The sequence below is a fragment of the Fringilla coelebs genome (assembly GCF_963513975.1).
Source record: "Fringilla coelebs genome assembly, chromosome: 8".
NCBI classification, from domain to species: Eukaryota; Metazoa; Chordata; class Aves; order Passeriformes; family Fringillidae; genus Fringilla; species Fringilla coelebs.
Window position 1 is genome coordinate 30,291,313 of NC_140066.1, and position 120,608 is coordinate 30,411,920.

Sequence of the window (120,608 nt, forward strand, 5' to 3'; positions counted from 1 at the left end):
GCATAGCCAAGCTGATGAAACTCTCTAAGTGGAGCCAGCTCAGGTCTCATTTCTTCTGGAGTTCACTTAGGGCCTTCTCCTAGAGACAAACAGGTCCAAGGGGTTGCCAGACCTAATCCTGTGCATTTCGCACAGGCTGCTTTTCACCTTTTAGTTGATGTTTCTACTAGAACAATCTACAGAGCTTTGTAACATTCCAGCCATTTCCCAGTGTCTGGGGGAATTCTGAATGTCATCTGTATATATTTCCAGTGTGCTTGCTCTCAGTGAATCGCTCAGAACTTTTCTCAAAGCTTGGGCTTCATGGGTAGTACAGAAAGGATCCCAGTGCTTTCACAACTGTCCTACATCTACTTAATTCAGCCAGGAAATGCCTGGAGAAGGCGAGACTCTTTCACTATGAAAAGAATATACCAAACCCACTAAGAGTATTCCAAAAGCGATAAGCCTTCATCAAAAGACCCAGAAAACACAGGAGCATTTCACATCTGAGGTCACTGGATACAGGGCTAGGACTGGAGCTTAAAAATGATGTGGTTCCCTACTAACTCCCCCAGCAGACCTCCTACACCCCAAAAATAAAAGCCTTCCCAGCCAAGACAAGACACACAGATCCATACAGTTCTGTTCCATGAGCCATTCCTGATGAGTTGTTGCCTGGGAATTACCAGCCTCTGGAGCTCCAATCATATTGTGGGATCCAGCTCACTGATTCAAGAAATCTATGACCATGGATATTGGAGCTATCAGAGAAACCAGCCATTAAAGTTGTTTGCCATCTTATCTAGAAACTATTATCTGAAACAAATATTCCTATCTTTCTAGGATCCTTTCCAAGGATAAAGCAGACTATAAAAGTACATGCAATGTTCACACACCAATGCTTCAAGGAGCTTCAAGACTCCATGGTAAGTAGTTTGGGTCGGGGGGTTTTTCCTTGTACCTCGTCAGATTTGTGGCTTCTCGCAGCACAGGAGTGGGAAGGGGAATGGCAGCTCATGTTCTCTAATCCTCATGCTAATTCTAAAGTAGCTCCTGTACATCTGATTAGAAGGAAAAAATCAGCCTGGATTTAAGTTATGATTGTTGTTATGATTTTTTGTATATTGATGGCCCCCAATCTCTCATGGGGCAAGCAAACACAAAGCTGACTCACACAGAGTGTGTCTGGCACACAGCAGTCAGGGATACATCCTGCAGAAAGAGCAGGCACTCTGTTCACCTTGAGAAAATTCAGCACCACAGGGCTGAGTGTGCTTGCTAAACGAGTGGGTTAGCAAATCCTAGCTGCTGCTTTTTCTGCTGTTCCAGATGCTTGGAATTTGGATTCTTGGCCTGTTTCTGCTCAGCGCAGCAGAAGGTAAGCATATGGGGTTAGTGTTTGTATTGCCTTTCTATGCTGCTGTATTTTCCACCTATTTCTATCTGTTATTCTACACCCTGCTGCCTTAAGACCTATTTACTGGGGTTAACGTGGTTCACTTTTCCATACAGGAATGATGAGATGAGAGTGAGTGTTGTCTTTCCTCTCCACTCTGGGAATTCTGCCCTAAGAGTGAGCAAGAAAAGCTGATGTTTCCTATCGCAGAACAAAGCTACTTCTCTACTACACATAGGGAACTGTTTCTTGTACTCTTACTAATAATGATGGACATGGAAAATAAAAAAAGCCAGGGCAAGGGGAGCAGGCAGTCTAATGAGGGCATAGCTTTGTATTCAGCAGAAGACACTGGCTTGTGTAACTATAAGACTTTCCATGGGCAGTCAGCTGTTCAGCACAGTCTCAAGTTATTGCTGATTATCTGCAATATTTTGGCTTGGCATTAGGAGAAACTCATCAGCTGTCTCTGCCTTGGGCAAAGCAACAGCTGGGGGAGGGTACCCAAGGACACCACAAAGGAATCCTCTGAAGAATTTTTTGATGAGCAATAGGATAAACTGCAGCCTCTCAAGATCTAGGAGAGGGCAACTGCTGGTCTTGGCTTTCTGTAAACTGTGGGATTTTCTAGAATAAAAAAAGACACCCCACCCACCCCCCTCAGAGAAGCCATGCTATGAGTTCTGACTGCTCCATTTCTCTGCTCATTCACTTTTTTTCTTTTTTTGTCTTCATGCTACAGGCAAAGAAGTTTGCTATGACAGGCTTGGGTGCTTCACAGATGATGCACCATGGTCTGGGACTGTAGAAAGACCCATCTACAAATTACCCTGGAAACCAGAGAGCATAGGCACTCAGTTCCTCCTGTACACTAGACAGAACACGGGTTACTCTCAAGTAAGAACTGTTGTGGTTTAAACATTGCTGTATCACATGCTGTGTTCCTGAAAAGTGTTAAAAATGGCCAAACTTCCACTTTATTCAAAAGACCACCCCTTCTAGTTCCTTGGCAGGGTCCTGCTGAGAACTACTGGGAAATTGAGCATTTTGGGGTATTTTTTTCCACAAAAAAAAAAAAAAAACGAAAGCACGCTGAAGTCTTGTTTGCTCTAAAATGGGTATCAGACTTTGGTTTGAATTCACGTGAACCTTCATGTGAATTCTTGCCAATGACTTCAACATCGCAAAAGTTTCAATGACCTGCATAGATAAGCACAGTTCAGGTCTTTGCAGTTTTGAAAACTTATTTACAGGAAGCAGATTCAAAGGTTTATTAAGTTCTTCTCTATGCTAATCACATTTTTAAATCTACATTAATGTAGGAGGTGTCTGCTGTTGATAAGTCAAGACTCAAGGCCTCAAATTTTAATGCAAACAGGAAGACCAGATTTATTGTACATGGATTTATTGACCACGGAGAAGAAAACTGGTTGTCAGACATGTGCAAGGTAGGTACCACAGGGACACCCTTAGTTTGCATTTATAAACACATTCATATCAATTGCCTGTTTTCTCTAGTTCTAACCCACTTTTCTCATGGTATTTGTAGTGATAAGAAAGCAAAAATCAGTTCACATTTTCGCATTGCTACCAAATTTAATATGTAGCTTTGCACCTTGAGGCAATAATGAGGTAAAATGCATTCAGCTTTTCTCTTTAGTGAAGTGAGTGACAAAAAGATTTGACTCAGTAAGTGCCCTTTTTCTTGGTAAAAAGAACACAAACCTTGGGGCAAGATGTTGGCTAGGATCGGGGGGATTCCAGAAATACCTGAAGACTCAAAGCTCCTGCATCCTATTTCTCCAGCCAAGAGAAGCTTTCTAGACGTGGAAGGGCGGTCAGGAAGGTTTGGGCTGCCACATGGGTGCAGGAGGCTGAGCAGCTGGGCTGGCCATTGCCAAAAGCAACAAAGACATAAAAATGTACATTCAATGGGGACCTCAAGGGGAGTATTTGGAACAAAGCTTTCCATCTAGGACTTGCTATGAGCACTGAATGTAGTAAAGCACTATGCTTTATTGATTTTTGTGCTACTTCCACAAATTATTTCCTAACTGTCTCTATAAAAAGTGCAATTCCAGCTTGTGCTTTTCTCAAGTCCTCCGAACATCCTTTTAATTGATGCTGGAGCTAATGAAAGCCCCCAGTCATGCAGCAAAGAGCAAAATAACAGTTGATGGCACTTTGAGGATAAGGGTTTTCAATCATTAACAGAAATACCATTTTTTAAAATAATGTATTCCTATTTTACTTATGAGAACCCTATGAGGAACAATCTGAAGTTAAAATCAAGCTATTTCACATTTACTGCATCCTCATTGCCTTCTTCTTTATGATGCTAGATCAAAAGAAAAGAAAGAACGAGGCATGATTCTTGGATTTGTCAGTCAATAATTTGTTTCAAGTACCTGCAAACTGATTTTTACCACTTGTAGTATGATCACAGACACTTTTATTGCCTTTTTTGTCCTTTCTCAGTTGTTGCCATATACCTAAGTTGCTAAAACAAAATACTTTTAGCCAAACAATCCAGCTCAATGGAGAGCAGTAAAGCTTCTGATTCTGTGGCAGAGTCTCTACCTGCATATTCCCAAATACAGCCATAAATGCAAAATAAACACCAACAGCTTCTACACCATCTTATAAAAACATTCTCTTTCTTACAAACCTGCATCAGAAAACCACTATTCCCTTTTACTATCAAAAATATTCTAATTGAATTTGAGTTACAGTATACTTTTAAATCACTGAAGTGAATAGGTGCGTAAGTAGAGCTCTTACTTAGTGCTACGTACCAAGTTTGATTGAAAATACAAATTGAACGTTTCATTATTGATATTGTTCTCCTTCCTGTAAGAAATACTGCTCTGGGGATTTGAAATGATTACTGCAATACGTATCACCCTCTTTCAGCATTGTGTGATCACACAAACCCCTCTGAGCACATATCCATGCTACAGCTTTGGTTTTCAAATCATTCTCATACAAGTTCACACAAGATTTAGTAGCTGAGCCACAATGACCAACATGAATTAATCCCATACTCTATTTACCAATGTTTTTACTTTTGTTTTACAAAACAGAGGATGCTTTCTGTGGAAGATGTGAACTGCATCTGCGTGAGCTGGAAGAAAGGTTCCAGGTGTCAGTACACCCAGGCAGCCAACAACGTCCGCGTCGTGGGCGCTGAAATCGCTTATTTTATTAATGTCCTCAAGGTAAGAGTCTGCTGTTTCTAAAGCTCTACTAGAATACTGACTTTTCGAAATACAGCTCTGGAACTTTCACAAATGTGGATGTAACCAGCAGAAAATATTGCTCTCTACTCCATTATCAGTAGCACTTGTAACAAACAACACAATTTTTTAAAAGGAGAAAATTATGTGATAGCAGCGAGGCCTGCTGACTTAAGGAGAGGAAATTCTAAAGGACATTCATAGTACAGCCAAAGGGTTACCCTGTAGATGTTAAGAAATGCAGTGCAAAACTAAATATGCAGAAATAATGGATATGACAAACTTCCTTCCATGGAGACAGAAGCAATGAGCTCACGTGAACACCAGAAAACCAGCTGGCAGCACTGGCTGGGGACAAGCAGGACCCACCAGCTGCCCCAGGGAAAGCTGAGGTGGACACTGCCCAAACCCACAGGAGGTGGCTCCTTTTGCAGCCAGCCTCACATGGCAAGGGAAGCTTTGTCTGAAGCCTTGTCTTAATCTACACAAATTTCCGATTAAAGAACTATAAATAACTAAAACCAGAGAGTGTGTTGGGTCTAGCAGTGCTCTGACCCACCTCCCATTCTCCACATCTGTATTGCAGCTACTGAATTCCTGTCCAAAAAGGCTGAAGGCATTTCTCATCTCATGGCCTCCTCCAGCTTTGAGTGGTGCTTAACCTGCCAGGTGTAACTAAGAGTTCCTGCCTGCCTTATTCTTGCAAGCCAGACAAGCATTCTCTGAACCTTAATGGGCCCTCTGGAAGAATACAGAGCCCCTCAGGATTCTTCACAGAGCTGTCTGGAGTTATACCAACCTCCAAACCAGGGCAGCAGCTGAATAAGGAGGTTTGGAAAATCTAGGTACTGGACAGAACTAACTGACAAAGAGATGCTGAAAACCTAGAGGAGTTCCTGTGCCAGCAGATAAATTAAAAGTAGTTTCCCAGCTCCTTTCAAGTCCTCCCTGGTGCTGTTTGCTGATGCAAAGGGGCATAGCAATGTTTGTTTTTTGCTGTTTTGCCAGGATGAATATGGATACTCCCCAGCTAATGTTCACATCATTGGCCACAGCCTGGGAGCACATGTTGCTGGTGAGGCCGGCCGGAGGCTCCCTGGCATCGGCAGAATTACAGGTCAGTGCCTGCAGCCACCTCCCACCAGAGCCACCTCCCAAACCCCTGCTACCCACCCTGAATCATCCCACTGTGATTGCTTCTCTGGGCTGCACCATAGTCAGGGCAGTTGGGACATTATGCTCCTTTCACACTGTACCCCAAGGAGCAGGGCTGTGCTGAGTCGGGGGAAGGAACGTGATAATTGTTTTGTTGCACGTGTGTTACACAGCAAAGGGATTTTTTTTAAAATGTTCAGCACTTCCAGAGGTTAAAGCTCTGGGTTTGAGCTGCTTATTCATCATGTAGGCAATGCCAAGGGCATTGTGCATTAAGCAGAGTGGCCTTTCAGGGATAAAAGACAATTTTGGACATTATTAACAAAACCCTTTTGAACTGCTGTTTTTCCTCAGGGATTTCAGGCTTGGTGAAACTTGGACTAGTAGTCTACAAAATTCAGTTTAAAAGCAAACCCAAAATAAGCTGCCTAGGGACACAAGAAGAGATGCAAGTATAAGGCAGCTAAAACTGTACAATTTGCAAGACTTCACAAGCACCTGAAATTGTTGCAGCAATTTGGCAAGCAAATTGATTCCATTTTCTGCTAGGTCCAAAAGCAAAGCTCATTGCTTCAAAACTAGATGTTTTTCCCAAAATCTGACTGGAGCCCGATGTAGGCAGGCAGGTTTCAACACTTGCAAGCAGGGGGTGCTATCAGCACAATTTCCTCTGAGTACTCTCAAGCAAGGGACTCTAGAAACCCTGCTGGTGCATCAGTTCCTTGGGATGCAGACACAGTATCCTGTTTCAGCAGTGTTATTAAAGAGAAGTTCAATTAAAAAACAAATTCATTCCAAGTGTTGGCATTCAGTATTGCTGTAAGTATGTAAAGCAGTAAAATTTAATAGGCTTCCCACAGGTGACTTCCTGAGAGAAAAGCCACTTGGTAAGTTGAGAGCACACATCCTCATTTTATTAATGCCTATATTATTTAGATATAAGAACCATGGGCAACTGTATTTGTGACATTCATTCTATACCATCGATCTATGATATGTAAAATGATTCTACACCTATACATTTCTTTATTCATACATAACACTACTCTTTTTCTCTCAGGACTGGACCCTGCACAACCTTATTTTCAAGGCACTCCAATTGAAGTCAGACTGGACAAATCTGATGCACAATTTGTTGATGTAATCCACACAGACTCAGCTCCCACCATCCCCAACTTAGGTGAGTATGCAGCTCTACTCTACTCATTATTTATTATTTACTGTACTGAATTATTTATGCCCTCTGGCACTTCAGTGCTGCGACTGATTCACCACTTCAGTCACTAACGGCTCCTGTCCTAAAACACGGTGCCCAGGCAAACTTGGAGCCAGCAGCTACAGGTATGAGGAAACATTCATTTAACACATGCTTACCCCTGCTTCAAATGCTCCAGGTTTTGGCATTCGCCCAGCTATCGGACATCTTGACTTTTATCCAAATGGAGGAGAGGAGATGCCAGGCTGTGACAAGAACCCTATTTCACAGATCGTAGATCTCGATGGCATCTGGGAAGGTAAGTGTGTTGTTTGCATTATAAATTCAGGGGAAGCCCTCAAAGTGGAGCCACTTATCTTGCCTTAATTCAGGTGTTTAACATTAGCTTTTGCTGTATCCACCAGCTGCAGACTGCAGTGAAGCTGTAAAAATGCTCAAAACACACCACTTTTCCAGAGCTTATTAATAAATAAACAAGACAAAGGCCTTGCCTCTGGAAACTGTATTTCCTCTAAAGGAGCTAATATCAGAAACAAAAGTTGCTGGACCTGTCCAAACATTTTGAAGGGTCTTTTAACAATACATTGCATTTTGTGTCTAACTGTCCAGCAGCAGCATTGGTGCAACTGGGCAAAGATGTTCACAGCTATTCCTGGGAGAGTGTCTTCGGCTGAAATTCTTCATAGATAGAGCAATTAATTCGATTCCTTGTTAAGTTACAGATTACAGTCAGAGTTGCATTGAAGTGATCTCATTGTGCCTGTTTTTAGGCAAAGACTGGCACGTAGTTGCTCAAATACACTTTGTTGTTTTACTTGGTTGTAGTAAAATTTCTAAGTATCAGAGTATTCATATTTATCTTTCTAAAAATAAATTGCACATAAGATTAAAAAAGTAAATTAAAAACTCTGAAGATTTCTGCTGTGGAGATTTTTCAGTACATTATCTGAGTTCTTTCTTACACTACTGCAAACAACTTTGTGATCTCTAACCTTTTACTCCAGGTTTATTCAATGCACCTGGAGGCATTACTTTTTCATTCTTGCCCCTTTTTTTTTCTTGATAGAGTAAACTTGTTATCAATAATGGGGAATTAAAGCACAAAGAAATAACTGCATAGTATATGGTCTTCTTTTTAACCTGAAATCAGGAAACACAAAGGAAAAGAATATATTCATTATTTTAATTTTAAGAGTCTCCCTTTCTTAAGTACCCCCAAATAATAATAATTTTGTTTTGAAGCCCTCAGCTGGAGCAAATCAGCACTGCCCTAGGAAGTTCACTGTTAAATACTTTTCATTTGGTTTTCTTTTGTTATGGTAATGAAACTGCTGCCTACAAAAGACCTACTTCAGGCAGTTTCCATTGGTTAAACTCTGTCAGATTGCTTGAATGAGAGTTTTCTGAGGGACAGGGCTGAGCTGCACAGTCTGTCTCCACAAAGCATTTCAAGTTTGCATTTTCTACCTGTTGAGCCAGTGACATTCCTTAGGGAATCATTCCTTCGGTGAGTACATCAGAAGCAAGTAAGGTTCCAATCTCATGTTTGATTCTGCAAGAACTGAGATGAGGTTTTGAGGAGGAATGATGCATCCCGGTGACATGGCTTGCTTTCCTTGAGTGGGAAGAGAAAAGGAGAACCAACCTCGGGCATCTTTTCACAGGAACGCGGGACTTTGTGGCTTGCAATCACTTGCGGAGTTACAAGTATTACTCGGACAGTATCCTGTACCCTGACGGATTTTTAGGCTATCAGTGTGATTCATATAATCTTTTTCAAGAAGTAAGTATTTCTCAGAGCTTTGGGATGGACCCTATTGAAAACATTATTAAAAATAAATCCTTTGACTAATTTCTCTTTCCCTTGTCTGGCTGGATAATGTCATTAATAGATATATTTGTTTTCACTAGGGAAAATGCTTCCCATGCCCACCAGAGGGATGCCCAAATATGGGACACTACGCAGACAGATTCAAGGACCAGGCTACTAAGAAAGAGTTCAAGAAACTTTACTTGCATACTAGGGAGGCCAAGGATTTTCCTCGTGAGTTTTGAGTGTATCCATTGCTACCTACTCCTTGTAAAACTTTTATTTGCCTGTTCGGCAGGTAACTTTAGCAGAGGAACAGATCTCATCACAGTGCAAAGTCTCTTCTGTTCTTCATGCTTTATCTTCTTTTGCCCCATCACTAATGACAGTTTGGGGCACTACAGGACAAGAAAGTGACTGACAAACTCTAGAGTCTAGTGGAGGTTACTGAGTTGTTCAGAGAACTGCTGTGTTCAAGGAGAATGGAGGAGAGACAATGCACAGAAGTTGCAGAAAGGGAATTTCTTATTAAATAGTGAAAATTACATCACAATGGCAGTGGTTAATGCAGAAAGAGGGGCCAGGGAAACTGGGAAATCTCCACCATTGGAGATGCCAAAATCTCCATTTGACAAAGGCCAAGAACAAGCTGATCACAGCTGCTGCATGGACAAGATGAGCTCCTTTACAACCTCACTTATCCTAAAAGCCAGCTCTCACAACACACTGCTTAGTTTGCCCTTGTAAGCACAAATCAGAATCTCCTTGAGTTCCTTTTGCTAATTGCTCTCTAGAAGGAAGTTCCCACCAACAAAAATTATTTTCCTGGAGTTTCAGAATTCTTTCATGCTGCTTAGATTCTGTATCTGTATTTATCCACTAACACCCCTTTATATTCAGATTCACTCTGTATGAAAGCCTTAATGGTCAAAATGCTGAGATCTGTACTGTATTTACTACAATATAGACTAGTTATCTCTATTTTCTTTCCCAGAAAGTAACACAAATGTCTTCAATTTCTCATGCTGATCTCATTAGGACATAATAGAATTCACTCACAGGTGTTTTGTATTTTCTGCTTTCAACGATACTGTACAGACACACAAGCAAAAACAAAACAAAAAAAACCAAAAAAACCTGGAATTGGATGTTGTGGGGATTGTTTCTCCCAGGGTACAGTCTAAGTAATTCTATTTCTTCTGTGCAGTTTGGAGGTACAAAGTATCTGTGACCCTCTCTGGAAACAGCGAAGTTAAAGGATATGCGAATGTTGCCCTGTATGGCAGTGGAGGCAACACAAAGCAGCACCAGATCACTCAGTAAGTTAAAAGTTCAATAGAAAAGGAACCTTTCTTCTAGAACCATTAATTTGTATTTGTAATTAATAATTTTGTTTAATTGATCTTATGAAGACTGAAACAAAAAGGCAGCATATCAGGCCCACCTGCCTTTGCTGAATCTGAAAAGTGATTTGGGATGAATTACATCAGAAATCTGGCAATAATCTTGCTGCCATATAATAGGATGAATGTTCTCTCTCTGCTCAATTACTACCCTCTTGCCACCACAGCAGAGCCTTTGACAAGACTGCTAATTCACTCTAAATGTTGCCATGCCTCACATCCATAAAATGCTGTTTTTCACAGGGGTACCCTCAGACCAGGCCACACTTACACAGCCTACATTGATGCCGAAGTTAATGTAGGACAATTGACCAAGGTTAAATTCCTTTGGAACAACAACAGGGTCAACCCATCTCTTCCTCACCTGGGAGCTGCAACTATCACAGTAGAAGCTGGGGAAACTAGAGCACAGTAAGTATTGTGAAAATTGTGAAAATCTTGGAAGTTACTGGTGAAGACAGGGGACAAAATTATAAGGTGGACTGGAAGCCTTTCCACAAGAAAAGTTATTTAAGGCATTAAAAGGAAAAGATTCTCAAGGAAACCTTTTCATTCCTTCCTTTCAAGACACTGTTCATCCATAGTTCTATTCACTGCTACTTCAACCCTTTGCCTTAAATAACCTCAAAGAAAAATTGAAAATCTCTCCAGGACTTAGAAAAGAAAATTTTCTGTGAAACTCTTTGGGCAAGAAGAATTAAGGCTGACTTGGATCGTCAGCATCATTCTTGCTAAACTCCTTCTGTCCATAAAAACAGATTATTTCAATCAGCCAAGTATTCCATTGGTATTGATGACCCTTAAGGTCATAACTGACTAAAGAGGATGGTGATAATAAATCCACCCATCCAAAGAGGAACACTAACACTTGGAGCCTGCACTGAAAAGCTACCTATAAAGCTGAGTTAAAGAGGCTAACATTGATTTCTCTAGACTTCATAAAGCAGAGCTTGGATGTTCAGATTATAGAAGCATGTTTTACTGACCCACTTTCACTAATTTTCCTGGACTCTAAATTCCTTCATTTTCTTGATCAGTTATTTTATTTTATCCACATCATGGTATCTAGAACAGTTTGAATTTTATTTATTCTATTTTCAAATGCACAGTTAAAATTCCATCATTTGAAAGACAACATGGGAGGTGGAAACAGTTTCAAGCAAAGTGAAATGATTACAGCCAAGTAGCACTTGAACTTACCTTAAAGCAGAGGTCCTAAGTCTGGCTGTAGCTCCCAATTACCAAAGCCCATCGCTGACAAAGTATATTTCTGTAGATAGGAACTCGCCCTTCTACTGACTTGTGACCTTTGCACAAATAACTGTGGTCATCTCTAAAGAGATGGTAGCACAAAATCTGGGAAAAAACCCTACAACTGTAACATTAAAGCAATGTGGGGAATGAAGCAGAATTAATACAGTCTATCAGTGCTTTCTCCGGCAGTTATATTTCAAATTTAGAAGCTCAAAGTTTGTTCTGTTCACTTGCCTAAAATGACAGATCAGGTTGTGTTCCCTTCAAAGTAAATCCACTGGTACAATTTCAACAGCTGCTGACAGCTCACGGTGCTCTCATTTCCTTTACCCTCAGGTACCGTTTCTGTGGGTCTGAGACCGTGAGGGAGGATGTCCTGCAGACTCTGACTGCTTGCTAACAGCACTTTTGGATCCCCAAATCCTTGCTACCAATAAAAGCATACAGAAAACACTGGAGTACTGATGGTGTGTGTTTTTTGGGGTGGGGTTTTGCTGGTTTGGGAGGCAGAGGTTAAGTCTGTGGATACCTCTCTAGAGACAGAATTTTTAGAGTAGCTTTAGGAGTGAATGGGCCAAAACCTGTTGAAGAATTCCCCTGCTTTCAGCCTGTTTCAAAATAATCTCAAGCAAGAGGAAAGGGGGCAGCTAACAGAAACAAACTCATTTCTGTCCCCATGTAATCCTTCCTCATGTCCCTCAGCATTTGGCTGGACAAGGGGGCTGTGTCTCCTCTGCTGCCAGAGGAAGCTCATCCTCACTGGTAAAACCTCACTCAACTGCTGGGGATCTGCAGCTCCACACATCTCCTGCTCCTGGGGACCTTCTCTCAGTTTCTCCTGATGTTGCCCAGACTGGGTCTCTCTGGGTGGCCTTTCCTCCACCACAACACCCTGTCCTGGAGGACATCAACCCCCCAGCAAGGCTTTAGATTCTGTGTAGTGATGGAGCACTACTTTCCTAGTCTAGAAAAAAAGCAGTTGGTTTTGTTTGGTGTTTGTTTGTTTTTTTAATTGAGTGCATTCTGCCAGCTCTCACAGGGTGATGGGAAGGAGAGAGAGGATGTAAATAACAGACAAAAAACATCACTGCTAAAGATTAGCAACCTCTGGGCATGCTCTGGGCTGAAGTAAGTTGTTTATATAAAAGCCAAAGTGCTCCTTGCTTTAACACAACTGAAGAGAATATCCTCCAGCAATTTCAGTTCTAGTCAGACACATGCAGGCTTGCTTTTATGCTTAAAAACCTTCTAAATTGCACTTCTGCTTCTTGCCCAGGTTACAAGGTACTATTTGACTGATTAGATGTAAGGAAGAAGTTCTGTATTACAGGAGTGTTAAAACTGGCCAAGGTTGCCCTGAGGTGTTAGGTGCCCCATCTCTGGAAATGTTCAACACCAGGCTGGTTAATTTCCTGAATTCCTGGGGTATTCCCCCTGTCACATTCCTTCTCTCCCCATGCAGCTCCTCAGGCAGGAGCAAGTGCAGCAAGCACACAGCAGAGTTCTCCTTTCTCCCAGCCTATGCTGTCCAGAAGGACACTTAAAAGCTAACATTTATTTTGTCTCCAGTTCTTCCCAAATGTGGTCAGTCTTATAGTGGTAGAAGAATAGAGTCAGGCCTAATAAATACAAGGATTTGGGTTCATTGTCCTTTATCATTATCTGCTGCTGTGGCATGCAACAGGTGCATCTTTGATTGGTCTCCTGTGGTTGTTTGTAATTCTAATTAGAATGGCCTTAGAATTCTAATTCTAATGGCCAGTCACAGTCCAGCTTTCTCAAACTGTCTGAGAGTCACAAACTTTTGTTATCATTCCATTCTTTTCTATTCCTTTCAAGCCTTCTGATTAATTCCTTTCTTCTATTCTTTTAGTATAGTTTTAATATAATATTTTTCATAAAACAATAAATCAAGCCTTCTGAAACATGGAGTCAGATCCTCATCTCTTTTCTCTTCCCGGGACCCCTGTGAACACCACCACAATTGGAGACTTCAAGTGAAGAAAATTCCTCATTTGTTGTGCTCCCAGAGGAGCATTGTCACATTTGGGTGAATCCCCGAGTGTGTGGCATTGATGGTCACCACACAAGTGACCACAGAAGTGAGTTCTAGCCTGGAGCTGAAGAACCGGAGACCCTGAGTTTGGACAGAGTTCACAGCCAAGGCTGACCACAGAGAGAACCTTTTGAAACGCCTCCCAGACAGAATGTCCGGAAACCTTTGCAGTACAGAGCAGCCTGCTGAAGCCCAGAGGACACTGCTACAAGGTACTGTTGACTCTTCCCTTCCTGAAAATGCTGCCTTTTACAAAATGTGGGTGGACATTTGAGTGAGGGTGCCTATGGAGACTGAGGTTCCGTTCTCTCCCTCACAGGAGAAAATTATTGCCCTCTGGCAAATGCAGGGTCGTGAAGACAGAGTTCCTATGGCAACGAGACGTTTCTGTGGGTTCTTCTGATGGACAAAATCCCATGGATTTTTTTGCAGGTGTGGTATATTCCCTCGATTTACATGTATGGGAATGCATGGAATTCATTTTTGGGCAGGCTCTTTACCAGGGTTTTGGATTTCCTCGAATTTATCCGGCATTCAAAACCCTCTTCAAAGTTTTGAAACGGAGAGAATTTTCAATCAAGTGGATTGCCGAATGCAGGGGTCGTGCTCCCTTCCCAACAGGCCCAGGAGGAGAGGAACCTGTCCAGGGATACGAACTGCTGCATTCCAGCCCCCCTGGATCGCGGAGGAGCGAGGCTTTGAACGGAGCCGAGGAAAAGTCTTTTTCTGAGCCTTTGGAGCATGCTCAGACAGAGCCGCCTTTTCCCCCCCCCGCTGCTCTCAGGGGGAAGGTGAGTTGGCTCCGCCGCCCGGCCGGCCGGAGCCGCGGGTCCCACCCCGGACGGCCCCTCAGGAGGCGCCGATCCCCGCGGCCCCGCCCGTGGCCGGCCCGGCCCGGCCACCTCCAGCAGAGTTTGTCGGCGTTCCGATCGCGGAAGCACCGCCTTTTGCAGCTTTGCCCGTGCTGCTGGGCGACGCAATCGACGGCAGCGGCGATCAACTACAGCCCGTCCCGGAGCGGGAGCGTGTCTCCGCAGCTGCATGCCCGCCTGAGGATGGCCCGGGGGCCGACCCCGCGGCCCCGCCGCCCGCCCCCGGCTGCCCCACCGCCCCTCGCAGGGCTGAGGGCGCCGACCCCCGCTCCAGTGGCGGTGCCGGTCTCGGCAGCCCCTCCCGCGGTCACCCGTCCAGCAGAGCCCGTGAGGGCTCCGACCACGGCGGCCCCGCCTTCGCCCACCGCACTGGTGGAGGAGCTTGAAGCTGAGAACAGCGGCCAGCAAGCGGCACCGGACCCCCCGGCTTTTTTCTGTCTTCTTCCGCCGGCCCGGTTCCAGTTCAAAAAGATGCTGAGAGCGGCACCGAGCCCGCAGAACCGTCTTCGGAGCCACCCGCGGTCCCGCCGCCCCCCGCGGTGGCTGCCCTGGCACCTGCGACCAGCCTGGCTTGTCCCCCGAGGTTTTCGGGCTGTCCCGAGGCTGCCCCTGCGAGGGGAGCTGGGACAGGGGAAGGAGACGCCAGCCTGTCCCCCAGAGAGGGCTCGACAGCTGATTGCGGGCGCGGCCCGGCTCGCTGCGTTCAAACTCTGGGTTTTTCGCAGACCGATTCGCGTTTGGTCAGGGGGTTCCAGTTGCGGTTGGAATGCCTGCCGTCCCTCACGAGCCCCAGCGGCGTGAGGGAGGTGGCTCCCGGGAGTTCTGCCTCTGGTCCCCAGCCCAGAGGGGCTTGGGGTGGTACCGAGGGGCAGAAAGGAGGAACACTTTTTGCGTCTGCATTGCAGAGGCGAGAGAAACAGTGGAAGGCGAGCATCGCTCGCTTACTGTGGGGACAAATCACCCCCAGATCCGGGGTGCTGATCCCTGGGAAAGCTCTTCCCCAACTGCCGGTCTGCCCTGGTGGTTCAGGGGGGACCAAGCGTTCGGTCACTCGTGCTGCCAGCAGGGTGCCGGGTTGTGAGAACACAGAGCCCGCGCCGTGGGCCGGCTCTGGGCCCTTTGGCTCGGCTCTCTGGGCCAGGGCCTCCGCGCGGCCGGCTGTTGGGTTTGGGGGCTTTGCTTCCCCCATCAGGACCAGGGCCACCGTTCTGTGGGCCGGGTCTGGGATCTCTTATTCTGCCAGGAAGGCCAGGGCCCCCGCAGGGCGCTAGGGGCTCTCTGATGCTGCTCTTTCAGAAAAACAAAACCAAAAAAACAAACAGAAACAAACAAACAAACAAAAAAAAACAACGCCCCTTGAAATTAAATAAGAAGAGTTGAAAGAGCTAGCAGCTCAAAAGCAGTGAAAAGCCAAATATTAGCCACAGCCCAAGTTCAGGTTCAGTTAAGGGCTGTGGCAAGAGATTCCAGAAATTTTCTGAAAATTGTTTGATAACTGTTGATGGCTTTTTGATAATTGTTTTTATTTATGCAGCTTGGGGACAAAAAGTATCAAATTGTCTGGTGTAAAGAAAACAAGGGGAGGCATAAACCTGGTTTACTATGACACACAGAGGAACCCAAAAGAATATGAAGTTGCCAGGTGAGTTAAATTAATATTTTTCTGCAGTATTTAATGCTGCTAGCACTAATCTACATACTTTCTGTTCCACACATCTAAGCAGTGTTAACACTCACCCTGCATTGCAAATATTCTGCTTCACATCAGATAGGAAAGAAGTTATTACTTAAGTAAGAACCATGAGGGCAGATGGATGGTTGTAAACAGGAAGTGGAAGGCATCTCCATTTCCATGAGTTCTGTGTTTCTGAACTCCAGGTGAGTGATCCCTGCAAACTCAGCACACAAGGCCTCTGGGGACAGCCCCAGTCTCAGGCTTGTCACCTCCCTATGGCCTCCTGCCACGGGCACATTTAAAGTGTTCTGTACTGCTTTTCATGCTCTCCTCATGTAGAGCCCTGGTGCAGTGCCCTGTGCTCTTGCAAAAAACACCAAAATGCAAATTTCTGTTGTAAAGAAAGGGAAAACCTGAAAAATATGTGGAGCACGAGATTAATTCCAGTGATCGCTGAACTGTTAAACTTAGTGGTGCCATTTTTCCTTCTATTTGCAGTGGAGACCTCTCTCAAGATGATGTTTACACACAGTATCTTGATGTTGAAATCAACCCCAAAAATACTACTAAAATTGAATTTCGCTGGAATAAAGCCATATTCTCTCTGCTCTGGGCAAGACTGGGAGCAGAAACAGTCAATATAATACATGGAGCAGATGGACATAGGTAAGTGTATCCCATTTAGAGGTCAGAAGGCAAGAGAAAAAACCCTGTGAGAAAAGATGGAGAAATGGTCTGGAATTTGACACATGGTTTGTAATCAACAATGTGAATTTCAATAAGGAAAAATACAAGGCACTGCACCTTGGACAGAAAAAAACCCAGAAAAATCAGATGTTTGACCACGCACCAGGGAATAACTGTCTGGGAAAGAATACAGCAATGAAGAATTTGAAATGTTTAGCTTTTCCACAGCAAATCAATTACAAACCAAGATAAAGGATATTAAACCTCCAATTTTACAGCTGGTCCCCAAAAGAAGGACATTCACCTTGTTACTATTCATAGCAGATGTTAATAATCTTTGCAGCAGGCTATTAGGAAGTGGGATTATGGGTTGGACTAACAACCCTCAAGGTGACAGCTGGCACCCTTTCATTGTCATTGGGCAAAAAGAGATAAATCTTGATTTAAGCTTTTTTTTTTCTTCCCAGGTCAACTTTTTGTGGCCATGGAACTGTGGCATATGGAGAGCCTCAGTTACTTACACCTTGCTAGAGGTCCCCAAGGTCTGTACATGGCAGCTGAGTAAACCCTCAGTCTTGTGCATGGAGAACTTGGCAAAATACACAAATGAAGCAAATGAAAAAAAATAAAAATTGTTCTCCTTGGGTTTTTTTAGTTCTTTGCAAATACACATGTCAATGTTTCTCATGTTTGAGCCGTGTTTATTCTGCTTGTAACTATGGAGCAACCAGAAATCACAGATACTAAAATCCATTTCAAACACTGCACAGTCTCACTCTATCTGCTCCTCAAGGCAAGAGCTGAGTTCCACCACACAGAGAGATAAATCTGGGATATTATCAAACACTCTCAAGGCAACAGATGTCCTCAGAACACCCCTGCAGGTCTGAAACACCTCCCTTCTGCAGCCTGTGCTGCTGGTCAGGGTTTTGCAGCCCCACAGGGGAGCACAGCCCCCAGAAGACACTCTGGGATGGGGCAGGAGCAGCACAAGGCCAGGTGATTCCTGCAGCAGGTGAGCCAGCCTTTGTACTGCACCTGCCTGGAAAAGGCAGACAAGGCAAACCTCAAGTGCCCCCACTTTGCAAGGAACTAACTACAGAATCCCAGCTCCTGGATGCTGTTTAATTTCAAATACAAACATTCACAGGGGCCACTGCGAATCCTGAAGAGAAACTCTGAGGAACCAGGTTTGCAAAACCTGGGACTGACCATTTCACATTTAAAATGACCATTACTGCTCTGCAAAGCACAGCATGAGTGAGCCTCCTGCAGCTGCAAGAGACCAAGGCAGTGGATATTTTTCTAAGACCTAAACTCTGAGCTAATGAAGAGGAAGAAAGAGTTAATAATTTATTTACTCCCATTCTCCCATGTTTGATAAACGATATACAAGCACTTGGGCAGGTAGAGTTCTAAGAAATATGAGAAAACATTTATGAGTATAGAATTCTGAATGATTTTTTTTAAAGAAAAACCCCAGCCCTGTTGTATCCTTGATTAAACACAAGTGTAAAAGAAATTAATTAGTCTGAGATTCAGCCAGAGAGACCTGCAGTTCTGAGTCCTGCAACTTTCCTGGGCAACTGACACATGGCAAGGAAAAGTGAACAATGCTGGGAAGCTTCACAGTGTCCCAAGAGAGACCCACAGCATCCTGAACACCAGAAATCCAGTCCTGTCTTCTGCCTGCTTCCTATTCCAGACTACACTTTCTTCAGGACTGGAGAAACATAGTTGTGCCTTCATTTATTTCTTTTTTTCTTTTTTTTAAAATCAAAACCCATCCTTTTTCCAAAGCCCCCAAGTGTGCGACCACAAGGACCAGAGCATCTCCTTCAGGCACAGAGCAGCCTGCATTGCATCCCAGCCCTGCCCAGCCTTCCCAAAGGAGAAGCAAGCAGCTGTCCATTTATTCTGTCTGACCTGTATTATTACAGTATTGAATAAGAGCAGCAGACTAATGGAAAAAATCCTAACTTAAATCTTTTCCATCAGCTCTTAAATTAACTGGGAAAAACTTCCCCCATGTTCCCCCCTCATTCTGAACAAGTGTAAAATATGTCACTGCACTGGGGCATGTACTGATTCCACTGACACAGACCTATTTACAAACCAAAATCCCACTTCAACTAAAGACAGGAGCACAAAGCTCTACTTCAGTACCAAAGGTGGTATCTTAATGAAAAACCAAATGTAGCTATTCAAATAAATAAACTCCATGTGGAACACCTGGTATCCATTTGGTCGTTCCCAGAGTTGGAGGTCAGGGAACATCAACTTTGCAAACATATACGGTCATAAAGCATAGCCAAGCTGATGAAATTCTGTGTGAAGTCAGCTTAGGTCTCATTTCTTCTGGAGTTCACTTAGGGCCTTCTTCTAGAGACAAACAGGTCCAAGGGGTTGCCAGACCTAATCTTGTACATTTCGCACAGGCTGCTTTTCACCTTTTAGTTGATGTTTCTACTAGAACAATCTACAGAGCTTTGTAGCATTCCAGCCATTTCCCAGTGTCTGGGGGAATTCTGAATGTCATCTGTATATATTTCCAGTGTGCTTGCTCTCAGTGAATCTCTCAGAACTTTTCTCAAAGCTTGGGTTTCATGGGTAGTACAGAAAGGATCCCAGTGCATTCACAACTGTCCTGCATCTACTTAATTCAGCCAGGAAATTAAAGGGATGCCTGGAGAAGGCCAGACTCTTTCACTATGAAAAGAATATACCAAACCCACTAAGAGTATTCCAAAAGCGATAAGCCTTCATCAAAAGACCCAGAAAACACAGGAGCATTTCACATCTGAAGTCACTGGATACAGGGCAAGGACTGGAGCTTAAAAATGATGTGGTTCCCTACTAACTCCCCCAGCAGACCTCCTACACCCCAAAAATAAAAGCCTTCCCAGCCAAGACAAGACGCACAGATCCATACAGTTCTGTTCCATGAGCCATTCCTGATGAGTTGTTGCCTGGGAATTACCAGCCTCTGGAGCTCCAATCATATTGTGGGATCCAGCTCACTGATTCAAGAAATCTATGACCATGGATATTGGAGCTATCAGAGAAACCAGCCATTAAAGTTGTTTGCCATCTTATCTAGAAACTATTATCTGAAACAAATATTCCTATCTTTCTAGGATCCTTTCCAAGGATAAAGCAGACTATAAAAGTACATGCAATGTTCACACACCAATGCTTCAAGGAGCTTCAAGACTCCATGGTAAGTAGTTTGGGTCGGGGGGTTTTTCCTTGTACCTTGTCAGATTTGTGACTTCTCACAGCACAGGAGTGGGAATGGCAGTTCATGTTCTCTAATCCTCATGCTAATTCTAAAGTAGCTTCTGTACATCTGATTAGAAGGAAAAAAATCAGCCTGGATTTAAGTTATGATTGTTGTTATGATTTTTTGTATATTGATGGCCCCCAATCTCTCATGGGGCAAGCAAACACAAAGCTGACTCACACAGAGTGTGTCTGGCACACAGCAGTCAGGGATACATCCTGCAGAAAGAGCAGGCACTCTGTTCACCTTGAGAAAATTCAGCACCACAGGGCTGAGTGTGCTTGCTAAACGAGTGGGTTAGCAAATCCTAGCTGCTGCTTTTTCTGCTGTTCCAGATGCTTGGAATTTGGATTCTTGGCCTGTTTCTGCTCAGCGCAGCAGAAGGTAAGCATATGGGGTTAGTGTTTGTATTGCCTTTCTATGCTGCTGTATTTTCCACCTATTTCTATGTGTTATCCTACACCCTGCTGCCTTAAGACCTATTTACTGGGGTTAACATGGTTCACTTTTCCATACAGGAATGATGAGATGAGAGTGAGTGTTGTCTTTCCTCTCCACTCTGGGAATTCTGCCCTAAGAGTGAGCAAGAAAAGCTGATGTTTCCTATCGCAGAACAAAGCTACGTCTCTACTATACATAGGGAACTGTTTCTTGTACTCTTATTAATGATGGACATGGAAAATAAAAAAAGCCAGGGCAAGGGGGGCAGGCAGTCTAATGAGGGCATAGCTTTGTATTCAGCAGAAGACACTGGCTTGTGTAACTATAAGACTTTCCATGGGCAGTCAGCTGTTCAGCACAGTCTCAAGTTATTGCTGATTATCTGCAATATTTTGGCTTGGCATTAGGAAAAACTCATCAGCTGTCTCTGCCTTGGGCAAAGCAACAGCTGGGGGAGGGTACCCAAGGATACCACAAAGGAATCCTCTGAAGAATTTTTTGATGAGCAATAGGATAAACTGCAGCCTCTCAAGATCTAGGAGAGGGCAACTGCTGGTCTTGGCTTTCTGTAAACTGTGGGATTTTCTAGAATAAAAAAAGACACCCCACCCACACCCCCATCAGAGAAGCCATGCTATGAGTTCTGACTGCTCCATTTCTCTGCTCATTCACTTTTTTTCTTTTTTTTGTCTTCATGCTACAGGCAAAGAAGTTTGCTATGACAGGCTTGGGTGCTTCACAGATGATGCACCATGGTCTGGGACTGTAGAAAGACCCATCTACAAATTACCCTGGAAACCAGAGAGCATAGGCACTCAGTTCCTCCTGTACACTAGAGAGAATATGGATGACTCTCAAGTAAGAACTGTTGTGGTTTAAACATTGCTGTATCACATGCAAAACTCGTAAATAAACACAGACTCCAGCTGTGTTCCTGAAAAGTGTTAAAAATGGCCAAACTTCCACTTTTTTCAAAAGACCACCTCTGCCAGTTCCTTAGCAGCGTCCCTGCTGAGAACTACTGGGAAATTGAGCATTTTGGGGTAATTTTTTCCACAAATAAAACGAAAGCACGCTGAAGTCTTGTTTGCTCTAAGATGGGTGTCAGACTTTGGTTTGAATTCACATGAACCTTCATGTGAATTCTTGCAGATGACTTCAACATTGCAAAACTTTTAAACACCTGCATAGATAAGCACAGTTCAGGTCTTTGCAATTTTGAAAACTTATTTACAGGAAGCAGATTTAGAAGTTTATTAAGCTCTTCTTTATGGTAATTTATTTTTTTTTAAATCTGCATTAACGTAGGAGGTGTCTGCTGTTGATAAGTCAACAATTGAGGCTTCATATTTTGATGCCAACAGAACGACCAGATTTATTGTACATGGATTTATTGACAATGGAGAAGAAAACTGGTTGTCAGACATGTGCAAGGTAGGTACCACAGGGACACCCTTAGTTTGCATTTATAAACACATTCATGCAGCACAAAGCAAAATACCAGTTCATGGCACTTTGAGGATAAGGCTTTCCAACCATCAACAGAAATACAATTATTTTAAATAATGTATTCCTATTTTACTTACAAGAACCCTATGAGGTACAATGTGAAGCTAAAATAAAGGTATTTCACATTTATTGCATCCCCATTGCCTGCTTCTTTTTGCTGCTAGATCTAAGGAAAAGAAAAACGAGGCATGATTGTTGGATTTGTCAGTCAATAATTTGTTTCAAGCATCAGAAGCAGATTGATGCTTTTATAGTTTTCTTAGTTTTTGCATTTTAAAATAGAGCTTTGTTTCCTGGAACTTCACAATCAATGAGATAGCTCACAATATTTTTTTCAGCTTGTCCCTTAAATCCATTTGATCAATTTTCCAGAATGCAGAGGCATGAGATAAATCCTTAAATTCTTCATCTATTACAGCAGCCTGTGTTTTATCACAATACTCGAATTTATATTTAGAAACAAATTGGTCTCAGTGAACCTTTTCAATAAAGAGAGGAGCACAGGGGATTGTGAATACATCAATCCTCCTATGCGTATCTGTTACTTGCTTTCCTTCCCATTAAACAACAATTCTATCTGAAAACTGATTTTTACCACTTCTAGTATGGTCACAGATACTTTTATTGCCTTTTTTGTCCTTTCCAAGTTGTTGCCATATACTTAAGTTGCTAAAACAAAATACTTTTAGCCAAACAATCCAGCTCAATGGAGAGCAGTAAAGCTTCTGATTCTGTGGCAGTCTCTACCTGCATATTCCCAAATACAGCCATAAATGCAAAATGAACACCAACAGCTTCTACACCATCTTATAAAAACATTCTCTTTCTTACAAACCTGCATCAGAAAACCACTATTCCCTTTTACTATCAAAAATATTCTAATTGAATTTGAGTTAGAGTAGTATTTTAAATCAGTTTTTAATCAGAAGTGAATAGGTGCATAAATAGAGCTCTTATTTAGTGTTACGTACCAAGTTTGATTGAAAATACAAATTGAATGTTTCATTATTGATATTGTTCTCCTTCCTGTAAGAAATACTGCTCTGGGTATTTGAAAAGATTACTGCAATACATATCACCCTCTTTCAGCATTGTGTGATCACACAAACCCCTCTGAGCACATATCCAAGCTACAGCTTTGGTTTTCAAATCATTCTCATACAAGTTCACACAAGATTTAGTAGCTGAGCCACAATGACCAACATGAACTAATCCCATACTCTATTTACCAATGTTTTTACTTTTGTTTTACAAAACAGAGGATGCTTTCTGTGGAAGATGTGAACTGCATCTGCGTGAGCTGGAAGAAAGGTGCAAGGTGTCAGTACACCCAGGCAGCCAACAACGTCCGCGTTGTGGGCGCTGAAATCGCTTATTTTGTGAATGTCCTCAAGGTAAGAGGACATTCTAAAGCTGTTTCTAAAGCTCTACTAGAATACTGACTTTTCGAAATACAGCTCTGGAACTTTCACAAATGTGGATGTAACCAGCAGAAAATATTGCTCTCTACTCCATTATCAGTAGCACTTGTAACAAACAACACAATTTTTTTAAAAGGAGAAAATTATGTGATAGCAGCGAGGCCTGCTGACTTAAGGAGAGGAAATTCTAAAGGACATTCATAGTACAGCCAAAGGGTTACCCTGTAGTTGTTAACAAATGCAGTGCAAAACTAAATATGCAGAAATAATGGATATGACAAACTTCCTTCCATGGAGACAGAAGCAATGAGCTCACATGAACACCAGAAAACCAGCTGGCAGCACTGGCTGGGGACAAGCAGGACCCACCAGCTGCCCCAGGGAAAGCTGAGGTGGACACTGCCCAAACCCACAGGAGGTGGCTCCTTTTGCAGCCAGCCTCACATGGCAAGGAAAGCTTTGTCTGAAGCATTCTCTTAATCTAATTGCTTTCAACACAAATTTCCCATTAAAGAACTATAAATAACTAAAACCAGAGAGTGTGTTGGGTCTAGCAGTGCTCTGACCCACCTCCCATTCTCCACATCTGTATTGCAGCTACTGAATTCCTGTCCAAAAAGGCTGAAGGCATTTCTCATCTCATGGCCTCCTCCAGCTTTGAGTGGTGCTTAACCTGCCAGGTGTAACTAAGAGTTCCTGCCTGCCTTATTCTTGCAAGCCAGACAAGCATTCTGTGAACCTTAATGGGCCCTCTGGAAGAATACAGAGCCCCTCAGGACTCCACAGAGCTGTCTGGAGTTATACCAACCTCCAAACCAGGGCAGCAACTGAATAAGGAGGTTTGGAAAATCTAGGTACTGGACAGAACTAACTGACAAAGAGATGCTGAAAACCTAGAGGAGTTCCTGTGCCAGCAGATAAATTAAAAGTAGTTTCCCAGCTCCTTTCAAGTCCTCCCTGGTGCTGTTTGCTGATGCAAAGGGGCATAGCAATGTTTGTTTTTTGCTGTTTTGCCAGGATGAATATGGATACTCCCCAGCTAATGTTCACATCATTGGCCACAGTCTGGGAGCACATGTTGCTGGTGAGGCCGGCCGGAGGCTCCCTGGCATCGGCAGAATTACAGGTCAGTGCCTGCAGCTACCTCCCACCAGAGCCACCTCCCAAACCCCTGCTACCCACCCTGAATCATCCCACTGTGATTGCATCTCTGGGCTGCACCATAGTCAGGGCAGTTGGGACATTATGCTCCTTTCACACTGTACCCCAAGGAGCAGGGCTGTGCTGAGTCGGGGGAAGGAGCATGATAATTGTTTTGTTGCATGTGTGTTACACAGCAAAGGGATTTCTTTTAAAAATGTTCAGCACTTCCAGAGGTTAAAGCTCTGGGTTTGAGCTGCTTATTCATCATGTAGGCAATGCCAAGGGCATTGTGCATTAAGCAGAGTGGCCTTTCAGGGATAAAAGACAATTTTGGACATTATTAACAAAACCCTTTTGAACTGCTGTTTTTCCTCGGGGATTTCAGGCTTGGTGAAACTTGGACTAGTAGTCTACAAAATTCAGTTTAAAAGCAAACCCAAAATAAGCTGCCTAGGGACACAAGAAGAGATGCAAGTATAAGGCAGCTAAAACTGTACAATTTGCAAGACTTCACAAGCACCTGAAATTGCTGCAGCAATTTGGCAAGCAAATTGATTCCATTTTCTGCTAGGTCCAAAAGCAAAGCTCATTGCTTCAAAACTAGATGTTTTTCCCAAAATCTGACTGGAGCCCGATGTAGGCAGGCAGGTTTCAACACCTGCAAGCAGGGGGTGCTATCAGCACAATTTCCTCTGAGTACTCTCAAGCAAGGGACTCTAGAAACCCTGCTGGTGCATCAGTTCCTTGGGATGCCGACACAGTATCCTGTTTCAGCAGTGTTATTAAAGAGAAGTTCAATTAAAAAACAAATTCATTCCAAGTGTTGGCATTCAGTATTGCTGTAAGTATGTAAAGCAGTATAATTTAATAGGCTTCCCACAGGTGACTTCCTGAGAGAAAAGCCACTTGGTAAGTTGAGAGCACACATCCTCATTTTATTAATGCCTATATTATTTAGATATAAGAACCATGGGCAACTGTATTTGTGACATTCATTCTATACCATCGATCTATGATATGTAAAATGATTCTACACCTATACATTTCTTTATTCATACATAACACTACTCTTTTTCTCTCAGGACTGGACCCTGCACAACCTTATTTTCAAGGCACTCCAATTGAAGTCAGACTGGACAAATCTGATGCACAATTTGTTGATGTAATCCACACAGACTCAGCTCCCACCATCCCCAACTTAGGTGAGTATGCAGCTCTACTCTACTCATTATTTATTATTTACTGTACTGAATTATTTATGCCCTCTGGCATTCTTCAGTGCTCTGACTGTTCCCCGAGGCTGTTCTGGGGCAGAACAGAACAAATTCACCACTTCAGTCACTAACGGCTCCTGTCCTAAAACACGGTGCCCAGGCAAACTTGGAGCCAGCAGCTACAGGTATGAGGAAACATTCATTTAACACATGCTTACCCCTGCTTCAAATGCTCCAGGTTTTGGCATGCGCCCAGCTATCGGACATCTTGACTTTTATCCAAACGGAGGAGAGGAGATGCCCGGCTGTGACAAGAACGCTATTTCACAGATCGTAGATCTCGACGGCATCTGGGAAGGTAAGTGTTGGCATTATAAATTCAGGGGAAGCCCTCAAAGTGGAGCCACTTATCTTGCCTTAATTCAGGTGTTTAACATTAGCTTTTGCTGTATCCACCAGCTGCAGACTGCAGTGAAGCTGTAAAAATGCTCAAAACACACCACTTTTCCAGAGCTTATTAATAAATAAACAAGACAAAGGGCTTGCCTCTGGAAACTGCCTTTCCTCTAAAGGAGCTAATATCAGAAACAAAAGTTGCTGGAGCTGTGCCAAACATTTTGAAGGGTCTTTTAACAACACATTACATTTTGTGTCTGTCCAGCAGCAGCACTTGTGGAACTGGGCAAAGATGTTCACAGCTATTCCTGGGGAGTGTCTTCAGCTGAAATTCTTCATAGATAGAGCAATTAATTCGATTCCTTGTTAAGTTACAGATTACAGTCAGAGTTGCATTGAAGTGATCTCATTGTGCCTGTTTTTAGGGCTCGTAGTTGCTCAAATACACTGTTCTTTGTTCTTTTACTTGGTTGTAGTAAAATTTCTAAGTATCAGAGGATTCGTATTTATCTTTCCAAAATTAAATTGCAAATAAAATTAAAAAAATAAATTAAAAGCCCTGAAAATTTTTGCTGTGGAGATTTTTCAGTACATTATCTGAGTTCTTTCCTACACTACTGCAAACAACTTAAACTCTGCGGATCCATTATCTGTTTTGTGATCGCTAGCCTTTTCCTCCAGATTTTATTCAATGCAGCTGGAGGCATTACTTTTTCATTCTTGCCCCTTTTTTTTTTTTTTTTTTTTTTTTTTGGTAAACTTGTTATCAATAATGGGGAATTAAAGCACAAAGAAATAACTGCATAGTATATGGTCTTCTTTTTAACCAAAAGTCAGGAAAATACAGGAAACACAAAAGAAAATAATATATTCATTATTTTAATTTTAAGAGTCTCCCTTTCTTAAGTACCCCCAAATAATAATAATTTTGTTTTGAAGCCCTCAGCTGGAGCAAATCAGCACTGCCCTAGGAAGTTCACTGTTAAATACTTTTCATTTGGTTTTCTTTTGTTATGCTAATGAAACTGCTGCCTACAAAAGACCTTCTGCAGGCAGCTCTGGTTTCTATTGTTAAACTCGGTCAGATTGCTTGAGTAAGTGTTTTCTGAAGGGCAGGGCTGAGCTGCACAGTCTGTCTCCACAAAAATTTTCAAGTTTGCATTTTCTACCTGTTGAGCCAGTGATATTCCTTAGGGAATTATTCCTTAGGTGAGTACATCAGAAGCAAGTAAGGTTCCAATCTCATGTTTGATTCTGCAAGAACTGAGATGAGGTTTTGAGGAGGAATGATGCATCCCGGTGACATGGCTTGCTTTCCTTGAGTGGGAAGAGAAAAGGAGAACCAACCTCGGGCATCTTTTCACAGGAACGCGGGACTTTGTGGCTTGCAATCACTTGCGGAGTTACAAGTATTACTCGGACAGTATCATCTACCCTGACGGATTTTTAGGCTATCCTTGTGCTTCATATAATCTTTTTCAAGAAGTAAGTATTTCTCAGAGCTTTGGGATGGACCCTATTGAAAACATTATTAAAAATAAATCCTTTGACTAATTTTTTTTTCTTTTCATTGTCTGGCTGGATAATCTCATTAATAGATATATTTGTTTTCACTAGGGAAAATGCTTCCCATGCCCAGAAGAGGGATGCCCAAATATGGGACACTACGCAGACAGATTCAAGGACAAGCTTAAAAATTTTGAGAACACAAAATTTTACCTGAATACTAGAGAGGCCAAGAATTTTCCTCGTGAGTTTTGAATTTTAGTTTCCTGTTCTACAGTTAACTTTAGCAGTTGACCAGATCTCATCACAGTGCAAAGTCTCTTCTGTCCTTCATGCTTTATCTTCTTTTGCCCCATCACTAATGACAGTTTGGGGCACTACAGGACAAGAAAATGACTGACAAACTCTAGAGTCTAGTGGAGGTTACTGAGTTGTTCAGAGAACTGCTGTGTTCAAGGAGAATGGAGGAGAGACAATGCACAGAAGTTGCAGAAAGGAATTTCTTATTAAATAGTATGAAAATTACATCACAATGGCAGTGGTTAATGCAGGAAGAGGGGTCCAGGGAAACTGGGAAATCTCCATTATTGGAGATGCCAAAATCTCCATTTGACAAAGGCCAAGAACAAGCTGATCACAGCTGCTGCATGGACAAGATGAGCTCCTTTACAACCTCACTTATCCTAAAAGCCAGCTCTCACAACACACTGCTTAGTTTGCCCTTGTAAGCACAAATCAGAATCTCCTTGAGTTCCTTTTGCTAATTGCACTCTAGAAGGAAGTCCCCACCAACAAAAATTATTTTCCTGGAGCTTCAGAATTCTTTCATGCTGCTTAGATTCTGTATCTGTATTTATCCCCCAACACCCCTTTATATTCAGATTCACTCTGTATGAAAGCCTTAATGGTCAAAATGCTGAGATCTGTATTGTATTTACTACAATATGGACTAGTTCTCCCTTTTTTTTTCTCCCAGAAAGTAACACAAATGTCTTCCATTTCTCATGCTGATCTCATTAGGACATAACAGATTTCACTCACAGGTGTTTTGTATTTTCTGCTCTCAACGATACTGTACAGACACAAGCAAAAAAAAAACAAACCCTGGAATATAATATTTTGGGGCCTGTTTCTCCCAGGGTACAGTCTAAGTAATTCTATTTCTTCTGTGCAGTTTGGAGGTACAAAATATCAGTGACCCTCTCTGGAAAGAGCAAAGTAAAAGGATATGTGAATGTTGCCCTGTATGGCACTGATGGGAACACAAAGCAGCACCAGATTACCAAGTAAGTTAAAAGTTCAATAGAAAAGGAACCTTTCTTCTAGAACCATTAATTTGTATTTGTAATTAATAATTCTGTTTTAATTGATCTTATGAAGACTGAAACAATAGGCAGCATATCAGGCCCACCTGCCTTTGCTGCCTCTGAAAAGTGATTTGGGATGAATTACATCAGAAATCTGGCAATAATGGTGCTGCCATACAGTAGGGTAAATGTTGTCTCTTGTTGTACCCTCTTGCCACCACAGCAGAGCCTTTGACAAGACTTCTAATTCACTGTAAATGTTGCCATGCCTCACATCCATAAAATGCTGTTTTTCACAGGGGTACCCTCAGACCAGATAACACTTACACAGCCTACATTGATGCAGAAGAAAATGTAGGACAATTGACCAAGGTTAAATTCCTTTGGAACAACAACCGGATAAACCCAACTTTTCCTAGACTGGGAGCTGCAACTATCACAGTAGAAGTTGGGGAAACTAGAGCACAGTAAGTATTGTGAAAATTGTGAAGTTTAAATTTTACAGTTTAAATTTTATTTATTCTATTTTCAAATGCACAGTTAAAATTCCATCATTTGAAAGACAACATGGGAGGTGGAAACAGTTTCAAGCAAAGTGAAATGATTACAGCCAAGTAGCACTTGAACTTACCTTAAAGCAGAGGTCCTAAGTCTGGCTGTAGCTCCCAATTACCAAAGCCCATCGCTGACAAAGTATATTTCTGTAGATAGGAACTCACCCTTCTACTGACTTGTGACCTTTGCACAAATAGCTGTGGTCATCTCTAAAGAGATGGTAGCACAAAATCTGGGGAAAAACCCCAAAACTGTAACATTAAAGCAATGTGGGGAATGAAGCAGAATTAATACAGTCTATCAGTGCTTTCCCCAGCAGTTATATTTCAAATTTAGAAGCTCCAAGTTTGTTCTGTTCACTTGCCTGAAATGACAGATCAGGTTGTGTTCCCTTCAAAGTAAATCCACTTGTACAATTTCAACAGCTGCTGACAGCTCACGGTGCTCTCATTTCCTATACCCTCAGGTACCGTTTCTGTGGGTTTGAGACCGTGAGGGAGGATGTCCTGCAGACTCTGACTGCTTGCTAACAGCACTTTTGGATCCCCAAATCCTTGCTACCAATAAAAGCATACAGAAAACACTGGAGTACTGATGGTGTGTGTTTTTTGGGGTGGGGTTTTGTGTTGTGTGTTTTTGTGGGGTTTGGGAGGCAGAGGTTAAGTCTGTGGATACCTCTCTAGAGACAGAATTTTTAGAGTAGCTTTAGGAATGAATGGGCCAAAACCTGTTGAAGAATTCCCCTGCTTTCAGCCTGTTTCCAAATAATCTCAAGCAAGAGGAAAGGGGGCAGCTAACAGAAACAAACTCATTTCTGTCCCCATGTAATCCTTCCTCACGTCCCTCAGCATTTGGCTGGACAAGGGGGCTGTGTCTCCTCTGCTGCCAGAGGAAGCTCATCCTCACTGATAAAACCTCACTCAACTGCTGGGGAGCTATAGCTCCACACATCTCCTGCTCCTGGGGACCTTCTCTCAGTTTCTCCTGATGTTGCCCAGACTGGGTCTCTCTGGGTGGCCTTTGCTCCACCAGAACACCCTGTCCTGGAGGACATCAACCCCCCCAGGAAGGCTTTGGATTCTGTGTAGTGATGGAATTGGAAACCAATTTATTTTGTGTTGAAGTACTACTTTCCTAGTCTAGAAAAAAAAACAGTTGGGTTTTTTTTTGTTATTGTTTGTTTGTTTTTTTAATTGAGTGCATTCTGCCAGCTCTCACAGGGTGATGGGAAGGAGAGAGGGGATGTAAATAACAGACAAAAAACATCACTGTTAAAGATTAGCAACCTCTGGGCATGCTCTGGGCTGAAGTAAGTTCTTTATATAAAAGCCAAAGTGCTCCTTGCTTTAATACAATGAAGAGAATATCCTCCAGCAATTTCAGTTTTAGTCAGACACATGCAGGCTTGCTTTTATGCTTAAAAACCTTCTAAATTGCACTTCTGCTTCTTGCCCAGGTTACAAGGTACTATTTGACTCTGATTAGATGTATGGAAGAAGTTCTGTATTACAGAGTGTTAAAACTGGCCCAGGTTGCCCTGAGAGGTGTTAGGTGCCCCATCTCTGGAAATTTTCAACACCAGGCTGGTTGAATTTCCTGAATTCCTGGGGTATTCTCCCTGTCACATTCCTTCTCTCCCCATGCAGCTCCTCAGGCAGGAGCAAGTGCAGGAACCAAACAGCAGAGTTCTCTTTTCTCCCAGCCTATGCTGTGTGTCCAGAAGGTCACTTTAAAGCTGGCATTTATTTTGTCTCCAGTTCTCCCCAAATGTGGTCAGTCTTATAGTGGTAGAAGAATAGAGTCAGGCCTAATAAATCCAAGGATTTGAGTTCTTTGTCCTGCATCAGGCTCTGCTGAGTCCCCCTCTGGGTTGCTCCTGCAATGCCTTTTTTGGCTTTCTATGGCTGCATGGCTGCAGTTGGGCAGGAGGAAGAGGAACCAGCCTCAGTGACAGAGGCATTCACACTTTATCTTGTCCTTGGAGGAGCACACAAACCCTCTCCAGGAAGATAAATAATTGTGGGTTTATGAATAGCCACAGACTGGGGAGCTGGTATCTGATGTTGGGTTTTCATGTAGCCCCCCTTTGGCATCCCCTGCTTCCTTCTGCCTTCCCTGTTTGTGTCTCCTTGGATTTGGTGGTCTGATCTCAGTGCCTCCTGCTAAGGAAACCTCAACAGGGTTATTAACTTCCTAACACTGCAGAAGAGTTTCTCCTTTGTCTTTTGTTCCATTATCTTGGAATAAGCAGGTTCTTGCCTACACAATTGTTTTGACAGTTATGATATTCTCAGCATTATCCTTTGCCATAGCCACTTCAGCAGCCCATGTAATTTTAACAAACACCTAACAGAATCAAGACGTTAAACTTGACAATAGCATAATAAAAAATCTCCTTTTAATAATGAACTGGAGCTGCCGTCATCCTGTTTTAGCAGAGTAAAATCTCTCCCCCCCCCCAACACTTTACAAAGCTATTACATAAAATGCAATGTTAAATGAACAACAAATTACTTTCCCTTTAGCTAGCTTTTAATGCTAATGGTGCTATTTATTCCTGACCTTTTGAAATATTAGATTTTTTAAATGACAACATAAAAAGAATTCTTGTTTGAAAACGCGAGCGACTTTAAACCACATGTTATTACTTGTAAGTATAGCATGCACATGCATCATTCATTTCAGTGTCCCATTTAGGGCTAATTGGTATATATTTCAGTTGACATATATTGTTCTCCTGCAAACGTGTCAAATTCCTTAACGATGGCGGTGACAAAAGCAGAACGCTTGAGATATATAAATTACGCTCTTTACCATATAATCATTCTTATCTATTGGGAATGGTATTTGTGACAAACTATGCTCAAAAATACACAGCAAATTGATTTTTTTTTTTTTTAAACTTTAATATCACACCATTCACGGCAAGTCTTTGATTGTGTCCTTAAATGTAGAAATGTTTTGATTTTTATCTGCATCGTTTTGCGGCTTTTGAAAAGCTCACTTTATTTATTAAAGGAAGAGTAGCACAGCGAGGATCTTAAAATGTATCTTTTGTTATCAGCATAAGGGAAAAAAAATGGGCTGTAATTGTGGATATAGAGTGAGTAATTTGGTGAAAAACGCTTTGTGCTATAGTTAAGGTTTTATAATTCCTGCCAGAAATTACTATTATTTTGTTGGTGGGCAGCATTGCAAGAAGAATTTTAAATATTTTAAATATGGGAACAACTTGGGCCATGTATTTCCATTACATTTTAGAGTACTGCATGCCATGCATTTCCCCCCTTTATTACAAATCATCTTAGAATTAGACAAAAAAAAAATTGAAGATTTCATGTGACTCTAATTATTACTGCAGTGCTCATTGTTGTCTTTAGACAATGCTGTCCACAGTCATTACTTTGCTCCATAAATCAGTAGCATAATGAGGTTCTATCTTTCAAGAAATATTTGAGCGTATCTTAATTTGGCATTGATGAATTCTCCTTCCCGAATCTCTGGAGGGTTTTTTTAATCTAGTTTGTCATGTTAGAGCTTTCATCACCTAGCCCCAGCTGACAGTGTATTTATTTCTATACCTTCCTGGGATGCGTCCTCAGAGGTTGCAAATAGGAATTTTATGATGTTATGCCTTGAAGGCTGTTTTTTCTTGATTGGACTGTAATTCCCAAACTGTTTTGCCCCACCCTCATCCTTCAGAATATATATACCTTCCTATATACATTTTTCAGAAATATATACCACCACCAAGTGTGGGAAAACAAGGTTAAATTTATTAACATCTTGTTGCTGATATAAACTGGGAGCAGTTTCTTTGACAAAAAAGATATTCACTGGAAAAAAATACCACTTTGGCCAAATAAATTACATAAAAAGTTCAGATACCATTTTCCTTCTAAATTTTGAAGACAGGAAAAAGGTAAGTCAAAAAAGGTCAGCAGAGGGCAGAGGAAGAAAGGATGCGATGCTCCTCAGTTCTAAATCAAAAAATACTAATAGTGCCCTATGTGACACTTACTTCTAAACTGTGCTTGCAGACAAACAGAAACAAGAAGTAAAGTACTCTTTAAATTAGTCTAAATGTTGTGCTCAATTATACAGTAACAGCTGGGTGGCTACTGCACTTGCTATCACTGTGATGACCTCTGTTTTGCCAGACCCAAAGACAAAAGTTGCATTCAAGTCCCTCTTTGTGCTCTGGCCCATGGAATTATTGTTGTGTGTTTATCCTAAGAAAGATATTACCTTTAATTGCATTAAGTAGATAACGGCTTCACATCTAACCAATTAGGGAGGTGAAGGGGAAAAAAAGGGATCTAAACCTCCACAGTAATGCATTAGTTCAGCTAATAATTCACACTGCTGTAATTTAGCATACAATTTATGTAACCTAAGTGTCAATTCCACATGAAAAATAACAGCAATGAACATTGCTGGTGCCTGAGCTTGGGGTGTGCAGTTTCAGAGGATGGATTCTCTGGGAGTCCTGATTATCCTCTTTGGAAAGGGAGTGCAGCCCTAAGTGCAGCACCATTTCTCATTCAGAAGAGGTTCTTCATGGAGGAGGAATATATACAGTCATCACCTTAATTGTATGGGATGTAAGACACAGGATGAGCTTGTCCTGCCTGGGGTGATGGGAGCCACCCCTTCCTTCTCCCAGCACGAAGCGCTCTGTCCTCTGGCTGCAGCCCAAGTCACACTACAGAAACCACCACAGGAGCTGCTCAAAAAGAAATTAAACAAACTCTAGGTTCAGACTAACCTTTTCTGTATTGTCCTTAATTCTTTACCCAGACACCAGCCCCCTCTCTTTTGATGAGGGGAAAGAAATCATCAGGAGGGAAGTGCACAAGGGTTCTCTGCCGCCTTCAACTCTCACCAAGGCGGTCTCAGTCCCTTGGGGGATTCTGTGGCCTGACCTCACATCTCTTCCAACCTTCCTCATCTCCCCCTGGCTCACAGTTTGGAAATCAGTGCACCTGACCATTTTATAGCCCTGCAGGGGCACAGCAAACTGAGCAGGGAGTCAGAGGATGTGTTTGCCCCTCTGCACCCTCCCTCTGGCATCACCCACCTCCGAACGCCAGGGAAGGCTTGGCAGAGGAGGCTTCTCCCCTTCATTAAGGCCAGACCATAGATCTTCAAGCCTTTGCTTTAATTCCAAAAGGAGCAAAAATATCTTTGCTGGGTCATGAAAACCAGCCTCTCATTCCCTCCCACAGAACCTGAATTAGGACGCCTCTCCTGGTGGCTGTGACAGAGGGGACATTGCTCATGTGCCCTCCCTTGCTGGCTCTGAAGGGATGGAAACACAGCAGCAGAAAGCAGCATATTTGTATTGCATGGCACCCTCACAAGGGTATACAAACTTCCTTTTAACCAGGGAAAAATGTTAAAAGTGGAGAGCAGAGTGTCTGCACCAAAGAATAATTCTCCTTTTGACCCACAGAGAAAGAGGTGCCTAATAAAAGTATATGAGCACGGACAGTGTGAAGATAACTGTCTGATCAGATAATGGAATTGTTTTCAGTGATAAGAATGAATCCATTACTAATGCAAATAACTATAATAATTATAATTTGCAATACAGTAAAAATCACCTAGTCTACCTCCTCCTCTGACAGGAGACTGTATAATAAATTATAGGCTGAGAAAAAAAAAATCAAAGGGATAAAGGTTAAAAGATTAAAAAAAATTCTGAAACTTAAATGCTTAACAGGGAAGTCAAGACCTGAAAGCAGAAATTGGTGCTATTAAATAAAGCAATTGTGAAGAATGAGATAATATGGAATTGATTAACAAACCAGAAACCAAGCATTTCCTCTTATCACTACCTCTTGTCACAGATTTCAATAATTCTGAAAGGAGAAAAAATTAAAGAGTTGGCGTATAACGAGGAAATTAATTATTTAAATGTAGGTGAATATGCTAATAGTACTCTGGGAAGATGAATATAACTTCACACACAAAAAAGCCCCCAGAAGGTTCAATAAATTTGAGGAGTTTCTCCAGTTGCTTTTGCTTTGCTTTAGTATCCAAAACTGGTCCAGATGTTCCCAGGACTGCCCATCTACCGGGCAGATCTTTTAGGGTTTTCTGGGCACACCGAGTTGCTCATACCAATCCCATAATCTTCTTTGTTCCTGTGAGGTATTTTGGGCATGGAGACTGTAAAAAATTGCTTTATTTCAGCTTTGGAGGAGTGGAATAGAGCAGATGAAACAAATCCTGTGTGCAGAGTTTGCACTACAGTGAGCTGTTTCCTTGCTTACAGCACCTCTGCTTTCTCCACTGGTTAAACAGAGAGGAAAGAGTGATGCACAAGTTTTATCACTCACTGTTGGCATCAAACCATTCATAGCTTTAGGTGACAGAGCACTGGGAATCTCCCAAGAGATCATGACATCAACAGGAGTAAAACAGCTATTAAATAATTGAGTCTAAAGCTCTGTCTTCCAAAATTCTCCATTTAGATCTACATTTTCCAAAGGTCAGGATGTCCCATAACAGCCACAGAGAAAAGCCAGGCATTTTAATAACAGGGGTATGTGAGGGAGATTTAGACCCCCAGAGGTTCTGACATCTAGTCAAAAGTAGGGGGTTTTAATCTGACTACCAGATTAAATTAATCTTTAACTCAGAGCAGAACCTGATTTTCTGTGCTTGGAGTAATTTCCTGCATTTTAAATTCAGAGTAAAAAGCTCAGTGTATCCTGCCAAAATTGCCCCCTCAAGTCATTCATGAAGATTTCTCACCCTCTTTGAAGTTTTTCACTGCAGCCCTTTTCCTGCAGCTGAAAAGCTGGACCCACTTCAGGCCTGCAAAGCACCAGCAGTTTATCAGAACCTCCACAGTGTAGGAGTTCAAGGAAAATGCTTTGATGATGCAAATTCTAAAAGCACTCTGAGTGGAAAGCTCACAGTCTGCTTCACAGCCATGACTGGTGGTTGCCTCCTAAGTGCCATTTATCCAAAACACACCCAGCCAATAGAACATCAACTCCTGCAGCAAGCTCCTAAGGTCTAAACACAGCTTAGACACAGCTTAAACACAGGAAGGCCTTTAATCAATGTCTGCAAAAGACAAAACCACAACGTGCCTCAAACCCCCACATCCCATTTCCTTGGTTGTTGATGCTTCACCAGGGCTGCTTTGGAGAGGGATGCTCCCAACACGAGTCCTGCACGTGTGTTCCCACAGAACAACTTCAGCATCAGTTTCCAAATCTCCTCCCAGCAATAAGATGCTTATCTGCCAGAAAGCAGCATGCACTGCCTAATCCTCAAAGCTCCCAACAGAGCCATAAAAAAGATCACAGGTCTATAAAACATGATTGAAGGAGCTGGGATTTAATTAAATAATTAGATTCAGGGCATGCATGAAACTGGTCTTCAGATATGTCAAAAGCTGTCAGGGCAGGAATGAGATGAATTGTTCCCATGTTCTCTAGGGGTAGGACAACCACAGAGAGTCAAAGCTGGCATTATGTAAGACTTCAGACAGATGAGGACAGTGAAACAAACAAACTGCCAGAGCAGGTAACACCATTTCAGAATGGTCAGAAATTTTAAGCATCAGAAGTTTTAAAACCAGATTAAACAAAAGCTGGGAGTAGTTTAAGCAGATCTAATATTGTTTTGCATCAGAAGGTGATATATGATTGATACCTGAAGTCCTTTCCAGCTACGTGAAACTCCTGTGATGCTCTGACAGAGCTGCAGTTGCAGGCAGCAAAAATACTCAATGGATCTGACCAGAGAAGAGAAAAAACCTGAATTATTATATGCTACTTGACTCTGAAGAGGAGAAATTAAAATTCTTTTGGTGGGATATGATCAGCCTAGTTTGTACATCTCCTCAGACCTGTAACACCCTCAATAAGTGTGTGGTACTTTCTGATCTTCAATCTCATGTGTTTCACTCATAAGACAAAACAAAAGAACTGCAACACTAATTTTAAAGTGTTTTGGAACATCCTCAGTGATGTTACCTGATTCTTCAGCTGCCTTACACAATTATCAGGCTGAAACATTGACCTTGTTGCCTGAGTAGACAAATCTATTCTCCTGCCCACTGTGTAAGGAATTTTTCATGGACAAGGCTGTGTGATCCTGCAGACAGTACTGCTTCCAGACCTCTGCCAACACAAAGAACACAGGGAGAAAATCATCTGAGGAAGGATGCTGGAATGTTGCTTGTGGGAAAAACCCCACATTTAGATACATCAAGCAGAACCAGCACCTTCTCTGATGGATTCTGCTCTATTTAAAGCTAATTTCCTGCAACTCCACTCCTTTTGAAAAGTCAATGTTCATCCAGGCAAAATATTGGTGGGGAGACACAGGCGGAGAAAACAGATCCGTGACTGTCACAAGATGAAGAATAAACCCTCTGAGCAATCCATTCCCTGCAGTGCTTCTGCTGCAGCCCTGAGGGTGTTCCCAGGTGCCTGCAGGGTGTTGGTGTGTGAGCAGCACCTGCAGCACTGAGGCTGCTCTCTGGACTGCAAAGGAAGAGCATGTGTTCAGTCTGGGGTCTGCTCTTATCAGCTGATGGCAGAAGAAGTTCCCACTAGAGGTGCAGAGATTACTCCTCAAAGGGAAGGAAATACTCCTTGTTGCCCTTAGGAAAGGGAGAGGCACCTTTCTGACTCCTTAGCTTGCTGCAGTTGAACAAACCCTGGCAGTCACAGCTCTCTCACCACTCCCTGCTCTGACACCATCCCTGACCTTGTAACTGCTGGAGCACTCCACTGCATCTGTTCCAGCACATCCAGGTCCTGCTCACACATCTCTACAGCCAATTCCCTTGTTTCCTTATGTTGCAGTAAAGTGGAAAAATTATAAGAAAAAGGCCTCATCAGGCCTGCTCTGTTAGCCTGTCATTTCTCCTAAGGGAAGCTAGCACTCTGCAAGTTCCCATGTGAAAGCAATCCTGGAGTGAGCAGTCTGTTAGCATAACAATCTATTCCTGGGTAAAAAAACCAACTAGCACCTGTATAAACTGTTTTTACACTGTTAGAAAAATGAAAACCATCTCTCACAAACAACTTTTCCTGCATGTACACAGAGGGGGTTTGAGTGACCAATCAATACAGGATAAAACTTCTTACTAACCAATAAAAGTAATTGGCAATAAAGCTACTAACCAATTGGAGTCACACATGAGGTCTGTAACACTGCAGAAAAACGAGTTACGTGAATAAAGAATGAGCTTTTTTCCACCAGGAAGAAAATGGAATCCACGTGATTTATTCCCATATCCTTACACTCAGTCTGGCACCATCCTCCTTTGGTGTCTTGGCTCTGCTGCACACACAATACTCCCAGGGGAAGCTGAGATTTATTTTTCATTTCTCCATGTCTCTGTCAGCTCACCTGTGGACACTGACAGAAGGATCATAGTGGCTGCAATCTACCAAGTTCTTGATTTTTTTGCCATCACATGGTAATGGACACCAAGGCCTCATCCAGTAACTTCTGCTTGGGGCACAAGGCCAGAGCTCCTGGGATATGGATGGCATCTAGTAAACCTTGCCCTAGTATTACAATCCCTGAAAAATTAGGAAACAGGTATTACTTTAAAATCATAGCCAGTACCTAATCAACTGTACGTTAACTAAAGACAATACAGAATTTCTTGGTCTGCAGAAAAATGTTTGCAGTTAACTGACTCAAATTATGGCATAAGGGTGGCACAAGATAGGTTTTGCTGTAAGAAATTGGTCTTTGCATCTGTGAACTGCACAGGCTGTGATGGAAACTTCTTCCTTTTTTAAAATACTCATGTTCAAGTCTCTAACTCGAAGGGAAAAAGCACAATACCTTATTGTCACTCTGCATTGATTCCACCACCAAATTGCTTTTGATTGTTAGAACATAGCAAGGCATGAATGAGAACTAATAAAAGAGAATTTATTCCTAAAAAAAAGGAAGTACAAGACTGGCAACAGCCAGGCTTGAATTCCAGTCACACAAAGCATCTGCAGTCTTACTAATTTATCCAGGCTGCATCTCTTGAAAACCAAGCAGTTCTTGCACTGAGTAAAGGAATTCTGAATCCATCGTCCCTGAGCCAGAGAGTTGGACCCTGCTGTCAGGGAGGCCCTTTTAAAAGTTGTTTTATTCCACAGCTATTCGCATGAATACAAAATCTGCAAATTTCAGAAAGGACTTAGGTGATTTCATAGAACCAACAACTTACACAAAATCCCTTCTATCAAGATGGGGCTGTAGCTTTAAATCTAAACACACTCCTATGAGAAAGCCTTAAGATTTAGAAAAGTCCAGTGCAAGGACCAAATTCTGAATGCACCCACATGAAACTCCACTGGAATCTTCAGCAGTGAGGTAGAACACCGAAAGCAAAATTTGGTTCTTAATGTGTCTCTGAAGACTGTAATTATATTTCCCATTGTACTAGTAACATTAATTGAATGTTTAGCTGAAATCAAGTTCATTACAAGTTAAATACAGTACCCAGCCTATTAGGATGGTGTTTATAATTATAGTCATAAAGCACTTGTAAAACACCTTCATTGCAGCAAATAGGTGGAAGTTGGGTGTAGTGGCTGCTAAAGCCTCTCAGTTCACTCTCTGCATCTTTGCAGCATCATGGACCAAGGTCACCTGTGCCACTGAATCACCTCCAGAGCTTGTGCCAGCACTGCTGAATTTCAGAGGGACGTGGCCTAGAGCTGTCAGCAGAAGAATGTAGTACTGCACAAACTGCTGTGCAAGGGTTTCTTCAGTGCAGCTGGACCTTACTGAACATCCTGGAGCTATAAAGAGGCACATTCTCATGCTGATATAGCTGGTTATTGGCCAGCTTATTGGCTTGGTAATTAATTTTTAACAATAAAACAGCTTTTAATTATACAAGACCTAAGAGATTACACCTCTCCTTGATATATCAGATTTTTTATTTCATTTTCTGACTCTCTGAGAGCATCATTACAGAAAATACCTGATCTGCTTTTGGTATGGCCCAAAGTCTTTCTGCCTGAACTCCAACAAACACCTTACTCAGAGAGCTACACCAATTTTGCTGGAAGCTGAGTCATGGGCAGCACTGAAGATCCACCTTGGGCACACAAGTGAACTAAAGCCATGCAGATGGCTGGTGTCACTTCTGCTCAATTACACACACAAAGGGGCACCCAAATTCAAGCATAACCGCTTGGCCTTCCTCACTTTCATAATAAATTAGGTTTCTTTTTATAGCTATTTTCATAAGAACAGTAGCACCCAAAAAGAGAAATTAGTTTTAAGGTATTTTATTTGACATGATTGAAGACACAAGAACACTCAAGATACAATCCAGACAAGTTGTGAACAGCTCCAAGTATCAGTGAAATCTGAATTTATCTTGCACAGAGGTGAACAAGACCACAATGGTTGGTTTTATAATATAGTTTAAGATTATTTCAAGCAGGTGAGTACTGAGACATTATGCCCAACAACTCTTATACTATTCATCCGCTTAAGCCACTTCATATCATAAATATGCAGCTTATCTTGGCTATTAAATCTCTGCAATATATAATTAGCCTTCTCATAATAATGCATTAAAACTCCTGTATATGAATATTGGTATACTCATACCACTGAAAACTGTCCTAACCACCACTGCACATTTATCATATTCTAGCACAATCAATCATTCCATCACAATTAGCTGCTAAACTTCAGCCTAGAGTTCAGTAACTTGGACCCAAACTTGCAAATTGCTGTTTAGAGCAAAACCCCTGCCAAGACCACCTGCTTTCCCTATGGATAGCTGGCCTTGTTGTCTTGCCAAGTGTGCAATCAGTTGCACAGTCAATAAGTTGCACAATGTCATCTGAAACCCCTACCAAAAAAATGCTCTGCAGGGGAATGTCCTGCAAAAGTATCACAACTACAATTCTAAAAATGCCTCATTTCCTAGTAAATTTCATATAAATTTTACAACCTAACATCCTTTATTGAAATGGGCATCCTCTTAAAATGTAAAGTTGTTTAATTGGGTTATTGTCTACAGACCACAGCATAATATTCTACTTAACAATTCTAATTCCTTAGAGAGACGAGCTAATTTTCCATTCTTAAAGAGGGCAACAAGGACAGCTGGGAGTTTGTTCAGTAGTTCAGTGCTCTGCAAAGATAAGCTTGACAGTGCTCTCACCAGACTGAAGGAGGAAGTGCAAAAATATGTAAACCACGTTTCACAGTTACAGGGATTTCAGCAACAATCCCCTGCTTGGATCCAGATAGGATCTTACAGAAGGTGAATCAGGAAGGGCAGAAATCGCTGCTGTGCAGGGAACTGTGCTTCAGAAGAGCTGCAGAAACCAACCACCTGTAGCTTCCCTGCAGAGAGGCTGGAAACAGCACAAAACTCATGGGCCACCTGATGGTGCAGGTCACCTCCTCTTCACAGGGGAGACAGGGGGTGGCAGCCATTTATTAAACCAAATCCTGTGTTAAGGCCACTGAAAACAAATCTGTGCAGAACTGGACAGATTCAGCTTAACATAGCATGCAAAGACAGCAAAGCCTATTTTTCTGTAAGAATTTTGTTTTTTGGCAGGTGGAAGTGGTAGACAGAGACTGTGTCTTACCTGCAGCTACAATACAAGAGTGTTGCCTGGCTTTGGGAGGTAGTTTTTCACTTGTTGTTGTTGTTTTTTAAACTAGAGAAGATCCTTATTAAAAACCCAAAACCTAGTGAAGAAGCTGTATACCCAGATTTTACAATCTGATTTTTGGTTTTACAGGAGGATTCATCCATTATTATGAAGAATTGCTGGAGATGGAATGGTCACCATCTGAAACAAAGAAATGAAAACCCCAGCAACAGACTATTGCATTTGTGTGATGTGCTTAGTTGGTATGACTTGCATTGCAGGAAGAATGTTGTATTCTCTGACACACCAACATTTCTTTCCTATTATTAGAAGATCAGCCTTTTACTTTTCATATCTTACCATCTTTAAAAGCCTATAATTACAGAAGCTGATTGAGAAACTGTGTTATTTAAAATTAACAGCTGAATGAAATCAACAGAGGCAAAGTGCATTTTTATACAAGAAAATAGCACTGTAGAAAGAAAGAGTCTGTACAATATTTAAATATTGTATATACATAAAATTATATTGTTCATAACTCATCTTAAAGTTTCTCTTGTTTGTAAACCATGGAAAGCAGCACAAACAAAAAAAATTCCCAGTATTTAGCTTTTAAAGCATTTAGCAGGCAGCAGGAAATCAACTGCTAGCAAGCACACTTTGTAATTATAGAAAGTATCCAGCAGGATACTGTGACTAGCATTCTCCATAGTCCTTTATTTATTTATTTTAAAGCTGAATGCAGAACATATTTCCCATTAAATCAGGGAATTCTGCAGGAGACACAGAAAACTCAATGACAAAATGCAGTGGATCGTTTGTCCAGCTCTCTACTGTGGCAAAACTCCAGGATAAACACAGAAAGTTTAAGTGCAGGATTGGAACATAAATTAATGAAATAACTGATAAAGCTTTAATCTCCCAAAAGTGTCAGTAATGGATTTAACTCATGCTCAACTTTTTAAAAAGGAAGGTTTAGATTAATAATTGACATTGGAATGTTTTGAAAATGTAATGAATTCCAGCAGGTAATCAGGCAGCTCTGTATTAAATGCACTGGAAAGTGTCAGCATTTTAGGGTGATTCTACAGGTTGGTACCACTCTGCTAATTTGGAGTGGAATTTGGAATTGAATCTGAAGTTGTCAGTTCATGACAGATGCAGAATATAGGTTTCAGAAGTTTTCTTCCTGTAGAATTTTGCAAAATAAAACCTATTCTAGTTGCAAAATAAATTTGCCAGGTGAGCATGCTTAAGGAAACACTTCCACAAAGTTCTAACTTGGAAAACAAGATACTGCCATGGCCATCAGTGCACTTCTCCTGCATCAAGAGCTCTGTGCTCACTGCCAGGTAAGGAATGCTTTATTTTATGCTATTTATAGTTTCATTCTATTGGCTTCTGCCCTCCACTTCACTGGCCATTCAACTCAACCCAGCAATGTATTTTACTGAATTAAAATGTGTGCTACAAAAAAACATATTATGGTTAGATCTGAATGTTTTGTCTCTTGTGAATTGTGTTTCTGGACAGCCATCATCTAGCTGTGCTTCCAAAACAACACAGGAATGAACAAGAAAAAAAATGTAATCACCTGGGGGGAAGTGCTTGATAAAGCAGATGGGTCAGAGGGATGTTGACAGAGAAATGTGCAGATAGGAACCTCGTGAAGTTCAGCCAAGGCAAGTGCAAAGTGCTGAAGGGGGCAGGAAGGAGCCCATGGAGCAGGAGAAGCTGTCTGGGAGCAGCCTGGCAGCACAGCCCCACCCTGGCAGACAGACCCTGAGCGGGAGCCAGCAGTGTGCCCCTGCCATGGAGAGTGCCACCAGCCTCTGGTGGGCTGCAAGGGGAACAGCACTGCCAGCAGGTCCAGGAAAGGGATCATTCCCTGATTCAGCCCTGCTGAGACCATGCCTGAGTGCCAGGTCCAGCTCTGAGCTTCCAGGACAAGGGAGACACAGACAGAGCTCTGAGAGCAGCAGAGGGCTGTGAAGGGGAGAAGGGACTGGAGCATCTTTCATGTGAGGAGAGGCTGCGAGAGCTGGGGCTGCTGGACTCAGGGAGGCTCAGGGGATGCTAAGAATGCCTGAGAGCAGACAGCAAAGAGGATGGAGCCAGACTTCTCAGAGGTATCCAGTGAAGGAGCAAGAAAGAGGCCACACGCACAAATTTAACTCGAGAAATTCCTTTTAAGCATAAGAAAAAAACTTTTGCAGTGAGGGTTGTTAAATAAGTTGCCTGGAGTTTAGGGATCTTCATTTTGGAGACCATAAAAATTGGAAAAAGAAACTTGTTCTGATACTGCTTAAAATGGAGAGGTTTTATCAGTCAATGGATGTCCCCTTCAAGCTCAATTACTCTGTGATTCTGTGGTTTCAGATGAAGACTAATAAAAATAAGTTTAGAAGACCCAAAAGAGAAATAGGTTTGTCCTTAATACTATTTTCTGAAGCAAAATGAGGGTAATGCTAGCTAATTAATCTGATAGCTTGTTCTGAGAGCTCTGACACCAAAGGCCTTGTTTTCAAATGGGAGCAATCAATATTAGGCCCCCAAAACACATAAGTATTTCCTAAATATAATTTTAAAGGATTTCTGGAGATTTTCTTTACTCAGAATTTAAGTAACTTAGATCCTATTTCTTTGAGTCACCGATTTTCAGCACTTGAAATTCTGAAAGCACTGGGCAAAATCAAAAGAATACAATAAAACAACTAATTTGTTCCCATTGCCAGAGGATGGTGCTGTTTAAACAGATATCCCACACAGATACACCCCCCTACAACAGCCACGTGGATTAGTGAGTTTTTCTCAGGAGGAAGAGGAAGAAGAACAAGGCAAAGAGATTACAACTTGGTGTTTTTTTAACTAACCTTCAGGACCCAACAATAATCAGTGTTTATTTTATAAAGGTAGATCTTAAAGCATGCGTGAGTAACTTGGTAACTTTTACTACCTCTGGAACTTTTGCTCCCAAAACTTTTTAAGGGTCTTTTAAAATGCAGTCCTTGGTCACCAAAGGACACAAACACAACACACCCCACCTTACTAGCTGTTCTCATGTAGCCTGCTGAAATTCAAGGCGATGACATGACAGACAGAAGTCAAAAAACAGAACAGTGGAAGATCAGTCTCACAAACAGGCTATGGCGGGGGAAAAGGCCGTCAGTAATTTAAGAAATCAATACCAACTTTGACACTTTTAGAGGTCGCGACATCAACAGCCATGGCTTTGATTTCAGTGTCCCCAAACTGCATCAGCGTTTTGATCTCGCGCCGGTTGGGCGCGGAGGCGTCAGTCCCCGTCAGATCCAAGCGCAGCGTGCCGCACTTCTTCACGCCGGGCTCGGTGATGAAGCTGACGCCGTCCTGCTCCGAGCTGTAGATGTTGATCACTATGACTAACTGGGAAGGCTTGGCAGGTGTGTAACTGCGGGTCACAGTCTCTCCCAGCGCTACAGACTGGTCGGCCGAGATGAATTTGTCGAAGACGTCGGTGCACCAGCGCGTGCCGTCCTTGACCAGCAGCTTCTCCGGGGGATGCTTGCCCTCCACGAAGCGATTGAGCACCCCCACGCCGTAGGTCAGCGGGGAGCGCCGCACCTTGATGACAGCGGGGTCGAGGCCAAAGAGAACAGCTCCTTTGAGGATGGTCAGCCCCACATCCTGGGGAATGATCACCCGGCACCTGGAGCCAAAAGCGCTCTGCACGGCTTGCTGGAGCAAGGGGGATTCAGCGAAGCCGCCCACCAGGAAGAGGAACTTCACATTGGTCACCTCTGGCTTATCAAACACCTCACCTGAACAGAAACAGAGAGCATCCAATAAAATCCACTTTAATAAGGCACTGCAAGTGAAAATGCCAATGCCTGAGTGTACTGAGTGTTCCATGCACATGATCTGAAACTGTCACGTCTGTGCCCACACTGCCACCCCCTCAGCATGCACCAGTCCCACTTCTGTTATCTCTTGAGTATTTCACTACGAATTCACTCACCACAAACCAAACAACATTTTTGAAATTGGCATTTAAAACCGACCCTTTATTGCATTCCAGAGAAATCACTCCATTCCAAATTCACTTATTTCTGACCCCAGCAGAAGCGCAATAAATACCATCTGCAAAACAATCCCTCTTTACACTCTTACAGATTTTCCTTCTTAGAATAGCCTACATCTACTTTCAAGAAAACCATCTACTTTCAAGAAACCAGTTGTAGGCTCACTTTTAGTTCAAACAGGTGAGTTACCTGTCACGACTGTTGCAGTCCTAGGTGTCTCCCTCCCTCTCTGCTCACATATAAGCTGCTCTGTACTTGTTGTCTTATTAAGTTCTGAAATTTAGCTAATAACCCCTCACAAATGATGAGCAAAGCTGGATATTTCTTCCAAATAGTGCTTTAAAACATGTAAAAAGCACACTTTTCTCACCACAAACATTATACTCTACTTGATACTAATTTCATCTTTGTCTAGGGAGACCTTAAATAGCAACTTTCCCAATAACCACATGTCACTTTCCATTACTGGACAAATAAATTCATTGCTGCTTAAGCCATGCCTGGAAGGACTTTTACCACGATGCATCATTTACTATTTGTGCTTTAGAGATGTCAGTGATGGTCATGAACAAATGTGACCTTCCACTAGGGAGGAACAAATTGGAGGTCTTAATAGCTGGAATAGTCCGAAACAAGGTACAACTCTGGCATAATTTGGTTGTTGCCTGAACCAGGAAAAAGCAAGGCAGGATCTGGGATTCTCAGTGGATGTCAGCCCTCTGAATGCTTGCAGCCCTGGAAGCATAGAGTAATTGGAGCTTAGGCAGTAACACAACTGAATCACACTCAGTAACTAGCACTGGAGCTAGGCAGGAGTATGTGCTCAGGACACATCCCTTACTTTTCCTGTTTTCCTAGCTGATTTGTAGAGAGCTGCAAGTTTCAAAACTGAATTCCTTGTCAACAACTGGTGCGTACCAGGAGTTGTTACTGGGTTGAAATGGGTGAGCAAAGCTTCAGTTTGAGCTCAGCCAGGAAGTGGAACCACACCCAGATACGTACCCAGGTGCTGAATGATCTGGTCAATCGTAGGTTTGAAAAGAGCGTTCATTGCATCCGGGCTCATCCTCAGCATTCCCTGGGAGGACCACTTCACAAAGTCCACACTGCAAAGGAACAGTGAGAAAGAACATTAAAGCATTGCAGCTGAGCTGTGAAACAACCAGCATGAAATAAATGAATGAGTTTACAGAATCTGCGTGCATTTTCCTTGGAACAAAGTGCCCCACCTCACCCTAGCCCCATACCAACCGCAGTTATGTAAAACTTGAAAGGAGAATTATTATTTTGGCTTGTCTAATTGTTGTTTTCTTTGCCTGATTGCCTTCTGCAGTATTAGCAATGCTCAACTGCTCTCTGAAACAGCTGGCAGTCAATGCAGTGCTCGCTCATCTGAAACAGCACTGATTCATCCCCAGAAGGGCAGCATTTAGATTATAGCAGTGGCAGGCCAAAGCCACTGGAAACACACAAGGAAAACAAGCAAGTTGGGAAGCCTCAGGAGGCAGAAGAGAGAACTGCATTTTAAATGAGGCATAACATTTATTAAGTGAACATAGGCATTATGCTATTCTATCACTGATATACATCTGTATAGCTCAGTAATCTCCCTTACATTCATGCACATTAAATGTTAACCTTTACACTCTTTCTATCCTGTTATCCAATTGATTTCATTTCATTTAAAGGGAGCATTTATCACCTCCTCTAAGATTCACCATTAAGACTACTAATAAAAAGGAGATGACCTCGTGAGGAGGAGGATTTCCAGAAATTTTTAATGATTTCAGAACCTCAGTCTCATTTAGAAAGAAACTTTTAGCTGGATTCCAAGTCACTTAAGCTTCCAGTACATTTACCAATAACTTCTGAAAGAGATGCAGGAGTTCCAGCCTGCATATTACATTCAACATTGGCTAGTTTAAAAAATTAAGGCACAGGTACTAAATATCAAATCTTCCCGTCTCAGATCCCAAGCATTCTGTCCCAGATTCACAGGTTCTCTTGTTCATTCTCATTAAACTCCAGGTTTTCTGAAATATGTAACTTCAGGAGATGCAAAATGCCCATTTCTACTTTCTGCTCACTTCCTTTTCTACAGCAGCCCATGATCTTGTCATTTAGGGTGACTTCTTGATACTGCAAATCATGAATTAAGATCTCTGGAGGGGATCTCCCAGCCTATCAAGTAAATTATCAAGCTTGTTAAATACTATAAGAAGCCAAAGCCTGCCATCATTTCAAAAGCTGAATGCTTCCCCTTACAGAGCTTTATGCAGTAGTATATGTTTTCTCCAGTGATCTGATACTGTTAATAACTTCCCTCAAGCCATGAATATATTTACACATCTCACAATCTTGGATTTTTTTCCAGGATCCAGGCCACTAAAAATTAAGGTTCTAGGCAACAAATTCTGTGTTTGATCTGACATTCCTAATTAACATGCAAGAGACTCTCATTATACAAACAAAGAAAGTGATGCAGAAGTCACAGAAAGCAATATAAAAAGTGGAAATCTTCTACAGAAAAGCTTTTGCAAGAAATGGATGAGAACTTTTCATTTTGGAAACTGCACCAGACGCAACCCCATTTTCTCATCCTTGCACTACACTTCTACGCTATCCCCTTTCAGTCCCAATGTAATTAGGATATTTTAATTATTTGTCTTTGCTACCAGTAGTTAATTCTGCATCCACGTGCTTGTCTACTCACTTGCTTTTCCTCAAGGCATGTTCTACACTGTGACCTCGGAACTTCTTGTAGTAGTCAATGAAGGAGAAGGGCAGGGTGATGTTCAGGGGGTTGGTCCTGTCGGGAGCTGCCGCCCGCTTGCGGGACTCAAAGGCGATCATCAGATCCACCCAGGCCGCAGGGCGCTTGATTTTAAACTGCTCAATGAAATCTTCCCCAAAGATTTTACACAGCAGCTTCTCGAACTCGTAGTCCACACCTAGAGAACCGTATGGGCCACCTGTAGCACAGAAAAAACACAGCTTTAATATTCTGCATATTCTTCAATATTCCTGTGACATTTCGAGTTGACCAGATGCACATCAGAACAACACTCTCAGGACTGTCATAGGAGAAGGTTTGCAAAAAGAGGATCTTTGCTAAATGTAACAGTTGGTCTAATACACAACATGATCTTACTTTTGCCTCACTGTTACACCTGTATCATCATAGCCACTCAAACACTTTCACTCTAAATGAGTGATTCAGCCAACCAGCAGCTGGGTTATCATAGAAACAGGTAATCCCCAGCCAGGGAATAAATGTGCTTTGACTCCATGATTCAGAATGCTGAACAACTGCTTTATTAAAGCTATACTATATTACACTAATACTGTATTAGAACTATACTGAAAAGATACTGTACTATACTATACAAAAAATACTAAAGAAAAACCTGTGACTGTCTGACACAGCCAGGAAACATCTTTGACCCAATGGTCCAAGGAAACAAAACAATCTTCACGGCGTCCAATAACCAAATCACTTTTGGTAAACAATCTCCATAAGGCATTCCACAGGTGCAAAACAAGAGGAGCAGGGAATAAAGATAAGAATTGTCTTCTCTTCTTCTCTGAGGTGTCTCACTGCCTTTCCCAGGAAAAATCCTGGGAGAGGGAATTATGTCTCTCTCTGTTCAGAGAATGGGAATACCACACTGGGTTATACTGATTTTGTGCGCTGGTCTCGTTTCAGGAAGAACTGTCAGTGAAATGCAATAAAGGCACACATTTCCTTCACTGACAAGCCAAAACATTACATAAATATGTAATACACAATCTAATTACATAAAGCAAGCAGTGGAAGTGACGTTACCTGTTGCTTTGTAGAGCTCCTTCAGATGTCCTTCAGGAAGCCTGATCTGATGGACAGTCATGTCCACCGTGCCTCCTCCGCTGTCAACCACGATGTACCGATCACCTGGAATGCCAAGGGGACAGGCCAGGGCCATTTACACCACTGTGAGCACACCAGCTCACTGCAGGGAGACCTCCTGAGGGCACCAGATAAGGGCCTACAGCCAGCCAGCAATGGCCATGCTGAAGACCTGATCTTTGCTAGTAATTACAACACAATGATTGATAACAAATATCAAAGTCAGATGTCAAAAGTTATTAATGCAGCACAGCTGAAAAGTGGGACTGCTCATGCTGCTGGTGTACATCATAGTGGGCTACCAAATATTATACCATATTTATAAAGCCTATTCTGAGGAAAATATTCCAGTTGCATGGCTTCCCACCATCTGATTAACAAATCTTATTATGCTAGAGCATACAGAATTGCAATTCAGCACTTGTAACTAAGAGCAGCACGTGAACTTGTGGTTTTTTCCTTTTCCCCTTCATAACCACTGTGAGAACAATGCAGTGCACAGCACCTTTGTGGGAAACACAATATTTGCCTGCAACACAACACCAGCGAGAGCAAAGTTTGCTGAAGAAAGGACAGTACCTTCCTCCAGCTCAGACCAGATCTCTCCTATGACATTTTCCACCATGAAGGTCCGGCTCTGCCGGTTCCGGCGCACGTGCTCCTTCCCTAGTGATAACAGAAAAACAAGTTACTGAGTCTAAAAAAGCATGAATAGAATCAAAAACTACAGGAAACGAGTGCAAGCAGGCTGAGAGATCTGTATTTATCCCTTCTTAACAAATGTACAAAAATTATTGCACTGGGACCAGGAACCTTAGAATGCCATTCCTGGAAAGAGGGAAAAATAGTTTACAGCCACCCTGATCTTCCTTGGTATTGTTATATTTACTTGTCTTTTAATCTATATGACTTACCTAACAGAAATAATGCAAACTAATCATATATATTAACAATCTAATGACAAGAAAGCTATAAACAGGTCTGACTTGCAGTTTTTCAATACACTCTGGCTTGCAAAGCGTGTGCTGGCAGCAGGGTGGGGGGCTGGCAGCCAGCTGTGCTCACGGCAGCCAGCTGTGCTCACAGCAGCCTCCACCACCAGCAGGTGGCAGCTCCAGCCCACACCCAGACAGCCGCCCCACCACCCGGGATGGGAAAACATTCCCACATTTCCAAAAGCCACTGCTCATTTTGAGTGCTCAGGCAAATACGCCTCCCCAGCCTCTCAGGATGTCAGTCTACCCCAAAACAAGCAGCCAGAAGCACTGCTGCTCAGATTATTCAGAATTAATCTTAAGGACAAGTAAGAATTAGAATTAATTTTAAGGACACAGTGATCACCAGGGCTGACCCTCAGAGTATTTATAATATACACCAATTAAAAATTAAGTGTAATCTTGCAAGACTATTGTAACAACCCATTAACTGACAAGACTTAACTGCTACTTAGACATTTAAAAGATGCAGAGCAGTCTGTCAAGAGAAAGCAGAGTAGTGAGAACCTCTGCTATTTATGCCTCTAAATCAACCTCCATAACTGAATGATCAAAAAACCCCCTACATTCCTTGTGTTATCATCACTCACCTTCAAAGGCACTTCATAAAACACTACAAGAGAGGCAGCCTGTCATGAGTAGAAATTCTTTCTGAAAATACCAGCATGCAAATCACAGAATGCACTTTGCTTCCTATTTCTGTAGTGCCTGTCATCAGAAAATAGAGCATCAGCTCTGCTTGCTCCTGCACCCTCCCCAAGAAGACTCCACGATGCAGAGAAGCTGCCCCAGCCCCAGTTCAGGGTCTGGGCAGCACAGGGAGAGCTCAGATGAAGAATTCCATGGCAGAACAAGCACCAGGTCCAAGTGAGGGCCTGTCAAACTCACAGAAATCAATGGCAATCCTTTCATTCCCTCCTGTGGGCCAGAAGTGAACACAAGAGCCAGTCTTTAACTACAACTGAAGCAAGCTTATCCTTGCTACTATGAGCACTAAAATTTCTGTTTTGACTTCACAGCAATAATATGGTCCTTGGAGTGCGTCTCTCTGTTTATATTTAAAGGGTTTTTCTCCTTAATCTGTTCTCAGCTTGTCTTGGGTGCTTGCCATGCCTTTATGAAATTTTAATTCCAACCCCAAATTAATTCACTCCAAACTTTGTTTTCATTAATTTTGACATGAAACCTTTCTCATCCCCAACAGCTTTTTACCATACAAAGTCAAGAATGAGAGTGGTACCCCCACCCAAGAAAAAGCCCATTAGCAGAAATCCATGATCTGCCAGATTCTGCCCAGCTTCAAAACCTTTACCAGATGAACTCCTTTATTATTTTCCCAGAAGCAAATCCCTGTGTTGTCTGAAAGTGAGTTCATGTAAAATCACATGGAACTGGAACAGTTCAGGGCACGAATGAGGGGGACAGAAGCCAAGGGGCCCTGAAGGGACAGAATCCTGAAAACAGATTGTGTCCTGTACTCTGCGTGGGCCTCCAAACACTGAACACATCTGACAAGTGCTGGCTGGGAGAGCCATGGATTTGAGAAAATGATGTAGTCAGTCTGCCTAACTAAAAAAAAAATGCTCTGGTAAGTGCAGGAATAGCTCTACTAGCTTAACCTCCCACTTGCCTCTACTGTTTTGACCTAGCAAAATACAGACTCTTCTGAAAAACTCCTTCTAGGATAGACTGACACACTACCATCAGTATCAGGGCAACTGTTGCAATTCACAGAGATATAGAGAAATATGCACATTAAGCAGCTATCAAATCTTACTGCTGCAGACCATTTTCCTTTCTTGTTTCCTTTTTTGCCTCCAGTTTCAGTAGGCTGCCAAGCTCAAAAATCTCTGGTGATGAAGGATCTTCTGTCAAGTGACTTACAGGGCTCCAATCTCTGTCCTTCAAATCCCTTCAAATCCCTTCTAACAGTGACAGTAGCAACAGATCCCAGCTCAATAAATCAGAAGTGCATTATCCAGTTCTCTTCAACATGCAGATAAATTTATTGCTACATTCCAATGCCATGTGTTCCACCGAGTGTTGAAATTCATTAATGATATTTCATAAAGATGACATCAAAAAGCATCTGCCAATACTTGGGAACACCTCAGACTAATTGTTTCATTGCAGATCCAGTTATTTAGCACTGCCTCAATAATGCTGATAATCTAACACATAATTGCTTCCAACAAATTAAATGAAAAAAATGATCCAACGTGAAGCACTAACTTAAATTAAGGCAAAAAAATACTGTTGTGAAAATACTAAAGGACTCCCACAACATCCAAAAAAAGGCAAGACAAAGAAGCTACCGGCATGCCACAAATTCAAGTGTATATTAGGAAGAAATTGTTCCCTTTGAGGGTGGTGAGAGGTGCCCAGAGAAGCTGTGGCTGCCCCATCCCTGAAGTGTCCAAGGCCAGGTTGGACAGGGCTTGGAGCAACCTGGTCTAGTGGAAGGTGTCCCTGCCCATAGCAGAAGGTTGGAACTAGATGATTTTTGAGTTTCTTTCAAACCCAAATCATTCTGTGATGTCTGCTGGGTCAACATATAAACAAGTCTAACTACGGTAAGCAGCAAAAGAGTTTTTAAAACAAACTGATGCCAGCCTGAAACATTTCAAGGGAACAAAGACAACAAGAAAAGGTAAGAAACCAGCCCTGGGGGACAAATCAATGAGAATCTGCAAAGTGAATGAACAGAAGTACCCTGTGTAAATCCAGTTCCAATAGTGTCACTCGGGCTGTAGCCATTGACAGGTGCCCTACTACTCAGGTCTATCATCTGGTGCAGGCGCAGCTTTCGGCAGTAGATAGAGGCAGCCTCGGGCTCCAGGGCAATGATCAACTGCTCGGGGTTTTCAGGAGATGCCATTCCTGCCTGTGAGAGAGAAGGGGTCAGAGAAGAGGGGTGGGGAACCCTGCAGCCCAGCAGCCCCTCTCAGCACAAGGCTGTCCCCAGCCCGTGGGCTCCGCTGGCTCGCCCCGCAGAGCTCGTCCCAGCAAGGAGCTGCTGCCAGGGGGGAAGGCAGGTCTGCATCTGGGAATTGTCCTGCCCACACTGCACAGCACAACTCCACAGGCTGTAACAGGGAGGATTGCATGCACTTACCATGCTAAGTGTCTAACCGAGCACTTGTGTACGTGACAGGTGGAGAAACGAAGGAAATTGGTTTGAAACCAGTAACAATTGGCCTAAAACCTGAACTCAATTCTAATTCACCTGTGAATCTGCCAGCTAACAGGGGCCCCAGCCTCCTTTCAGCCTCCTTTTGCCTCCCCTTGCCACAACAATATTTTAACTATGTCTTTATGTTCCAGATATTCACAGTCCTTGCCAAAATGAGGCTCCTGCACTGTTTAACTGTATAGGAATATACAATACACATTGCCAGTAATGCATCTTCTGTCTTACAACCAACATTTTCTATTTCAAAACCCATTACTTTAAAGTACATTTGCTTTTATAACATCTTCAAAATGCTCAGTATATTCAAGGAGACAAAATACAACAGGGCAGGTTCCCTAAAATGTAATGACAACAAGCCTAAAAATAATACCACATTATAAAATCAGTGTTTGCCATTCTATTTTCTTACTGGATTTTCAGCCTTCAGACACAGGTATTTTCAAAAAGTCAGAAGTTCTTAGTAAGTACATCACTCTCAGAACTGGGCTTGAAGAAAAATATTCAAAGAACAATTCACAAAACTCAGTTTTAATTTCCTTTTCCCAGTACTTCTATCTACAAAATAAGACAACTTTCAACTCTTTCTGCCAACTTTTGGGTTACTTGCTATTACTTTTCAGTTAAGTGCCTGAGCACTAAAGCTTGATAGCAAACAAATGAAACAAAATTAACATTTTTATGCTTCCACAGTCAGTCTTCCAGCCTTCGACTCATACACACACGCACAGTGGTGCCTCTAGAGCATCCCCAAAAGAAGGACTGGAAAGGACATGGGAAGTCTGCAGAGGATTTTGGCCTCTTTCATACAGCTACATTGTGGGCTGAGGGAATTGCTGCCTCATTGACAACTGCAATCAGAAACTCAAAATAAAGTTGTTTACTTTACTTTAAAAAGTAGTACCAGGATAAGACTTGAGACACAAAACTGTCTTTCATATTTACTGACTCACTTTACCCTCTCCATCCTAATAACTAACATAAACAGATTCTGAAAGAAAGCATCTTCCTCACTGTTGGTAACAAAAAAAAAAAAAAAAAGGCAAAACACAACAGTAAGTTCTAAAATGACTTAAGAGTTAAACTCTTAAATCATGGTTGCTCATTATTTTACAAGCCCACCATGACTGGGATTATGGGCACTTTACAGCCCTTATTGCTGTTGGGCAAACTTCTCTGCTTCAGTTACATCCACTGGACTAAACAGCATGATCCAAAATTAGCAGAACTGTGTGGGAAGGAAAATTTTGAACAAATACTACAAAATTTCAAACTTTGTCAGCTCTGTGGCAACACATATCGAAAAAATATTGTATTGAAAAGAACGTTTGCAACCAAACTTCCAAACTTTGGAAAAGAGATTTACATCAGCCAGAGTAACCCTAAAATGTATAAAAAGAGCATCAATTAAGCACAGACTCTCCTGCCATCACCTCTCTTGTATGTGAGCATGCTGGCAGAAGCAGCCCTGGAGCTGCACTGGGGATGAGGATGTGCCTCAGGACAAACCCAGTCCCTCCTGTGACCCATCTGGATGGAGCAGGCACAGGCAGGGCTGCTTTCATGCCAGCTCACTTCAACATCACTTATCTCCAGCTGAGCTTTTCCACACAGGAAGTTTTGGTTTGCTGCACTGGAAAGAGCAACATTCCAGATATGAATCAATATCTGGTCCCTGACAAACAGATTTGTCTGATCTACTTAAGAATTCCACAAATGTATGGATGTCTGCACACAAACTGTCTTTGCCTTTGGAGAGTTTTGCAAAAAGCCTAATCTGGATCTTGCTGCAGTTCTAAGGGCAGCACTTCCTACTCCATCCAATAAGGGCTTGGAGAACAAATAGCTCCTGACTACCCTGCTTCAGTTTTTACTTGTATTAAATCCATTATCATGTTGTGTGAGAGCTCTGAATCTGAGCAGCAAGTGGGGCTTTTTCACTATCTAGCAATGTAGATGAACTCAAGTATCCTCAGTCTACTCCTTGTACGGGGCATGGGTCAGCAGCACAGACAATTCTTAGTCTGAGGCTAACCTACACACTAAAGACAAAATTGTATTTTAGAGAAAATATATTTTTTGCTAAGGCTATTAAAATGCAAATCTAAAGCATTTGCAGAGGTGACAGGAACTGAGTTGCACACACATGGAATGCACTGGTACTTCCTAACTGGAGGTGGTGGTGGGGAGAAGATTGTATTAATTGCCAAATCATCTGTTCTAGGGGGGATTTTAGTACAATCTCCCAAGGCTGGTCCTGCTAAAAGCAAACAGTAAACCATTAACAATAACATTTGCTTCCTCCCCTCCTCCAGCAGCAGCCTGTACCATGAACTTTTCACACTGCAGTCAGGAGAGGCAGGCAGTGACCTGCAGCGGATGGACTCGATCTGTGCTCTCAGACCCTCCGTGCACAGCAGATGCTATTCTTCCTCCTTTTTCTCCCTAGCTATGATTTTAACATACCCAAAATACCTCCTGAGGAAAACATGCAACAGAAATGACAGTTTTTAACAGTTCAAAGCACAGCTGATCCTAACAGAACCTCATGAAGAAAATGCTGAGGTTTTTAGTTTAAAAGCTTTTCTTGAAGAGTTTGAAGGGGCAGTTACAATGAAGAATGTGTTGCTTCACATCATAAAAAGACCATACAGAGAATCTTTTACAGTGAAAGGTACAAGGTATCCAACACATATTTTATATGTAGACACACATATATGTACATATATACACACATTTTACACATAAAAATATATAGATATGTGTATGTAGCAATCAATAGTTCATACCTCGTGTATACAGTATTTCCATTTAAACCATGAAAGAAAACACATTACATATATATCTATACATCTATACACAGCACAGAGAAAATGGGAGAGGGGGAGATGATAAAGAAACATGAGCACATAAATACTGCTGGGGAGGAATGGAGCAATGAGGTTGTTTTAGTACAAGCTCCAAGAGGAAGACTTAGGCAGTGCATCTGTCCCATCATTACGGCCAAGGGACAGATGGGACAAAAATATTGAGCATGCAGAGAAAGAGGAGGGGAAACAGCAGGCAGCCAACATGAAGAAACAGTGATGCATTTGTTAAAATTATTAATTGCAGGCATTTGGGAATTTGCTGTATTTTTCACTTTCTGCTTTCTGTCTGCCTCACTCCATGTTCTCCCCCACCACTGCCCAAGCACTACTGTAATAAACACCAGGGATTCACACATCAACAGGCCTGAGCAGGGCAGATCTAAACAATGTCTCAATATTCAACATTCTAGAGATCATCCAGGCAGTGGGACAGACACACCAACTTGCTTTTGCCCAGGGCAGCTTATGGCAGAGTTTAGAACAGAGCAGTGTCTTGACTCCAGCCTGCTAAGGAGATTTTCCTGCTCCCATGACACTCACTAGCAGTCATCACTTATGGAACATGAAGGCAGCAGACAGCAGCTTCCCCAAGAACACAAAAGCTGAAAACTCATCATGGGATTACAAAAATTATTTGAGCACAAAAAAATTCTTAAATCAATTTTCAGGATATAGCTGCATTTATAGACCTAGTAGAAGTAAAGAATGCTATGAAAAGAACTGCTCTAAAATTCAACTTTGCTCATATGCCTGAGAACTAGGATTTTGGTTTTTGACAAGAGAACTCCCAGACCTCACTCCCTCCAGTAGCACAGGTCTGTGTGCTGGTGCCAGTGCACTGCTGTTCATTGACAGCAAACTTCAAACCACTTCACAGTCTCATGTACTGCAGCATATATAATTTCACCATCCAGATGCAGGTGAATTCTCACCCTGGCCACCAGGTCTGTTTTTATAGCCGGAGAGGTGTCACCAGGAGAGAGCCACAGCCGACCACAACACATTCCTGAGTCCCTGAACAGCATCAGCTGCCAACTGTTAGAGTAATTCACCACTAGCAAATACTGAGGTCTGGACTGCAGCTCACTACAGCAGTCTGAGCATTTCAGAAAACTCACTCCACATGCAGAATCACCATTGATACAGATTAAAAGATGCTGCTCTTAAAACCCAGTCTCACATGCCACAACACACAGAAAAAAAAAATCAATGCTCTTTCGTTTCTTTTTAATATTGTAACATATGACATTAAAAACAGCATTATAATAGAATATTCCATGTAGTCAGTCTTTTTAAGGTAGGCCTAGATGAAAATGTCCCATCCCTGAATGCTGCTGTAATTAGAAGCATCAGCATTTAGCTGCAGTTTTCCACAGCCAGATAGAACACCAGTCTGTTCTTTATTTATTACACCACAGTGACCTCAAAAGAAGTACAGTGTTAGGAAATACACCATGATTGACAAGGTACCTGTTTCCTATTCCTATCCTTGCAAATTACTGAAAGCAACAGGTAAAGTTTCTTCTTTTTTTGGTTTTTCAGAAAGATACACCAGATATATTTTTAATGGGGAAAAAAAATCACCTGAACACTGATTTGTAACACAAGGAACATGCCTTACATGGAGTGCACCTGTCCTTTTGAGTTATAAAACTTATTAAAAGAACTGATTGGATGAATCCTACTTTTTTCCTGCCTTGATATATTTTGTAGTCATTTAAGACCTGATTCACTACTGCATTCACAATAAAGCATTTCCAGATACAAAAATGTAGCATAAATAAAAGAAACAGACAAACATGTAAAAGGAAAAATAAAAAGAGCCAGCCTCATTACACAGTTGGAAATTAGGTGCCTTGTGAAACTTCCACTGTTTAAACTAATCAGTTCATTGTGCTAAGGGCTTCATGATAACACCATCCACTTAGGGAAGTGAGCTCCTCTAATCCTCCTCCTTTTTCACTAGCTAGCACTTTCTCCAGTCCTATGGCATCAGACTGGGATGTCACAAACAAACCACTGAGATCTAATTACGGAGGCAGAGCCTGCCAGGGAAGATGAGCAACATGGGAAAAGACTCCCAGCAGTATCCCAAAGAGGCACTGGAGGGGAAGCAGGGCTGGCAGGGAATGGGACGAGTGGGTACCACAAAGCTGCAGGAAAAGCGTAGTGAATGCACTTTCACTGGATCCTCAGCCTGGAGAAGGTTTAAAAAAAAATGTTTTAAACTCACTACACCATCACATAGCCTGATGCTTTGCCCTTAGACTTCAGAGGGATGAGGAGTGCTGCAGTACAGGAAATATCGTGGGTAAATAGAATAGACTGGGGTCAAGACAGCCCAGTTAGCTCTGCCCACTTATCTCTTCAAAGACAGATTCTTAAAATTGCTCAACAACCACAAAATAAACAGGATTTTCAAAGATTCCTCTTGGTGACCACAGCAAAGAGGCTGGGTTTGCCAAAGGCAGGAGGAAGAGCTGCAGGGTGCTTCCCTCCTTTCAAAATGATATACTCTGGATAGAAGAGCCCAGAGGAAAACTGAGTATTGACTTTTTAAAAAAAAATCCACTCAACACAATGTTTGGGTGGCAGGTGATCCTGCAAAGATCTGACATCTACAATGTCAGAGGCACTTTTTGCTTCACAGAAACAAGAGATTTTGCTTTCTCTTCACATTCACTACACATACGTGCATATACCTAACAGATACACATGCATGCATACATTTCCACACTATTACTCCTGGCTGAACTAAAATCAGGCTTGTGGCACAGGCTGTCCTTCGTCCCAGTTTGATCAGGTGTCACTGATACTTTGCATTTCACAAGTGAGAACATTGTGGATAATTATCACAGCTGCAGAATTCTTTCAGTGTCAGCTTCCCCATCTGTACAGCTCAGGGACAGGACAAAGATACTCATCCCTCTGTGAGAAAACTGCTTGAGAAAGCATAAAGGCCATCTCAGTCTATGGTAAAATAACAGTAACTTCATTTTGCAGGCAAGGGGAATCCAAGCTATGGAGGATGAAAAAGCCACTAATGGAGGGGCACAAACTGGAAGCTAAGAGACCCCTGTAATAGTTTTTATTTACTCAATCCACACAAATATAAGTGATGAAATAACATGAAAGGCATAAAAGGATGAAATCCAAAGCAAAAATCAGCCTTTAAACCTTCCTTGGGATTTTGAGTTTGTCCTGAGAGGGCTCTTTTGGGGCCTCAGACACTTTCCCTTCTGCCATGAGGAAGTAGATACTGTCACCATATATTTATACACTATTTGCCTGCTTCTAAAATCCAGGGTGTAGGCTTGGCAGTGCATTCTGAATTCCCAGGGCTTGCCCACACCAGAAGCCTGTATAAAGGAACTTAACCCACAGAAAATTCACAACCTTCCTACAGCTTCCACCTGGGCCAAACCCAGTGCTGCTCCCACTTCAAGCAGGGAACTCACAAGCTGTGAGCTCCTGTGAAGGGTTTTTGGGTGGGATCCTCCCATCTGCAGCCAAGTAGGATAGATGGTAATAAGGTATCTCACACTGGCACCTGTACAGCTGGTTTGGTGACCATCACTAGACAACAAAGAAATTAATTCCAATTAATAGTTACACTACTCCCCCTTTATAGTTGTGCATGACCATGTATGCTGAAGGACCAAGAGGTTTAGGTTAGCATTTTATTTACAGTTAAAATTAGTTTTAAGGTGAAAGAAACTCTTGTAGGCCAAGGAGCAGTTGAACAGCTGCCTGCAGCTCTCTGAAGGGCAGGTCCAAAGCAGAACACAAATTTTCTCATTCTTGCCAGGAGATATAAAGACTGACAAAAGCCACACACTGCAGCTGCTGGGGTCCAAACTGGGTGCTAAAACCCCTTTTTACTAAGATGGTGATGCAGCACATGAACAGCTGCTCAGAAAGGCATCTCTGTCCTTGGAGAGCTTTAAAACTTGACTCAATAAAGCCACTGCTGACCCAGTGTATCAATAACCCTGCTTCACCTGGAAGGTCAGGCTGGATGATCTCCAACCAACACTCCCACCTTAATGCCTCCAAGACTAAAATGCTGCAGGTATCCTACACTGAGAAAGGCCAGAACTGCAGGAAGGAATCCTTCCCAAAGGCTAAGGACCCACACTCTTTTTCTCTCCTTGTCTTTGTGACTCTTGTGTCAAATCCTTGCGTGTATCAGTGAGAGGGAGCCCATGGTGTCTGACAGGCTGACAGCAGGACCAGACCCACTGCTGCAGTTATTCAGGTCCTCACAGGTTTCTGTATGGATTGTAATTAGAACTTTTGTTTAAGTGTCTTGGAATCAAAACAAAACATTTGTCACAGCATGGTTTTTTGTTTAATTTTTAAAGCTAAAAATATAGCACAAATAGAGCACAACAGCCTCAAGCAATCCTGTAATCCTAAACATCAGCCATGAGCCACACGAAAAAGTGATGCAACATTTGCAATTGGTTCAATGCATCAGGGGTGCACAGGTTGAATTTACAACACTAACACAATCTGCACTCAAAAAAAAATTATCTGCCTTAGTCCAGTGTCTTGTCAGAGAAGGAAATTCAGCTCCTAATTCATTAACTCATTTGTTGTAGAGGTAAAAATGGTCTTTATGCTTAAGAACACGATGATTCAAATAGCAGACATGGACTCAAAACGCAGCTTTTGCATTCAGCTCTGCCACAAGCTCCCTATTTAACATTTTGTAAATCACTGAGAACAAATTTTGTGAAACAAGCCACTAATGAAAAAGCATCAACTTCTGATTACCCAAATCAATACCAAGTTTTTCAGTGGAGCTGTTGCTGAAGTTTGCTGGAATGAGGTGTGCTCAGGCTCTGAATAATCACCCTGGCTGTCTGTGCATGCACATACCTGATCAAGTTACTTTGCAAGTCACTTTGGGCCAAAGCAGAATCCATTTGATTTTTCATCTGTCAGCTAACCTGTCAGTAAAGCTATTCCTGTGGTAAGAAACAACATGGAACATTTCTCCCTCCTAATGGCTGCCTAGAAACTATGGCATTATCTCATTGTGAAAAGCAAGAAAACAAATGGGGCACCTGGAAGCATAATGAAGTGTGACTTTTATTTTCAGGACACTTAAAATAATGAATGTGTGGAGCTGCACTGGCTGCAGCCAGAACTGCTGCATTTGTGTGGCCACTGATTAGATGAACCAGTTTGTTACAGAGAGCTAGGCTGTCTGATTGAGATAAATGCCTTTGCTAAGCACAGCCAGGCTGCCTCAATTTATTTTTCTAGTGTTGCTATTACCCAGCTAAGAGTACAAATTGCTTTACCTGAACATTTCTATACTTCCTATTTTATACATTGCTTTTATTATCTATTCTTTTATTTTCAACCTGAGCTTGGAATTCTTTAGAACAGTAGAGACTGTTTGACTCTATTAATAAAATTTATTCTTATCGGGTCTTTTGCATTTTGTATTACAATTTCCCCTTTTCAATTTATAAAACATTTTTATTTTTCTTTTAAGAAGAAAGATGGAACATAAGGCCAGAAATACCTGAATTATGACCACTGGCTACCAATCATGAAGCAGCACTTTTGTTTACAATTAATGAAGAAGGTTCTGGAGTTTACATGTGCCTATTTGACAAAAATCTTTTATTAACTGCTGATAAGAAAGATAATTTCTTGCTACACACTAGCCAGGCAAAAGATTTCTGCCTCATGAGAGAGAAAAGGATTTCTTATATTTGTGAGACATGAAAGAATACCAGTAATTGCAGCAAACCTTACCCAGGACATTAGATCCAGTGTATCACATTTTGGTCTCAGAAGTAATCCCAGACACCATTTTCCAAGGAGAGGAATCTTGGATAATTTTTTAGGTGAGGAATAACCACAAGAGGCTGAAATCACCAACATTTTTCTTTGCACGTTTCGTTGTGCCCTCAAAAAGTTTCTCAGGTATTGAGACCACAAATCCAAATTAGCATTACTAAAGCTGAGTTACATATTGCTGAATGATACCAGGTAGAAGTTGTGTTTTTTGCCAAGTTGAATGGGACCACAGTGGCATTTGGTCCATATTTCTCCAGGGTGATGTTGCTGCAGTTCCTTCCCAAGGGACTCTTGTCACAGATCACATTTGGGCAGTAACTCAAAGCTTAGCTCCAAGTGGCATTACCAAGAATTTTTTGCTGCATTACATTATATCCCCCAAGGTGCAGGAGAATGTTACTTGCAAGTTTGATGAGTAGTGTGCATTAGAAAAATGAAGCCATTAAATTCTCATAAGCTTTTCAATTTTTAATGTTATAAAACTCTAGAAATGCTTTTTGTACCCAGGGCATGCACCAGTTACCACAACAGCAAAGCCTGACTCTTCCTATTCAAGTCTCTTCCTAATGTCTCAGGCTCTCTCCTTCCCTTTATTTAGAACCATCCTCATTGTGGGTCCTCATGGCTCAGGCTGATTTTGCTAAAAAGACACAAGGACCTGCACTGAGAAAAATACCAGTTTGCTATTTTCTGTAGGATGCATCTTGTTCTGTACCTTGGGCTTTCTCATTTTGCCTTAAATACTTTTCCCTACAGTTCCAATTTCAGCTCATATTTCTTTTCTTTGTAACTGAATATTGCTATCTAAGATGTCTTTTAGACCAATCTACTGACCTTTTCCATGAATTTATTATAATCAAACCCATTAGTTTCAAACCCTGTCCATGCTGAGTTACATTTGTGGGTTTCTATCACTCCCTAATGATTGTAGTTTAGAGCCTTTCAGACCATCATTTTCTTTTTGGGCTGGTAAATGCCACCTAGTACAGCATTTCTACCAGACAGAATGAAGATTCTATTTTTTTGGCTATTTCTGTTGCTTTCAGTCAATTTCTAAGAGCCTGAGAAATGTGTTTAAAAACTTTGTAAGAGACAGGCACAGCCTGACTCTTACAGAGAATGCTATGAAAACCACTTGTTTTACTTGCTTAGCAAAAGAAAAAACTCCAAATGCTCCAACTTGTGCCAAAAAAGTGGACAAATAGAAATTTACAGAACTGGACTAGCAGATGTCTCTGCCTTCATGGGAAGCACCCATTTTGTATACTGCAATCTACATCCCTCAGTTAGTTATCATTTCCTAATTAAGCCTAGCTCTAAGATGCAGAATTTTCCCCAACATCACTTGATAAAAAATTTAACCCTCATGATTAAAAAGATCTTAATATCAAAAAAATGAAATCAGAGACTCAACAGACCCCCACAAGCTACAAATAGTCATGATGGTTGATGTATTAACACACTTCTGTTCATCTGCCTCACTAACAAGTACTGTTTCAGAAAAATAACCATCTTCCCAGTGCTCCTTACACCTTCTTAGGCAGTTTATAGCAGAACCCTGACACACTGTCTCTACACAAATAAATTTTAGTTGCATGTATTTTATGTACAGAACAGACTTATGAGGGAATAAGAGTAGCTTCACAAATTTCAATCTGGTTAAGCCTCCCAAGCCACCTTTTAAAAATCAGATATACTTCATGTCATATTTTTATTAGCAAGGAATTTCTTGTGCTGTCACATTACTCTCTTGCCAAGTCTGTTTATTTTTCTCCGAAGGTTTCTCCAGAGTAAAGCAGTATTGATCAATGTAATGTCACTGACCCCAGAACACAATGTGTTAAATAATTCTCCTTGTGCACATGCCATGACAAAACTGATGTGAAAACAATAATAAATGTTCAGCATGAAAGCTGGTTAAATTAAGCCTCTGGAATTTTAGGCTCACATGTTTTAATCCTATAACCAAGACTGCCTCTTTTTGTTTATATGAGCTTGCCATGCAAATGATTTCATTTGCTATTTGTAATTGAAAAATAAATCTACTTCAGAGCTCTAGAACTCTATTTCAAAACTCAAGAGTTCATATTAAAAAGAAAAGAACCCTCAATATCTCAGACTTGAGCAACTGACTGATGTTTGAAAGCCCAGAGATTATTTTGGGCAAGCTTATGAAAATGCACCAGCCTTCCCTTTCTTCTGCCCTGCCCCCTAAGTGCATTTGTTATGCCATGTTTTACTTTCTTATCTCACAGCTTGTGCATTCACACATTCCTGTCACACTCCAAACTCTTCCTTAAGACTTCATTTCTATTAGCATGTTCAAGGAATTCCAGCCTGCAGATTCTGCCTGCACTTCCTGTGGCCAAAGAATGTGAAGCAGAACAACTGGGACACAGAAACAAGAAAAGTTGATGCTATTTATAGTGTCTTTTATTTTATTAGTGGGCAGAATGGCAAATATGACTATAAACCATGAAAGTCATTACTAAAGATGTAGTGAATTAGTGTGCAATGCACACTAATCCCAGCAGACATGGCTTGGGAAAGGAAACTTAAAGTTAAGTGAGTCCTACAAGAGTTGACACTCTGCTCTTGCCACAGAGCTCTCTCCAGTTCTGACCAAACCTCAACAAGCATCCCAGAGCCTCAGAGCCATTTCTGGACACACAGGAATGAAACATGAGGCACAGGAAAAAGCATCTGTGAACTGTCATTCAGGAATAAAGTAATTTTGATTCAGCAAAATAATTTATAAAGACATGCAACTCTCTACAACCTGCCAGACTGAGTCCCTCAGAAGGCCCCAGAGAGAACAAATACCTGCTTCAAGCTATAGAAATTGTTAAGGATACAAAAAGCACAAAAGATGGATACAGACAGGGCAGGCAGAGTAACAGCAAGAAGCCATGAGGAGCAGTTTTCTCATGTAAGTGGGTTAATCACAGTCAGGTTTTTGTAGGCATGAAAAAACCCAGCATCTTAAAAAGAGTTTCAGAAGAGGAAAATAAGTAAGCAATACAGATGTTCATGCACAGCTCATGTCTGAGATGACACAGATGGAGTCAAATGTGGGCTGATTCCCTGTCAAATGCAAGGCTACAAAACTCTTTTGGGGCAGTATTCTGAAGAGATACAAACCAGGCCAGACTACAGCTGCTGAAGCCAAGGAAATGATGTTGCAATAACCAAGATGCAAAATCACTGACAGCCTGGATGAAAGCTCAGCAGTGTGCAAAGACAGGAAAAGCTGTCATGCAGACAGAGTTAGCAGGATTTGATAGGCTGGATGGAAAGAGAGGAAGAGCTGTGAGCTCAAGGGAACAAGCAGATTACTCATTCAGTGAGGAAGCAGCACAGCAGCTGGAGGGGGCAATGCAGGAGCCCTTGGGCAGATGAGGAGTTCCAGGTTAGCAATGTTTTGTTTAAGGCAAAGCAGAGATGAGGGGACATCAGAGGTGCACTGAGATCCTAGGTTGGTCACAAGCTGATGGGTGTTGAACACAGAAGCAGATTTCCAACACTTTATTAATTCCATTAGCTTTGCCTAGACAACTACTTAACCATTCCAGAAAGGCTGGGCTTTACACTGTGAGCCAGTGACTGAAGCTGTTTTAGTACTTCACTTCTGTTGGGGCTACCTCATTTGACACAGATTGCTCAGCAGATTTCCACAGCTCATTAATATTTTCTGCAAGTTAACTCTCAGCTCAGACTGGTGGTTGTACTTCAGTGTGTCTCCTGTTACAAGGTTTCTACCACTGCCTTTTCACACTCTTCTCTACATGATGCCCCTCATTTTCAAGATGCTTCCACCTTCCAATAGCTAACAAGAGCTGCAACTTCTGATCCATCCATGAGGAACACTTGGATGCAGCAACAGGAATCTGGAAGACTGAATGGCAATTCAGAATTCTGTTTTCTGCATCTGTTTCTTCATCCCCAGTGCTTTGAAAAAATTCAGCCATCTGTCAAGTTAACATGAATTATTTCCCTAAACTCAAGCTTTCCTGCAGTGGATCACACACCCCGAGTTAAAAGCCTTGTCAGTCCTTGCTGTTTGACAAGCTTGCCCATAGAAGTACACAACCACAGACACAACCACAGACACAGACACTAATTAACAACATTCCATTGTGCCACAAATGAGAAATGCCAAGAGATCTACCTGCACCCTGCCCTGCTCCTTACACAGCTCCCACTTCACGAGCACACATGCACACAGACAGCAGGCAGACAACAATATACAGAGATAATGAATGGGTCTCTAGTGTTTCAGATTTACCTACAACCGTGTCCTTCCATCAGAACTTTAAGAGTGTTTTGCTTCTGGCACTAGCATTAGCAATCCCACAATACAGACTGTTAAGAAAAACGTTGCTCAACATTAGAGATAGTTAGAAACAGAGTTAGAAAAATCTGGGTGCTTCCCAGAAGCACTCTGCAAATTACTCATGAACTAGAAGATATTTTAGTAACTGTGCATTGCATAGCTGCTGCCAATGGGTTACACGAGTCTCTGACCAAAAATCAAAAAGAAAAAAAAAAACTAAAAAATGAATATCCTGATGAAAAGAAGAATGTGTACATCTCATATATTAGAGACACAAACTGAATTTGAAATAAAGGACATGCATATGGAAAGTGCAAATATCTGAGGGGCGGTTGGGGGGAAGATAAAACTCTCACTAGCAAAAATAACATTTGAATTTAATTTCATATCCAGACTATCTGGTTCACAGTCCTTTCATTCCTACTGTGGGAAAATGGGAACTGGGAAAAAAGTTCCACCAAGGAGACTCTTTTCTTTCCCTCCTCTTTTCTTTTTTTTTTTAAGCTTTAAAAGTCTGTGATGACCTAAAGAAAGTAACAAAACAAAACTGTGTCCAGTATTTTAAACTCAACTTTCCCTAGGGTCTCAAAACTGCATCTGTTCCACGTGCACTGAATTCAGCAGGAATAAGTTGCCCAAGATGACTAAAATATCAGAGTCTGCAGTGAGGGACATCAATACATAAAAGTAAATAGTAAGAGAAAGGCATTTAAGAGATGTGTACATACAACCTACAGCTTCTGCTTGGTAGAGTTAATTCCTTTTTCAACGTTTCTAGGCTGTATTTATACTAAATTGCCCCAAATACATTTCATCATTTAGCTTATAAACTAGGGCTTTAAAGGGGCATTTCTACATTCAGCCTGTAATATTACCTTGTAGGCAGCTTGTCTCATAAACTGCTTTGCAGGCTGCTTCCAAATAGCAGGCACTGTAATGACCCATCTTACTTCAGTGTTTTCAAAGTCCGAGCCTCCTTGGTCACTGAGCTCCTAAAAAAGGGGGGAAAAAAAAAAAGGAAAATAGAGGTGAATGTAAAATGATGGGTGTCTGGAGGAAAACATTCTTTTCTGCTGGCTCTGATAACAGTAACCCTCTTTTCATTTTTTTTTCTGTTACATCCATGCTACAAATCAGAATTACTTCCAACCTGCCAAGAATGCTTTACTGTGCCAAAAGGTGGGATTGAGGTTGAAGCTTTCTCAAGGACGACTATAGAAAAGTTTACTGCTCAAAGTAGAAAAGTTGGCTTTTGCAAAAGCAGCAATTTACAGAATATTACAGCACATTTATGTACATCTTTAGCTATGGTTTGGGATCTGCTGTTAGTCTGAAGAATTCACACTTACATCTTGATTAATACACAGAAAAATATTTGGGGTATCATTGATGAACATTTATGTTTTACGATCTGGATTTTTCAATGACTTCTTTATACACCACTTACCTTTAAATCAAACTTTTATAATGCAGTTAACAAGGGGAAGTTACATTTAACCCCTCTAAAAATGACTGATTGGTCCTTCAAAATTTTGCTTTAAGCAAACATTCAAGACTAGTTTAGTACTTTTATTGTCCTTTTTTTCTCCCCTTAAAAAAGAGGGAAGTCTGTACTGCATTTGCAAATTAGGTGATATACTGACCTGTTTTGGGCAAGGTTCCAAGTAAAATGTCATTACCATATGTCCTATCTAAATCTCCATCCAAACAGAGAAAGGTTCAGAAAGGTGGACAACAGGCCTTTAGAATGTAAAAAAAAATATGTTTCTGCAGGTGCTGAGCCAAGGTGTTGTGTTTGTTTAGCTATGCTGCAGTTCAAAAATCCATGCTGGAAAAGTAGCACCTTTATACTGCACAGGGCACCACAGACACACACAGTACAGTGCAAAGTAACAGCTCACTTACATGGCATGTCTAATTAGTTCCAGGATTCACTCACAAATGCCAGGGATTTAGTTATTAACATCAGGAAAAGGATGTAGCCCTGAACAGGCAGCACAGCAAATATATGGGATTTTATCCAACATTCATATTTACTAAGAATGTCCCCAGTTTACACCCAGGTCCAAGCCTGTGACTCCAAAACCAGCCCCAAAAAAGCACAGTTAAAAATGTCCCTGACAAGATGAGGCATTTGAGCTGCAGTGGCAGGATCCTTTCTCTGCAGCCATAAGGAATAGACTGGGATCTCAGAAAAAATAAATTAACCCATTCAAAAAAGTAGGTTAGCTCTTAACCACAAGGCTATTTTAAACAACACTTGCTTGGATGAATACCCTGATTTGACCCAGGAATTGCTCTGCTCACACTGACATTATAGTGGCATGTTGGAAGCCAATATTTACTTAACTCACAATTGACTATTTACAGGAGATTTAACATCTCAAAACCTGTTTACTGGGGACATGTATTCCATTGGAGAATAAGAAAAACAATCTTGTGATCCAAGAAGACTGCAAGAAATGAGCACTGCAACGTTTCAAATGGAATCAGAAATGGAAAATAATACGCTTTTAAATTTTCTTGTCAAATGTACTTTTTTTTCCCCCCATTAAAAATACAGTGGAAAATACCTAAGCCAGTAAAAAGCTATTCAGAACTCTGCATCACAGGGTTGCTATTAGTGAATCAAGCTTGACCTGTGCAAGGGGAAATTACTTCAGGCTATTGTGAGCTCTCCAGAGTCCACAGCCTGCCCAGAGTTTCTACACCTGCCTTGCTTTGTTTACATCAAATACAACTTAGGTCAAAGCTTGGCAAGGCTAAAAATATAAGGCTCATAATTATACTAGTTATAAATACAGAAAATCTTGATAAGGAAGCATTACCCCACCTTTAATGCCTGTTCCTTAAAGAACTGCAGAGCATAAGCAAATATCTCAAGTGCTTTGACTTTTTTGCCATTTGCAGCTGTCAGGTCTGTCTCCATGGTAAGATTCTACATGAAAGAAAATAACTGGAAGTTATTAAAAGAAAAAGGAAAACATCAAATTAATTCCCACTGCTTGAGGACAGTGAACTCTTCATTATTCACCTGATTAGGAAAAAGTGACAGAACTATTCTGAAGAGGATTTAACTCATCACTTGAATTTCCTGGATCATGACACTTTGCTGCTTATTTTAGACTTTGTTTTTAAACACTTACAATGCCTGCAGATAACTGCAGGCAGAGAAAGAAATAGGGATTAAATATTAAACAAATGCAATAGACACATCTGTAAATAAATGCAATAAAGTTGCACATGCAAGATTTAATCCAAGTTAAAAGTACAGATGAAACCAGAAAACATCTCAAAACAGAAAGTACTGGGCAATTCCCAAAGCTCTAAAATGGATTAAAGACAAAAACACAATCAGTAGGAAAAATATCAAATTAACAGCCCTACTGGCACTTGCAGTTCTGGCAATGAATTCTGGGCGAATTTGCTTGGCTGCTCTAGAGCTCAGTCTGGCTCTTATATCCCATTCCTGCTTACCAGATTTGTTCAACAAACCAACCTCATGCAGAAGGACATGAAGATCGAAGCAAAGCAGATACTGAAGTTTTAGGATCTCCAAGGAAGGCTGGCAAGACACAGCTGCCAAATGCAGTGAGAAACAAAAGGAATCATAATGCTAACTGAAGAGTTTAATTTACTCTGCAAATGTAGAGATGCTTCACTTCCAGTTGACAAAAATTTAGTAGTGGTCAGAGGAAAACAACCTGAGTAGCAAACACATTTTTAGTATTACTTACACCAGTGGTATGCAGCTTCATCTTAAACTTTTCAAAATACAGCCAGTGCTTTGATTCAGTGGGATCCAAGTCATGGTAGAAGTCCCTTGCTGCATAGCCAAAGCTATGGAACTTTCTCTCTGGTGTGAGGAGGATTGTGGTTGGGGTCTTCTGGTTGGAAACACCTGGATCTCCACCTTCCCATCGTCTGGCCAAAAAGTGAAACAGCTCCAGTAAGTGATGCTCAAGGTTAGAGCAGCAGGAAAAAACAAGTGTATCATGAGAAAAAGCCATGTGGTGGAAAATTGCACAGATTGCTTTTCCCTCCAAAGACAGTAATTTCAAACCTTATAATACCAAAATCAAGTGGGTTTATTTCTACCTGAGAAAAAAGGAGTGCAATTTTCATTTCAGGTAATTCAACACATTTTTGTGGTTATGTATAATTCTCAAGGATCTATCACACTCAGATAAGAACACAGGTTCCCAGAAGTAAGCCATACACAATGAAGGAAACAGTTTTGTACTTAAAATTTCTACCTAAGCCAACACATGTAATAAATATTGTAGAGAAAAAAAAATCAGTAATTATCTAAGAACACTACTAATAAAAACCCAAATATGGCCTTTCCAACTGTGATTCAGACTTCATGAATGGTTACTTGCAAGGGATATTTTTCCCATTTTGAATTAGGGACCTGCTTAAGTCATCTAACATCGCCAGGGGGAGGTTGAATAAATCCCTATTGCTGTCCCAGAACATTCCCTGAAACAAGACAAGCCAGCTCAACCAACATCTGATCATGTGCTTCATTTCCTAGACACCTGAAACTCTGAAGGCATCCATGTCTGCAGATGCTGAGCTCTCTGCACTGCGTTTTCCACTCATGTGAAGTTGATGGATTTTGTGTTTCAAATACCCAAAATGCTGCACAAGTTTCAAACTGTCAAAAATGAAGCAGACTTCCCCAACTCCAAGAATGCTAAAGGCACCAAAATATTTCTGTCCCTACTGGTGAATAAAACTATCCTATCTCATCAAGATTGTGAAGGAATTTTTAGGGGATACCCATGAACGTATTAAGGCAAAGTAAAACCAAAGCTGCCTTCACAGAACGGATCAGGAAATAAATAAGGAAATAAATAAGAACATTGAATATGGGAACACCCAGCAGCAGGAACTGAAGGGGAGCATGGCAGGACAAAAAGGTCAGACAGTAGAAAGTTGTAGAAACAGCTGTGAGCATTTCTTCTCCATCTCAAAAAAAAAAAAAGGCAGAATGGAAGAAACTCACATTACAGTTCCTCCCCCCACCATATACAAGTACTTTCTGTATGAGAAACAAACATTTACCAGAAAACATTTTCTTAAAAAGGCATCAGTGGAAAATCTGTTTATGCTCTCAGACATAATCATAACACAGCTCAAACAGGAGCCAAGTTAAGATCACACAGGCAACTGCATTCATTATTAAACTACACGTCAATTGCTTTTTCTAAAGATAGCAAAACATACTTTCAGAACATACTCCTGCCAAAGCCCTCATTCTGAAGCATAAAAAGTCTGCCTTGCTCTGTGGTAGCTGTTTATGTGACATAGGAAGAGTATGCAGAAAAAGTAATTTCCATTTCACTCTCAGAAACAGTTGAATCCATTGAACATTAATTGACCTCCAGACCAAGGCAGAAAACTGCCATGGCAAACTACAATCTAAGGGGTTGGTACTTGGCAAAGCAACAAGGAATGGGAACTTCTGAAGGGCTGGGACCCCTTCACATCATTCAACTGGATCAAACAGAGCAAAATCTCTCTTTTTAGCTCAAGCAGCAGAGAATTACACATCTGGACTTCCTTCAGTGCAGAGGACAATTCCACTGCCCTGAAAGTAGAAACAGCATTATGAGGAGTGGAATGATTTCCACATTCATCCACTTGAAAAAACTTTCCTAAATCTGCCCAGTTCCACTGATCAGCCCCCGAGCCATGATCAGCTGGCAAGGGCTCTGCTCCAGGTCATTTCTTCTAACCTGCTGCTAGAAATGCACTTGGTCAACTCCAAAATCTTTGAGTAGGTGTTACAGCAAACATATGGTTCCAATGTGAAGAAGCTGGGATCTCACAGCTCATGAACAGAAAACACTGCTATTCCAGCAGATTGTTAAATCCCACACACCCGCTGCAAGCAGAGAAGAGACAGACTGATATCGTTTTTGCTTGGAATCATTAATGATTCATTCTGAGTCATTGGTGGGAAATGCCATAAATAGGCTGTGGCTAATAACAATGCTTCTTTGTTTTTCATTATGGCCAGGCAAACATTTTCTCTTTCCGGAATAAGCACGCTTAAGGTGCAGTTTAAATGAAGACAAATTTATGTTCAACACCACGGGATGAAATTTTCAAAGCCACCTGGAGAATTGGATGTTTGCTTCCTGATGAGTTTCTGATGGAAACTGGACACAGTAATTGCTCAGCACCTTCTAAAGCCCCCAGCTTGTATTGCTGTTCAGTCACAGAAAGGACAGCCAGGAAAGAGAAAGGGAAGCAGGACTCTACCATTTGCAATCAGAGATTTAGAAATACTCCTGTGTGATGTTTTTCTAGAGAGAAGCAGATGCAAAAGCATGGGAATGTTAATTCCTGGCTGCAACACTCTTGCCAGGTGGAGCCCTGGCTTCACTCCAGTGACAGGAGAATTTTAGTCAGTAGGACTAGGACTGCAACGCTTTCATTTGCAGTTTCCTTTCACGGTACCAACAGAGGCAAAATAATGGTAAAAATTAGGAAAAAAGAAAAAGAAAATGCCTATCAAAAGCACAAACAAGCCAGAACTGCTGTAAATACATGTGGGAGATATTTTTGCAGCGCAGAATCGCAACTGAAAAAACTATTCAAAGAGAACCAAGGTAGATTTCTTTCAAATGCAGACGAATGAGTTCCTAGGATGATATAAAGTGGAGTTTCTGAACAGAAATATAAACAACATAGACCTGTTTATAGCCACAGAGCATCTAACTGTATACTAGAAGTGAAAATAGAGAAAAGAGAGTCAGTGAGGAAAGAAGGACGAGGTTATACAAAGGTTAGAGAAATGCCTTCACTTGTACCTCAATCTGGCTAAGACAGACCAAAGAGGGACTTGTGTAGAGTGATGAGAATTTGATCCAGAGCTGTAGCACCACAGCCAAGGAAATGAAACACTGGGGTCATCCAAATGCAGCTGAATGCCATCAGCAGTGTGTATGCAGAAAAAAGGCAGGTGTGTGCCTCCCAACAATTACAGAGGGAAAGGGGAAAAACTTGAAGGCTGAAGTTGCACTGAAAAGAGACCACATTCTCCCTCCTTCCAAAGACAGACTGCCATTTGTTTCATAGCCACATGCATTTCTTCATTCATTCTCCGTCTATGAAATACTCCCATTCAGCCATCTAGCCAGTAGCTAAAACATCTGTAACTTCACCTAAGTGCATATAACTCAAGAGGAGCTTTTCAGAACTGTGTAATATCTCATGTATTCCATCCAAATGAGATGTTATTACTTATTCTACAGCAGCAAATTTTCTGTGTGGCTCTGGCACTGCCCTGCTCACTGAAGTGCTGAGCTCATGGCCAGGCAGCTCAGATGCCTTTCCTCCAGTCTCAAGTTATGCTGCAAACAGCACTCACTGTAACACATTCCCTCTGCAAAAAGAACCTGAACCACAGCTACCTGTAACAGAAGCTGGGGGCGACTATCAAGAGCTGTCAGTACTATCTAAAACTGATAAAACAGTAACCAACGTTTTGCAATCAAAGTGAAGTCATTCACTGAACATTTACAAACCCACACCCAACTCCAAACATGCTGAGATGAGTGAGGCCACTCATACATTTCAAGATAAATATATGCTGAAAGAACTTTGTTCAGTCAATGCTTATAAAATCTTTTTTTTTTTAGCACTGGGCATCACAGCAAATAAACACACCGTCAAAAATGTGACTTTGTTTGCCTCCTAATTACAGAACAAGAATCATGGCACTGCTGGCACTACACTGAAACCTGGAGCTAAAGCCCTGTGTGTTCACCCTTTTCCAAAGCAGGACCTTCTAAATAAACCCACCTTACCCTTTTAGAGAAAAGCTGCTTTGTTAAAAGGCAGTCAGAAATCTAAGTATCTGGAAAGAATCAACACTAAGGAGGGAAGGTGGAAAAAATGTTAGGAAGTAGAGGGGACCATGCATCACTGGTATGCTTTATTTTAATGTAAACATTCTCGAGTGCCGGCGGGAAGCTACATTTACTCTGCTGAAATATTTGTAAGTTATCCTACATGTAAGCCTCATTATATACAGCCCTTAATACCTTCTGAACTACTGCAGACTTACCTTAATAAATATACCATTCTTTTGAATGGTTGAATTCATGATTGAATTTCATTATTTCATGAGTGTCAATATATAAATATATATAAAAATATTACATGTATTACTTTGTAAGTCCATTTCAATTACATCTAGCAAAAATCCTTTCCAGATAGAAATATCTAATTTAAAAAGTTAAAATAATTCTTGGTATTAAAATGCTTGCCATTGTTTGAAACATCTGTTGGAAATATGAATACACCCCCCCCAAAAAAATTTCCTCCCCTTTGGCTGCAAAGTAATTTATTTAATTTCTTTCAACTTCAGTATCTCATATCATAGCTACATAGCTCTGAAATCACTGTCATGCTGCCATTACTGCAGGAGGAGGAAAATGTCATGTTTTGAACCATAAATAGCAAAATGTCAACTGAGATTTGGAATCAGCACCTGGATTTCAATGTCCCAGTGACTGACAGCAGGAAGCCTGGTAAGGAGAAGGGATTTCCTCAGGGAAGGAGATTCTAATCCATACTGTGGATCCAGCAGCAAAACCAGGTCCTAAGGTAAAACTTGAGCCCAAGGCACTTCAAGGACTTCCCCAGAAACAGCAGTGATTCCACAAAGTAAAACCTCCAGCATTTATAGGACCAACACAGAGCTGTTCTAAACACAATTTAGGCTTGTTCAGGTACACTTTCAGTGATGTTCTCCCTCATTCCATCCAACTTATTTACAAACTTTAATTAATTAGTTCCTGCCAAAGAGAACAGGAATTGATAACCATGGGTTCCAGCCTGCCCACCCTGAGAGCTGAGGCAGTAACACAGGGTGTGTCCTTTGACTGCAGCCTTGTGCACCTTCCTGTGCTGCTCAGAGAACAAGAGATGGCTGAAATGCAGAAAGGACCTGGAAAACATTACTTGTCCATCCTGCAAATGGCAGATATCTTTGCAACTGGATGGCAGAATACCATTTCTAAATTTACCTTCCTTTAGACAGTATTTTAAATCCCTCAGCTGCATTAGTTTGCAGCCACACACAAAACAACTATGCAGGCTGACTGCACAATCAATATTGTCTGCTGAGATTTAGGGAGCTGCATTCAGCTACCACCTTTGCTTAGAGAAAATGCAGTATATCACACTGGACTGCAGCAAATTAGGCTTTTTGACCTTGTGTTCTCAGCATTGCAGCACAGTACCTACTTCTGCAACAGTAAGACTGTTTAGAAGAACATCTATGGCTGAGCTTTTCATATATACTTTTTTATGTTTAAAATTATCTACATCTTGCTCTCATTACAATATAGTAATTTTAAATATACTATAATAATTATAATTAAACATGTTTTAAGTTTATTTATAACTTTTTTTTAAAAATACCATAAAATATAGCAATGGTTTGTAGGGCAAACATCTCAGGTAGCTGCCATAACAGTTTTTGCATTTGTGATTGCATAGAGTTATATTGTACTGATTTAATCAAGAAATAAAAAATAAGAAAAACTCTCTACATCACAACATCTAAATCTGTCCTTTACATACATATAACACAGACAGATTTCACATCAAAACTTCATTTTCACATTCATGCCTCTTGGTTGCTTATTACCCAACATCAGTGGATCATTATCATAGATTTGATTCAGATTTAATACCACAAAGCTTTAATACCAGAAAGCCAAACAAACTCCCAGTGCAAGTAACCAAGTGCTGTACACTAACTATACACAGTTTGATTCCAGGGGATGGGCAACTCCTGGATGCCACGACCTTAGGAAATCAGTGTCTGAGATAAGGGCATCCTGACTTAGTTATTAACTCTGCTCCATGAACAATTCTGAATACTCAGATTCCTCCTTCTGCTCTGTCATCTTGTAAACTCAGCAGAGTAAGAATCAGAATACAATAAGATGCAACAAAAAGTCATAACCATGAGAAATCTGCACACTGTGGTAATGCCACACAAATCCAGACACTTCAGGCTCCTGTAGAAAATAATCTATGGCTACTGCAGGCAACCCATGTTCTCAGAGTCACAAACCAAATGCTGCATTGCAGCCCTTACCTCATTACATGAATACATTCTGGCTCCTTGGTGAAGCTGTAGGCGTAGCCACTGGAGGTTGTGCCAAAATCAATAGCCACAACAACAAGAAATAACTGTTCTACAGCATCGTCTGCATCAGAGTCCTTCTGTTAAACAGCAGAAGCAAAACAGACACAGAATCACTGATCAGAATCATTGTAACCTGTCACAAGTTTTGCTCTGCAAGACCTGCATATCTCTTCAGTGAAAATGAGGACTTCCCTAATTTTGCCCTTGTGACCGAAGCTGGTATCAGAAAGCTGCACATTCCAATGGAACTGGAAATTCAATACATGACTCAACATACATGCTAGAACCTTTTATACATCATTTTCTATTCAAAGCTTCCTTCATACTCATTTTTGAAATACTTCTTATCCTGTATTATTAAAACTTAGGGGTTTGGGGCTGGTTTGGTTGGTTTTTTTCTTAAACTGATCAACTGAAGAATTTGTCCATCATTGTGATATATTTGGTACTTACTCGGTGGTTTTAGGAGTTAACTGTATCATAAGTATGAACATAAAATACTATTACTATTCAAAAATAACAGAGACAAACCCACCCAAAACACAGCAATAAGATTTACATCCCATGTTAAAAAGCAGAATTTATGTAACACCTGTTTAGCCAGCACTACATGCTGCACTCCTCCTGCCTGTGCTAGAATGTGGGAAGCTGTTCAGCTGCTCATGATGAATTTGAATCCTTCTCCTGCCTTTTACCTGTAATCCTGCAATCCCTGAAAAGCACAGTCAAGGGCAATATGCTCCAGGCCCTTCACCAGCCTTGTTGCCCTAAATCCACCAGGACTGCTCAGCCTGTACTCCCAGAAACACTTGGAAGCAATTGATGTTACCTTTCACAGACCAGCTGCCACATGGCCTCCCTCTATGGGCAGTGTTCCACCACAGATCTCTGTTATTCCACACCTCCCACTACCTGCACATTCCTGCTGTACCCCTACATTTTCCAAGATCTCTCCATACACCTGCTGCTTGAAATGGAGAAACAAGAGCAACAAGTTTTGGTCTCCAATCATAAAAGACTTGTTTGGATTCTCCTAATAAAAGTTTTTCAACTAAGACAATGTCTTCCTCAAAGAGTTTAAGGAGCAAATCTAACTGAAATATGATGTAATTCATCAGTGTGACAGAAGTAAAAGAGGAATTTCAAGGGTATATAAAGAAAGAAGGGAATAAGAGCCAAAGCTATGGGAGAGAGCACTGGAAATCCTGAAGATGGGTTTTTGCACAATTCTGAACTCGAATCAGAAAGCTAAGGCAGTGTTCTACCACAGACTCACAAGGATAAAAATGTGTTCTGAACACAATCCCTTGCAATAAGATGAAGCACACTGTGCAAGTACTGCGTTACAAATTATACAAATGATCTCAAAAAAGGTTGGGAGTTAGTTTTAATAGGAGTTTATCAACACAATTAGCACGATGTACAAGAGATTAAAACATACTACCTGTGGGACATGCTCTTGGTTCTAAAAGCTTACAGAAATGGCTATTTTCCTTAAGAAATAAAACCAGTTACTCCTATTTTGAGCTCCTACATGTCTCTCTCTTTTGGGGAAAATTCTTTTCTCTGAGAATTTGGTTTTACTGTTGAATTTCCTATAGATCTTTCTTTTTTTTCTGAAAGGAAGAAGACTTTTCAGGGGCTGCCTAAACAAATCAGTGATAAAGACATGGACAGACCTTGGGAACCCTGAGGATCAAGAAACCCCTGTGTTTGATATAAAAATATGTAGGAGCAAGTCTATGAGTTTAGCAAATGAAAAACAGCAAAACCAGGAGCCCAATGAAAGGAATCAGAGCTCTGTCAACAACTCCAGTGTGACCAAAATCTCACTTAAGACCATGGATAGCATAAAGGGGATCACTATGGAGGAAATAACAACTCTAAAGAAATGATGTCCCACTATACAGGCAGCAGAAGGTAATGCAGTATAAGTTAGGAGTACATTTCTTACCACAATGTGTGATGGAGACAGTGGAGTTATTCCAGGGTCTCCCAAGCTTTTGGCTGGTGATGAGTAAGCAGATGTGGAAACTGCATCTAAAAGGAAACAAACACCCATCAGTGTCAGCAAGCAGAATGAGTAAATACAACAGTTACTTTGCATACTGCTAAACTGTTTTCCAGTTGTAAAGGATCTGCTAAAACACAAAGCAAATTCCACAGCTGCCATCTAAAACATGTTTTGCCTTTAAAACATGCTAAGACACAACTGTTGCTTTGGTTTTAAAACGTCTGTCTAATCTTCATGACTATTACCATTCTTTTATGACATTGTCATGTACAATCTTAAAAGTCTTCCCAAACATATTCAAAAATCATAGTTGGTACAAGCAGCTTGAGCACCACACACTGCCTAGGATTTAAATGCATGAATGCAGAAACTAAACACAAGCTGTGAGATCCAGAAACACAGATTCATTTAAAAGAAAAAGGGGAGTTGAGAGCGATTGGCAAAGCAGGAAGAGTAAGCTGCAATTTGTCCATCTTGAGCCTTTATTCTGAAACTTTCCCAATACTGTCTCTGTTTTTATCCTTCACTGCACTCTGCACTGGAACATCCTGCAGCTGTTACTACTACTGCAGGACAGAATCCAGCTGGGAAAAAGGAAAGCATTATTAACAAGTCATCAAAGAAATATTTCTACCCAGCATACATTACTAAAACTTCATTTAAAGTCACAGACCAAATGAGTGACAAACACTGTAATGCACTAATTTTATTTTTCATTCTTTCATTTACATTGCTGATGACAGAAAACTAAATGGCTTAAAATAAATTAAGCACTGATAGCTTGGATGGATTTTTATATAATTTGTACTCTCATGAAGAATGCAATAGTTTATCAAAATAGAATGCAGAAAAGGTCCCACACACCCTGTCCATGCTCCAAAATTTAAGCCCTAAGTGCTTTCTGAATTCTCTTCCACAGAATACCAGCTACAATTACATGTAAAGCAGATGATGTAACAGACCTCTGAACATTAATTGTAATAATTAAATAATAAGTAATACATTTCAATCTATTTTTATCACCTACTTGGATACATCACACATTTGTTGATAGCATTCCCAGACATTTGCAGACTAAAAATTCAGAGCATCACTCCAAGATGACACTGAAGCTGCTCTCCAAGACCTCAGAATTACATAGGGAAAAATGGCAATCAAATATGTCTTGTTTCCCAGGAAAGATTCAAAAACCCTGCAAGTATGAGGGAATTTGCCTGCAGGGAAAAAAATCTTCCTCCAAATCTTAATTTTGCTCTTGAAACTTCACTTATTTCTTGAGGTTTTAACATGCATGTTCAGTCTGATTTCAGAAGCATTTGCAGAAGCACAGTATTTGCATTTTCTACACAAATTTTTCAGGAATATATGAAGCTACTTCTCTTGCAGTGAAGTACAAGAAGTCACAGGCCAAATGCGACAAGCACAGAATCTGCTCGGTTCATTAAGACATCTTTGGAACAGATGCTGTTATCAGCCTCCTTTGTGCCATTTTTACCTCTTAATTTTTGCACCAGCAACATGGTATTTATTTTAGAATTGAAAAACAGTACCTCAACACAGAAAAAAAAATGAAATAACTAACAAAATATATTCCTTGCATCCTGCTGTAATTCCTGGCTGGACCTGAACTATACTTCCTGAGCAGACCAGGACATTGCAACACTGACTCAACATCTTTGGAAACCTGCACTTTACCCACACTTAGGATGCTGATTGGAAGCACAAAATGTAGACATCATGTGTTTTCAGTGTTCCACTTTGCCATTAATTCTTCTGGTTACCTGTTTCGGCACTCATGTTTCACAGATGTGCTGGGGCAGGTCCAGGGGAGGCCACAGAGATGATCAGAGGGCTGGAGCACCTCTGCTGTGGAGACAGCCTGGGAGAGGAGACCTTAGAGCACCCTCCAGTACCTAAAGGGGGCCTGCAAAAGAGCCAGAGAGGGACATTTTACAAGGGCAAGTAATGACAGGACAAAGGGTAAATTAAAATAAAAAAGGGTAGATTTCCATTAGATATCAGGATGAAATTCTTTACTGTGACAGTGGAGATGCACTGGCACGGGTTGTCCAGAGAAGCTGTGGCTGCCCCACTCCTGCTCAAAGCCAGGCTGGACAGGGTTTGGAGCAACCTGGTCCAGTGGAAAGTGTCCCTGTCCATGGCAGGGGGTTGAAACAAGATGATCTTCAAGGTCCTTTCCAACCCCTCAAACTATTCTGTGTTTCTGAGATGCTTTTTCCAACCTGTCTTCAGCTATCAGCCTTGAAAAGTTATTTATAGCTCTGTGTGCAACTCACAAAAATGTGTATCCTGTCACAGAGAATTTTCTATCTTAGAGAGCAGTGAATAAATATCCAGAACAATACTGACATCTATCCAGTGAAACCACTAATTTGGGTGGTGTCCTACCAAGAATTAATTCTAGTTAATTAATAAAAAAGACCCTTCTAAACCCACAACCATCCTGCACTGCATTCATGACTCCTCCTGCAAATACCCAGCTAAATAAAACAATTCTAGATCATCCTGGATCTAATGCCAAAACTTCTCAACAGGCAGTGAAATGACTTTTAAAAGCAAATGAAATTAGGATATTTGTAACATTATACTATCTACCCCATCTGAACTGCAAGGTGTTAAAATATATTTGTCTATGTGGGAGCTTTTGTATTTTGTTGAGTTAGTGTTTCCATGGTGAAAAAAATGTGCATGTGTAACACTTTTTACAGCTGTGTTCTGAAGAACAGTAAATGCATGGATATTCCAGGATATTTAAAAATCCCTTATCTCTAAAGCACCGTGATTGGTTGATCTGACAGAAACAAAAGCATGTTCCAAGCCAGAGAATGGGAAAAGGGTTGCAAGGAACCTGATTTGAATCATGAAACTGAAAATTGATGCCTAGACTGTCCTGGATCGGATCTGGGTATGTGGAACAGTTCTTAGAATCAGAATGACTTATTATGGCTTCTGCAACAAAAAAAAAACATAATCAAGTAATGTTCTACATAGCTCAAGTTCCAGCTTTATCTCTGTGTTTACTAAGGATCTTTATCTCTGTCAAACTACATGCTATGACAAAAACACAGCTGAACAGTACGCATTAAATAAACACTTAAATTCTTGCCAATTTACACACCAAATTAAACTGAGGAATCTGATTTAGAATCCAAATTAAATAAGTCCTCAAACAAACCAGTATTTTAAAATAATATTTTTCGAAATATGATGCAAACTTCTTGAATAAAAATTCTTATATTTACTTCTGATATGAATATTAACCTGGAATATGATTTGGGTAATTTCAACAAATTTGAACACATTAGGATTTCTGACTTAAGTCCTAACCCAAGCAATTGGCAAAGAACACCTTGTGCATTTTTAAGATCAGAAGTTGAAGGGAAAACAGAGAAGGCTCCCATTTTCAGGCAGATTCCCAAACCATTACAGAATTAGTAAAATTATGAGATCAGAAGATATTGTATTAATAATGAAATCAAGTCCATTATCACATTAGCTCCAATTGCTGGTTTAGCAGACTTAATTTAAATTAAACCTTCTTTTCATCTAAACAGAGTTTATTTTCTGTGGTTTCCTGTAATGCCTAATCTGTTTAGCTCTTTCTGTTTTTCAGTAAATGATCAGCAACATTGTAGATTTTGACAAAATGCAAGGAAGGATTAACCTTTAAGTGTCAAAGAATGCAGACTAAAAGCAAAGTCCAGAACATTTATAAAAACTTTGCTGATGCACTGTGGATATTTCACTGATTGCGTGTTCAGCTGAATCTGATTTTTTCATAGATCTGGAGAGCAGGACCAAGCTCATTATTTAATTAGAAAGATCAGTTAATGGCAGCTAGAAGGCCATCAGTCAGTTCTGAATTTTTGAGAGTCCCTGTCACACATTCCTATTCAGGACTGGATAAATGAACTTTAGGGAACTACTGAAAAAACCAGACATGGACCAATACAGCCCCAGATAATCAGTTCCAAGCCAGCAGCTAAGGAAGTGTGACTGCTGGACCTCCCAGTCACAAGCCACTAAGGTGGTACTCAACCAAAAAAAAAAAAATTCAGCAAAATCTTCTCTTTTCTGTTCAACTTTTCATCTGTATATAATTCAGCTACATAAGGCATCAGTAAAATTTCCCAGATCACATATTATGGACCTTGTTCTTTTCCCCAGTGAAACAGATGCTGGAGCAGTGGATTCTGTCTAACCCAGGTGCCATAAACAATGGATAAGCTAAAGAGGGCTTTGTCACCAGGGAGAATTTACCAGGACAAGTAAATCAGGAACCTGGGATACAGGGTGTGGGGCTGTGCAGCATAATGCCCAGAAATGCTGTCACACCAGGGAAAGGGGGACATTTCTGAATGTGCCTCATGTCACCAGTTCTGTGTATGGAAAAGACTTTTTAAAAAAGAAGAAATAAGGATTCAAGCCCCAAGTCTGCCATCCAAAACCATTTCAGGCACATTCTGCACTACTTTGGAGTGATGGCTACAAAAGCAAAGGCTTCACCAGAGAAGTTGCACTTCCCAAACCTTCTCAGACCTCACTCCCACCTGACTGGACCTCTCTCCTACAGCAGTTTCACAAACCAACGAACAAGCAAAGGAGCATCACTACGATATAACCTCTCTAAGAACATGCCTGAACACCAGTGTATGTTATATCCCAATCACAAGTAAATTTGTATTTCTATCCTGACATAGTGGCCACACACCCAACACAAACTCTTCCACAATTTTCTGAATCAACAACAGGATCAATACCATTCCCCATTTCAGATCATAGTTCCAGTATTCTAGTAAGTGCTTTCACAATAAAGATACCAGTGGGTCCTTTTCCAGGCTCTCCCAAACTCCCAGCTGAGAGTGGCAGCAGGACACCACCCTGGCTCAGAAGGAAAGCTGCAATAACTCTTTTTGATTTGTGTAATGCACATCCTCTGCTCCAAATGCCAAACCATCCCAGCACTCAGCTATCTGTAGGCTGCTGAACCAGGTGCACAAGGGAAGTGGAGATGCATTAGACCTATTAATAATGTCACTATTGCAGCTGATCTTTGTGGCTCCAATAAATCCATGTTAACTGAACTCACCATGAACACACTGAACATGTCACAAATCAAACACTGCACGTATCTCATGGCCATTTGTCTGGAATTTCCAGCCATCCAGCATGTGGTAAAGATGACTGCTGCTGTGTGTATACACACTGCTCTGCTCTCAGTCAGGTTGTGGGTAATACCAAAATCTATCCCATTCAGGCACTATATCTGGATTAAAAATTTAGGGAAAAAAAGCAAAAATAAGGAGGTACTGAACCAAACATGGGTACAGATTAGCCATCAGGCAACAAAAGAATGGAATAAACCCATTATTTTTCATTCAAAAGATTATAACCTTTTGAGCATCAAAATAATTTTGACCCAAGCAAACCTTCCTAATGATATCTGCACAAGGAAAGAAGGGTTTACTATATTGCTATTAGCTGGCAATTGCTGCACTGATGAAGAAAACCTTATTCAGCTTTTCCTACTGCTGAGATTTTCCTTTGCATTAAGAACAAAATGTCAGAGCTTCCAAATGCAATGTGACAACCTAGAGCATTTTACTGTAAATACAAAGATGGCCTTTTAAAATAATTACAGAACAATAAAAAAAGACATGGAGAGAAGCAAAAAAAAATCTTAAAATATTCTTATGCATAATAAAAAGATCCCATATGTCATATTAGAAGTAAGAACCTTCTGTTCCTACTGAAACCAATGGCACCACTGTTATGACCATCAATGGAATTAGAGTTCTTTGTTTTAAAATGCCAGTAGGCATCCAGCTGGTTTGCTGAAGACTGCAATACACTTCTCTTCCATGAATACAGCCATAGCTAATCTCTGATACAAATCCAAGTTTCCTGATACCCTTTCATAATATCTGGTCCCCGGAAGAACTGGAATTCATTGCACTGATACCAATTAGAGCACAAGGATTTCCTAAGTAAAAAAAAAAAAAAAATAGAAAAAAATATCTCCCAATACTTTGCACAGAATTCTAAAAATAGGACATGTTTGTCATTACAACTTTGACCTTTTCCATTTATTGCTTCTATATTATGTCCCATCACAATTATGTTCTGACTAGAGGCATTACAGTTTTACTACACTATGAATGCTTTCTAAGGTAATTTTAAGATTTTACCATTAAGTTAAAAGTATCAAAAACCAACCCCAGTTTCATCCTATCACTCACTCTGTGGACAATATTCATTTTCCTGAGCCTCAGCAGCAAAGAGAGACCAGAAGATGCCACCAATTTTCTGTGAACTTAATTTGAGATGAAAGAAACACGCAAGAACTCGCAATAACCTTCTGAAAATGCCACATGGGTTATGTTCACTTCTCTGACAGGAAATAGGCTAAAATACTTTATCCACAATAGATCTGATCTCCCTGATGCTTGGTAAGATGGACTAAAGCTGAGCAATCACACTTACTGGGTGTGTGATGCCCCAGCAGGTCCTCACCAACAGCTAAATCTGCCTTCAACTCAAACCCTTTCACCATCTACACTGCAAGGTCTCAAATCCAGCTCCACCCTGAATGACCTGAGAGTTTTCCAGCTTCTGCAATCAGCCAGCTCCCTCTCCCCTCCCATTTCCTTCCCCACCCCTGATGGGATTCCAGGGTGCTCAAAACCTGCTCATGTCCCAGAGCCTGGGGTGAGGGGGAACTCACCAGCAGCGCCCTGCAGTGATCCCTCTCTTCCCACATCCCACCTCTTCCACAGCCATGATCCTGATTTACCTGCTGCAGAAGGCAGGCTACATGTTGTGATAAGGGTGGGTTGACAACAGATTTGGCAGCTCAGAGTGGTAAAAGACAATTCTCCATGATTTCCCTAAATACTCCCTAACACAGGTCTGTAAGAGACGCCTTCAGTGTACATGAACTAAACTTCTCTCCCTTCAACAAGCTCTTCTTTGAACTTGCTTCCTTCACACTTCCTTGCACTATTTGCCTCTGAGCAAGCACTGTCTTCCTCTATCTCTCACCTCCCCCCTCGCTGCTTCCAGGAACTCATAAGGAACAGAAAACAAACCCCAAGATGTACAGAACTTAGGTGAAAAGACACCTTCCTGGAAAAGGCTTCCTGCTGCTTCTCCTCCATCATCATGTCTGTCCCCATCTACCTCCTCCACTTTGTTCACTGCAAGGTTGTCAGGAATGGCACTACTAAGATTATGCTCCAATTCCCAGGACCATACTGATAAAACAGAACATTTGTGATGTTAATCACTCTCTGAGAAAAACACCATTTCCCAGCTCAACTGGACTGGTTCACTGCTTTTTCTTTTTAAAAAACAAGATCAAAATATTACAGTTACAAACATGTTTCTGTTTAAGAACCACATCAAGATGTAATTGTATCCTGAAAAGAATGCAATCCTACCTTTCTCAATCAAGATATTCAAAGAATCACTGTTCAACTTTTCAGACTGCATCCACCATACATTTTGGGGGGGGGGCATTTGTTCACTTAGAAGGCAAAAAGATTATTTAGTTTTCAAGCATTCCTAGATTCAAACAGCATCTCGCCATGCATCAAGCTGGATGAATGTAGTGACACCTTTTTCTTAAAACATGAATTGGGAAAAAAATTTGAATATGTTTGTCTTCATTTTGACAATCTTCTGGAAGGCTTAACATGATTCACACATTTACAGAGCCTTGACAAGAGAAAACCAACCACTCTCATCAATTCACAGGGGGGAAAAAAGGATAAGCAGGGGGCAGGATAAAAAGAAAAGCCAAACTAGAATAGACATTACTTATAGTAGTCAGCATGAGTGATGCTCTATATAAATCCCTTCATATTCTTCAAGGCTATTAAACCCAATTTTGTTCAAAGATGGAAAAATAAAGGAACAGTAACTATGACAAAATGTCAAATATAGGCATCACATTTGAGAAGTCATTAGCAAAGTCATCTACAAAACCACAGTCTATGGCTATTGATTTCTCTTCTGAGCAATATTTCATTGCTGTATCAAAAACCAGATTTTCTTTCTTTTTATTTGATGATCTCGAAAACACATAGTTACCAGGCCTAAAGAAAAGCTTAAAGAAAAAAATACCTTATGAGAAAAGAAGAAATTACCTGATGAGTATTTGCAGAGTGGATCACAAAATCATGCAATCACCAACCAAAATCCACTTCCAGAGGTTTTTATGCTAACACCCATCAGGGTTACGTTCAAGTGCCATGACAGTGCATGGACAAAGACCACAGTGACCAGCCAGAAAACCAACTGCAAATTTACACTGTCACGGTGACAAGCCCCTGGCACAACCTTCAAAGGAGTTCCTGTGGCTGAAATTGTAACAGGAGCCTAGCTGAGTAAGCAAGAGAGCTCCTACAAAAGGTTGATTTTTAAATGCAGCACTTCCACAGTGCCAGCACTGAAAGCTGCTGTAAGTGGCATGCCCTGCCGTTCTGATTACTGCGAGTGCTCTACTCAGGTATCCATGGAAACTTGAGAAATAGATGTTAAATTTGTTGGATCTGTTTGGCATCAGGGAATGGGACTAGTTGCCAGTCAGCCCAGTCTAATCACAGGTGTTCTGATCTTTAATCACGGAGAAGGCATCAAGAGTCCTCAAATGATGATGAAGCTGACCAAATGGTCACATTTCCCAAACACTGACAAAAGGAGGGGGCAAGGATGCACTGAGGAACTGTTATTTTAATGGTGTTATTATCTCTTAAGAGAGAAAAATATCCCAATCCATGTAATGAGGAAAGAGACACCAAATATTCACTCTTCCAACCTCACAGGGAACAGGAGAAAAAAGAAAGCAGCACACAGAACCTTGTAGGGACAGGTGGCCATAGAGTACTCAGGACTGTAAAACCCTTTGAGAGAAACTGCTTCCACCCAAGAGACTGGTCCTGAATAGCACTGAGAACTAGGGATGTATCCAGAAATGGATAAACTGAAGTTGTGTTCCCAGTTCATTCCCTCTGGGTGAAGGAAGTAGCAAAGGGAGAATAATTATCTCTGCTTCCTTGCCCAAGGAAACTAGTGCAGGTTGGGCAGGCTCCTGCAATAGGAACTGATTTTCTTCAGAGAGAGAATGTGGATTAACTCCCTCAGATGACACGGAATTCCTGTTATTGAACTACATTCACATCCACACTTTTCTGGACTCCAACTGGTAATGATTACTAGAAATCTCTCTCCAGTATTCCTCAGAAGCTGCATCTGCAGAGCACAGCCTGAGAGTGTTGAGTTAAAAGCTAAAAGCCAAATCCTCTCCAGGTCTCTCATTCTTGCAAATTTAGGTGCGCTTGGAACTGATCCATGTGCTCAGAGCCTGCAAATCTGTAACAACAGAGCTCCTGATCTGGGCCAGGGAGCACCCAGTGACTCACAGAGGACTGGAGAGCAGTGAGCCAGGGCAGGGGAGCACCAGCACCGCTCCCAAAGCCCCTCTGGTGCCCTTGACACACCCTCCTGCAGTCCTGCATGAAGAACAAAGGCATTCTAGGCTTTCTGGCCACCATATTCTGAGGAGCTTTGTTTATTTATTTGCTTACTTCTTAAAAATGACTGCATTTTCCTCTTCATTTACATGAAAACGTTTCTCAAATCCCCCTGAGACAGCCTTTGAAGGAATTTCCTGTTTTAATACTGATTACTGACACAGATCACCACTGCCATGCTAATTTTAAAACACTGCAAAGTCGCTGTTTTAATAGCAGTTCTAGCAAAATTTTAAACTTGCATTTGTTTATTTTAAATGCATATCATTATGATTCTTAATAGCACAGCACACAGGCCAGAACTGACACATTTTGAATAAGGAGAGCTAAGGAATGTTCTTCCAATATCAAAAATGTGCCTGGTCACTGAGAAAAGGCAGATTGGATGTAATGACCCAGGAGCCAGGACACTTGTCACAGAGAGGAAGATGAAGCCTGTGGGTCTGTCACAGGCATTTCAGATCACTGAGGTTCAGCCTTGGCAGCAGCATTCCCAGCATCTGTGACCTTACAGCACCAAACAGCTGCACACTCTGCAGTGGAACATCTGTGAAGCAAGTGTACCATTTACTGCCACGGCCCATGGACTTCAGAGCTCATCCCTGAAACAGACTCCAAGTCCTCCACTGCAGAAACACCAACCTGATGCAACCTGGAGCTTCACCCATCCTTGTTTCCAACCAGCCAGGCTGTTTAATAGAAATGTGACAAGTGCCACACAAAAGCTGAGTAATTATCTAACAAGTCATCTAGGGATGGACAAAGATGTCACTAAAGCTGCATAAAGAAAATATCAACAGCTAGTTCACTTAAGGAAAACAAAAAAAGCCCAGATTCAAACTCCCCAAAAAGGTCATGGTGCTTCAAACCAAATTAAGGTCATGACTGTTCTCGTCCTCCTAATTGAAAGTAGCATTGTTTGCGTGCATTGTTTTTATTCCTTTCCCATTTTCCATTATCATTTACTGGGAGCCAGCACAGCTTTTTTTAAAAATCCAAAAAGGCAATTTGCTTCTTCACAATACCTACAGACTAAAACAGCCACAGGGAGAAGTTTCTAAAACCATAACTGGTATGCTCTTTGAAGTCAAATCTTGTGAAATCCCATCTGACACATCGTCAAAAGGCAGAACCAATTCAGGTACAGAAAACTGACACAATGGGATCTTTTAATATTATTGTTTTAAAGTAAAAGTATATTCTTGAGATTTTTTTTTTTAAGAAAGGGATGGTTGCTCTGTGAATTTATAGAGAGAACAGGTGAAATCATAGTAGAGGGGAAGCAAAAAGGAATTAATCCCCTGGAGCAGTTTAGAAGAATAAGTAACTGGAAATTTTAAAACATTTGCCCAGATCTGTAACTTTAAAAGGAAAAAAAAAAAAAAAAAGAAATCCAGACTTCATTGCAACAGCAGATATGATGTCCAGAAGGGGCCTCAAAAATTTCACCAGCATTGCCATGAAAATGGGAAAAGTTGTCCATGGCAGGTCACATCAACTCAACCAACAAAAGAAGCATTTGGCAGACAAAAAGCACAAGATGAGACACCAGTCAAGTCCCATATAACCCAAACCACCAGTGACACAGATAGAAAACAAAACATATCCTAAACTCTGACACGTTCATGAAGGGATCAGGTCTTTTATAGCAGAGGCAGCATTCTGGCCTTGCTGCACAGACCTGGCCTCCCAGAGGCTGCTCTAACTTGAGCTGACATCCAAGGCTGCAGCATCCTCTTCCAGCTCCTGGTGACAGTTGCATTTGTCAGAAACCCTGGTGGACCAGGATAAAGCCCCTTTACCCAGAAATGCATCAGCTGAAAATGCCTCTGGACACAACAGACCTCTTGGGGCCTCTCTACAGCTGACTGAAGCTTTGGGGAGACTTTGCAGGGACAGAGCAGGGCAGATCTGTTGAACACCAACTGCTGTCCCCATGGGAGTGAACCAAACATTCAGACTGAAAGCTTACAGGGTGCCTGTCATGAAGGAAAACTTGTCAGCTCAACCAGCATTACCCAATTACAAGCCAAAGGCTTGAAAAATGCCAAAAATCAGTATAATTAGAAGCTTTACATGCAGTAGCTCCTGGGTATGAACAATTTCACTAAGCAAGCTGCAGATACCGCAGTGCTGTGCTAAGTGGAGCTATAAAGATGATGGGCAGGCACTGCATACAGCACTCAGCTATTTTACATACAGACATCTCCTTTACGCATTGTACCGTGCTGCAAAAAGTGGCTGCAGCTTCAATACTGTCAATATAACACACACTAAATCACACTTTATCCCTCCAGCCTTTTTTTCCCCTGACAGCCTCTGCATTCCAGCGCATGGAAAGAACATAAAGATTTCTGGCATCACAAATCATTGCTTTACTACCTGGTCTTCTGTCTTCTAACCAAATCCCTCCTGCACAGATTCTCCCTATGTCACAAGTTACTTCATTTCAGTATTGCATTGCACCAACCTTGCAACATGGCAGAAAACAAAACGTGATTCCCTGTCACTGAAAGACAAATGAATCTGTCAGTCTATTCTTCCCTTTTGTCAGCTGCATGCTAGAAAATTGGTACAGGTTACTTCAAACCAAACAGATATCAGAGACTTCATTTAGGAAGCACTGAGAGAACATTTAGATGTAGGGAAGCCAAAGAACCCAGTGGAGCATCTTGAAGATTCTCCTAGTTTCTAAGTAGTGTTTTCTGGTTTAGTTTGGGGTTTTTTAATGGACACTTTACGACTCGTTTATTCCACTTACACTGAAATTAAGCTATGTCATTCAAAATGTCCCCCTACTACAAAAATCCTACTATGATCAAACTTAAACTTGTAAGTTTCCCCACACATTTCTGCCAGCACCGCTGGCTCAGCACTGCAGCTTCCTCAAGTCTTTGCAGCTTACAGTGAGGAAGAAGGCATGGAGAGATCGAATGAAATCAGGCTGAGTCTGCATTTCCCTTAGGGTTATTCACCCATATCATTTGTATCCTAGGAACCCTCCTCCCTCCCCCAGCTCCGTTCCCAGACAGGGAGAGCCCACCCCGTCCTGCAAAGGCTGTGTTGTTCCTATCGGGCAGGGTAAGCCCAAACGGATCAAACCCACAGCATCCTTGTTTCAGGCAAAACAAGATTCAGCTCAGCTCGGGTCAAGTCTGCAGAATCAGAGACATGTGGCCCTCTTAACGTGGTAAAACGGCACCGGTAGGGGTTTCCTCACCCCTACACCTCGCTGGGAGCTGCCTGGTCCCCGGGGCTGCGCCAGGATGCTCAGGCGCTCAGCGCCGTCTCTCCCACCCGGCTGCCAGGTCTTTCTTTTCCAGCGCATCAGGCTTCTCGCTATACAGGGGGCTGCCTCTATGGCAGCAGCAGCCTCCGAGCTCCAGTCTGAGCCCTCCTCCCTCTGGCCGCTGCCGGGAAAGGGAGAGACCCCGACCCGCGAGGAGGACGGAGCCACAAAGGCCCGTCCGGCGGGGATGCCGCGCCCGCCGCAGCGCCCGGCGCCGGGCAGGGCGCCCGCCCCGCCTCGCCCCCGCCCGGCCGTGCCGCCGCATTGTTTTGTCACCTGGGTCCCCCCGCGGTGCGGCACCGGCTCCCCGGGGACCGCACGCGGAGGAGCGGCGGCGCTGCCCGGCGGGCCGGGGTTCCGCACCGAGCCGCCGCCTCCCGCCGCCGCGGCCGGCCCTGCCCGCGGGGCATCCCCCGGGCCGGGCACCGCGGGGCCGCCGGCCCGGCCCTGCCCTGCTCCACCCGCGCGGCCACGGCCGGGACATTGTCCGCCGCCTCCCGCCTCCCCCTGCTCCGGACGGGGCTCCCTCCGGCTCCAGACCGCGTTCCCTCATGAGCCGCCGCCGGCAGCGCTCCTGCATTGCGGCGGGGCCCCCTCACCTGCGGCACCGCTCCCCGCCTCCGACATGGCCCGCTCCCGCCGCGCTCGCCGGGGCACGGGCCGGCGGCGGAGCTGCGCTGCCCACCCCGGGGGAGGCTCCGCCGCTCGTGTAGTCCCCGCCCCGCTGCGCCTTCCTGCGGCCGGTGCGGAGCCGAGGGGAAGAGGCTGCGCGCCCGGCCCGGCGCTGACGGGCTTCCCGCGCCGGCTGCGGGGCTGCGCCGCCCCTCCCCGCCCGCTCGCAGCCGCACAAGGACGGCACCGGCGGGGGGGCCGCCTGCGAGGGCCGGCCCGGCCCCAGATGCGGATTTCACGGCCGCTGAAGCGGAAAGCCCTCCGCGGTGACAGCCATAGAAAGAGACCCCTGTCTGTGGCCGGAGGTGACACCCCGGCTCAGCCCCGTGCGCCGGGAAAGGGTGCGGGGGTCCTGCAGAGAAGGAGCGTGAGAAGGTTGCGGAGGTTACCCCAGTTGTTCCCCCGGCTGTCAGGGGTGTAGGTACGGCTAACCCGGACAGGCAGAAATCATGGACGGGTCCCTGACATCATGTATTACCGGCTGGCTCGTACGGCATGGGATTCTTTCTATTTGTCTTCGGAGTGAGCTCTCCCGTGGTTCTGCAGTGCTGTCAGGCCAAGAACTTCTTGTTTCCAGTGATTTTTAGCTACTTTTCTCCAGGACCTGGGAGAGAGACACCCCTACTGTCACTCGATCCATGATGAAGTTTAGGAGTTTTCCAAACTAAGTAAGAGGCCGTTACTAACACAAGAGAATAAAAATTAGGCTGGTATCCTCCCACGAACAATCCTGAAGCCAGAAAAGGTTTTTCCTCTGGTCCACCCGTGCTTCATGGTGTAATTCTCCCTCACTTTCCAGCCTCAGCACCATTCATCTTTTGAAAGCAGTGTTAGTATTTCACGTGAAATAAATAAGGGCATTCACTCCAAGCACAGCCCCGGTTCCTTGCTGACTCCTGGGCTCAGGAGGTCACTGATATTCAGGACAGTGTAAAATCCACCCAAAGTTCTCCCAAGACCCCTCACCAAAGCTGTTGCTCACACAAGGTGGGATCTCTGTGAAGCCCTTGAGGAACAGAAAATCTTGAAGCAAAGCCCCTGGCACTGCAGGTGCTTACTCAGCACTTCCCTCAGTTTGTTCCTTGGTTTCTTGCTCTCATGGCATTTGCTCTGTTCCCTGTGAGCTATATTGCCTCTGAGGACTGAAGGTGTGGCACAGAAGTTGAAGTTGTAAATATCTTCATATCTGCACACCTGAGTCATCTCAAAAGCCTTCACCCACCCTGCACACGCCTAAAAGACTGAAATCCTGAAATCCCATTGTCTCATCCAGGGAAAATGCAGAACTTGCTTCTCCCCCCTCCCAAAATCAGCTGCACAAAGGGATGTTGAGGAGGAGAGAGGGAAGGAGCACGCTGGGATGGGGGGACAGCGCCCCATTCCTCTGCTCACATGGGAGAAACCTTCTGTCCTTGGGGACACTCAGTAACGTGGGGATCTCCCCCACAATTTCCAAAGGCAAGTGGGACAGTGGGCACTGGAATTGCAGCTTCCTGCTCTTCCCTCAGCTCCACGCCAGGCAACAAAGGGGAACATCTGGCCAAGAGTCAGCTTTAATTACCTATTCAGAGTCAGGCTGAATATTTATGCTGTCATTAAACAGCCTCGGAAATAAGAAACCAAACAACTCTAATACTTGGTTTCCTGACAAGAGACTTAAATAGCAGAAACTTTTGCTTCAGATTAAATGCCCCTCAATAGCAATTAATGGTAGGCTTTAAACATGTATTGAGGTAATTAACAAAGGCAGAGGAAAAGAAAAGAAGCAGTGAAGAAACTCGTAAACACATATCCAAATCATTTACTTTCTGGGGAAAAAAATGTAGTACTCAGGCTAGTTTTTTGTGATCCCTCAAGCAACAAGACAACACACAATAATAGCATTTACTGGGTACAGACATCTTTCCGAGTGTCACGGCAGTGACTACATTATTCAATATCAAGCCAGGTTGCCTAAGTTACACACTCAGCTGTAGGTGTTTTGAATAATGCAGAAGGAGAATATTTGAAGGCATGTGACTGACTGCTAGTTTCAGAAATTAGACCCTTTTCCAGAGAACTTAGTATGTCCTTTTAAGACCTAATGAGAGGAACCACATTTAAAACAAACAAAAAAAAGCATTTGAAGTAAAATTAGATTCTCAATCTGAAATATAAAATTAAGAACTAAAGCCTCTTAAATTTAATTTTGTTTTGTAAAGGCAAAAAATTATAGAGAAATAAATTATAGAACAATAAATTACTGCAGTTTTTTCTCTTGTCATCTCTCTCTCCTGAAAATGAAAGAAAAAGTACATTTCATGTGAAAGAAAAACACTTTTTGAAAAGGTCACTGTCTCAAGTGAGCCTGCCCTGGGGCTTCATTTTTGTTACTTACTCCATAGGAAGTTTGTAATTTTTATGGTAATTTTGCAAGGTTGTTTCGAATCTGTGATTTTAAAGATTATCTTATAAGCATAACAGAAAATGAGTTAAAATATAGCGATCAAAATGCAAACTTTGAAAAGGGTGCCATGAGAAGTCATCTATCTACATCCTCTGAACACCTGTACTTACAGACATCTTAGCCTGTCCCTAGCACAAGAGTCACTTTTTGTGTGGGTCTGGAAAGAGTTTCTTTCCTTCTCAGGAAGCTGACATCAGCTGGCTTAGTGCACTACAAGGGAGTAGCAGCAGAAAGGAAGAACCTTTTTTTGACCCTGAAACATCAAAGTGGTTTTGTGTCAGACAGCCAAGACACCCATCAGTGTTCAACCCAAGCACCAACTCAGTTGTTGTGGTGTTACTCTGACTATGGAGAAAAGCAAGATTTATGCAGAAGCTTGGGGCAGTGTCTGCTGGTAATTCCCCCTTGTATCTGCTTGGAAATGAACGCTTCTCAGGAGCAATCAAGAGGTGATTTAATTCACTGTAGTCTTCCTCTGCAGCCTAGGTGATCCCCAGAAAGCTGCAGCCTCAATCCATTCCATTCATCACACAAAGGGCTCAGACACACTGGCATAAACTGACAGTGCAAGACAAATAGCTGCTTAACCCAGCCCTGATTTTAGCAGAGCTACCACATGCATGTTATCCATTAGCATCCATAAAAATTTCATGAGAGAATTGGAGATCAGCACAGTGTCCTCTCAGGGCCATTCCCACACGTGGTAAGAGCTGCACAAACTGTAAGTTTCAGTGAAAAGAACTGTGTGCTTCTCACTCCTGAGTGCCAGAGTCCAAGTGAGGCACTGATGGGGTAGCACTGAGAATGAGTGAGCTGGAAACACCAGGCACAGAGATCTGGAAGAAATGCAGTTATTGGAATATTGTTTTCAATGCACCTGGCAACAAGATGTCCAGACATTATCACAGACACAGAAATCAGTGAGCCACTGAAGTCAACACCCAGTTCAGTACTGGTACCAGGGAGATTTGAGTCTTTAAATAAACTACACCACATTTAAAACAAAAGAATAGAAGGCAGGTGAGCATGCCTTGCATCTTGGCAGCTCAGAAACCCCTCATCAAGCATAGCGTTCATCTGCTCAATTAAAAATCCTAGAGTAATGGTTTCTGACTTCAAAATTTTATCCTATGTGGTTTCTGGAGCATCACTAAACATACAATACCTGGTTTTTGTTTGTCACCTGTGTAACTGTTATTGCAGTCTCCTCCTTCATTCCAGCTGTTCAATTTTTCACCTTTACAGCACTTTAACCTCTCCAGTTCTGCTTATTCCTGGGATAAAAACTTAGAAATTATTTTTATTACCGAGCCAACTGGCAATCTGTTTCCCTAGATGCAGTTTTATCTTCCCCCTCCTTAAAACCAGCATTTTATTTTAATGCTCAAGAAATCTCTATAAAGATGAAAAGAACGAAAAACTCTTCATCACTGTCACAGCCTTTCAATAAAGAAGCTTATTGTGCACTGAGGAACATGAAGGGTTTCTTCAAAAGGAACAGGTTATATCATTTTCACCTGTCTTTTATACATTTCTCATTTCCAGTATCCCAACATCTGTTGGGAGTGTATCCCTCTGGAAACACTGCCTGCAAAGAACTCTCCTGCATTTCTCAGCAGGATGGTTTTTCAGGAAAACTGCTGGGCTGGAGACACTGAAGTGTGTTGTGCTCACAGATCTCTGGCTCACTTACTTATCTCAAGAGTACTTTCAAGTGTGACAGTTCTCACACTGTCTGGGTGTGAGCAGCACTCCCAAAATATAAATGTTCTATAGTTTGCTCGTGGACCCAGTGGTCTGTGGTAGCTGCTGTGTGCACAGAAGCTCAGTCCCAAAAATCTCCACACATACTGTATGTCCTGAGCACCATTTTTTCCTTAAATTCATTGCTCTATCTTGGATGTATTAAAGCCAAATGAAAAACAAAACAAAACAAAACAAAACCACCCACACAGACCTCAAACAAACAAACAAAATCCCAGAAGAAACAGATTTATTACATAACAACATTGTCACCCCATCATTGCTCTCCAAACATGCACCCATCCATATACAGTAAAAAATGCTGTTCTGTCAAGGCATTTTTAAAATATCAGCCAGATTGTGCAACCATATTGGCTTTTTTCACCACTCATTTCTCATCACTCTAAAAGAAGCAAAGCTCAAAATGCACCAAACAATTAATTTAGTTTTGTGACATGGCTCCTTTGAACATGCACACTGCTCAAGTAAGTGATGAGCATGTTGGTGCCCAATGAAGTCAATAAAAGTGGCAGATGGCTCAGCCACCTCTAAAACCAAGGAACTACAGTTGGGTAGGACAAAATTCTGCAAAATCATCTGCCAACTTTGTGTCTTATTTCTCTGTCCCAGAGAAAGCTGTACCCCTCAGGAGGCAAGTTTAGGTATTGTTCACACCCTTGCTTTGCTGATTGCTTCACTGAACTATACAGCATTAGAAAATTGCAGGGTTATTTCTGAAATAACACTGAGTTAAGAGTTCTAAGAGTTCTGTCCCTTAAAAATATCATGCAGCAGCTCAAGAATACAAAATTTGCCAATGTAAAGGGGAAAGGACTTGGAAAATCATCAGACTCATCAAGGGAGATGGGAGTCCATTCTCTCACTGTGCACCTGTGACAGATAAAAATGTCATCACAGAAATACATAGAACATATGAGAGCTAACAGGCTCCTTCCTGCTTCCTGAAGCTGCTGAAAGAAAAGGCAGCATGCTGAAAGACAAGCAACACATGATTGACATGATACTCAAAACAAATTGAATCCAAGGGGAAAATCTGAATCTAGAATTATATGTAATCTCCACAGACTGATTGCTCATAAACAGACATTTAGGTTTTATGTAGGGACATATCAGCTTAATGGTTTTGGGGATTTTTCCCTAAGGTGTTTGAGAAACTGTGTGGAAAATAGCCAAACCTAATAAAAATGTCACCCAGATTAGAACAGAATAAAGTGGAAAAGTGGGAACTGGGATGCACATCATATTTCATCCATCTCACCCTCTGTCTAGGGGTAGAAGGGATCCCACTGAGACACACACGGACAGAGGAATTAAAGGACTTTAAAGGCAACTGCAGGTGAGCAAAGTCATGGAGTAAATGAGAAATAACACCAGAAGCTACTTGCAGTATGCAGAGGCATCTGTGGCTCCACCTAAGGCTGGACAAACTGATTACTTACTGGAGTAAATCCTAAGGAATTCCATTGACCTCCAGCTTCCATCTGACATTCAAATGCAGCAGGGACCTTTTAGATTTTGCAGGGAAATGAAAAATAAGCAAGAACCCTCTGACCCTTAAGAAGTGCCTGGTAAATACTGATTTTTTTTATCATTAAAAATATTTTTGAAAGGTTTTACAACTTTTAACATTTCATATATATGAACATCATCTATATGAATACTCTATAGCTTGAATTTTACTTCTAAGAATATTATTAAAAATAACAGGCTGAGCTCTTGTAACAGATGTTTTACAAAATATGTCTTAGGAATGCTCATGAAATATAAATCAGCAGATATAAGTGATGTTGGATATTTTCAGAGCATAACTTATTTTAAAAAATATTTGGTATAAAAATAAATGTAGAACATCAAATGGTACTATTTATTCAGTCCTGGGCAGAAATAGCACAGTAAATCATGCACAGGAAGGAAAAATAGAAATGCTTCTAGACATAGTAGATATTTCAGCATGAATCTACTGGTTGAAGTATGTTATTACAAAGCATTTCAGAAAATTCTGGTAACTAACACATTCGTAAAAATTAAAAGGCTAAATCATCAGTCAGTCACCACTGTGAGTCATTTATTTACTCTTGGTTAAAATGAATGGTGTCATGGGCATCACCAACATTTTCTCAAAGTCTTGATGTGCTGCTCCTCTCTGCTCATTCTCTTTTCATGCCACATAGTTCTATTTTTGGAATCTTTAATGAGGGCACACACATATAAATGGAATATATCCCAAATATCCCAAGTGAACCCAGGGAGGTTTTCCACTCGATGTCTAATTTATCTCACCACAGGTTGCACAAGACCTATGATAATTTCTTTTCTCCCTAATCACTAAAGCCAAGGAAATTCCATAAGATTATACCATTCTATCACTTGTTTTAAAATCTCCCTGGGGAAAAACATCAGTACCATATTTTTTACAACTTCTAAGCATGCAGTCTAGTGTGCTAAAATAAAGGCTATGAATCAATAAATTGTGTTATTCCTGCAAAGATGAGGGAATACCATGAGTAGCAAGTAAGTAAAAAGTCAAATTATATAATAAGTAACATCCAACAGTCATCTAACAAAGACATGACTATTTTTAAGAAAAGTTGTTCATCTTACAAGATTAGCATCACTGAAATATCTAGCTTCTATAAATGAATACTGAATTAATTACAACAGCTATATAAAAAATGGAAGTAAAAATAAGCCCTTTCCTGTATTTACACAAATGTAAATGAGAATACAATTTGTCTCTGACTTCAGAATTCAGTAATTAAAAAAAAAAAAAGAAAAAAAAGATAAAAGCAGAGATCTACTGCCTTAAAATGGCTTTGTAATCAAAAAGCATCATTCAAATCTTCCTTTGGTGAAGCATAAAGCTGTGAGTTGGAGAAGTTCTTTATTTTTTCATTCCCATTTAATTACAACAAACTACACCAAAATCTTTAAATTGGCACATACAATGCAAGAAACATCCTTCCTCCTATTAAATCTGTTGGATTTGCTTGAGGTATTTTCAATAATGATTTATTATTTTAGTCTTCTTTTCCAGCAGAAAAGAATGTTGTTGACATTCCTCTAAGTGTTTAGCCTAAATTATTACTAAACTGCTCAGGTCTAGTAATTCAATAGCCCAAGAATTTGTTCAGGAGAAAAACTAACACTTGATTAAATGTTGTCACTTTCTTAAACTTAACTACCAGAAAAACGATGCTTAAATTCCTTGAAGAAACATAATGAAATCCTATTAATTTGCTTTTTCATTAATGAAAGAAGAATCCCCTAACATTAACCCCATTAGTTGCAATAAAAGATCTGGTTTTTATTTCTTGGTGAAGATTACCATTTAGAAAAAGACATTATTATTTTACTACTCTGTGTGTGCATGTGTGCCTTATAAAGCCAGGATTTTCACTGAGCACAGGAATACTGCAGGCTTTTTTGTACTTGAGACTTGAGGGCAAACCTTGGTTACAGCTTCTTCCTCTGGATCCAAAGTCTTTTTAAATCAATGGAAAATCTCTCAGTGATTTTTTTTTTAATTTTTTGATGTTAATAATTTTAAATCAGGTTAGGTGATAGCTGCCTTGGTGCCTGGTAACTGTGGAATAGAGAGTGTAATCATGCTGATGTTTTTATGCAGATATTCTATAGCCAGCACATCCCTCACTGGTGCTGTTACACAGGAGCTGGCAGTACATCCCACAATGGCTGGGACAGAATTTGGATTCTGGCTTTTAAAGAAGGCTGCTACCTATTAGGAATTTGGGTTTTAAACACAGGGACAGGTCATGCTGAAAAGGAGACTGGGTTGCTTTCAGAATCCTGCAGCACCAGGAAATGCACTGAGATCGATGCATTCACAGCTCAGGTGATCTTTGTCCATCCAAGATCTCCTGCCTTTGAAACACAGGGCAATGAAGGTAAATGTAGGGGCTTCTTTAAATCAGTTCTGCAAAAAGTATCTGTCATACAGGCAGGGTGCAGGCACAATAAAAAAGCCATCACTGCAGGAGCCTGCATTCGGTTTGTTTAGAGTGGCAGCATAAAATTTCTTACAAAAAGAAATGCTTGACAGTGTTTATAAATAGTGAAATATGTGTAAAAATACTCTTCAAATCTATTTGACATCTCTCTTCCAAAGGACTGTATTTTTGGCTGAGTTGTAGTTTCAATTTTTGCCTTAAGCTTGCATATGACTGCTCTGTTATTTAGAAAGCAGTGACCTTCTTTGATTAATATAAAGAAGGGGCAATTTTAAATTGAAATGTACAAAACTACTACCATTAAATTATAATTTAGTGCAGTGCTCAATGCAGAAGCAGTCCTCCTATTGGAATAGCCTTCTTCCAAAGAAATGGAAAAGAAACAGTCAGAGATGACAAGTTTAAATCACATCAAGTGGTTCAGTGACATAATTCTGGTGCTAGCATAAAAGTAGGCCTTCAGATTGCATGACTTAAACAAAAATGGGTAGTAAACAAAAAAATAACTATGAAAGTACTGCTGAAGAAACAGAAGGAGCACACTTGGCGAGGAATTTACAGCAAGGAGTCATGGCCTGGAGAAGAATAAGCATGAGGAGATAAGAATAGTATTTTTGAAAACAAGGTCATTGCAGAAAAGGTTTCAGATTCCAGACTTTGTTTATAGCCTTTGGTGTCAATCTGCCTAAAAACAGATTCAGAAGGACTGACTTTGTAAAAGTAAATTTTCTCTGTCATCCTTTTTCTCACCCGAGGTGCTGTCTGTCAAGGCCTATCAACCTCACTGTAGATAGATTATGTTAATAAGACATGAAATAATGTATATGGCTACAGGGAAAAATAGGGTGCTTGTATCAAATACATTTTCCTGTTCCCTGATGCAAGATCTGAGGGGCCCTTTCTGCAGATAAATGGGCCTGGAATGATGATAATTTAAAAGGGTGTTCCCAGTTACAAACAGATCATGCAGACAATGGACATGTAAGCAATCTGAATGTGGCCATAAATAATTCTTAATAGTTACCCTTCCTTCTTGGAACTATTCAGTACTGGATATCTAATCCATACAAGAGCAATACACTTCACTCTCATCATCTCAATTTTGCACTTGAGGTAACTTAAACAAGGGCTTATAAAGTCAGTTTTTCCCAGGAATCTGTAACTCATTTTCAATAGCACTGCATGGGAGCTGTGAGGGTTCTGTATCCCTCAAGACTTAAGGCTGGGGCAACAATAGTTCAGAAGTGCTCACTAATTCTGAATGCTTACTTTTGGGTTTTCAAAGTGCCAAACCTACTGCTGCTTCCTCTGAGCTGCAGCTGCTGAACATCAGAAAGAGCATTTAGAGTCCTTGGATATAGCCAGATGCCTGTCTTGATTTTCAAACCCACAGAGGCACCTAATCCTTTGTGAAAATCACAGGACATAATTGTAAAATTGCTTTTCAAAGCCAGCTGTAAAGTCATCTCCATTTCCAGGTCTTTTGACAACTTCACTGGCACAAGTATCTTTCCCTGTAATAGATATTTCTGTGTACTCATGCATTTGCAAGATTTTAGAGCCTGTTAGGAATTACAAGGATTTTTGCTGGAAAGAAAATTAAGTTTGCCTCGAGGTAGCAGTCTTAAATCTGTGACTTCCTGCAGGCATTTGCAATTTTAAGGACCTTGAATGGCTGGATACAGTTATCACAGACAAAGAAGGGAAGCAGTTGTACTTACACATGAAATCTCGTGTGTTATGCATGAACAGGTTTTATGTGGATGCATACCATAATTTCCCATCAATGTGGTAAAGTTTATAGGAAAAAATACAATTTCAGATGAGTAATTATAATCATTATTCCTTTCAATCCACTGCTAAGTCTTCTCTTTATAGACACTTTAGTTTGTAATATTTCTTTATATGTGGGTGGCCCTTCTCAACCTGTTCAGCTGAGCAGGAGCAGGAGATAAGAGTGATGGACTGGCCTCTTTCTAGGGCCCCTTGTTCACCAGTCAGGGACCACTGTTCTCACCAAGTGCTACTGCAGCTCACTTCTAAGTCTGTAGGTACCTGAATTACTGCCAGCTGGCAGCTGCTGATACTCCTGCTCAGCTAATAAGCTGCCTGCAGCTTCAGCTCCAGCTGAGGCCTCAGGATCAGAAGCAGGATTTTGAAAGTGTGACTTTGTGTGTTTTCTTTGCCCGTGCTTTCTGACCCTCTTAGATCCTCTGAGCACACCTAAGCCAAAAGCTGTCCAGATGTGTGTGGTGGGGGAGAGAGGTGCCTGTCACACAGGTGTTCTAACACTGAGACCTGAACTTGCTATCAAGATATGCAGGTTCAGGACCTTTCCAAACCATGCTGAGGGAATATCAGCATTCTGCAGGCATATCTAGCACTTTCTTCATGGCTCCTGTTCACACACTCAGGGTGTGTTCAGACAATATGATTCAGACACACCCCCGATTCTAGAAAATCCCCACATGTTTAGGAATTCAGATGGAAGTGTCTGCTTGCTCCAAGACCATCTTAGTTCTCATCTCAGTTCCTGATGTTCCTGTCTTGTTCAGTCAGATTTTCTCTCCATGCAGCTGACATATGTGGGGCTGCTCTGGGTTAGCCAGCCCTTCCCTATAAATTGCCTGAGGGAATTCTGGAGCTGAGGATTTGGTTTAGCTACAGGGCTCACTGGAGACATGGAGAAAGGCAGTGCCAGGGACTGAAGTGTTCAAATACCTTTAAAGGTCTAGGTTGAAGCCAGCTGGATTTCTTTTTATCCCAGCAAGGGTTCTTTTAAATACCTTCATGTAAGTAATGTCACTTGTCACAATAAATAAATCACAACAATAAGCCTGAAAAGCATTTTCAATTTTAAATCTTTAAGGGAAAAATCACCTAAACTCTCTCTAAAATACAAAATCTAATGAGAACTCAGAAGAGTTTGTTAGTGTCAATGTGAGACACCCACCCTGAACATGAAAAGAGATGCAATACTATGAATCCATTGAGGGATGAATTTCTGCTCAGTATCTTTGTTTGCAGGTAACCAACAGGTAGACTCCAGCTTCAGAATTGTTTGTCTGACAGCCATCCCCACAAACCAGCAGGCATCCCACCCCCACTAAACTAAAAGCCTACAAAACTCAGCTAAAAAGGCCCAAATTAAATTCTTTGCAGAGTTTCCCCAGTAGAGGTTCCTTGCTCCTTCCTACTGAAAGCAATCATTTCTGCAGGAAAATCCATGAGAACAGTAAAATATTATGCTCAATATCAAAAGCTCAAGAGCTGCACAACATGCAAGTTAAACACATTCCCATTGGCTCAAAGTTCCCTAAATCCTTGTGTCCAGCTCCCTCGAGGTTTTAAGCAGGGAAAGGATGCACTTGAGCCTCTAAGCCTGTTCTCTTACTGTAACATCAACTTCTGCAGTTAGAAGTCATCCAGACAGGTGACTGCAAAATCATGCTGGATCCAAATCCTTCAGGACTTTGAATCATTCTCTTTAAATAAGGCAGCCACCACTTCCCACAGCTGCCAAAGTTCCCAATGACTGCAGTGTGTTACTCCAGATACCATGTACTCCCCTAATCTCCTCAGGAGGTGGTGGAGGCACAGAAAACCCTGTAAGGCCAACCTCTGAAAGGAAAGGTTGCAGACTCTTGGGCAAACAGGGATGATAAAAGCATTCCTGGCAGCTGTTGCTATCTAAGCATTCTGGAACAGTCAAGGACATCTTCAGAATGGCACAATATCATCTTCAGAAATCCACTCCCTTTATCTGTTTTGTTTGTGCAGTGCTTGCTTTGCCCCTCGGCACCCTTGCATGACCCTATTTAAAGCTAATGGACGTTCAACATACTCAGGCAAGAACAAAATGGAAATCAACTCCTTGCAAAACATACGTACATAATCTTTGGGTTGACAGGCAAACCTGAATCCAGTAATATTTTTGGATAAACATCACTTTGATTTGCCCCTCCAGACCCAAACATGAACAGAGAATCAAAACCACAATTGCCAACATATTGGCAATGAACTGAACATATGCTTAAAACAGAAACAAAACAACAGACAAAACCCAAATTTAAGATCAACAAAAATCTGAACCAAAATCTGAGAGAGCATAAGTTTGATAATCATGCCCTGACATTTCACAAAAGCCACTCTTGATAGCCCATGACACTGTTCCAGCTGATTAATCTGTGCCCTACAATGTGATCTTTTTCTTCAGCCAAGCTGATATGCAAGCTTAACTTTGTGGAGGAAATCAGTCAAGTTCTGCTTACGATTCCAGCAGTGTAAACCTGAAGCTGGTTCTCTGTTCCATCCTCACTGTTACATTTTAGATCTACAGCACTGTGAAAGGTGATGCATATCTAGAATCAGACACTGGTAATGCAGAAAGATTACATTTTAGATAAGCAACAATGTCCCAGTGGTGCACAAGGAAAACAATGCAAGGAAGCTTCAGGAAGAATAATTTGAATATCCTGTACATACAGTAAATTCCAAATGAAAGGTGTTGAACTCTGCTACCACCTGCAAACTCTGAGCAGTCAGAGTCAATGAGCAAAGAGTTCTCAAACAGTGTAGTGAACAGCTTTCAGCTGCACATCAGTGGGACAAATCTGACCTTTCCCAAACTGGCCCAAAAAATCTCATGTATCTAATACATAAATATGTGCATAAACACATATCTCTAATATATAAATATGTGCATAAACACACAGCATTTAGGAATGCATTGATCCCTCCTTATTGTCTTTTCACACAGAAAAGATCTTCAGAAGCAAAAGGGCAGAGGAGCCCCAAATTCCACCTTATTTTGGAAAATCTCTGCTGAAATATCATCACTGGAAAGTACATACTTTTATCACGTATTGGTTTTGCATATCTTGTTCACTATCCCATAGATTTAGCTTGTTGAAAATTCTTAATGTCATTTTGGTGCTATGAAACACATCAGCACTGGTGTTTTCTCTGGATGGCTCCTTTAATCCTTTCCTAGTGGCCCTTCAGTTTTATTTTTCTAAAGAAGTTACAGCTTATTCAGAATCATGCTGCTCTTTTAATCTCTTGCTGAACCTGCTGTTCTCTTTGTGATAACTATGTTATGTCTGGAGCTACATTAAGATGACTTGAAAACTGAGAAACAGGATTAAATCTTTGTTGTTAATCTTTATGACTGTAACAAAGCCTAATGGGAAATTGGAAGGGATTCAGAGAAGAGTGAAAATTATGAGGGTGCTTGGGTAGTACATATTTAATTACCTTCAGAAGGCAGCAGCTCACTAACATGGGTGTAACCAGCGTTACCCAATCTTCAACACAAATTTGAGGAATATGGGTCAGACTCACAGTAATGGGAGATCATTTTTTACTGTTAAAAAAATTAATGGGATAAAAGGATGAAAGCTGTTTATACTAAATACCAGAAAGTATTTAAAAACTTTAAATCTGATGTTATGAACAGATGATGTCACCGAGGAAATAGTTTGAAGACAGAAGTGGGTGGGCTGTTGTAAACTGCCCACCCAGGCTGCAGCCTGTCCCCAAGGCACTCTCAAGAAAGGAATGGCCCAAGCAGCTCCTGGACTTTGTGACCTGCTCTGCTGCACAGCTGGGATCCCACTGGCTGGAGTCAGCCCTCCTGCTCACTGTAAGGTGCTGCACATACTGGCTGCACCTGTGCAAGTTCTTCTTAAAGGCTGTGTTTGCATAATTGCCTGTAAACCCACAGAGCTGGGATTCTTCTACAGCTCCTAAAAAAGCTGGGCTACACAACCCAGCAGAGTTTAAAGCTGAAGCATTTTGCCCACCTTTGAAAATCTCAGCCAAAATGACCAGTTTGGTTTCCTCAGAAACAGCCCCTCTCAGCAGTCTGGATAACAGCAAAGATTCATCAGGCCTTAAGCTACAGCCCTTGTCCATTCAGAACTGTCTAGGGAAAGGGAAGGAGTCTTAATTCTGGAGTTTGTTTTGCCTCTAATCTAGGAGAACTCAACTATCAAACCACACTGTGACACTCCTTTATTACACATTGGAAGAAAGTTAAATTTCAACAAACGTGAGTGGAAGGAGGGATGGGCTGTTCCCCTCTGCAAACCCTGCCACATGTTTTGCCTACTCTACTTTGCAATTTTAAAACTTGTTTTAAAAATATGCAGAGGATTATGGATAAGAGTATTTTAGGCCAAATTAATAAATGGGACAGAGCAATTCTGCAGTGTCATTATCCCCACTGTCCTTTTTCTGTGCTTTGAACAGCTAAGCCCATTGCAGAGAGTATCTGACTTGGCAGTTAATCACCAAGGCAAAAGGTCATATACAAAATCTTAGCTTCCAAGAAACACTCAGTTTAGCAGTTGCCACTAATTGACACCAAGAAAAGATCAGGCTCCAAGCACTCAGACACTCAATTTCTCCCCAGCAGTAAGTTAATTGCTGCCTCTCTCTCCACCTCAGGAGAGGCACTGGCCTCTGAAACCAGAGTGCCCAGCTTTTGAAGGGAGTCACACATATTGACCGAGACTTTTGCAAATGGCCCTTCAAAAGCCATTCTCTGGTGCTTCTTACAAAACACATTAAAATTGTGATCTGTCTTTGCTGTCCCTAATTATAAGGCTAATCTAATTCTCACTAAATGTTACAGCAGTTTTAATATTGGCCCCAGCAGGAGCGGAAATGTGGAGTTATATTTAGCATCCAAAGAAGATCCAGTGTTCACAAGGTTACAGAACTGGAACTGAGAAGAAGCTGCCACTTCTTGAAGTTACTCTTGTGCTTTAGTGTTTCTTGGAAAGAAGCATCTGCTGTTTTTCAAAGAGATTTTTGTGGATATGTTTTCCCAGATCCCTGGGAAAATCCTCCTCGGGCTAAAATGAGGATTCGATAAACCTAAAAGACCAAAGTTTCAGTACCCCTGGGTAGAAGTACGTTCAGCAGAGTCGGTGTTCAGCCCAGTTCAGCAGTCCTTGTCTTTAGCCAACAGCACACTGCCATCGTGTGGCTCGGGCTGCCACCGGCAACTGGTGGAATATCGGGATTTTTTCACCAGAGCTTTCCTAGTTTTAATTTCTTTTATGTTATAATGTACCAGCTTTATACTTTCAGGGTATTTATTGAAAGATTTTTTTTTAATGAAGCAATTAATGTGGTTCCCTCTTCAGGCTAGAAGAGTCAAAAATGTTCAGTAGCATTATTCAAAATGAACTCTATTTTGTCTGCTTTACTTTAATAGTGGGCTGTTTCTAATGCAGACCACTGCCATCCTTCCATTTCCTTCAACTGATCCAAAATTTGTGGTTTATTTAAATAATTACATTATTTTTTATATGTGTGTCTTCATTCTTCATGCACATTACAGATCTGTTCAGATCCTCCTCTAAACTGAGAATGAACTTTCTAGTCATTCCCTCAATCAATTTGGATAAGTTTTCTAATTATAACTTGCCACTCCTCTCCCAGTTTATATTCGTGCCTGGTTTTACTCCATCCTGGGAGTCCTGGGATTGTCAAATTTCATCCCATTAATTATTGCCCAATGCTCCAACCTATCAAGATCCCTCTGCAGGGTGTCTTGTCCCTCAAGAGACTCAACAGCATCTTCCAGTTTGGTATCAGTAAATCTGCTCATGGTGCATTCCCGTCTTACATCCAGATCATTGGTGAGTATATTGAACAGAAATGGCCCTAAAATTGGGCTCTGAGGAACACTGATGATATTCTGGTGTTTTTTAGGGATTTGACTTTGAGAGGGAGGGCTGTCAGCAGTTGTCACTCGTAGCTGTTACTGCACAGGGAACAAGCAGCAGCTCACTCTAAAAGGCTGGCTTTATTTTTATTCACAAGGATTGCAGCAGCACCTCCAAGGGACACTCAGTTGGCACTATCAAATAAACAACTTGCTTGGAGAAGATAGCATTCAAAGTAGGTATTTGTTATTGCATGTCCATGGAAAAAGGTCTTCCTGGCTCAGTCCCTACCACGATTACATGACATCCTGGATATTTTTCTGAGCTGAAGTTAATCAAAAGTCAAATTTGCTCTCCTTCTGGCACTTCTAAATTCAAACATTTAACACTCATTTACGTGCATACAGTCATGTATGTATAAACACACACATTTACATCGCCTTTGTATATTCAGTTTCCTGTTTTTATAGTGTATCCTTCAGCTGTTGTACTGGGAGGACAGATGCACTGGAATATCCCACAGGTATGTTATGCCATACATTGTATAGCATTCTATTCCATTATGTGCCAGAAAAGAGAGTTTATAAAGAAGTCTTTCACAGACCCTTATCAGTTTCTTGTCTTATTTATTTTCAAACTTCACACCCATAATCCCAGCGCTATCATTCAATTTTGGAAGCCTTCTGCACGGCCTCGGGTCAAATGTAGTGTTCCCTTGAGGGTCTGTGCCTTTCAGCACAGAAAGCCCAAAGCTCCCAGTGTCAGGGTTCCAGCAGAGCCTCTCCCTTCCCTGCGCTGCTCCCATCGATGGCTCGCTCGCTCCCCGAGCGTGCAGGGGGAGCCGGACCCGGCGATCCAGAGGAGGGCGTCCTGTGGCTTCGGAAAGTGACCGTGTCCCTGGAGCCCGGGCACGATCCAGGGCAAACTGCCCGAAACCAGCAGCGGCAGCAGCACCTGGGTGTAGGGGGAGGCAGGTGAGTGCGGAAAGCCAGGACAGAGCATTCCCCCCGGGCAGGGTGCTCTCCGCTCCTGCATTCCCCCCGGGCAGGGTGCTCTCCTCTCCTGCATTCCCCCCGGGCAGGGCTCTCCTCTCCTGCATTCCCCCCGGGCACGGCGCTCTCCGCTCCTGCATTCCCCCCGGGGCAGGGCTCTCTCCGCTCCTGCATTTCCCCCCGGGCAGGGTTCTCTCTCTGCTCCTGCATTCCCCCCGGGCAGGGCTCTCTCTCTGCTCCTGCATCCCCCCCGGGCAGGGTGCTCTCTGCTCCTGCATTCCCCCCGGGCAGGGCTCTCTGCTCCTGCATTTCCCCCCGGCCAGGGTGCTCTCCGCTCCTGCATTTCCCCCCGGGCAGGGCTCTCCGCTCCTGCATTCCCCCCGGGCAGGATGCTCTCCGCTCCTGCATTCCGCCCGGGCACGGTGCTCTCTGCTCCTGCATTCCCCCCGGGCAGGGCTCTCTCTGCTCCTGCATTCCCCCCGGGCAGGGCTCTCTCTCTGCTCCTGCATTCCCCCCAGGCAGGGCTCTCTCTCTGCTCCTGCATTCCCCCGGGCAGGGTGCTCTCTGCTCCTGCATTCCCCCCGGGCAGGGTGCTCTCCGCTCCTGCATTCCCCCCGGGCAGGGCTCTCTCTGCTCCTGCATTTCCCCCCGGGCAGGGTGCTCTCTGCTCCTGCATTCCCCCCGGGCAGGGTGCTCTCCGCTCCTGCATTCCCCCGGGCACGGTGCTCTCCGCTCCCCGCCTCCGGGGGATGCTGCCTTCCCGCATCCCTGCGCTCCGCTCTCCCGCCGCCCGCACTCCCAGCCTTTCCCTTGCTCTTCCTTGGATTTCTCCAAGCAAATCATCACACAACGACCTTTAGATTTCAAGAAGTTTTGTAGCTTGGGAGGTCTGGAGTGAAAGGTGAGGATTTTAAACCTGGTCTGAGCTGCTAAACACCAATGTCTTCTCAGAATTTTAGGCTGAACTCGCTGGAAAAACATTTAATTTTGAACCTGAGCTCTTTTCCTACCAGAAAAGAGCTGCCATATCTCTTTATGAGAAAGACTGTTCAAAATTGGACACTTAGCAGCTCGTACAATCATTAAAAATATCTCATTTGTAAACAGATAGCAGAAGGGACACCCCAAAGACGAGGTCAGGTGGTCAGAGCATGGTGCTGATAACACCAAGGTTGTGGTTCAATCCCTGTAGGGACAATTCACTTAAGAGTTGGACTTGATGATCCTTGTTTTACTTGATGATCCTTGGCTTAATTCCAACTCAGAATATTTTCTGCAAAATATTGTGAAATTTTGCAACAGGAACCAACATAAAAAGGTCATCATTGGATCTCTGCATTCCAAAGGAAATACCTGCACACTCTGCCCTCCCCAACAATTTATGAGATTTACTTTATCAATCCTATGCCTTTAGAAACCCTTAAGAATCATGCAGGAAACAAATCCTGCCTTTGAATAAAAGTTCTCTTTTAAGTTTAACATCTTTCCTATAGTAAAAGTATATTTTTAAATGGGAGAAGCTAGACTTGTTAAAAAAGCTTCACTAACAGCTGGCAGGAGCCTTTTTGCTTAAAACAGCAAATATATTTCAAACCATTCAGTAATGAAAATAAAAGAAAACGCAAGAATGGTATATTTAAAGAAAATTATAACATAGATGAATGTTGCATTTTTAAAAGTATGAAGTATTTTTAACATTATCAACTTCCATATATATAACTATATTATGCAGAAATAACTATTAGAGGCATTTTTAACATTTAAATTCTATTGCTTTTCAATGATTTGCTGATTTGCTTTGGTAAGGATTTTTATTAAATGAAAGCTAGGATAGCTTTCATGTCTTCTAATGCATTCTGTTGTTGTATTACTGAAGTCAAGGGCAGCTTTTCCATGGACTTGAGTAAGAATTGAACTTTACAGTTCCAGTCAGAGGGAGGGATCTTAGTTCATCTTCATGAAAGGTGGGTACTTTGAATTGCTAAACACAGTTTTTGATAACTTTTGAACAAATTAATATTTTGAGGCACTTATCAAAAGACTAGACAATTTCATACTCTGCTGGCCTGGAAATGTGCACTTTTACTTTTTCAAGGAATTTTAAACCTGAATTTCCTGTCCTGACCTGTGAACAGTTATGATACACAGTTAAACAGTTACGACCTTTTATTTCTATGACGTTTCATTCCACAATAGCTGCATTTCAACACCTCACATGCTGGTGCTGTGTCTGCAGGACAGTTTGCAAAATGCTCTGAGGTCCTTTCAAATGAAATGTAGTGTGGATTTAAGATGGTCAAGCTGACCACTGTAATACATCAGAGAGCTGGCATAGTCCCTGATGTCTGACCAATGAAAAATCCTCATTCTTTCCACAATATTCAGCAGGTCCTGCAATTTTGCTCTCAACAGGAGACAAAATGTTAGGTTACAGAACCCTTAAAATTCCCTGCTGGATCTCACAGAATCTGCAAGTCCCACCCCGTGGAGAATGCCACTTTGTGGCAGTCTCTGCACATTCCCTGAAAGAGTTCAAATTCTTTACACCAATTGAGCGCATTTCTGTCTCCTTTGAATGGCAGAGTGAATGGAGACACTTGAGAGTTCCTGGTCGCAGACATTCTAATTGATCTCTTGGCTGCAGTATACTGTAATTTGTATGGAAATATGCATTTCTCTCTGGAGGCTGTCCTGCAGTGGACTAAGCGTAGCCATGTCACCTAACAAGAGCACTTTATGAACCATAATTTTCTCCGTTCAAATTATATCTCTCAACTTGGGACGTGCATGAAGAACCTTTCCATACACACACACACACGCACACACAGGAGAGAACCTGTCAAAACATGCAGCTTTGATAACATTGACTCAAAACCTGAAGGCTTAACAGGAGCTCTCTATGAAATAAATGGAGAAGAGGCTAAAAATCATGTTCTCTTTGGCTAAACTGCTTTCCACACTATCCACAGGACAGCCTCAGCTGTGGTGTCCGTGGTGCAAATCTCATTAGATAGGCATGCAGAAACAGACTTCTAAGGAGGGCTCTGCCAAGAGGGGGAATTGGCAGCACACAGAGCACTTCCCTTCCCACTCCCCGTGCTGTGGGATCTTTAAGGCAGACTTGTCAAGTCTCTCGCACTGACTGACTCGTTCGTGTCCCCTCTGTCACCACCAGCGCCGCACATTTCTGCGCGGCCGTACCGCGGCTCCGCTCCCATCTTTGGGTCCCACACAGATGCAGGTGCTCAGTGTGCTTGGTGATTATCTGTCCAGCTGCATCTGCTGTCAGGGTCAAGGAGCAGAAGGAAGGTCACAGTCCTGGCTCTGCAGCTGGGGAATGTGCTCTTTAGCCAGACCCAGTGCTGACAGGAGCCCTGCTAGAAGGCATGCTCTGCTCTCAGGGCTGCAGGATTTGGCTCTCTAATGACAGACATCACCTAACCTTGCACTGGAATCTGTGCCCCAGCACATGAAGTCTCATGTCTGAAGACCAGAGACTTAAGAGGTTTGTTTCATAGGCTTAGCTTTCCCATGAAATTTCTGCAAGAGACACGAAGAGGCCTCAGAGATCTGGCTGGTATTTCCACAAGAAACCTTTTGTTGACCTTACCTTTACCCTTGTGCTATTACTGATCAGCTGTTGGAGACACAGAAACAACAATATGAATTCTGATTTTTTTAAAATTTTATTTACAGAATAAAAAGGCAATAAAGAAGTACTTATGGTGAAGGTAACAGTTGTGTACTGATTTATGCCTACTTCTGAATCTCTCTTGGTGGCAATCAAAAATTACATTTTATAAATACATGTTTGTATACAGTTACTTAAAATGAAAAAGGCAAGTTTGTCATTTCTGAGATTTTAAATGTCATCCACCCAAAAAAAGAACTGTTAACATTTTAGTTGCCCTCAGTAGAGGAGGCCAGTGACTGACATATTAAAAGCCTCAAGGCTGTAGTTATTTACAAATTTTGATTTTCTAGATTCTTCCACATATTTCATTCTGCTCCTCACCATACACCTTCCCACTGTTTTTCATTGACTGGCATTTTAACAATAATTTTATTTATTCCTAACATTTCTTTTTTTGGCCTGATTTTTCATCACCTTCAGTACTATGCCAAGGAAGAACAAGAACTGGGAAATAATCTTTATGCAGAAAACTTCCATTTGATCTTGTGTACCATTTATTCCACACTGATGGATGCAGCAGGTTTTCACTGCTGCACATGACCCTCTGTGGTATTTCCATAAAAACAGGAATAGCACTGCCTAAACAGACACATAATAAATTAGCAGAATTTAACAATTTTCCTCGCAAATGTAGCCCCAAAATCCAGTAAAATAAGACCGAGGAAAAAATTAGAAAAGCTGTGCTTTATATTAATTAGAGTCTTATTTGTCAGAAGAACTTCCTCTGGCACAGTCTCCACTGACAACCACATTTTGTTTAGGGTATCATATCTGCTGGAACAGAGATATCTGTTCTTTAAGACATTAAATCTTTCATTATACATAAAACTCACAGTCCTCACATGTAAGGAGAACTTCTGATCTTAAAGATTTATAATTTCTATTACATTTCCTGAATCTCAATTAGTAATGTGCATTAGCATTTATTTTTATGTCCTGAGCCCTAAACACCTGCGAGGCTTGAAAATCTTAGTGCATTTTAAAATTTCATTTCATCTAGAGGTGTAAACACAAAAAAACCCTCATAAGAAACAATAAACAGGCCACCCTATCCAAATAATCAAATCCAATTAAAATAGTAATGTTATTTTGTATGGAACAGTGGATAAATCCCAGGCAGATGATCTTTTTAAAAGTTAAAAATAGTAATTCACAGTAAAAAAACTTTTACATGCAATGTGTAAGTTTGCTATCCATCTTATAAGGTAACAAACAGAGGCAAAGCAACACAGAAAAGATATAAAAATTAAGTATTACTTCAAGAATTTAGAGTATGTTTCAAAGACAGGTGTACTAATAACCCCCTCAGTGTGTAAGGGATCTGTATCCATATTCAGAGGAGTCATTAATTATGCTTAACCTTCAATAGCAGCCTGCCCACAATACTATATTCTGCAGAACTTAATGTGTATCTGCTTTCTCTAAGCTTTTTCCTCCTAGTTGTAGCATTTTCACCTACTACTGTTGACTGCTGTATCTGATCAAAGTGAAATAAATATTAGCCCCTGCAGATATCATTCACCCTGCTTTTTCCTATGGTCAAATGAATCCAGATATTCAGGAGGAAAACCAGCAATCAGAATTCCACACAAGATATAAATCCTCAGTTGTCAGGTTCCACCCAAGAACCTGAACCTTCCTGTTCCCAAACCTTTATTTGCTATATTTCAGCCATTATATTCCATTTGCTGTCTTTCCATGTGCTACCACCAGCTACAAGTGGGTTTGCTGTTGTCATTTCACTAACCCTGAAGAAACTTAATTCTGTCATTTCACTAACCCTGAAGAAACTTAATTCTGTCTTCAAAGCTGTTGTATGGGTGGAGTCTGAGGCACCTCCCTCAACATGTAAAATAAAGCAGAAGCAGATGGGAACTTGCCAGGCATTTTTTCTGCGGCTAAAGTTGTAACCTGCATGCAAGAAGATCTCAAGAAACCTTAAATTCTCCAGAGCCAAGCCCCCCTTCTAAAAACATTCCCACCAGTTCACCTCTTCTTTCTTAATTTTGCTCTCAGTTCTAACAATAGTTGATCTTACACACCTACTTTAACACCAGTGGAAGAATGAATGGGATCTACACTTCCTGGGCATTACTCAGCTTTGAGTAATGCACCCCCATGCCTCCACTTAGAAAGGAAAATGTTATTGGAAAGGTTTGGCAGATGAGCCCCCTTGTGCAAAAGTCAAAGTTTTAAATATCTGGTTGCCTTTGGTTTCCTGCACTGCACATATTGGAACTAAGCCCAAAGGAACAGCCTCACTTCCCAGTCCTCAGAAATATTCTCTCCCTCCCTTCTACCCCCAGTATTCCTAGTGAGCTAATCAGTTCTTCCACACCTGCACAAAGGGCAGCTTTAAAGAAATCTCATTATTACACTGTGCAGTACATTACAATGGTGATAAAAGGGGCACCTCTATTTAGCCTTACCTGGCTTCTAGATTTCAATCAAAAAAGGCCTAATTTTAAGGATGACTCTTGCTACCCTCTCATTATTAGATAAGAGCCAGATATTACATTTCCATCTTTATTAATTGATAATCTATGTTGCTCTGGATGTACTTTATTTACTTAGGTTCCTGAAGAGAGAATAAACAATTTAATTCCTGAAAGCTTTATGATTTTTCCCTCCCCATTTTTTTTTTTTTGTTTCATTCTGCTATTGAATGTAAAACAGATGGACAAGAAAAAACAAGGATGGAAAGAGTGTTCTAATGGACAGGATTAACTAATCAAAGAAAGATGAGAATAATGTTTCCTACTGGCAGGTTTGCAATTCTGTATTTTGCTTCAGCAGATCCTTAGCAAAGTCTAGACTTAAACACAGGATAAGGAAATGAAAAGAATGCAGAAGCTGCTCTGTGTTTGGGATTGATTCTACTTCCTCCTATTCAGTTCCTCCACTATTTGAAAATAAAGAAAGAAAAGATACACACCCCATGACTTTATATTTATTTCCAGTTAAAAGAAGATCCGATCTGTGCTTTCTTTTTTTTTAGATACTGTAAAGGCTGAACACTCAACTAACCCCCTGTGTTTAGGTTTCCCTGAGTGCTTCACAGAGATTTGTTAAAGATATAAAATAGCACACCAAACAATGAAAGAGCTTGCTTCCCCGACCATTTCTGTTGAAAGCTACTTTGTATTTGTTCCTATGCAACAAAAATTAACTTTATGTGTAGGTGTTCCATGTTTTTACAAACTCTACACTCCTTAGTTGTTATAAGATTAAAACAATTTTCTCCCTCAGTAAATGCTTCCCTTGAAAACCACTGGAAGCACATAATTCATCTGTCCATTTATAGCTTCTATTTTCTTCTAGGCACTGAGAAACTACTGATTGTGATTGTTGTTTTCCCTTTTAAGAAGCTGATGTTGAACAAGTGACAGATAAGACAATTTAATGTTTTGGTGACCATACAGATCGATTTTTCATTTATTCTGAAGTTTAAAAGACAAAAAAGACAAGCAACTAAGGTATGATTGCAGAGATTTTGTTTAGCAAATTACGCTTCTATACCCAGAAAATTTAACAAGGCACTCTCATTAAACCTGCAGGGAGTTTTAAGGTAGCTTTAGTACCAATATTTTCAAAAAATGCATTCAAAGATTTTTCCCCTGAACCATTTTCTTCTCTATGGAATCTATCAGAACAGTTTGGAGATACAGTACGAGTCTTTAGGTGTGAATAATAGAAAAAGAAGGAAACAAAAAAAAAGAAATGTATTACCACAGGCTGCAGAAGGTCTCAATAAAAGATAAGTGAAAAGGGAACATTGTGGGGTTTCTGAATTGGACAGAGAAATGGAAAAACCATACAAATTTGGGAAAGTGTTTGTATGGAAAAGGTAAGGATTGGTATCACACTTTACATGGTTTTAAACATGAAGACACTAAACACTGCTGAAATCTGCTGTTCTGCATGAAGAAATCCTCCTGGGGAGAGCAGGGGCCTTTGGTATCTGACCTGGCTTTCCTCAAGAAGTTTAAGGATGAAGAACACCTAAGACAAAATCTTCTTTCCATTTATTCTTCAGGAGTCTAAACCTGGATGCCAGAACTGTTTGTCTGTACCCAGTCCTGATGTCAGGTAAGGTGGCACTTGCAGTAATTTATGCAGTTTTCATGATATTACACAAAAATAAAAACTGAGATGACTAATCAACTCTGGGTAGTCAGCAGAGACATTTAAACTGCTTTCAGTAATATCCTAAATAGCTTTCAGTCATATTTCAGTCATATCCACTGTTTTCAGCTTGCTGGATATTTGCAAGAAATTTAAAAATCATGTCAAGGATTTGACAGTGATATCCCAAGCAATCCTAGAAATGTCTTGGAGGTACTGTGTTGTTTTACGTTCACAAATCTTACTGCCTTCACAATGTTAAACATCACAGAACCACTAGAAAAACCCCAGAATTTTTGGTTCAGAAACCACAGAAGCAATCCTAGAGATAAGCCTGATTCCATCTATCTATAGATAGATAGATAGATATAAAAAACATAAAGCTACTAAAAATAGCAGAAAATTCCCATCTTTGTTCTTATGAAGCAATTTTTTTCTGCCTGCTCATTTTACTGATGGGAATTTTACATCCCAAGGATCAATATCTGTGAAAATAATTTAGAACGTGTCTATAGATAGTAATTTTGCACAAGTATTCACTATGAGATTTTTCCATGGGCTTAACTGTTATTCTCATTATTAAAAATATTACAAATCTTAAGCCATATTAATGAACATGTTTCTATGCAAGTTTTGCAGTACAATAGAATTACATCACTGTCAGTATCCTAAAAATAACCATTGGCTCTGCTAAATGCTAGAAGCAGATTTTATTGCCTCATATACTACTCTTGACCACTTAATTAACTACCACAAAAGCTAATTAATTAGACATCACAGTCTCTAATCATTCTGGAATTTGCTCTATTATGTTCAGCTGGAATATCCTCTTTCCTCAACAGACCCCCTAAAGTTTAGATGAACACAATAAAGCACTATGGGGTTTTTATTTTCATCTTTCCAGCTACTCAAGATCAGGATTGAATATTTAGACTGATTCTTTTTTTTAAGATTTTCCCTATTTAACTCTGTCTTTATTACAGTGGACGGTTTTGCATGCTTGAAAGGCTTCAGCCTGTTTTGGTGTTAGTGTTCTAGCATTTTAACCTAACATTGCCAAAAAAATCATTCTTGAGAAGGCAAGAATTTCATCAGCTTAACTCAGTGACTGCTTACTGCTGCTCTATCACAACGTGCATGTCACATGCACAGGTGTTTTATCAATTGAACTCAAAAGCTGCACCTCTACCATTCTAAACTGTTTTGTCAACAAGATGCAGCCGCTCTGCAAAGTCAGCCAGTGTATCGTGGTGGAATGAAAGTACCAATGAGAAACAAGCTGATAAATTGGTTTGACTAATCATTAAAACCCATCCAGTATAATCGTTTTAGCTGATCTCGTTTAAGTCATTCCGAGGAGCTGCCAAGAGAGTTCAGGGACAGGTCGATCTTCTATTCGCATCATGCAAGGATCAGGCAGATAAAATCCGATCAGTTACCTGACCATTCTTGCATTTATATGTAATTATTCCCTGTTGTTTTAAAGCTTCCATCTGGAGGAAAGAAATCTGTTCTGCTCCTGACCTTTTCAGACCTCATGTCACTGTATTTAGCTTTAACAGATGGATTCTACTGATCTGATATGAAAATAGAAATAAAAGATTGAAAACATGAAAAGAGCGGAAAAATATAGAATCATTAAAGCCCTGATTCACTGCTAAGTGCAGGTCAGTGGGTGAATCTTCACTGGATTCACGGGTCATTGGTCAGGCCTCACAGCTTGTTCCTGCCCTAAACTGCAAAAGAATTAAAGAGACTCTATTAAGAAGGTGACTGGCACTACCTTCCTCTGAGTGGGAGAGAGCAGGAAGGACTGCTAGCACACACTGTATCCCCAAGGTCATGACTACTCCTAACACACAGCTCCAGTCTAAAGTGCCAGCTCTGAATAACACTCACATCTACCTTGTGGCAGTGAGAGCAATTGCTCTGAGCACAGCAGATTTCTGCACAATAGTAGAATTCTTCCTGCCTGTGCATGTCTTTTTGTCAATTTCTTCAATTTCTTATTCAATTTCACTGACTGCAACAGAAGAGTATTTGTTGTCTCTGGAGTGGAATGTTTTTTGAGTTGTCTCTTGGATCAGAGAGAAGGGCAAACAAAAGAAATAAATTTTAAAAAACAAGGAAGTGTTTAACATCATTAATAAGAAGGAATACAACTGTTTCCTCTTTTATTCTTCCTGTTTAAAAAAACCCTACACATCCTATCATTACAATATAGCTACAACTATCAAGTGATATAATTTCCTTTATTGTTTCCTGCCCTTAATACTATTGAGTATTATTAACCAGTTGTCTGTTATTCTCCAACTTCTGCCTTTTACTGCAGCAGTGGTTTCATTCCATAGAGGCCAGAGGAATTCCTGCATGTAGTGACTTTTATGTAAATGGGGAATGGTTAAATTCATCAACCTAAATTTAGGAGTCAAAAGTCTTGGTTGTAAGTTCTTTAAACCAGACACTCTCTAGAAATTACATTCATGTTACATTAAAAAAATCCAGTAAATTATTTCATCCTTCATCAGTCTAATGTTTTGTGCCATTTCTGGATGAACAAATTTGAAAATCTTGACTTACTTTTACAATGGTCAGAAATGTGTTTATGTTTTAAGGGCTATTTTCTCATGAACATAACTCAGATGAAGTCAAAGACTAACTAAGTGAGAATTTATGTTTTAAAAAGCCACTTCTCCAATAAGTTTGTGATCCAATTTTCAAGACTCCTAAAACTGGCCAACTGTCCCAAAGCAGGTGGCCACATATGAAGACAGTCAGTGTGCCACTAAGAAACAGGCGAGGTCAAAGGAAAACTTTATTTATTCTATTTTTCTTGCTATTTTAAAGAAATTATTTTTTCTTCAGTAGTGATGAAATAACATTTTAAACATGTTCTAAGGCTTTTGATTGTGACTGCAGAAGCATTTTATGTTTTTAAGTGTTAC

The 120,608-nt window shown here is 41.5% G+C and overlaps 3 protein-coding genes across 4 annotated transcripts; 2 read left to right on the forward strand and 1 right to left on the reverse strand.

Moving 5' to 3' along the window:
* Positions 1 to 1,311: 1,311 nt before the first annotated feature.
* On the forward strand, positions 1,312 to 11,852 carry LOC311156492 (inactive pancreatic lipase-related protein 1-like; the record flags this gene model as incomplete). Its single annotated transcript, XM_084210457.1, has 12 exons — positions 1,312 to 1,360; positions 2,121 to 2,275; positions 2,701 to 2,826; positions 4,462 to 4,596; positions 5,623 to 5,731; positions 6,830 to 6,949; positions 7,164 to 7,283; positions 8,650 to 8,768; positions 8,897 to 9,029; positions 10,003 to 10,114; positions 10,442 to 10,609; positions 11,789 to 11,852. The coding sequence occupies 12 exons, from the start codon at positions 1,312 to 1,314 to the stop codon at positions 11,850 to 11,852; spliced, it is 1,410 nt and encodes a 469-aa protein (XP_084066583.1).
* An 8,508-nt stretch (positions 11,853 to 20,360) lies between these two features.
* On the forward strand, positions 20,361 to 30,047 carry LOC311156457 (inactive pancreatic lipase-related protein 1-like; the record flags this gene model as incomplete). Its single annotated transcript, XM_084210381.1, has 12 exons — positions 20,361 to 20,409; positions 21,170 to 21,324; positions 21,775 to 21,900; positions 23,235 to 23,369; positions 24,414 to 24,522; positions 25,622 to 25,741; positions 25,992 to 26,111; positions 27,516 to 27,634; positions 27,767 to 27,899; positions 28,830 to 28,941; positions 29,262 to 29,429; positions 29,984 to 30,047. The coding sequence occupies 12 exons, from the start codon at positions 20,361 to 20,363 to the stop codon at positions 30,045 to 30,047; spliced, it is 1,410 nt and encodes a 469-aa protein (XP_084066507.1).
* Positions 30,048 to 40,866: 10,819 nt separating this feature from the next.
* On the reverse strand, positions 40,867 to 93,060 carry HSPA12A (heat shock protein family A (Hsp70) member 12A). Of its 2 annotated transcripts, none has more exons than XM_084210223.1 (13): positions 92,923 to 93,060; positions 81,262 to 81,404; positions 79,421 to 79,506; positions 77,416 to 77,540; positions 71,024 to 71,210; positions 70,120 to 70,224; positions 68,162 to 68,278; positions 53,786 to 53,957; positions 50,658 to 50,744; positions 50,019 to 50,123; positions 48,906 to 49,164; positions 47,195 to 47,298; positions 40,867 to 45,931 (listed from the first exon to the last, which is right to left on the reverse strand). In XM_084210223.1, the coding sequence occupies exons 2-13, from the start codon at positions 81,275 to 81,277 to the stop codon at positions 45,297 to 45,299; spliced, it is 1,998 nt and encodes a 665-aa protein (XP_084066349.1). In that variant the 5' UTR covers positions 81,278 to 81,404; positions 92,923 to 93,060; the 3' UTR covers positions 40,867 to 45,296. The 2 variants fall into 2 exon arrangements, with proteins under 2 accessions (XP_084066349.1, XP_084066348.1); XM_084210222.1 differs by having other exon boundaries at positions 77,416 to 77,543.
* Positions 93,061 to 120,608: the final 27,548 nt, after the last annotated feature.

What these genes read in the sequence shown, in the direction of transcription:
- HSPA12A (XM_084210222.1), bottom strand. An exon ending in TGAAGCTGCATACCACTGGT is followed by an intron (nt 70,225 to 71,023) that starts GTAAGTAATACT and finishes TCTTTCATGTAG; the next exon opens with AATCTTACCATGGAGACAGA. An exon ending in CCAGATCATTCAGCACCTGG is followed by an intron (nt 45,932 to 47,194) that starts GTACGTATCTGG and finishes GTTTCTGTTCAG; the next exon opens with GTGAGGTGTTTGATAAGCCA.